The sequence below is a fragment of the Saccopteryx leptura genome, chromosome 10 (genome assembly GCF_036850995.1).
Source record: "Saccopteryx leptura isolate mSacLep1 chromosome 10, mSacLep1_pri_phased_curated, whole genome shotgun sequence".
NCBI classification, from domain to species: domain Eukaryota; kingdom Metazoa; phylum Chordata; class Mammalia; order Chiroptera; family Emballonuridae; genus Saccopteryx; species Saccopteryx leptura.
Genome location: NC_089512.1, coordinates 62,041,503 through 62,185,681, shown reverse-complemented (window position 1 = coordinate 62,185,681; position 144,179 = coordinate 62,041,503). Strand labels below are relative to the sequence as shown.

General features: G+C 38.2%; 4 protein-coding genes across 9 annotated transcripts in view; 3 read left to right on the top strand and 1 right to left on the bottom strand.

Moving 5' to 3' along the window:
* DNAH12 (dynein axonemal heavy chain 12) overlaps window positions 1-55,904 on the top strand; it is a 399,320-nt gene extending 343,416 nt beyond the window's left edge. The window contains exons 61-74 of the mRNA XM_066351331.1: window positions 16,829-16,987; window positions 17,152-17,296; window positions 32,727-32,877; window positions 33,083-33,336; window positions 33,538-33,678; window positions 38,873-39,010; window positions 41,528-41,761; window positions 42,037-42,225; window positions 46,072-46,175; window positions 47,266-47,470; window positions 51,225-51,362; window positions 52,272-52,363; window positions 54,246-54,313; window positions 55,517-55,904. Coding sequence (XP_066207428.1) covers window positions 16,829-16,987; window positions 17,152-17,296; window positions 32,727-32,877; window positions 33,083-33,336; window positions 33,538-33,678; window positions 38,873-39,010; window positions 41,528-41,761; window positions 42,037-42,225; window positions 46,072-46,175; window positions 47,266-47,470; window positions 51,225-51,362; window positions 52,272-52,363; window positions 54,246-54,313; window positions 55,517-55,707 — 2,209 coding nt within the window. The 3' untranslated portion in view covers window positions 55,708-55,904. The remainder of the gene's footprint in view (window positions 1-16,828; window positions 16,988-17,151; window positions 17,297-32,726; window positions 32,878-33,082; window positions 33,337-33,537; window positions 33,679-38,872; window positions 39,011-41,527; window positions 41,762-42,036; window positions 42,226-46,071; window positions 46,176-47,265; window positions 47,471-51,224; window positions 51,363-52,271; window positions 52,364-54,245; window positions 54,314-55,516) is intronic.
* A 1,220-nt stretch (window positions 55,905-57,124) lies between these two features.
* ASB14 (ankyrin repeat and SOCS box containing 14) lies at window positions 57,125-81,803 on the top strand. 3 transcript variants are annotated; one of them, XM_066351716.1, is made up of 11 exons: window positions 57,125-57,176; window positions 57,726-57,925; window positions 61,496-61,551; window positions 62,006-62,137; window positions 62,235-62,393; window positions 67,762-68,007; window positions 70,373-70,544; window positions 71,274-71,817; window positions 73,782-73,935; window positions 74,681-74,881; window positions 81,638-81,803. In XM_066351716.1, the coding sequence occupies exons 2-10, from the start codon at window positions 57,804-57,806 to the stop codon at window positions 74,854-74,856; spliced, it is 1,761 nt and encodes a 586-aa protein (XP_066207813.1). In that variant the 5' UTR covers window positions 57,125-57,176; window positions 57,726-57,803; the 3' UTR covers window positions 74,857-74,881; window positions 81,638-81,803. The 3 variants fall into 3 exon arrangements, with proteins under 3 accessions (XP_066207813.1, XP_066207815.1, XP_066207814.1); XM_066351718.1 differs by lacking the exon at window positions 61,496-61,551; XM_066351717.1 differs by lacking the exon at window positions 61,496-61,551 and having other exon boundaries at window positions 57,126-57,176; window positions 57,784-57,925.
* Window positions 80,088-115,581, bottom strand: APPL1 (adaptor protein, phosphotyrosine interacting with PH domain and leucine zipper 1). Of its 2 annotated transcripts, XM_066351713.1 has the most exons (22): window positions 115,390-115,581; window positions 107,959-108,057; window positions 105,849-105,908; window positions 104,700-104,771; window positions 102,128-102,215; window positions 100,464-100,505; window positions 99,877-99,935; window positions 98,878-99,024; window positions 97,939-98,021; window positions 97,043-97,201; window positions 95,023-95,211; window positions 93,311-93,353; window positions 92,001-92,057; window positions 88,807-88,898; window positions 88,226-88,408; window positions 86,659-86,711; window positions 85,902-86,076; window positions 85,773-85,809; window positions 84,640-84,786; window positions 83,036-83,086; window positions 82,653-82,742; window positions 80,088-81,715 (listed from the first exon to the last, which is right to left on the bottom strand). In XM_066351713.1, the coding sequence occupies exons 1-22, from the start codon at window positions 115,441-115,443 to the stop codon at window positions 81,569-81,571; spliced, it is 2,127 nt and encodes a 708-aa protein (XP_066207810.1). In that variant the 5' UTR covers window positions 115,444-115,581; the 3' UTR covers window positions 80,088-81,568. The 2 variants fall into 2 exon arrangements, with proteins under 2 accessions (XP_066207810.1, XP_066207811.1); XM_066351714.1 differs by lacking the exon at window positions 82,653-82,742.
* Window positions 115,582-115,786: 205 nt separating this feature from the next.
* HESX1 (HESX homeobox 1) lies at window positions 115,787-135,830 on the top strand. Of its 3 annotated transcripts, none has more exons than XM_066350914.1 (6): window positions 115,787-116,030; window positions 117,076-117,193; window positions 133,694-133,912; window positions 134,408-134,607; window positions 134,886-134,987; window positions 135,082-135,830. In XM_066350914.1, the coding sequence occupies exons 1-6, from the start codon at window positions 116,010-116,012 to the stop codon at window positions 135,190-135,192; spliced, it is 771 nt and encodes a 256-aa protein (XP_066207011.1). In that variant the 5' UTR covers window positions 115,787-116,009; the 3' UTR covers window positions 135,193-135,830. The 3 variants fall into 3 exon arrangements, with proteins under 3 accessions (XP_066207011.1, XP_066207013.1, XP_066207012.1); XM_066350916.1 differs by having other exon boundaries at window positions 116,013-116,030; window positions 133,634-133,912; XM_066350915.1 differs by lacking the exon at window positions 115,787-116,030 and having other exon boundaries at window positions 116,741-117,193; window positions 133,634-133,912.
* The last annotated feature ends 8,349 nt before the right edge of the window (window positions 135,831-144,179 follow it).

Below are 144,179 nucleotides of genomic sequence, written 5' to 3'. Positions count from 1 at the left end.
AATATAATCAAGATGGCCATATTACCCAAAGCAATATACAAATTTAATGCAATTCCCATCAAAATTCCTATGGCATTTTTTAAAGAAATGGAACAAAAATCATCAGATTTATATAGAACTATAAAAAATCCGGAATAACCAAAGCAATCCTAAAAAAGAACGAAGCTGGGGGCATTACAATACCTGACTTCAAACTATATTATAGAGCCATGACAATCAAACAGCATGGTATTGGCAGAAAAATGGACACTCAGACCAATGGAACAGAATAGAAAGTCCAGAAATAAAACCACATATATATGATCAAATAATTTTTGATAAAGGGGCCAACAACACACAATGGAGAAAAGAAAGCCTCTTCAATAAATGGTGCTGGGAAAACTGGAAAGCCACGTGCAAAAGAATGAAACTCAACTACAGTTTGTCCCCTTGTACGAAAATTAATTCAAAATGGATCAAAGACCTAAATATAAGACCTGAAACAATAAAGAACATAGAAGGAGACATAGGTTCTAAACTCATGGACCTTGGTTTTAAAAAGCATTTTATGAATTTGACTCCAAAGGCAAGAAAAGTGAAGGCAAAGATAAATGAATGGGACTACATCAGACTAAAAAGTTTTTGCTCAGCAAGAGAAACTGACAACAAAATAAACAGACAGCCAACTAAATGGGAAATGATATTTTCAAACAACAGCTCAGATAAGGGCCTAATATCCAAAATATCCAAAGAACTCATAAAACTCAACAACAAATAAACAGACAACCCAATAAAAAAATGGGAAGAGGACATGAACAGACACTTCTCCCAGGAAGAAATACAAATGGTCAACAGATATATGAAAAGATGTTCATCTTCATTAGTTATTAGAGAAATGCAAATCAAAACTACAATGAGATACCACCTCACACCTGTTAGATTAGCTATTATTAACAAGCAGATGTTGGAGAGTCTGTGGAGAAAAAGGAACCCTCATTCACTGTTGGTGGGAATGTAAAGTAGTACAACCATTATGGAAGAAAGTATGGTAGTTCCTCAAAAAACTGAAAATAGAACTACCTTATGACCCAGCAATCCCTCTACTGGGTATATACCCCAAAAACTCAGAAACATTGATATGTAAAGACACATGCACCCCCATGTTCATTGCAGCATTGTTCACAGTGGCCAAGACATGGAAACAACCAAAAAGCCCTTGAAGAGAAGACTGGATAAAGAAGATGTGGCACATATACACCATGGAATACTACTCAGCCATAAGAAATGATGACATCAGATCATTTATAACAAAATTGTGGGATCTTGATAACATTATACGAAGTGAAATAAGTAAATCAGAAAAAAACTAAGAACTGCATGATTCCATACTTAGGTGGGACAAAAAATGAGACTAAGAGACATTGATAAGAGTGTGGTGGTTATGGGGGGAGGGGGGAGAGGGAGAGGGAAAGGGGGAGGGGGAGGGGCACAAAGAAAACTAGATAGAAGGTGACAGAGGACAATCTGACTTTGGGTGATGGGTATGCAATATAATTGATTGACAAGATAACCTGGACATGTTTTCTTTGAACATATGTACCCTGATTTATTGATGTCACCCCATTAAAATTAATTTTAAAAAAGACAAAAAAAAGCAGTAGTACATATATATACACAATAGAATACTATGGGGCCGTGAAAAAGAAGAAAATATTACCTTTTGTCATTTTAATTTTTTGACAAAAGCCAGATATGAGGTACTAGATAAAAGGAACTGAGGTCAAAAGGCCTGTAATATGATACTTGATGTTATCTAACTAGGAGTTAGCTGTGGTTACTGTTTGCTCTAGCTGTAGGTGTCAGAGAGTAAAGTTTTCTCTGGTATCTTTGTTTTTGTCTACCTGTTGTGTCTTTTGATTTCCCTAGAGACTTCTTTTGAAATAAGTTCTGAGAAATGCATTTCTTTCTGTTGTAGTCCCCTGATCACTATTGATGTGGTTGGTGGTAATATACGGGGAAAGGAAGTCCTATAAGTTGGTCTTGGTGTTTTAGTGAGCCTGTGCTTCTCCGCTATGATTTTAACAAGTACCTCTTGTATTTTTACGTCTTAAGTGAGGCAGGAAGCTTAGAGAGGGCTGTGGTTGGTTATTTCCCTCCCCCATGTGGAAACCTAGGGGAACCCCCTTCCCAGGTTCTGGTAAAATAGTTTCCGTTAAGGGAAGGCTTTGTTAAGAAGAATAGAGCCTGACCAGGTGGTGGCGCAGTGGATAGAATGTCAGACTGGGATGCAGAGGATGTGGGTTCAAGACCTGAGGTCACCAGCTTGAGTGTGGGCCCATAGGTTTTGAGCAAGGCTCACCAGCTTGAGCCCAAGGTCGCTGGCTCCAGCAAGGGGTCACTCAGTCTGCTGTAGTAGTACCCTGGTCAAGGCACATATGAGAAATCAATCAATGGACACTAAGGAACCGCAAGGAAGAATTGATGTTTCTCATCTCTCTCCCTTCCTGTCTGTCAGTCCCTATCTGTCCCTCTCTCTGTCTCTGACACACACACACACACACACACACAGAGAAGAAGAAGAAGGAGAAGGAGAAGGAGAAGGAGAAGGAGAAGGAGAAGGAGAAGGAGAAGGAGAAGGAGAAGGAGAAGGAGAAGGAGAAGGAGAAGGAGAAGGAGAAGGAGAAGGAGAAGGAGAAGGAGAAGGAGAAGGAGAAGGAGAAGGAGAAGGAGAAGGAGAAGGAGAAGGAGAAGGAGAAGGAGAAGGAGAAGGAGAAGGAGAAGGAGAAGGAGAAGGAGAAGAATGCTCTGGGCATGTTTCAAAATAACTATTCTTCCCTCTCACTGCCAGAAGCAGTGGAGAGTTTTCACTGATCTTTACTTTGATAACCTGGCAAGAGCCCCTGGAGGTAAAGTTTATATAAGTGCAGAAGTCATCCTACAGTTGGCCTGCCTGGAGTTTTAACTCTAATATTTCCATACTGAGCCTCTAGCAATTTATAAATTATAGCTTAAGTTTTCCTATTCAAGTTCTCACGAAGGTTCCTGCTTCAGGAATTTGTGATTCTCTGTGTCTTCCTATCAGTCCTTTCAATTTTGGGAATAGCAGTTTCTCCTGTGATCTTAGTTTTCTGAGGGATTTAAGAATTGCTGGTTTTTAGTTTGTTTAGCTGTTTTCTTTATTGTGAAGACAGGAGTAATAACTTCCAAGCTCCTTACACACCAGACCAGAAACCAGAAGTCTCTTTCCTATCATATTATAAAGTTGCTGTTTAATTTGAAAAACTTTTTCTTCTCTTTTATCTTTATAGTCATACCCTCTTTTACTCTTCTTTTAGTAATTAACATAGAAATGACAACATTCATTCTCAAAATACCAGAACCTAATTGTATTTGCTATTTTATCTTCCCAAACATGCAAAGATTTAGAATATTTTATCTCCATTTACCACTTCTGTATGATTTGTGATGATTGTTGTCATGTATTTCAATATTCTGTATATTTTAAATTCTGTAAGATATATTTTTCTGTACAATAAATCTTTATTTAAAATTACATGCATATTTACCTTTTTATTACTATTCATTCCTTTATTTACTTATTTATTTATTTTATTACTTAATTTTTTTCTTTCTTTTTTTTAAAGTGAGAGGAGGGGAGATAGATTCCTGCATGTGCCCCAACCAGGATCTACCTGGCAACCTCTACTTATCTGGGGCTGTGCTTGCAATTGAGCTATTTTTAGCACCTGAGGCAAAGGCTCCACATAGCCATCCTCAGCACCCAGTTGTAATGCACTCCAACCAATTGAGCTGTGGCTGTGGGAGAAGAAGAGAGAGAAAAGGGAGAGGGACAGGGGTGGAGAAGCAGATGGTCACTTCCCGTGTGTACCCTGATTGGGAATCAAACCCCAGACATCCACACACTGGGCCACCGGCCAGGGCCTATAAAATACTTTTTAACTTTTTACAGTCTATCTTCAGGTAAAACTATATATAATGTCATACATTGTACTTGTACATGTGTTATAAAACCCATGATACGTTTATTTTGCTCTCACTTGGTATTATTAAGTGCCTGGCTGTATGTTCCCTGGTAGAAGACAGGTTGTGCCCTCCCATAAATGAAACAATGCCCCCAAAACGGGCTCAGCAGCCCCCTTGTTTGTTGGTCTTGAGACAACATAGCTGTAGATCCTGTGGTTGGCTGGGATTACTAGTTGATAATGTTTTCATTCTGGTTTACCTATTACACAATAGTTGATATATTTAGGTTTGCTCTTCCTTTTATACAGCCTGACCCTCACAGTCAGGTCACTGACCTCGTTTTGGGGGCATTGTTTCATTTATGGGAGGGCACATCCTGTCTTCTACCAGGGAACATACAGCCAGGCACTTAATAAAAACCTTCAGGGGTTGGGATGAAGGTGGGGTGAATACACTTGGTACATACTCTTGCTCATTCCATCTGTCCTGTACAGCAGCCTCTATGTTCCAGTTGTGCTGTTCCAAAGTATGACAACATTGAGCCACAGATTCTATGCCAGGCAGATCCAGAAACTGCAGCAGCTTCTCCATCAGCTCCTGGGTTAGAGCCTTTTCCTCAAAGCCTGCCATTCTTGCTGCCACATCTATGCTTCTCTTCTTAGGCTGTTTTTAAGATTTTAGTTTTTCCTTAGTTTTTAGGGGTCTCTGTATTATATATGCTTAGATGTGCTCTATTTTAATACTCTTTTAAATTGAAATATAACTTACAGAAAAATAATCAAAGCTTAAATGCCAGCTTGATGAGTTACTTCAGTGAACAAGCTCATGTATTATCACCCAGACAAAGAAACAGATACTGCCAGCATCCCCAGAGCTCCCTCTCTTGTTCTTTCCCAGGTTCCTACTAGCCTTCCGGAGGCAACCACCATACAAACTCCTGATGTCGGCTATTTAGGGGAGGATGGTAATACTTGGGATTCATAGGAAATCTGTGATTGTTATCAAGTGTTTGAAAACTAGAGATAATTTATTCAAATATTGTCTTCATCATCTTTCTCCTTCTAGTTACACTTATTTTAGACTTTGTCATGTATTCCTTGTTTTATCTTCTCATCTGTTTTCTATACCTTTTGCCCCTCAAATTTCTATTATCCTACTTTATTAATTCTCTGTTGGTGCATCTAATCTGCAACTAAATTCATCTATTTAATTCTAAGCTTAAATTATTGTAAAACTAAGCAAATATAAGTATTTTTCTTATGTAAAGGTAACACATTGTAAATATTCTTTTGGGCCTTTTTTTGTTGATATAGAAGTTGTTCAATAAAGGTCTCCTTTATTTTTTCTCAGCTTTATTAGGTATAATTGATATATTGTGAAATTCACCCATAAGAATACAGTTAGGTGATTTTTAGTACATTCATACAATTGTGCAGACATCACTAACATCCAGTTTTTGAACATTTCCATCATCTCAAAAAATTTCTTTATGCCAGTTTAGTCAGTTCCTGTTTCTACTCTCAGCCCCAGGTAACCACTGATCTACTTTCTGTTTCCATAATTTTTCCTATTGTATAACTTTTATGAATGAGATATTATATGGCCAAGAATGTGGATTCTTTGTCAGTGTTGTATGTACTCTTGCAAGAAATGTGTATTTTGCTGTTCTCAGGTGGAATTTCTATAAAAGGCAAGTAGGTCAAGCTGGTCTATATACCGACAGGTGTCCCCAAACTATGGCCCGTGGGCCGCATGCAGCCCCCTGAGGCCATTTATCTGCCCCCCCACCGCACTTCCGGAAGGGCCACCTCTTTCATTGGTGGTCAGTGAGAGGAGCACTGTATGTGGCAGCCCTCCAACGGTCTGAAGGACAGTGAACTGGCCCTCTGTGTATAAAGTTTGGGGACCCCTGGATAACCTTCTTGATTTTCTATCTACTTCTTCAATCAGTTATTGAAAGGAGTTTGGAATCTCTACAGAGATTTCTCCTTGCAGTTTTGTTACTTTGTGTTTTGATGCTCTGTTATTGGATGTATAAATGTTTAGAACTGTCATATCCTCTTAATGAATTGACTTGCCTCCCCCTTTTTATTTTTATCCCTTTGCTCTGAATCTACTTTGTATTATATTATTATAGTCTCTCCAGCTTTACTTTGTATACTATTAGCATAATATTTATATTTTCCATAATTTTAGCCTATTTGTATTTTTATATTTAAACTTTACTTCTGTAAACAGCATGTAGTTAGGTCTTGCTTGTTTTATCCAGTATGATATCACTAACTTTAGTGAGATTGTTTAGACCATTTGCATTCAATAAGATAATAGAGTTATGTTTATATCTATCATCTTAGAGTTTGTTTTGTTTTGCTCATCTGTTCTATCTGTTCTCTGTTCCATATTTCTTCATTTTCTGCTTTTCTTTGAGTGGTTTTTTTTCTCAATTTTGTTTTATCCCCTTTGTTAGTTTATTAGCTATAATTTTTGTGTGTGTGTGTGATTTCTTTAGGGTTATAGTATACTTTTAACTTTTCACAGTCTATCTTCAGGTAAAACTATATATATAATGTCATACATTGTACTTGTACAAGTGTCATAAAGCCCATGATAGATTGTTATTTTTCTTTATTTTTTTTAAGACTTTTAAAATTTTAATACTTTTTTTTATAAATTTTTATTAATGTTAATGGGGTGACATCAATAAATCAGGGTACATATATTCAAAGAAAACATGTCCAGATTATCTTGTCATTCACTTATGTTGCATACCCATCACCGAAAGTCAGATTGTCCTCCGTCACCTTTTATCTCGTTTTCTTTGTGCCCCTCCAGCTCCCCCTCCCCCTCTCCTCCTTCCCTCCTGCGCCCCCCCCCCACCCTCGGTAACCACCACACTCTTGTCCATGTCTCTTAGTCGCGTTTTTATGTCCCACCAATGTATGGAATCATGTAGTTCTTGGTTTTTTCTGATTTACTAATTTCACTCCGTATAATATTATCAAGATCCCACCATTTTGTTGTAAATGATCCGATGTCATCATTTCTTATGGCTGAGTAGTATTCCATAGTGTATATGTGCCACATCTTCCTTATCCAGTCTTCTATTCAAGGGCTTTTTGGTTGTTTCCATGTTTTGGCCACTGTGAACAATGCTGCAATGAACATGGGGCTACATGTGTCTTTACGTATCAATGTTTCTGAGTTTTGGGGGTATATACCCAGTAGAGGGATTGCTGGGTCATAAGGTAGTTCTATTTTCAGTTTTTTTGAGGAACCACCATACTTTCTTCCATAATGGTTGTACTACTTTACAGTCCCACCAACAGTGAATGAGGGTTCCTTTTTCTCCACAGCCTCTCCAGCATTTGCTATTACCTGTCTTGTTGATAATAGCTAATCTAACAGGGGTGAGGTGGTATCGCATTGTAGTTTTGATTTGCATTTCTCTAATAACTAATGAAGATGAGCATCTCTTCATATATCTGTTGGCCATTTGTATTTCTTCCTGGGAGAAATGTCTGTTCATGTCCTCTTCTCATTTTTTTATTGGATTGTCTGTTTGTTTGTTGTTGAGTTTTATAAGTACTTTGTAAATTTTGGATATTAGGCCCTTATCTGAGCTGTTGTTTGAAAATATCATTTCCCATTTAGTTGGCTGTCTGTTTATTTTGTTGTCAGTTTCTCTTGCTGAGCAAAAACTTTTTATTCTGATGTAGTCCCATTCATTTATCTTTGCCTTCACTTTTCTTGCCTTTGGAGTCAAATTCATAAAATGCTCTTTAAAACCCAGGTCCATGAGTTTAGAACCTATGTCTTCTTCTATGTACTTTATTGTTTCAGGTCTTATATTTAGGTCTTTGATCCATTTTGAATTAATTTTTGTATAAGGGGATAAGCTGTAGTTGAGTTTCATTCTTTTGCACGTGGCTTTCCAGTTTTCCCAGCACCATTTATTGAAGAGGCTTTCTTTTCTCCATTGTGTGTTGTTGGCCCCTTTATCAAAAATTATTTTACCATATATATGTGGTTTTATTTCTGGACTTACTATTCTGTTCCATTGGTCTGAGTGTCTATTTTTCTGCCAATACCATGCTGTTTTGATTGTCGTGGCCCTATAATATAGTTTGAAGTCAGGTATTGTAATGCCCCCAGCTTCATTCTTTTTCCTTAGGATTGCTTTGGCTAATCGGGGTTTTTTATAGTTCCATATAAATCTGATAATTTTTTGTTCCACTTCTTTAAAGATTGTCATAGGAATTTTGATGGGAATTGCATTAAATTTATATATTGCTTTGGGTAATATAGCCATCTTGATTATATTTATTCTTCCTACACACGAACAAGGAATATTTTTCCATCTCATTGTATCTTTTTCGATTTCGCTTAACAATGCTTTGTATTTTTCGATATATAGGTCCTTTACATTCTTTGTTATGTTTATTCCTAGGTATTTTGTTGTTGTTGTTGCAATCGTGAAGGGGATTATTTTTTTTAGTTCGTTTTCTAATACAGTGATACCTCGGTTCTCGAACGCCTTGACTTTCGACCAAATCGGTATTCGACCAGGAAATTCGAGAAAATTTTGTCTTGGAATCCGAACAAATATTTGGAACTCGAACGTCCGAGATTAGCCGAGTTGAGCCGAATGGCGTTCATTCGGCCGAGCGCGCCTTGCCTGCGTCATCAGTGTGAGTCACGCTTTGTCACGCTTTGTGGAGAGAGAGAATCACGTTTTTGTGGAGAGAGTCACGCTTTGTGGTGAGAGTCACGCTTTGTGGTGAGACTCACGCTTTGTGGAGAGACTCACGCTTTGTGCACGCTTTGTACACTGAATTTAACCCTTAGACATGGGTCCAAAGAAAGCCAGAAGTGGTAATGCAGACAAAGGTAAGCGGAAAGCTGTGAGAACAACGATTGAGCTGAAAAAAGAAATCATTGCCAAATATGAACAGGGCACACGTGTTTCAGATCTGTCTGCTGAGTATGGCATGCCAAGATCTACTATCTCAACTTTCCTTAAGAATAAAGCTGTTATAAAGGCTGCCAATGTTGCCAAAGGTGTTACATTGTGAACAAAGCAAAGGCCTCAGATAATGGAGAAAATGGAGAAGCTGCTTCTTATTTTCATTAAAGAAAAAGAGTTAGCAGGTGACAGCATCAATGAAGTCGTTATTTGTGAGAAAGCACCAGTAAATAGGCATATTTTTGGGGCTTGGAACAAATTAATCCAGTTTCCATTATTTCCTATGGGTTTCATTGTTTCGGTTCTCGAACAATTTGGTTCTCGACCGTTCTCCCGGAACGAATTATGTTCGAGAACCGAGGTATCACTGTACTTTATTGTTGGCATAGAGAAAGGCTATGAACTTTTGTATGTTAATTATGTATCCTGCAACCTTACTGTATTGGTTTATTGTTTCTAGTAATCTTTTTGTGGAGTCTTTCAGTTCTTGATGTATAGGATCATATCATCTGCAAAAAGTGATACCTTTACTTCTTCTTTTCTGATATGGATGCCTTTTATTTCTTTCTCTTGTCTGATTGCTCTGGCCAGAACTTCTAGCACCACGTTAAATAAGAGTGGAGAGAGTGGACAACCCTGTCTTGCTCCTGATTTAAGGTGGAAAGTCCTCAGTTTTATGCCATTTAATATGATGTTGGCTGATGGTTTATCATATATGGCCTTTATCATGTTGACATATTTTCCTTCTATACCCATTTTGTTGAGTGTCTTAAACATAAAGTTGTGTTGTATTTTATCGAATGCCTTTCCTGCATCTATTGATAAGATCATGTGGTTTTTGTTCTTTGTTTTGTTGATGTGGTGTATTACGTTAACCGTTTTACGTATGTTGAACCATCCTTGAGATTTTGGGATGAATCCCACTTGATCATGATGTATTATTTTTTTAATATGTTGTTGTATTCGATTTGCCAGTATTTTGTTTAGTATTTTAGCATCTGTATTCATTAGAGATATTGGTCTGTAGTTTTCTTTTTTTGTGCCATCCTTGCCAGGTTTCGGTATGAGGGTTATGTTGGCCTCATAAAATGTGTTTGGAAGTATTGCTGCTTCTTCAATTTTTTGGAAGACCTTCTGTAGAATAGGGATCAAGTCTTCTTTGAATGTTTGATAGAATTTACTAGTATAGCAGTCTGGGCCTGGACTTTTATTTTTGGGGAGGTTTTTCATGTTTTTTTCTATTTCTTCTCTACTAATAGGTCTGTTTAGGCTTTCTGCTTCTTCATGACTCAGTCTAGGAAGGTTGTATTGTTCTAGAAATTTATCCATTTCTTCTAGGTTGTTGAATTTAGTGGCATAAAGTTTTTCATAGTAATCTACAATAATTCTTTGTATATCTATGATGTCTGTGGTGATTTCTCCTCTTTCATTTTGGATATTGTTTATATGAGTTCTTTTGCTTTTTTCCTTGGTAAGTCTTGCCAGGGATTTGTCAATTTTGTTGATCTTTTCAAAGAACCAGCTCCTTGTTCTATTAATTTTTTCTATAGTTTTTCTGTTCTCTATTTCATTTATTTCTGCTCTGATTTTTATTATCTCCTTTCTTCGGCTGGTTTTGGGTTGTTTTTGTTTTTCTTTTTCCAGTTCCTTAAGGTAGGAACTTAAGTGGTTCACTTGGGCTCTCTCTTGTTTGTTCATATATGCCTGAAGTGATATGAACTTCCCTCTTATCAGTGCTTTTGCTGCATCCCAGAGATTCTGATATATCGTATTGTCATTTTTATTTGTTTGTATATATCTTTTGATCTCTGTGCTTATTTCTTCTTTGACCCATTCATTTTTTAAAAGTATGTTGTTGGCCCTGGCCGGTTGGCTCAGTGGTAGAGCGTCGGCCTGGCGTGCAGAAGTCCTGGGTTCGATTCCTGGCCAGGGCACACAGAAGAAGCGCCCATCTGCTTCTCCACCCCTCCCCCTCTCCTTCCTCTCTGTCTTTCTCTTCCCCTCCCGCAGCGAGGCTCCATTGGAGCAAAGATGGCCCGGGCGCTGGGGATGGCTCCTTGGCCTCTGCCCCAGGTGCTAGTGTGGCTCTGGTCGCAGGAGAGCAACGCCCTGGAGGGGCAGAGCATCACCCCTGGTGGGCAGAGCATTGCCCCCTGGTGGGCATGCCGGGTGGATCCCGGTCAGGCGCATGCGGGAGTCTGTCTAACTGTCTCTCCCACTTCCAGCTTCAGAAAAATACAAAAAAAAAAAATAGTATGTTGTTTAGTTTCCATATTTTTGTGGGGTTTTTTTCCTCTTTTTTTTGCTGTTGAATTCTAGTTTCAAGGCTTTATGATCAGAAAACATGCTTGGTAAAATTTCAATTTTTCTGAATTTGCTGATATTATTTTTATGGCCCAACATATGGTCAATTCTTGAGAATGTTCCATGTACACTAGAGAAAAATGTATACTCTGTTGCTTTGGGATAGTGTCCTGTAGATGTCTATCATATCCAGGTTCTGTAGTGTTTCATTTAAGGCCACTATATCTTTATTGATTTTCTGTTTGGATGACCGATCTAGAGCTGTCAGCGGTGTATTGAGGTCTCCAAGTATGACTGTATTTTTATCAGTTTTTGTTTTTAGGTCAATAAGTAGCTGTCTTATATATTTTGGTGCTCCTTGGTTTGGTGCATATATATTAAGAATTGTTATCTCTTCTTGATTCAGCATCCCCTTAATCATTATGAAATGACCATTTTTGTCTCTGAGTACTTTTTCTGTCTTGTAGTCAGCATTATTAGATATGAGTATTGCTACGCCTGCTGTTTTTTGGATGTTATTTGCTTGAAGTATTGTTTTCCAGCCTTTCACTTTGAATTTGTTTTTATCCTTGTTGCTTAGATATGTTTCTTGTAGGCAGCATACAGTTGGATTTTCTTTTTTAATCCATTCTGCTACTCTCTGTTTTTTTATTGGTGAGTTTAATCCATTTACGTTTAGTGTAATTATTGACACTTGTGGATTCTCTATTGCCATTTTATAAATTGCTTTCTGTTAGTTTTATGTCTTGTTTGATTCTTCTCTTTTGTTTTTCTATCTTTTGTTTTTGTTTGTTTGTATTCCATACATCTTTCCTCTGTTGCTACCTTTTTCAAGTCATGTGCTTTTGTGGTGGTTTTTTCAATGGTGGTTACCATTAAGTAATGAAAGGGTACCTGCCATATTCATTGTAGTACCCTATCTTGCGAGTGTTTCTGCACTTCATCGTGTTTTGCTACTGTTAATCTCTGTCCTCTCCCCCCTTTTTTTTTTTTTTTTTGCTTTTGTTGTCACAGTTAAATTTGGTTTTATTGTGTTCTTGGTGGAGCTTTTACTTGTGGTTTTGTTTTGTTTTGTTCTTTAGATCTGGTTGGAAAACCCCCTTTAGTATTTCCTGGAGTGGGGGTTTTCTGATGATAAATTCCCTCCTCTTTTTTGTATTTGTGAATGTTTTTATTTCTCCTTCGTACTTGAAGGATAACTTTGATGGGTATAGTATTCTTGGCTGAAAGTTCCTCTCTTTCAGGGATTTAAATATTGGGGTCCACTCTCTTCTTGCTTGTAGAGTTTCTGCTGAAAAATCTGATGATAATCTAATAGGCCTTCCTTTATATGTTGTATTCTTCTTTTCCCTGGCTGCCTTGAGAATTTTTTCTTTGTTGTTGGATTGTGCCATTTTCATTATGATGTGCCTTGCAGTAGGTTTGTTGTGGTTAAGAGAACTCGGTGTTCTGTTTGCTTCTTGAATTTGAGGCTTTAGTTCTTTCCACAGGCTTGGGAAGTTCTCGTCTATTATTTGTTTGAATATGTTCTCCATTCCATTTTTTTCTCTCTTCTCCCTCTGATATACCTATTATTATGTTATTCTTTTTGATGGAGTCAGACAATTCCTGTAGGACTTTCTCATTTTTTTTAATTTTTGAGTCTCTCTCTTCTTCTCTCTGTCATGCCTCAAGTTGCTTGTCTTCTATGTCACTAATCCTATCTTCTATCTGGCCTGTTCTATTAGCTAAGCTTGTTACCGCATTTTTCAGTTCATGAATTGAGTTTTTCATTTCTGTTTGATGTGATTTTATAGTTTCAATTTCCTTGGTAATATATTCTTTGTGTTCATTGAGTTGTTTTCTGAGCTCCCTAAATTGCCTTTCTGTGTTTTCTTGTATATCTCTGAGTATTTTTAGGATTTCTATTTTAAATTCTCTGTCATTTATCTTCAAGGTTTCCAATATATTAATTTTTTTTCCATAGATTTTTCCACATCTATCTGTGTTACTTCTCTTTCTTTTGTATCCATGATATTTGATTTTTTTTTCCTTAATGGCATCTGGGGGTGGTCTTTTTGATAGCACTAATGAGAATTAATAAAGAATAAAAAGTAGAAATAAAATAAAATATATAAAATTAAATAAAAAAATAAAAAAAAATTGGAAAACACAAAAAAAACCAATAATAATTTATTATTTCCCTCCTCTTTTCTTTCTTCTCTTCCCCTCCTCTTCCCTCCTCCTTAGGAAAATATCATGATAAACTGTGAATTATATTATGCTAAATGAAACAAAAACTGCCTATAACGGAGGGCTGAGTTGGGGGGAACTCTTCAAGGGGCAGAAAAGGAAGTAGGGACCCACAAAATGCAAAAAAGGAAAAAATTTGGGTCAAGTATAAAATGATTTGCTTTAAGTAATGGTCGACTAAGAGATATAATGAGAGGGATAAGAGAGAAACCAGAAAAAAGGGGGGAAAAAACAAACTATTGTATTATGTGGAGCAAAGACTGAATAGAATGGAGATCCTGGGTTGGGAGGAATGCTACTGAGTTAAAAAGCAAAGTAAAAAGCACCCAAAATGCCACAAAAATATCCAAAAAACTTGAGTCCCAAATTAAATAATTTGTTTTTGATTGAGGATTGAATGAGAGGAAAAGTAAAAGGAGAAAAGAAGAAACTAATAGAAAGGGAGAAACAAGAAAAGGGGGGAAAGGAAAGGAAGAAAAAAGAAAAAAAAACAAAAAGAGAGGGAGAGTTAAGGGTTTTGGAGTGTAACCCTCATGGAGAGTAAGGAAGAAGAAAAGAAATAAAATGAAACACTTATGGGTAGTGTAGTTCAAGAAAAGGAAAGAGTAAGATGGGCAGAGAATAACAGAACCAAGGTTGAGGAAATAGAAATAATACTAAGAAAGGCAAGAGGATGAAACAAACAAATAAACAAAAGAAATAGTGGAACAAATTATAAAGTCTGTGGATTTTTCTTGAATTTGAGAGGTTAACTTCTTCTTCCCTTTTCTTTCCTCTCCCTCTTCCTAGTCAGTGACTCTGTACCCCAGGTTCTGCCCCTGTGGCACGCTTAGGTAGGGATTTGCAGTTGATGAGACTCTACGGTGATGTCATATATTTGGCTTCAGTCTCGTTGGTTGTCAAGGCTTGTTAGCGTTTGCAGGCTCCAACAATGAGAGAGTCCGTTTTCCCGGAGCCTCTCTCCTAGTCTCTCCTTCCTGAATTAGCAGCCTGATGATCCAGCTATGAGGCTGCCGCTGCCACTGCCTCTGCCTGGGGAGTAAGAGGTTTAGAGAGCTGGCAAATCCCCACTCTATCCCCAGTTAATGCAGGGCTCTGGGTAAGGCTCTGGCAGTCAGAGCAGCCAGCGTAATCAGGCGGGGCTGAGAGCCAATTGCTCTCAAGGTGACGTTCTCTGAGCTTGTAGGCCTGTTCAGCACCCCCAGCACTCTGTGCGACCACTGTCCCCAGGCTTTCCACACTTTGTAACCTGTTTAGGCTGGGAAGAAGATGCCCTAGTCACTGCCTGCAGTACAGGAGGTTTTAACACTGTCAAGTCCCTCTTTTTAGCGTATGTCCCTGAGTATGAAAGCTCTGCCAATCAGAAGTTGCCCCACCCCTTTAGCAAGAGGCACTAAAAAATATCACACCTCTTGTCTTGGATAGCTGGACTGAGAGAGATTTTGTCAATTATAGCCGCGTAGGTCAGTTGGGAGGTGAGCAACTTGTGGGTTAGGCTAATTTCAGCGATTGGATCCACGGAATTTCTCCAGAATGAACTGCAAGCTGCGCACATGCCTCTCCCCCATGCTTGATTGTTAGCTTGAATGGCTGGGTGAGGCGCCCCACCCGCCTAGAGAAGCTTGGGTGTAGGGAAGTCCGTGGCGCGGGTGGTTGCTGGGCTGCTCGCGCCCGGGGCGCGGGAGGCTGGGCTGCTCACGGCCGGGAGTGGGAGGCTGGGGTGCTCACAGCCCAGTTCGCGTGGGGGGCTGGGCTGCTCACAGCCGGGCGCAGGAGGCTAGGCTGCCCAGACCCGGGGCTTGGGCGGTCGCTCGCGCAGGCCGGAGGCTGGGATGCTTGGGGCGTGGCACACGGGCGTTTGCTCATGTGGGCTGATTCACCACAGGCACCCTCTTTCCTTGGCTTGAACGAAGGCCTGCGCCGCAGCCTAGCTACCTCCACACCCCTAGCTCCACCCAAATCTCAGTTCCAAGTGAAAGCAGCCTTTGCTCAGGTTAGTGAGGAAGGCAGAGAGTTTCTTTGTCTGACTTATTTCCCTCAGGGTTGATTATATATTTAGCCAATTTTTCACTGGATCCTACCTTCGTCTTCAGGGTGTGAGACTCTTGGATGCTCCAAGAATAGGTTTTTCTGTCTCTGGATGTTGAACTTGTTGAAATTTTGGGGAGATTTTTCGGTCCATGTCCTCACGGCACCATTTCTATGACGTCGTTATTTTTCTTTAAATAGTCAATTATCTTTTAAAGAGACTTGAAAAAGAAAGAAAAAAGCCGTATATGTTTATTCATATAGTTAACATTTTGGGAGCATTCTTATAGTGTTAGTCTACTGGTAATGAATCTTTTTAAGTTTTGTACATCTGAGAAGAAAATCAGTGATCTTTTTTTTTAGATAATGTATTTTTGATCTCTAGAGATTACATTTGGTTATTTTTTTTTACATTATTTCTCTCTTCGTTATCTTTGTTTTGTTTTAACGTTTTCAGCATATTTATAATAGCTCTTTTAACATTTTTGTCTTCTTGTATCATCACTGTCACTTCTATGTCCATATCTAATGACTGATTTTTCTCCTGCTTATGGATGTTGTGAATTTTATATTGGTAAAAGCTGGCATTTATGTGTTCCTTTGACGAGCATTAGTCATTACTTTTTGAGGTAATTAAATTATTACTGGATTATTTTCATCTTTTCAAGGCTTGTTTTTATGCTTTCTTAAGGCAGTTTTAGAGGAGACTTTATTTTAAGGCTACGTTAACTTCACTACAAAGGTGTGATCCCTCCAATGTCACCACTGAATTCCTCTGGTGTTGGACAAAAATTCAACTCTAGTTACCAAAAATTTCTAGTTCTGTGTGAGCTCTGGTAGCTATTCTGTTGCTAGCTCCCCAGAGATTCTTTGCCAGGCCTCCTGGAGTTTTACCCTACTCATACATGACTTAGAAATTTAGTAAGCCTACACAGGTTTCTAGAGCTCCTTTTCCATGCACCTCCCTCACCTCTGGTATCCTGCCCACAAAGTCCAGTCACCTCTGCCTTTCTTAACTCCAATAGAGATCTCTCCAACTCAGCAATACTGCCAAGCTCTGATTTTGATCTCCTCCCTGCTTTGTGGTCTGGAATGTGCCTCTAGGTAGATCGCTGAGACAATCATAAAAATCACCTTGTCTTCCTTCTCTTAGTGACCTTAGTCCTATACTGGTTATTGTATAATTTCCAAAAATAGTTGTTTCTTAAATTTTTTGAAGTTTTCTAGTTGTTTACAGCAGTAGGGAAAGTTAGTCTTATTTTATCCAACCAATAGAAGCAGAAACTTATTCAATTTTAAAATCAACAATTTACAGCAGTCCTTATTTTGGGAATACAGGGCAAAGAAAGAGATTGACTACCAGGAATTTATGTTTCTTTTAACTGGAGGAGTAAGTCTTAAGAGTGCTGAGAAAAATCCTGATCCATCATGGTTACAGGATAAAAGCTGGGAAGAAATTTGCCGTGCTAGTGAATTTCCTGCCTTCAAAGAACTCAGGTAATTGTTTTTAAACTTGTTAATTTAGCATTGAATAATGATGAATATATATTTAATCTAATGATTTTTAAATGGCTTGATAGCTTCTTGATTTATCTCTTTGCTCAACAGTCTCTTTAAATTTTTTCCAATGAAAAAATAACTATTAAGCTTTTTTCCATTAGGACTCATTTTTGTGAACATATAAATGAATGGCAGGAAATATATGACAGTAAAGAGCCACACAATGCTAAACTTCCAGCACCAATGGACCAGAATCTAAATGAACTACAGAAAATAATAATTCTTCGGTGCTTAAGGCCCGATAAGGTAAAAGACAAATATGTTCCATTTGGAACCAGATAATTTACCATTTTTGAAGTATTAGGTTTAAAGTTACTGTTATTTGGTTCTGTAACCCTTATTTCAGATGCTCAAAAGGGTTCCCAGAACTCCCAGAACTTCCTCAACTTAGTAAAATTTTAGCCATTATTTTTTCAAATATTTTTAGCCAGCACACCCATTATTCTAATTAAATGTAATTAGACTGCTTGATATTGTACCATATGTGATTGATACTCTGTTAATTATTTTTAAATATTTTGTATCACTGTGCCTTAGTTTGGATAGTTTCTATTGCTATCTTTAAGTTTGCTGATGTCTTCTTTTGTAACATCTAATATATTATTAATCCCATTCAATTAATTTTTTCAGCTATTATATATTTCATTTCTAGAAAGTTTATTTGGTTGTTTAGATATATATTCAATTTCTCTTTTCATTCTGTTTGTTTTCTTTTAAATACTTTAACACGGTTATAATAACAGTTTTTAAATCTTTGCTAATTCCATCATTTATAAAATTGTTTCTATTTAATGATTTTACTTTTGGATTTAAGTCATATTTTACTGCTCCTTGGAATGCCCAGGAATGTTCTATTGGATGATGGACATTTTTTGTTGTTGTTGTTTTGTTTTGTTTTTTGTTTGTTTGTTTTTTTGGTACCAGGAGTAGGGTACGGATGATGGACATTTTTGATGATTTGAATTTTATCTTCCTTTAAAGCTTGTTGAATTTTTGGCCTGACCAGTGATGGCACAGTAGATAGAGCAGGGGTCCCCAAACATTTTACACAGGGGGCCAGTTCACTGTCCCTCAGACCGTTGAAGGACCAGACTATAAAAAAAAACTATGAACAAATCCCTAAGCACACTGCACATACCTTATTTTAAAGTAAAAAAACAAAACTGGAACAAATACAATATTTAAAATAAAGAACAAGTAAATTTAAATCAACAAACTGACCAATATTTCAATGGGAACTATGGGCCTGCTTTTGGCTAATGAGATGGGATGGTCAATGTGCTCCTCTCACTGACCACCAATGAAAGAAGTGCCCCTTCCGGAAGTGTGGCGGGGGCCGGATAAATGGCCTCAGGGGGCTGCATGTGGCCCGCGAGGCCATAGTTTGGGGACCCCTGGGATAGAGCATTGAATTGGGATGCTGAGGGCCCAGGTTCCAAACCATAAGTTGTCAGCTGGAGTGTGGGCTCACCAGATTGAGCACAGGGTTGCTGGCTTCAGCACAGGATCAATATGAACCCTAAGGTTGATAGCTTGAGCCCTGGGTCACTGGCTTGAGCAAGGGTTCACTGGCTCAGCTGGAGCCCCCTCCCCATCAAGGCACATATGAGGAGCAATCAATGAACAACTAAAAGTGGTGCAACTACGAGTTGATGCTTCTCATCTCTTTCTCTTCCTGTCTCTCAAAAGAAAAAAAAAGATTGTTGAATTTTGTTCTGCTAGTTCAGGGGTTAGCAAACAACACCTGTCCACTGGCTAAATCTAGCCCATGACCTGATTTTGTCCAGCCCATGAGCTAAGAATGGTTTTTATACTTTAAAGTTGTTGGAAGGAAGGAAGGAAAGAAGGGAAGGAAGGAAGGGGAGGGGAGGGGAGGGGAGGGGAGGGGAGGGGAGGGGAGGGGAGTGGAGGGGAGGGGAGGGGAGGGGAGGGGAGGGGAGGGGAGGGGAGGGGAGGGGAGGGGAGGGGAGGGGAGGGAGGGAGGGAGGGAGGGAGGGAGGAAGGAAGGAAGGAAGGAAGGAAGGAAGGAAGGAAGGAAGGAAGGAAGGAAGGAAGGAAGGAAGGAAGGAAGGAAGGAAGGAAGGAAGGAAACACAGCAGAAACTGTATGTGGCCCACAAAGCCTAAAATAAACTGCTCACAAAATTAAAGAATATTTTATAGCTTTATATTCATTTTGAAACATCCCCTAATTTTTGTGAGCAGTATATTTACTCTGTAGAAAAAAAGTTTGCCAATCCCTTTGGTTACATAGTTAAGTTACTTAAATTCAGATTTTTCCTTTCAAAAATTGTTTTAAGATTTGTTAGGGCAGGTGTAGAATAGCCTTTACTTAATGAATAGTTTAACAGCACTACTAAAGTGTAGTCACCAAGGACTCTCCACTGTGGCTAGACGGGACTTGAGATTCCCAGCTTGCAGGACCTCCGCTGGCTCCTCAGCTCCCCAGTCTCTCTTTGCTTGGCCTGTGCATGCACACCATAGTATTCAGCAGATATTTAAGGGTACTGTTATGCAGATTTCTGTGCTCTTTTTCTGGATAGTTCCCTTCTAATTTGAACTCTGCAATTTCCAGCAGCTTCCGCTTTCTTGAACTCTGGTTCCTGTCTTCCCAGCTCCGCAACACTACGTTGCTGTGCTTTTAGTCGTGCTCCCTGTTTCACAGTCTGGAATGTGCCTTCCAGAAGAAAGCTGAAGGAAAATAGGTCTTAACTTGTTTATTTCCTCTCAGGGATCACAGCCCTGTACCTCCTACTGTCTAAATAGCCCAATGTCTAAAAATGTTTGTTTCATTAATTTTGCCCATTTTTTAGTTTATAGTAAGAGAATAAATCTGGTTCCTGTTATTTCATATTAGCTGAAGCAGAATATGGTAAAAAAAAGTCTTGTATATGTCACAATTCTCTTAGGAGAAAGACCTACTGTCTTTCAGTAGGTAAAATAAATAGGGTGATAACTTTCACACATTCAGGAAAGGTGATTGTAGGGTTATGTTACAAAAGGAAATTTTTTAAACAGACAAAACTAGAACTATACTCATACATGTATTTTAAACTGAATAAGTTACTTCACCTTTCTGACCTCAGGTTATACCATTTATAAAATGAAGGTGTTGAAAGTGACTATGATGGTCCCTTCTCTTCTTATTTTTTCTTCCTTCCTTCCTTCCTTCCTTCCTTCCTTCCACCCTCCCTCCCTCCCTCCCTCCCTCCTTTCCTTTCCTTTCCTTTCCTTCCTTCCTTCCTTCCTTCCACCCTCCCTCCCTCCCTCCCTCCCTCCTTTCCTTTCCTTTCCTTTCCTTCCTTTCTTCCTTCCTTCCTTCCCTCCTTCCTTTCTTTTATATTTTATGTTTTGAGTAAAGTTTCAAAGTTTCACCAGTATTATCTGATGCTTCCTTTCGTCTTTGACTAGGTTCAAATAGAAGCCTACATAGTTACTTGACTCCTGAGTATTTCTCCATATTCTAACTCCCAAAGACCTTTGTACATTGTTAAAAATTAACTCATTGTTTCTTACCCCACAGTTGTGTGTATGTACATGTTTCTTTCGATAGACAATAAGTCCATGAAGGCCAAACAATGCTTTATTCATTATTTTATCACCAATAGCCTCCCTTTTTCATGATAAACTGAGGAATGTGTAGCTCTGCATCTGGGCAACACCTGCCTATTTGCACTCTTCTGAATGGCTACCTGATGGCCAATGGGGATATTGCTTCAATACTATATGTGGGGTTATTTCTTTGTCTGCTGTGCTTGGGAGCCTGTGCTTAAACATCACAACACTTACCACACTGGGACGTACAGTAATTGTCTATTTGTTAGGGTTTCCCACAATACTGTGAGCTTCTTGAAGTCAGGCCCCATGACTTCTTTTTCTATATATCTCCAGGACTTCAAGCAGTTCCTAGCTGATAGAATCAATCGGAGTCCAAAAGACCAGTGTAACAGGCTTTAATGAAAGGAAACCTGCCAGGCTGTCTTGTAAGGGAGAGCAGCCCCGGGTTCTCTAATAGGTAGGGTTAAATAGGGGATTTGAGGGTGGAGGCTGGTAGCCATTAAGGAAAAAACGTCTCAGCAATTTATGTAATACTAAGGGTAAATAAGCTAGGGGACCTTCCACACCCAGGTTAGTCACCCAGATGCTTAGGGGAAGGTGATCTGGAACATTTAGTTTGTCAATGTACCTTCATCTACTTAAGGGAGGAGGGGGACATGGCCCCCACCTGCAACCCTATCACTAGCAAATGGTAGGAGCTCAGTAAATGTCTGTGAATTGAGTTGAATTGAAAAAAATTAAACTAAATTCAATTAAAGACTGTATTATTTGGGATTCTCCAGAGAAATAGAACCAATAGGATAGAGAGAGATAAGAAAGATAGAGATTGAGAGAGATACAGAGATAGAGATAGAGAGAGATGAGGTAGAGATAGAGATAGAGATTTTAAGTAATTGGCTAGCTGGCAAGCCCAGTAGGCTGAAGACCCAGGGAAGAGTAGATGTTGCAGTTCAAGTCCAAACGTAGTCTGCTAGCAAAATTCCCTTTTCCTCAGGGGAAATCAGTCTATTTTCTCCTAAATGCTTTAACTGATTGGACAAAGCCTACTCACATTATGGAGGATAATCTGGTTTAATCAAAGTCTAGTGATTTAAATGTTAACTTTATCTTTAAAATATCTTTACAGCAATATTCTAGACTAATAACTTACCAAATATCTGGGTACTATGTCCAAGCCAAGCTGACACATAAAATTAACCATAACAAAGCTCATCTCCAGGTCTTCTCAAATCTCCATAATTTCTTCTCTAGAGTAGCTTACATAAAGGATCAAAATCTTTTAGAAAAGTTTTAATTCTTTTTCTTATATTAAATTACTGGAACAAGATACTTTTACTATAGAAAACTATCCTACTCAATCTCAGGAAGCATTGCCCTGGCTAGCGCATAAAACTATGGGAAGCAAGGTCTCTGTGTCCTCAGCATCTTCCCTTCCTTAAAATGTATATTGAAAATCTGCTGTGCTAGGTAAAAACTGTATATGGCATTAATGGTAAAAGAATAAAAAATATTTCATCATTGTTCATGGGAAGTTATTAAAGAAGATAAAAAGCTGCTATATCATTATGAACTCCTAATAGAAAAACTTTTAGTGGCTTTTCAATACCTATAGAATAATGACAGAAGAACAGCTTGCCGGTCTTGTTACCTTGACTAATCGGACCTCTTTTCTGCCATTCTATTCTTATCTTCTCCTAGAAACTTGCACTGTTTCAAACTATAGAATTGCTCACAACTACACAAAATTACTCATATACAAAACTGCACTCTCTCTTCCCATCTATTCCACAGACCTTCCAGGACAGCAAAAACCCATGATTCTCTCTCCTCTTTTCTTTGAATTACTACAGCTTTCATTTTAGAAAGGTGTTTGGCATTTAGAAGATAATACCCAATACCTCTTTGTGCTTATTTTCTGCTGCTAATGTTGATGAATTGCGTTCTTTTATTTTTTATTATTTTTATTATTTTGTTTTTATTTTTTTAGAGAGAGGCAAGGAGAGAGAGAGAGAGAGAGAGAGATAGGACATCAATCTGTTCTGGTATGTGCCCTGACCAGGGACTGAACTGGCACCCTCTATGTTTCAGGATGATGCTCCAATCAACTTAGCTATCTGGCCACGACTTAATTTTAAGAAATGTATTGATTGATTTTCTTAGAAAGACAGAGAGAGGGGAGGGGGAAGGGAAGCACACATTGTTGTTCCACTCAGTCATACATTTATTGGTTGCTTTCCATGTGTGCCCTGACTAGGGATCAAAACTGCTACCTTGTCGTTTCAGGATGACGCTCTAACTGACTGAGCTAACCAGTCAGGGCGCATTATTTTATTTTTAATTTAAATATAATTTTACTATAAGTAAGATATTCCTGTGGTTTAAAATTGAAACACTATTTGAGTGACATGAATATATGAATACAGGTCCTGGCCAGTTAGCTCAGTGGTAGAGCATCGACCTGGTGTATGGATGTCCCAGGTTCAATTCCTAATCAGGGCACACAAGAGAAGCACCCATCTACTTCTCTACCCCTCCCCCTCTTGCTTCTCTTTCTCTCTTTCTCTCTCTTCTCCTCCTGCAACCATGGCTCAATTGGAGCGAGTTGACCCTGGGTGCTGAGGATGGCTCCCTGGCCTCTGCCTCAGGCGCTAAGAATAGCTTGGTTGCTGAGCAATGCCCCAGATGGTCAGAGCATCACCCTGTAGATGGCTTGCTGAGTGGATCCCAGTCAGGGTGCATGCAGGAGTCTGTCTGTCTCCCCTCCTCTCACTTAATGATAATAAAGAATATATAAATACAGTCAGAAGTGTATCTCCAGTCGTTACCACTGAGCTTTGCAACATCCTTCCTCTCAGGCAGTGTCATTTGCTCCTTGTTATCCTTTCATACACATATAAATATGCATACATGTAATGTTTCTACTTATTTTTAACACAAATGCTAATATCCACTGTTTTACATATTTTTATTTTTTCTATCAGTTCATAAAGAGATTTCTAGGTTTTTACAATTGCACAGTATTCCATTATATGAATAAACCATAATATCTTTCTTTCTTTTTTTTTTCATATTTTTCTGAAGTTAGAAGCAGGGAGGCAGAAAGGCAAAGGCAGACTTCTGCATGTGCCCAACTGGGATCCACCTGGGAAGCCCACCAGGGGGCGATGCTCTGCCCATCTGGGGTGTTGCTTTGTTGCACCCGAGCCGTTCTAGCACCTGAAGTGGAGGCCATGGAGCCATCCTCAGTGCCCAGGCCAACTTTGCTCCAATGGAGCCTTGGCTGCAGGAGGGGAAGAGAGAGACAGAGAGAAAGGAAAGAGGGAACAGGGAAGAAGCAGATGGTCACTTCTGTGTCTCTGACCAGGAATCAAATCCAGGACTTCCACATACTGGGCCAACACTCTACCACTGAGCCAACCAGCCAGGGCCTATACCATAATTTCTTTAGCTAATTTCTATTTATAGATCTTTACAATATTTATACATTACCTATTTATTGCAACCTATTGCAAAAATGCTGTAATGAAGAACCTTATTCAAAAATTATTTCTCATGGAATTGTACACCTGAAACATGTAATAATGTCACCCCAATTAAGTAAAAAACTATGCAAAATAAAAAATAAACATATTGCTATTATTTTTTTTAATCCAAGGATTAAAATTCAAAATTTATTTTGATTTTAAAGAAGGATTTTTTTTCAGGTGAGAGAAGCTATATGTGTCTGAGTTACTTGCTGTTGCTACCGTATTCAACAGGAGAGATTTTTTGTTTTTTGGAGTTTTGAGGGTTTTTTTGTACTTTTCTGAAGCTGGAAACGGGGAGTGACAGACAGACAGACTCCCGCATGCGCCGGACCAGGATCCACCCGGCACGCCCACCAGGGGGCGACGCTCTGCCCACCAGGGGATGATGCTCTGCCCCTCGGGAGCGCTGTTCTGCCGCGACCAGAGCCACTCTAGCGCCTGGGGCAGAGGCCAAGGAGCCATCCCCAGCGCCCGGGCCATCTTTGCTCCAATGGAGCCTCACTGCGGGAGGGGAAGAGAGAGACAGAGAGGAAGGAGAGGGGGAGGAGTGGAGAAGCAGATGGGTGCTTCTCCTGTGTGGCCTGGCCGGGAATCGAACCCGGGACTTCTGCACGCCAGGCTGATGCTCTACCACTGAGCCAACCGGCCAGGGCCCCAACAGGAGAGGTTTTAATGGAGGTTCTAACCTGGCTGCAGGCAACCGTTCTGTGAAATAGAGGCACCTCATTCTTCAATCTTAGGAGATGCTTCTAAAAAAAAAAGTCATTTCTCACAGGTGCAGCTCCCTCTCAGAATAATGTCTTAGAAATAATATTGCTGGGTCAGTGAGTTGCCCATTTGTAATTTTTTTAAATTTATTTATTAAATTTAATGCAGTGACATTGATAAATCAGGGTACATATGTTGAAAGAAAACATCTCTAGATTATTTTGACATTTGATGGTGCTGTGTACCCCTCCCCTAAAGTTAAATTGTCTTTTGTCACCTTCTATCTGGTTTTCTTGTGCCCCTCCCCTCCCCCCAACCCCTCTCTCCTTCTTCGCCCCATTCCCCCTCCCCCCACCCCCACCCCTGTTGCCATCACATTCTTGTTCATGTCTCTGAGTCTCATTTTTATGTCCCTTCTATGTATGGATTCATATAGCTCTTAGTTTTTTTCTGATTTACTTATTTCACTCCATATAATGTTATCAAGGTCCATCCATGTTATTGTAAATGATCTGATGTCATCATTTCTTATGGCTGAGTAGTATTCCATAGTATATATGTACCAAAGCTTTTTAATCCACTCATCCTCTGACAGACACTTGGGCTGTTTCCAGATCTTTGCTATTGTGAACAATGCTGCCACAAACATGGAGGTGCATTTCTCCTTTTGGAGCCGTTCTATGGTGTCCTTGGAGTATATTCCTAAAACTGGGATAGCTGGGTCAAAAGGCAGTTCGATTTTCGGTTTTTTGAGAAATCTCCATACTGTTTTCCACAGTGGCTGCACCAGTCTGCATTCCCACCAGCAGTGCAGGAAGGTTCCCTTTTCTCCACATCCTCGCCAGCACTTATTCTGTGTTGTTTTGTTGATGAGCGCCATTCTGGCTGGTGTGAGGTGATATCTCATTGTGGTTTTAATTTGCATTTCTCTAATGATTAGTGATGTTGAGCATTTTTTCATATGCCTATTGGCCATCTGTATGTCCTCTTTGGAGAAGTGTCTATTCAACTCTCTTGCCCATTTTTAGATTGTGTTGTTTGTCTTCCTGGTGTTGAGATTTATAAGTTCTTTATAAATTTTGGTTATTAACCCCTTATCAGACAGACGTATTGTCAAATATGTTCTCCTATTGTGTAGTTTGTCTTTTTATTCTGTTCTTGTTGTCTTTAGCTGTGCAAAAGCTTTTTAGTTTGATATAGTCCCATTTGTTTATCCTGTCTTTTATTTCACTTCCCTGTGGAGATAAATCATCAAATATATTGCTGCGAGAGATGTCAGAGAGCTTACTGCCTATGTTTTCTTCTAAGATGCTTATGGTTTCACAGCCTACATTTAAGTCTTTTATCCATTTTGAGTTTATTTTTGTGAGTGGTGTAAGTTGGTGATCTAGTTTCATTTTTTTGCAGGTAGCTGTCCAATTTTCCCAACACCATTTGTTAAAGAGGCTGTCTTTACTTCCTTTGTCAAATATCAGTTGTCCATAGAGCTGTGGGTTTATTTCTGGGTTCTCTGTTCTGTTCCATTGATCTATATGCCTGTTCTTATGCCAGTACCAGGTTGTTTTGAGTACAACGGCTTTGTAGTATAACTTGATATCAGGAAGTGTGATACCTCCCACTTTATTCTTCTTTTTTAAGATTGCTGAGGCTATTCGTGTCCTCTTTTGGTTCCATATAAATTTTTGGAATATGTGCTCTATATCTTTGAAGTATGTCATTGGTATTTTAATTGGTATTGTATTGAATTTATAGATTGCTTTGGGTAAAATAGACATTTTAACAATGTTTATTCTTCCTAACCATGAGCATATATGCTTCCACTTGTTTGTATCTTCCCTGATTTCTTTTATCAATGCTTTGTAATTTTCCGAGTACAAGTCTTTAGTTTCCTTGGTTAAGTTTACTCCTAGGTACTTTATTTTTTTGGTTGTAATTGTCAAGGGGAATGTTTCCTTAATTTCTCTTTCTGACTGTTCATTGTTAGTGTATAAAAATGCCTCTGATTTCTGAGTATTGATTTTATATCCTGCCACTTTGCTGAATTCATTTATCAGGTCCAGTAGCTTTTTGACTGAGACTTTAGGGTTTTCTATATACAATATCACATCATCTGCAAATAATAATAGTTTTACTTCTTCTTTTCCAATTTGAATGCCTTTTATTTCTTCTTCATGTCTGATTGCTGTGGCTAAGACTTCCAGGACTATGTTAAATAAGAGTGGTGAAAGGGGGCACCCCTGCCTTGTTCCTAATCTTAAGGGTATTGCTTTTAATTTTTGCCCATTGAGTATGATGTTGGCTGTGGGTTTCTCATAGATGGCTTTTATATTTGAGGTACGTTCCCTGTATTCCCACTTTGCTGAGAGTTTTGATCATGAATGGGTGCTGGATTTTATCAAATGCTTTTTCTGCATCTATTGAAATTATCATATGGTTTTTCTCCTTCTTTTTGTTTATGTGATGAATCACATTGATTGATTTACGAATATTGTACCATCCTTGCTCCCAGAATAAATCCCACTTGATCATGGTGTATGATTTTTTCCATATATTGTTGGATCCAGTTTGCTAATATTTTGTCGAGGATTTTAGCATCTATATTCATCAGAGATATTGGCCTATAATTTTCTTTCTTTGTGTTGTCTTTGCCTGGTTTTGGAATCAGAATTATGCTCACCTCATAAAAGGAGCTTGGAAGTCTTCCTTCCTCTTGAATTTTTTGAAATAGTTTGAGAAGGATAGGAGTTAGTTCTTCTTGGAATATTTGGTAGAATTCCGTTGTGAAGCCATCGGGCCCCGGACTTTTCTTTGTTGGGAGTTTTTTTGATAACTGTTTCGATCTCGTTTGTTGTAATCTGTCTGTTTAGGTTTTCTGATTCTTCCAGATTGATTTTTGGAAGATTGTATGTTTCAAGGAATTTGTCCATTTCATCTAGGTTGTCTAGTTTTTTGGCATACAGTTCTTCATAGTATTTTCTTATAATATTTTGTATTTCTGTTGTGTCAGTTGTTATGTCTCCTCTCTCATTTCTAATTTTATTTATTTGAGTCCTCTCTCTCTTTTTCTTGGTGAGTCTACTTAAAGGTTCATCAATCTTGTTTATCTTTTCAAAGAACCAACTCCTAGTTTCATTGATCGTCTGTATTGTTTCTTTAGCCTCTATGTCATTTATTTCTGCTCTGACCTTTATTATTTCCTTCCCTCTACTACATTTGGGCTGTACTTGCTGTTCTTTTTCTAATTCTTTTAGATGCAGGGTTAAATTGTTTATTTGAGCTTTTTCTAGCTTCTGAAAGTGTGCCTGTAGTGCTATGAACTTCCCTCTCAGTACTGCTTTTGCTGTGTCCCATAAATTTTGAGTTGTTGTATGCTCATTGTCATTCGTTTCTAGGAATTTTTTTTATTTCTTCTTTGATCTCATTCTTAATCCATTCATTATTTAACACCCTGCTATTTAGTTTCCATGTGTTTGAGAATTTTTGAGCTTTTCTGTTGTGGTTCATTTCTAGTTTCATGCCATTGTGATCGGAGAAATTGCTTGATATGATTTCAGTCTTCTTAAATTTGTTGAGAGCACTTTTGTGCCCTAACATGTGGTCTATCCTAGAGAATGTACCATGAGCACTTGAAAAGAATGTATATTCTGCTGCTTTAGGGTGAAAGGTTCTGAAGATATCTATTAAATCGAGTTCATCTAGTGTGTCCAACAAGTCTGCTGTTTCTTGGTTAATTTTCTTTCTTGAGGATCTATCTAGTGATGTTAGTGGGGTATTGAAATCCCCTACTATTATAGTATTGCTGTTGATCTCACCCTTTAAGTCCATCAAAGTCTGCTTTATATATTTGGGTGCTCCTATATTAGGTGCATAGATATTTATAATAGTTATATATATCTTCCTGTTGGATTACTCCCTTTATCATTATGTAGTGGCCTTCTTTATCTCTTATTATATCCTTTGTTTTAAAGTCCAATTTGTCTGATATAAGTATTGCTACCCCAGCTTTTTTTTCATTTCCATTTGCATGAAATGTTTTTTTCCATCCTTTTACCTTCAATCTATGTGTATCTTTTGTTCTAAGGTGTGTCTCTTGTAGACAGCATATGTATGGGTCCTGTTTTCTTATCCACGCAGCTACCCTATGTCTTTTGATTGGATCATTTAATCCATTTACGTTTAAGGTTATTATTGATATGAAGTTGTTTATTGCCATTTTCTTCTTTAAAGGTGTATTCCTTTTTTGCTATATTCTTTTCCCACTTTGATCTGTTTACAACAGGCCCCTTAACATTTCCTGCAGCATTGGTTTGGTTGTAATGAATTCCTTGAGTTGTTTTTTGTCTGGGAAGCTTTTTATTTCTCCTTCGATTTTAAACGATAGCCTTGCTGGGTAAAGTAGTGTTGGTTGTAGGTTCTTGTTCTGAATTACTTTGAATATTTCTTGCCATTCCCTTCTGGCCTCAAGTGTTTCTGTTGAGAAGTTGGATGTCATCCTTATGGGGGCTCATTTGTAGGTGATAGCTTTTTTTTCTCTTGCAGCTTTTAATATTTTCTCTTTATCACTTAGCTTTGGTATTTTAATTATGATGTGTCTTGGTGTAGGTTTCTTTGGGTTTCTCTTTAATGGAGTCCTCTGTGCTTCTTGGACTTGTGAGAGTTTCTCTTGCATTAATTTAGGGAAGTTTTCAGCTATGATATGATTGAACAAAGTCTCTATCCCTTGTTCTTTTTCTTTTCCTTCGGGAACCTCTATGATGCGGATGTTATTTCTCTTCAAGTTGTCACAGAGCTCTCTAAGGGTTTCCTCTGACTTTTTGAGTCTCTTTTCTCTTTTCTTCTCTACTTTCATGCCTTCATTCCAGTTGTCCTCCAACTTGCTGATTCGATCCTCAGCTCTATCTATCCTGTTTTTATTTTTTTCCATTGTGGTCTTTATTTCTGATATTGTATTTGTCATCTCCGACTGATTCTTTTTTATACTTGCTATTTCTTTATTTAGGTGTTCATAATGACCATCCATTGTTGTTCTAAGATCCCTAAGCATCCTTACAATCATTATTTTGAACTCCGCATCTGGAAGTTTGATTATTTCCGTATCACTCAGTTCATCTTTTGAAGGTGTCTCTTGTGGTTTCATTTGGATTGCACTTCTTTGTCTTCTCATTGTCTGTTTTGGGGGTTTTTATTTGTAAAGTTGGTTGAGTCTAGGCTTGGTGTTGTCTGCCTCCAGTTTTCAGTTATTTCTAGGTCGTCTTGGGTTGGTATCAGCTGTTATCTGTAATCCACTTTCAGATTGGGCAGCTTTGAAGTCTTGATTTGTTTGTTTTCTTAACAGGTGATAGTCTTTTTACTGATCTCAGCAGGGGGCTTCCTTGAAACTGTATCCAGGAATGCGGTGGGTGTAACCTGAGACTCTGAAGGCCTCTTTAGCCAATTAATCTCTCTGGGGGCAGGATGTTTTCTCAGCTTCAGTAGGGGGAGGTGTATCTCAGATCTCCATGGAGACCTGAGTTACTGCCCCTCCTCCCCACTTCTTGTTTTCAGCTGTGTCTTGTTGCGCTGATTGGAGCTGGATAGATGTCCGGAGATCTCTGATCAGGAAGCAATTTAGCTCTGTTTTGTGAAAGGTTCAGTCCCTCCCCCAGCTATGGCCGCCTCCAGCACAGATGAGTCAGCTTTTTTAGTTCGTCTCCTGCATTCCTAGCCCCTCACAGTCTGTCCCTCTCCCTGTCCTTTCCACTTGGGAGATAAGCTGGTCTTTTCAACACACCTTGCTCTCTGGTCGCCAGGCAAGTAGCTGTGAGTAGTAGTTTCTGCCCTTTTCCCTTGTGTGAGATCCCCTCTGGGCTCTCAGCCTCACCCCCCCCCCCCCGTTCCTGTAAGCAGGGGAGATTCAGGCGCTCCCTACCAGGTTTTTTGTGGCTTCTTCTTTGCTCCTTGGTTTTTGAGAGCTGTTCTTGTAGTTCAGAGTTGGTTTTTCATGCTGATTTTTCCTAAATTGATTTGTATTCCAGTTTGGTGGTGAGAGCTGGGCGTCTGTGTGTCTGCCTACTCCGCTGTCATCTTTTCAGTTGCCCATTTGTAATTTTATAAGTATTGCCAAATTTCCCTCCATGAAAGTTATACCAGATCACTCTTCCATCGCAGTGGGTGAAAATGTCTATTTACCCATACTTTTGCCCAACAGTATGTTGCCAAACTTTTGGATCTTCGACAATCTATGCAGAGGGTTTGAGGAATTTGGGGACTGATCAAGGAAAAAAATATGATCATGAGGTGGCAGTAGCACACATGAACTTCATTGAATGATGCTTTGACAGGTTCACATATTGGGGAGGGAAAAGTCTCTCACAGTGGGAGTCTGTAAAAAGGCCTGGAGTGGGGGGTCTGGTGGAGGTGGGGGTGGAGAGGGAGTTCACTACTCTAAGGGAGGAAGGCAAGGAAACTCCCAAGAAAGAGGAGGCTAGTGCAAGCTTAGGTGGTATTGCTTAGCAGCACTGGGCTGGGAGTCTCTGGATCAGAGCTCTGAAAGGTAGCAGATTCTTGGGGTCTTAATGATCTAGGGCTTAGCTTATCTATGACCAGTAGGTGTTTGGTGCAGCTCCACATTTAGGCAGACTGTAAATGGCTAAAAATCTGATTATTTGGGCTATGTTTAAAACAACTGAATGTGTAAAAAGTTGAGTTTGGTATACTAGTGGGCTTTTGAACTAACAGGTTTCAGCCTGTGTGAAGAAAAAAACAATCTAAAAGTGAATACACGGAAGCTATCTTTGTTCCCGATGAGTGAAAATGGTATCTAAATATAGTTATAGTTTGTATTTTATGAGTATACTACAGTACTCAGATTACGAGAGGTCAGTATGATCCTTTAGGTCAGTGGTCCCCAACCTTTTTTAGGCCACGGACCAGTTTAATGTCAGAAAATATTTTCACGGACCGGCCTTTAGGGTGGGACGGATAAATGTATCATGTGACCGAGACAAGCATCAAGAGTGAGTCTTAGATGGATGTAACAGAAGGACTCTGGTCATTTTTAAAAAATAAAACATCGTTCAGACTTAAATATAAATAAAACAGAAATAATGTAAGTTATTTATTCTTTCTCTGCGGACTGGTACCAAATGGCCCACGGACCAGTACCGGTCCGAGGCCCGGGGTTTGGGGCCCACTGCTGTAGTAGGATATACACTAAACTGCCGTGACAGAGACCTAAAATACAGTAGCTTAAATAAAATAGAAATTAATGTCTCTCTCTAAACAGCCCAGAGCAAATGCTTGAGGGCTGGCAGACCAGCTCTGTTCTTGAGTTCATCCAGAAATTCAAGTTCCTTTTCTCGTCCTGGAGAAGTCCCGTAGGATGTGGGCCTCATCAGCAAGACTGAAGCTGGCTCTTGATGAAGAGAAAGAGTGTGGAAGGCCAACAGCTTCCTTATAAAAATATAATCTGGAAGCTCCACTTATAATTTCTACTTGTATCCCTCTGACCAAAACTTAGTCACATGGCCACTGCTTGCTGCAAAAAAGGTTGGGAAAATGTAGGGTTTATTGCCAAAAGGAGACAAAGAAGGAGAATAGTTTGTAGGCTCTGCTCTACTGAATGAGGTTGACCATGTTTCCTAATCATATGTTTAAGATCAGTTTTAATTTCATTTTCTGTAAACTGTTCATCTTCTTTGCCCAGTTTACTTTTGGATTATCAGTCTAGTCCCATCAATTTATAGAGACTTCTGTATTAGGGAAATTACACATTGTCTGTGATACTCTGCAGGCTTTTCTTGGCCATTAAACTCATATTTTACTTTGTCAGTTTTTAGTAATAATCAAGGTTGTTATGTGAAATAAAAATTACTCTAAAGATCATATCTTTTCTCTCTTTAACAGATAACTCTAGCTATAACAAATTATGTAACTGACAAACTAGGGAAAAAGTTTGTAGAGCCTCCGCCATTTGATCTGACAAAGAGTTATTTGGATTCAAATTGCACCATTCCCTTGATTTTCGTGCTATCTCCTGGAGCAGATCCCATGGCCAGTGAGTGTTTATACTGTCAACTTTACAGAAATTATAAATCATTATACTTAATGTCCATTTTCATATGACTATAAATCAGTTAGTAAGTCCAGTATTTTATAAGGAAAGATAACTAGAATTTTCCAATTAAATACTTATTACAGAAATATAGGCATATTTTATCATATTAGAGTAGGCAGTGAAACCTTTTTTTGTGCCCTCTTAGGCCTGCTGAAATTTGCAAATGATAAAGCTATGTCTGGAAATAAATTTCAAGCTATTTCACTGGGACAGGGACAAGGACCAATTGCAACAAAAATGATTAAAGCAGCAATAGAAGAAGGAACTTGGGTTTGCCTACAGAATTGTCACCTTGCTGTCTCCTGGATGCCCATGTTGGAAAAAATATGTGAGGATTTTACCACTGAAGTCTGTAACTCGTCCTTTAGGCTTTGGCTCACAAGTTATCCATCTCCAAAAGTATGTTTATTTCCTATGGAGTTCAGTACATTTATTTAATTATCTGTTACATTGTATATCTTAATCAAATTTTAAATGCTTAACCTTAGAGGTTTTAAAAACATTTCTGGAGTCCTCTGTTGTGCCTATTTTTAATCCACTGGTGTTTGTATTTGACTCAAGCTGGTGATTGTAAAGAATACTCTGTTTATTTTGTCTTAGTTCCCAGTAACAATTCTACAGAATGGAGTAAAAATGACTAATGAACCTCCCACGGGTCTTCGGATGAATCTTCTCCAATCATATCTCACTGATCCAGTTTCTGATCTTCATTTTTTTAATGGATGCCACGGAAAGCAGCTGGTAACATTCAGCCTCTGGAACTTTTAAAATATGTTTTTATAATAAATATATATAAATATATAAATACTTTATTTAATAATGTTAAACTTTAGCATTTCCTAAGAGGACAGAAATTGTACCTATCTGTTCATTTTATTCTCAATAGTTTGTTTGTGTTCTGTTTCCCAAGTAGTAGGTAGTCAAGTAAATATTTGTTGAATAAATGAATCCAGTAATATATTTGATTAAGACCCATTCAACAAATATGTGTGTTAGATACTTTCCTAGGTACTAGATATAAAACAATAAGAATAAAATAGACCCCCCCAAAAAAAAAATCTGCCTTCATGGAACTTAAATTCTAGTGATAATGTTTTGACATATTAATAATGCTTTTCAATGTATCCATGTAAACAGTTTTGTACATGGTATTGGGGACTTTAGGAGTCCCAATAAATAATACTCCTTTCCCATGCTCAAATTCTTACTAGTTAAGAAACAGGAAGCCCTGGTCAGTTGGCTCAGCAGTAGACTGCTGGCCTGGCATGTGGAAGTCCTGGGTTTGATTCCTGGTCAGGGCACACAGGAGAAGTGACCATTTGCTTTTCCACCCCTCCCCACCTCTCTCTGTCTCTCTCTGTCTCCCTCTTCCCCTCCCGCAGCCATGGCGCAAAAGGTTCAAGCAAAAGTTGGCCCCAGGTACTGAGGATGGTTCCATGGCCTTGCCTCAGGCACTAAAAAATAGCTCAGTTGCCCAGAAGGGCAGAGCATTGCTGATAGGGGACTTGCCAGGTGGATCTCAGTCAGGGCACATGCCTAAATCCGTCTGTGCCTCCCTGCCTCTCAATTGATTTTAAAAAAAAAGAAAAAAGAAAGAAAAGAGAAAGAGAGAAAAAAAGAAAGAACAAAAGGAAGGAAGGGAGGGAGGGAGGGAGGGAGGGAGGGAGGGAGGGAGGAAGGAAGGAAGGAAGGAAGGAAGGAAGGAAGGAAGGAAGGAAGGAAGGAAGGAAGGAAGGAAAGAAGGAAGGGAGGAAGGGAGGAAGGAATAAAGTATAAATACATGGGAACCAATTTATAACTTTAATTACTGATATAAACTAGGTTGGAAGATGTAGCTCATGTCTGTGAAGAAATAGGCTTCATATTACTTACCCCAGAATTAAACAGATTTATCCACCCAGAGGAACAAGGGAGAAATTTTTTCTCTTGAGAAAGCTCACTTCTAAGAGAGAGAAATAAAGGAGAAGCTGAGCAAAGCATATCTAGTTAACTTTTCCCAAATTTACCCATCACATTGGTCACTCCCCTCTCCTGCAGGGAGTACAAGGAAGGAGAAAATTCAGGAGTGTTACATTAATTGAGGTTTTCCCACATGGAAGAAAGTATCAGTGTTAGGGGAAAGTACCCTGTCCTCACCTCCAACACATGCATGCTATTTATTATATTTGCCTATTTGAGCTAGAAAAAGAATGATATTGGAGATAAAGATTTTATTTCTGTGGAAGCCAGCTAGTCTCTTTCTGTTTATTGATACTTTCTGTGTGCTCTAGTTCTGAGCAAGAATTTTGTTTGTAATTCCGGGAGAAAAAAAGGGATACGTGGTGGTTTTAGCTATGAAAAGATTAGTAGAATGGAGAAGGTGTGGTGTCTAATCCCACCAGGGTCTGAGGTCCTGCAGTTAGAGGAGAGAGACCCAGAAGCAGAGAAGGGAAACTTTTAAAGATTCTAAACACAAGCAGAGCTGCTTTGGGGCTCAGGTGACCCAAATAAAGAATGGCACTGAGTTGGAGGAGCAGCACTCCTGGACTGAGCAAGCAGCGTTGGTACCCTGAGTGTTGAGATTTGTACAACATCCAGAGATAGCACCCTGCCTGTGTATTGTCATTTTTATACACCCAGCAACCATTCTAAAGTAAAAAGAAATGGATGCTAGGTTAAGAGAAGAAAAAGAGTATAGATGCTTTCTGATATTGGTTCTCCATGTGCATCCCACCCATCTGGTGGTGCCCCACAGCCAGGATTTCTAATGTGATTGGTCTGGGGTGGGGCTTAAAAATGTACAGTTTTAACATATTCCTATGTGATGCTGATATTGATGGTCCTGGAATCATTCTTTGAGAACCGCTGCCCTAGGGTTTCTGTAGTGACTTTTTTTTTTTTGTAGGCACATGTGAAACTCCTTTGAAGGCTCCCAGAATTAGCTGAGATGCCCTTTGGTAAGGCTAATTTATGACCATTGGGCCAGCAATAATTTGAACTATCATCATTTGGCTATTAAAAGTAAATGTGATCTTTGCCCTGGCCGGTTGGCTCAGTGGTAGAGTGTCGGCCTGGCATGTAGAAGTCCCGGGTTTGATTCCCGGCCAGGGCACACAGGAGAAGCGCCCATCTGCTTCTCCACCCCTCCCCCTCTCCTTCCTCTCTGTCTCTCTCTTCCCCTCCCGCATCGAGGCTCCATTGGAGCAAAGATGGCCCGGGCGCTGGGGATGGCTCCTTGGCCTCTGCCCCAGGCGCTAGAGTGGCTCTGGTCACAACAGAGCGGCGCCCTGGAGGGGCAGAGCATCACCCCCTGGTGGACGTGCCGGGTGGATCCCGGTCAGGCGCATGCGGGAGTCTGTCTGACTGTCTCTCCTCATTTCCAGCTTCAGAAAAATAAATTAAAAAAAAAAAAAAAGTAAATGTGATATTTATAGTCATAGATAAATTGACATCTCAGGCATCTGAATTATCTAGCAATGATAGTATATTAGTTATTTGTCAGTTTATATATATTTCCTACATTCAGCTGGTTTCCCTTAAGGGCAGGGATCCATTTCTATATTTCCATCCATCTATCCATCCCATAAGTATTTATTGAACACTTATTAGGTGTAAGGCACTCTTCTAGGAACTGATAATATGATGATAAACATATAAACATATGAAATACATAACAGAAAAATCTCTGATTTCATGGAGCTCACATTCTAATCAAGGGAAATATATGCAAGACAAGCTTAACCATAATCCCCATAAATCTGGGGACTTGTTAAAGTTACAGATGTCAGTGGCCACTCCTGTAGATTCTGTATGTTCTCTTAATTTTTTATTTTAGTGAGATGAGAGAAAGAGAAAGAGAGAGAGAGAGAGAGAAGGGGGGGAGGAACAGGAAGCACCAATTCCCTTGTGTGCCTTGACCAGGCAAGCTCAAGGTTTGGAACCAGCACCCTCAGCATTCCAGGTCAACGCTTTATCCACTGTGCCACCACAGGTGAGGCTCACTCCTAGAGATTCTGATTCACTAAGTCCAAAGTGTAGCTCAAGAGCAAGTGTAAATAAACAGGTAACAAAGGAAATTCAAATGTTAACTAGGTTGGAGACCAATGCCATATATCATGAACTACAGGAGGACAAATAAAGAAAGGAAGAAAGGGAACAAGCATTTATTGAACACCAGCAGGTTCCAGGTAGTTTAAATAAACAAGCCTTATAACGCTGTAATATAGGTATTATTATCACAGCCTTATTTTTTAAATAAGAAAACTCGGGTAAATAAAGTATCAAAGTCATATAGCTCACAAGTGTTAGAGGTAGGATTTGATATCCAGGTCACTCCGTCTCTTCCCACATTTTTGTGATTAACTCTTCTTGGAGGCTGAAGAAAGCTTCTTGGAGGAAGTGACATTTAAAGTAGGCACAAGAAGTATGCCTAAAGGCACAAAATTATGACAAAACTGTTGAAAGGGCAACAGGAAGCTCATTTTGGCTTGATTGGTAGGAAGTCACAGTAGAAAGGAATATAGGGACAAGACTGAAAATTTTTATATGCCTTGCTAAGGAATTTGTATGAGTCAACACAAACCAGCACCACACCATAGAAAAAACCAAAAGGAGTATGCCTTTTGGTTTCCTGTGTTGATGATATCATCTTTAGATAGATGATGACATCATCCTGCTGCCCCCTTGCGTTAGTCACAAAATATACCTTGGAGAATGTAATTCAGAATTCAGTTGGTAAAAAAACATATGGGAGGTTCGGAAATGCTGCCTTCAAAAAAGACCTTTTTTTCAAATATATATTTTTAAATATTTAAGAGTGTTTTTAGCATATATAGATTGGCTTTTTAAAAAAAAATAGAATGTAGATAACAAGACTATGGCAAATTCCTCTGATGTTCTTTATCACATCTCTTCAGCCCATATCTAATTCCAGCCACAGCTGTAGAAAGCATTCCTTTGTGCATTCAGACTTATCTTAGGCTGACAGCATCTCATCCTAAGTGTGCATCTTTCTGTATTCTGTTCCTAAGAGTTCTCTGATACCACAGGGTCCTTCTTGGCTCACAAGCACAGGCCAAAAATGTAGAGAAATCATCACCTCCTTAAGAAACCCATTATGGGAAAATATGTAGAAAATATAACTAAATTAGTTTATTGCTCTCATTGACAAAAGGTTTTCCCCTATTAAATATATCACTCACAGCATTTGTCCAGGAATATGTAAAATATGCTGTGATTTATGTGCAATATTTCAAGAATACAGCTATTCAGTTAATCCATGGTGCACTGTCATTTTAATATTGTAGAAACAACTTCTGCATCACATGAAAATAGCTGGATGGATTTTTACTGCATTTGGAGCTATGTTTGAGACGGTCTAACTTAAAATATATGCTGTGTAGCATACTTGAAATTTACTTGGTGGGACTTTAAACGGTTGGAAGCCGTCCCCCACAGCACTGACTCAAGCTTAGTGACACAGTTGTGAATATGCTATGGACAGAGTAAATTAACAGTGGTTTCAAAAATGATCTCTGAAAGGAAAGTCACAAAAGCAAAAACTATATAGTGGTATTTATTCATATCATAATAATTAATGATTCTTCTGCACTCGTAATCTAGAGCATATGGCAGTGAGTCTATAGATTAGCATTTAACTATTGAAGTTATAAATATCTGTGAACAAATACCAAAGTATTATTAGCCAATACTTTGGTAAATGGTAGAATTATTACATTTTAATAAAGTTTAGTATTATTACAGTTTGTATAGCTTTGGGGGTTTTAAGTCATAAAATTAATACTTTTTATAGTAAACATTATTTTAGATAGCATGTCTTTTTTAAGTAGAAATTTTAGATTACAGGATCTGACAGTGAAAAAGAGCATTGATTCCCCTCATTTAACTGGTGGAAATCTGATCAGAATATTTTTTATTGTATAATTTTATGTTAAAGGCATGGGAGAAGTTGCTGTTTGGAGTGTGTTTTTTTCATGCCCTTGTACAAGAGAGAAAGAAATTTGGTCCTCTTGGTTGGAATATTCCTTATGGATTTAATGAATCAGATTTACGCATCAGTATTCAACAACTACAGGTAAAATTAGAAAGGAACTAACACTAATAAAGGATAACTGTGTATCAAACCCTTTGCTTAGAATAACTTATTGAATTCTCCCAGCACCACTTGTGAGAAGCCCATGTGACATACGTGTCACACATATGAAGATGCCATGGACAGAGTAAATAAACAGTGGTTTCAAAAATGACCTCCAAATGGAAAGTCACAAAATGAGAAATGATTTATTGGTGTTTATTCATATCATAATAATTACAGCTAGTGCTCAACTTATGACTACGATTGGTTCCGACAGACCAGTCGTAACACGATTTGGTCATAAGTTGAGTAGGCTGTACGTACAGTACTGATCGTACTGATCGTTGCTTTGTTATAACTGTTGATCACATGGGTGCAGAACCTTTCATAGCTTCACGAATTCTTTATCTTTCAAAATCGTCGACACAGTCAAGTGTGATAACTTCATATCACATGTGATCACATTCACTTTCTTTCCTCCTTCGTACTGCTTAATTACCTTCATTTTTGTGTCGAGATCGATGGCCTTTCTTTCCTTCTTGGCAGGCTGAGGCATAGACAAAGACAATTTCCTCTTGGTAGACATCTTGGGAGGGGTTTGATGAAAAATATCCAAGACACAAAACACAAATTGCTGTACCGAGTCTGGGATAACAGTTGAAATGGTGCACGCGGAGATGGCAGTGCTGCCGGAAGCTGTCCACACTGTCATATGTCCAGCTGGGCAACGCTTGCACTGCCAGACGCTGAGCAGTCGTGGCTAGCGATTGTGGTTGTAAAGTCGAATGGTCGCAAGTTGCATAGGTCGTAAGTCGATCAATACCTGTACTCTTCTGCACTTGTAATCTAAAGCATATGGCAGTGAGCCTATAGGATAGCATTTAAGTATTTAAGTTATAATGTGTAGATAGTAGTAATAACTATGATTTATGAGCCTGACCAGGTGGTGGCATAGTGGATAGAGCATTGGACTGGGATGCAGAGAACCCAGGTTTGAAACCCCGAAGTCACCAGCTTGAGCATGGGCTTATCCGGCTTGAGCACAGGTTCACCAGCTTGAGCATGGGGTCACCGGCTTGAGTGTGGGATCATAGACATGACCCTGCGGTTGCAACCCCATGGTCACTGGCTTGAGCCCAAGGTCTCTGGCTTGAGCAAGGGGTCACTCGCTCTGCTGTAGCCCCCCGGTCAAGGCACATAGGAGAAAGCAATCAATGAACAACTAAGGAGCCAAAATGAAGAATCAATGCTTCTCATCTCTCTCCCTTCCTGCCTGTCTGTCCCTCTCTCTGTCTCTCTCTCTGTCTCCCTTAAAAAAAATGCTATGATTTGTGAAGCACTATCTCCATCTGGATTTTTTTTTCTGCTACAAATTATGGAAAACCTGATTCAAACTGGATTAAACTATAATAAAATTTATCTCACATTTTTTAAAAAATGCAGAGCAAGGACAGGCTCTGGAAGACCCTGGTTTTTTTCTTTTTGCAGTGTCCTCCTTACTGTTGGCTTTATATAGGTCCTCACTACCCTCTCCTCCTCTCCTCCCTTCCTCTCAATCAAATCAATAGTTTAGTTCTATCAGTGAACAGAAACAGGCTGTCCACTTTAAGTAGAAAAGGAATTTATTGGAGAATATTGGATAGGTCATAGAATCACCGAGATGGCTGGAGAACCAGAGCACCCAGAGTAGTATCCAGAATCACACCATATCTGGTAGGAGCAGCTCCTCTGCCCTTTTTGAATATTAGACATTTCAGTTCACATACCGGCCATACATACTCTGGTCTCCGACAGGTACTCTGATGTCATCAGAAAGACTCTCTGATGTTCTTACTTCTTTGTTTAACAAACCCCAGTTCAATCTAGGATGAGGAGCCAAGTATCTGAGGAGCCAAGCCCAGGTCATGGGCTTGCCTAGGTTTTAGCTGTGAGGGAGTTTGGGACTCACTATGTGAGAGATGCAGATGGTCAACATAGTAAATCTCTACTCAGACTTTGAAGTAGGCATATTATACTAATTCTTGCAGAAACCCTGTGAGACTGTTATTATCCCTATTTTTAAATTTTTTTCATTTATTGATTTTAGCAGAAGAGTAAGGAAGAGAGAGAGAAACAGGAACATCGATCTGTTCCTGTACGTGTCCTGACTAGGGACTGAACCGGCAAACTCTGTACTTTGGGACGATTAACCAACGAAGCTATCTGGCTAGGGTTATGCCTATTTTTAAGAAAACCAGAGATAGGAGGTGAATTTTCCCAACTAGACACACAGAGAATATTAATATTTTTCTGCTTTTTTCTCTGTATTAAGGTCCTTTATGACATGGGGCCTCCTAAAGTTCCCCAAAGATAACCCGTGATGATAATTCTTTGACCCCACTTTTGTCTATATAATAGATCGATGATTGGTTGATAGATAGATAGATAGATAGATAGATAGATAGATAGATTTTATGCCATCTTAAAATGGGAATGTAGTGACTTTGTTTTTCTCAATTTATGTTTCATTTGTTTCAGTTATTTATAAATGAATATGACATAATTCCATTTGAAGCTATCTCTTACCTGACCGGGGAATGTAACTATGGAGGAAGAGTGACAGATGATTGGGACAGACGTCTCCTCTTAACCATGCTGGCTGACTTTTATAATCCACACATAATTGAAAACCCTCATTATAAGTTTTCTCCCAGTGGAAACTACTTTGCGCCTCCCAAAGGCTCCTATAATGATTACATTGACTTCATTAAGGTAACTGATATCACTGAAAAGATGGTTAGATTTAAGTGTGATTTTTCTGAAAAGCAAATAGTGAAATATTCCCTGGTAAAATATAGGGTTAGATAAGTATTATGGTTTCAATCAATTTTCAGTATCTTTTGTTTCTAGTAATAATTGAAAACTAGAAAAGTTTAATTTCTTTATTTGTTTAGTTGATTTTTAACCCTTTTTTGGTTTGCACATGTCTACCATATGAATTAATGTATCCAGTGAAAATGTGATGCTTGCTTTATCTATTCTGGTAGAATCTTCCATTTACTCAAAACCCTGAGATATTTGGATTACATGAAAATGTTGATATTTCCAAAGATCTTCACCAAACAAAAGTCCTCTTTGAGTCCTTGCTCCTCACCCAAGGAGGCTCCATACAGACAGGATCCTCAGGAAGTACTGACCAGATTCTACTTGAAATTACCAAAGATATTCTCACAAAGGTAATGTTTAGCTTAAAATGTTGCTTATAATAGAAATTAAAATGGTACTGAAATGGTAATCTGAAAACTTCATTTAGTAGCATTATGACCTTAAGTGAGATATTTTACCTTTCTGAGTATTAGTTTCCAAATCTGTAGAGTGGTGATAAGGTTCCTGTGAATATAAAGAGATATGAATTCAAAGTACTTTGCATAGCTCTCTGAGGAAGACACAGCTACAACTGCAGGGGAGTTCCATCCCGTCCACACCACGCCCGCTCCTGACTCGCCACTGTTTGCTCTCTCACTGAGAAACAAGTCAGTCAGGAAGCCTGACCACAGCCATAGCTTTTTAAAAGGTACCAGAAAGCTCTGGCTGAATAGCTCAGTTGGTTGGAGCATCATCCTGATACACCAGGTGTGGTTCAATCCCTGGTCAGGAGCAATACAAGAATCAACCAATGAAGCCCTGAGTGGATAACTCAGTTAGTTAGAACATCGCCCCAAAGCATAGAGGTTGCTGGTTTGATTCCTAGTCAGGACACATACAGAAACAGATCAATATTCCTCTCTCGGCCCTGGCTGGTTGGCTCAGTGGTAGAGCGTCGGCCTGGCGTGCGGAGGTCCCGGGTTCGATTCCCGGCCAGGGCACACAGGAGAAGCACCCATCTGCTTCTCCACCCCTCCCCCTCTCCTTCCTCTCTGTCTCTCTCTTCCCCTCCCGCAGCCGAAGCTCCATTGGAGCAAAAGGATGGCCCGGGCGCTGGGGATGGCTCCTTGGCCTCTGCCCCAGGTGCTAGAGTGGCTCTGGTTGCGACAGAGAGACGCCCCCGGATGGGCAGAGCATCGCCCCCTGGTGGGCATGCCGGGTGGATCCCGGTTGGGCACATGCGGGAGTCTGACTGCCTCCCTGTTTCTAGCTTTGGAAAAATGAAAAAAAAAATATTCCTCTCTCTCTCTCTCTCTCTCCCTCCCTCCCTCCCTCCTTTCTTCTCTCACTAAAATCAATAATAAAAGTAAAGAATCAACCAATGAATGCATAAATAAGTAAAATAACAAATCCATCTCCCTCCTTTACTCTCTCTCTAAAATCAATAAATTAAAGAAAAACAATTTTTAACTAAAAAACAAAACAACAACAAAAAAGATACCCGAAAAACACCAGAGGTGGCAAGTGACAGAATTAGAATTACTCTAACCAGCCACAGCATAAGGTCTTTTGGAGAAGGTGTTTGCTGACTTGATCAGAGACACAAACGAAAAGAACCTCACAATAAAAGGATCAGGTCAGATGCCTACCGAGACTCTGAGAATCATTATAAGAGAAACTCCCTATGTCACCACCACCACCACACTACCACCATCCCCACAAAAACCACCCTCCACACCATAAACAAACCTCTCTGTGGTGAGTGTTCTAAGACCTGGAATTAGTTTCAGATGAGAATCCACAAGCAACTCATTGACTTGCACAGTCCTGAGATTGTTCAACAGATTACTTCTATCAGTGCTGAGCCAGGGGTCAAGGTTTAAGTCACCATTGCAGATGCTTAAATCAACCTTTTAAATAAATTGTCTATCAATTGTTAAATAAGTAATTTGCATAATGTCTGGTACCTGGTATGTTCTAGTAATGATAATTGTGGATGAGCTAATGAACATATATAATTTATCATTTCTTTTTGTGTATGTGTGTGACAGAGACAGAGAGAGACAGAGAGAGGGACAGACAGAGACAGACAGACAGGAAGGGAGAGAGATGAGAAGCATCAATTCTTCGTTGCGACTCCTTAGTTGTTCATTGATTGCTTTCTCTTATGTGCCTTGACCAGGCGGGGGCGGGGGGGGGGGGTGGCTGCAGTTGAGCCAGCGACCCCTTGCTCAAGCCAGTGACCTTGGGTCCAAGCTGGTGAGCTTTGCTCAAACCAGATGAGCCCGTGCTCAAGCTGGCAACCTCAAGGTCTCGAACTTGGGTCCTCTGCATCCCAGTCTGATGCTCTATCCACTGTGCCACCGCCTGATCAGGCTGATTTATTATCATTTCTAAGCAAAGATAATGGTCCTACATTTTAAAAATGAGGGATATGCCTGACCAGGCGGTGGCGCAGTGGATAGAGGGGGTCGCCAGCTTGAGTGCAGGCTCATCTGGTTTGAGCAAAGCTCACCAGCTTGAACCCAAGGTCGCTGGCTCGAGCAAGGGGTTACTCTGTCTGCTGAAGGCCTGCGGTCAAGGCACATATGAGAAATCAATCAATGAACAACTAAGGTGTCGCAACGAAAAACTAATGATTGATGCTTCTCATCTCTCTTCGTTCCTGTCTGTCTGTCCCTATCTATCCCTCTCTCTGACTCCCTCTCTGTCTCTGTTAAAAAAAAATAAAATAAAAATAAATAAATAAATAAATAAATAAAAATTAGGGATACGGTCTGAACTTACTGGATCAGAGAGTGAATATTTGTAAGCTATACCTTAGGTAGTGAGGAGGCACAAGGAGGTAAGATTAGCTCTAAATTAGCTGCTAGAGCTTATTTTTGTTTTCATAATACAACCCAATGTATTTAGTCCTACTAGGTAAAAAGAAATGGTACTCTCTATTCTCAACTTCTTTTCTCTTTTAAATTCAATAAAGAAGTACTAATGCAACTTTAAAAGATTGTGGTCCCAAGCACAAATCTTCACAATTCCCCTCCAGGGCAAATACTGTAATTATCCCTGTATTTCAGGGTCAGGCACTCTGACCCATGGTCTATCTGCCTTGAAAATCGATGGACAGCACCACTTCTCAACTCTCACCGTTGGTAGCCTTGCCTGACACCACTCCTTAAGAGCGTATTCACCATATACCTGCTGCGCCACTGGAAAAAAGAGGGGAGCAGCAATGCCTGTGACCCCTGAGTGAGAGCAAACTAGCCTCCTCCCACCCCCACCCCTGGAATGCTGCTTCTGTTGTTTGCCCCTCTCCCCCTTGACCCCTGACCATTTTTGTGGTTTATCTCTGTGGGGAAAGGTTCTCACCCTTGCAGAATGGTGGCTTTTGCAAGATCCCTAACAGGAAGTTACCTGGCAGTGGAATCAGGCACTTATTTGAGGTAGAGGGGTTGTACTAAGCCATAGTGTTCTTGAGTGACAGCACCTAGTGTGACTTAGAAGAATTATTTTACACCACTCAGGAACCATCACCTAGGGACACTCTGGGCAGCTTAACTTTTTTAGTTTGGGACTTCCTGATTGGGAAACTTTCTTTATCCCTTAAGGAGTGTGAAGTCCAATGTCTTGTGGCTTTGGGATCATCAGTCCCAAAGTGCCCTCTTTACTCCCAGGCATCCCTGAGTTGCCCCATAGATATCAAACGCCCGATGGCTTTCTCTCTCCCGAGGCCCTGGAACGCTGCTACACTAACACAGGAAGTATTTGATTGTGCCATAAGCTAAGCTATTTGAAGCCAGTTGCTAATTGATTGGAAATCAATATACCAATTTGAAATCAGTTTTATCAATACAAAATGGTTCAATTTAGAAAAGAAAATTATACAACTTTTCAGAAATGTAAATCTTGTGCAAAGTACTATATCCTGCAGCACAGGCCTTAGAGTTAGAGACATGGATTTAAACATCGCTTTTTGGCTGTGTACCTGTGGGCAGTTACTTATCTTCTCTAGACTTAAATGTGCTTATTTGTAAATGGAGATAATAATGGCCACCTAAGAGGGAATGGTAAAGATTTAAATGAGATCATGTATGGAAAGCAGTTAGCACAGGCCTAGCACATAGTAACTGTGCAGTGTTAGCTATTAGTGATATTATAGCTGAATGAAACTACTGAATATTTTGAAAGTAATATGTGACCTTAAAAATCTATTCTCTTAGCTACCAAATGATTTTGACATTGAAACAGCTCTAAGGAAGTATCCTGTGAGTTATGAAGAAAGCATGAATACTGTGTTAGTGCAAGAAATGGAAAGATTTAACAAGTAAGAATCTATATCCCCAGTGATTCAGAAGGTGACCAACCAAAGTTAATAAAAAAATGCATTAGTATTGACTTAAAACTTTAAGAAAAAATTATCAAAACCTGCCATTTCTTTAGAATTTCCCTTTTTGCAATTTATAATGTAATTGTGTAGCCTTCTGCCCCAGAAGTGAGGATATCATTTATAATGTAAAAATTATGATGAAAAAGAGATCTGGTTTAAAATATTCATTATTCAGAATTTCTCATCAATTCGTTGCTATTTTCTCCAGAAACTAAAGATGAAACAAGCATTAATTGGGCCTATGTGTAGTCACATCTTTTGACACTTTTCTTCCCCTTGGCCTATATACACCACCTCCCCCCTTTTCCTCCTAAGAACACTCTAGGTTGATTAGGTTCTCCATAATAGCAAACAAATTATTTGCTTTGAATTTTTTTAATTGAATTTGCTACAATTCAATACTGGCTTAAAGAATGGAGACTGTTTTAGTCGTGAATTTTCTAAAGTGTTTCCAAGTTTATTTGGGTTTCTAGATTTGTTTTAAAATAAAACATATTCAAACATATGATACCTTAATGAATTCTATATTTCATAAAAACATATATATAATAACATGTGATCTCTTAGTTACTTAGGCTTCTAGCCTAAAACTCTCACATCAAGTATATTTATGATGTTCTTAGCAGTTTGGACCTAAGTGGGAAGCAAAGTATTTGAAAGCACATAAATGAATATACACTGTATGCTTTGATGCAGTATTTCCCAATTTTTGGCCATTGTACAACACATTTATAACTTTTTCCACATTTGAAAGTCACCTCTAACATAATATTTTTTCATAAATCATTCTCTGCTAAATTCGCCTGAGCCTAAGCAATAAGATCCAGAAAGCTAGCTCTGTTATTTACAATATTTAAAAATATTTATTATTAAAATGAAAAATGTTCATTTAAGTATAACCTAAAATTCCCATACTCTGGGAAACACCCTCATAAGGCTGTGAATGAGATTCCTCCTTCTTCTGAAAAGATTCCATGTTGATATTTATTTTGTATATATGTTGATGACATAATTTCATTTCTTACAGTTTAATTAAAACTATACATAACACCCTATGGGACCTTGACAAAGCTATTAAGGGCGTGGTTGTAATGGATTCTGCATTGGAAGCACTCTCTGGCAGTTTGCTTGTTGGAAAAGTTCCAGAAATATGGGCCAAACGATCATACCCAAGTCTTAAGCCTCTAGGAAGTTACATCACTGACTTTCTAGCCCGGTTGAACTTTTTACAGGTAAAAGATTATATTTAATGGGGAGACATTAGAAATTGGTTATGGTCACTTGAGGTCTCTGAGTTTAATGCAATGTGATTCATAGTTTCATGATATTCTAACTAAAATTTTAGAATATTGGAAATTGTACATATTTCAAAGTAGTGAGTAGAAAGTTAAAATTTTGCTTTACTCAAACCCAAGTAATATGTGACATTTATATCAATACTTCTGAAGATCCTGTGTTTGTGGTTCAAATATGGTCTTATGATTTTAATACTGATCACAAATTGTCACTGGCCATTGTCACCTGACTGGTGTTGGCACAGTGGATAGAGTGTCCACCTGGGACACTGAGATCCCAGGTTCGAAACCCCAAGGTTACTGGGTTGAGCACTGGCTCATCTGGCTTGAGCACAGGCTCACCAGGTTGAGCGTGGGATCACTGCCTTGAGCATGGAATCACTGAAATGAACCCATGGTCACTGGCTTGAGCCCAAAGGTCACCACTGGCCTGAGCAAGGGATCACTGGGTTGACTGGAGCCCCTTGCCATAATTTTACTTTTTTTTTTTTTATCATTCTCCAGTTTATCTCCCAACTTTCCCGGAACTTTTATCTGAACTGCTTGCATTTCTGTATACTACTTTGTTCCTGAAGAGCCTGACAAGTTTTTAGCTTGGTCCTCTCTAGAGGGGTGCCGCATGGTGCCAGCTGGGACAGTCTCCAGACAGATTCAAGTTGTTGTTAATATAAGTGCACATCAAACTCTCTACTTTCTGAAACTTGGCTTTCCCCTTGAAATCACTCCATTTGAATGAGTAAAAAATGTCTCACTCTTACTGAGCACCTTTACTATCCTTTCCCACAAATATTCCCCTGAATGGATCTCCCCCATTGTCCTCCAACCCTTAGAAAAGCTGCACAATTTTCCCATCATCTTTCTCCTGGACTCTTGACTTCGCCTCCTAATCATTCTTAGAGTTAGCAAATTAAGCAAATGAGTCATCTGGAGTTTTCTATACTTTTCTTTTTAAAAAAAGCTTTTCTTTTTTTACACACTGGCTATAATTTCAGAATACATCCAAGTCCTAGATCTGACAGTTATCTGTATTAATTTGAGTAAGATATTCTTTCTGGACCCCATTTTCTTACCTGTAAAATGGGAGGAAAATACCTTGCTCACTGAGTAATTTTGTGGACTAAATGAGGTGATACATATAAAGTTCTTAGCACAGTGCCTGGTGTGTACTAAGCACTGAGTAAATGGTAGCTAATTCAGAGATCGCATATAAGTAGCTACCCAGATACTCCATTCTTAATTGGCTAAAGGAAGCCATGCAGTGAGCAAGGGAATTTTCTAAACACTTGCCTTCTGGGTTCTTACAGTTTTCTTGTGCATGGTGCTGGTTCTGCTTGGCTTGTGCTCTCATCAAACTCCATCTCTTTTTCTACCTCTTCTTGTTCTGATAGCCAGTACTGTTCTAATATCTCTAGCAGCAGCTGGTTCTCTGCCTCCCAGAAATCAAAGCTGGCTTCTTCCCATAGTGTGCTGCTTGCTCAGAGACAAAGTTCATTTTATTGACTCAACAATGTGAATTGAGACTGCACTTTGTCCAAAGCACCTTGTTGGACAACGTTGCCAAGTTGCTACCAAGTTACTAATAGCCTAAAGGGAGATACTTATGTATCTAAGAAAAACTAACACAGTATAGTAAGGGATGTGTCATAGAAGACCAACATGTAAAATGCCCTGGGAACTCAAAGAAAGGAGAGATTTTTTTATCTCAGGAAAGCAGTGTTTGCTTATTGTGTGAAGCAGCATTTGAACTGGCCCTAAAGGATGAATGGTTTTAGACACTGCAAAAAAAAAAAAAAAAAAAAAAGGGAAGAGAGATAGCTGTGGCACTACATAATTTAGGATGGAAGGGTGGATTCTGTTGTAAAAATTTTGATGTAAACAAAAACAAAGTCTATTCTTTTGTGTAACTGAAAAATCCAGGTGGTAAAGTAGCTCCAGGCAGCAGGGGTACAAACATGGTTACCTGATCTTGGTTTTTTGCTCTTCATCTCTTGGCTGGCTCCAGTCTCGGTGGGTTAACTCTGTTCTCAGTTAGGTTCTTGTCTGGATGGTAGCAAGATAGCAACAGTAACTCTAGTTTCACATCCACACAACTTCAAAGAATTGAGAGTGAGTCTTCTTTCTTTCTTTCTTTCTTTCTTTCTTTCTCTTTCTTTCTTTCTTCTTTCCTCCCTCACTCCCTCCCTCCCTCCCTCCCTCCTCCCTCCCTCCCTCCCTTCCTTCCTTCTTCCCTTCCCTTCCCCTTCCTTCCTTCTTCCCTTCCCTTCCCCTTCCTCCCTTCCTCCCTCCCTGCCTGCCTTCCTTCCTTCCTTCCTTCCTTCCTTCCTTCCTTCCTTCCTTCCTTCCTTCTTTCCTTCCTTCCTTCTTTCTTTCTTTTTCAGCAAGAGAGATAGAGATAGAGAGAGGGACAGACAGGCAGGAAGGGAGAGAGATGAGAAGCATCAATTCTTCGTTGCAGCACCTTAGTTGTTCATTGACTGCTTTCTCATATGTGCCTTGATATGAGAGCAGAGCAAGTGACCCATGCTCAAGTCAGCAACCTTGGGCTTCAAACCAGCAACGTTTGGGCTCAAGCCAGAGACCATGGGGTCATGTCTATGATCCCATGCTCAAGCTAATGAGCCTGCGCTCAAGCCAGATGAGCCCATGCTCAAGCCTGCGACCTCAGGGTTTTGAACCTGGGTATTCTGTGTCCCAGTCCAACACTTTATCCACTGCACCACTGCTTGGTCAGGCGAGAGTGAGTCTTTTCCCTAAAAATCCCAGCAGGAGTCTCAGCACCACTGGCTTTGATTGGGTCACATGTTCATTGATTGAAGGTATGATTGGCTACATGTGAATCACAGGCCCACCTCAGGATGTGTAAAACCACCACCAGAAGTGCTTGGATTGAGGATGTAGTCAGGTTCATCCCCCAGAGGGACAAAAGAGTAGTTTCACTTTGAAATAAGCAGAAAAAAACAGATATCCACCCAGTTCAGAAAAGGGACCTACAATTGGTGCATTCTGGTTAGAATGTAAGATGCTTGAAGAGAAATTAAAAAGGATTGGGCTAGAAAAACAACTTGGGCCCAGATTGTGAAGTATCTTGAACAGGAGATTAAGGTGTTTAGACTAGGGTGTGTTTAGACTTTAAGTTGGTGGGGTAATAGTAGATCACTGAAGAATCATGCAGAATGCTAACCCTGATCCAAACCACGCATGCTGAGGTATACACTGGCAGCATTGTTATTGAGCAGAGAGACAGCGGCAGGAAGAGGCACGGAAAGAAGACCATGACTATCTAACTGGAATGGGCAGCGGGCATGGAGACAGGGAGTTTAAGAAGCTTAAGGAACTGGAATCAACACATGAGGCCTATACTTAGACAATGGATAATATTTCTGAAGATGACTGTTTTTGAGTGGGATTAATATAATAAATCCCTAAATAATTTATATTTGGCTTTTTGAAGAAAACTTGAATTTTTTAAACTTTGTTTTATTCAGGTTAATGTTAAAATGAGTTAGCATTTTCTAAGAAGAGTTTAGAAGGGCCAACCAAGATAGGTCGTGTGTTTGGTGTCAAGGAAGAGGGTCCTGTGATGCAAAACTGTAGGCAACACACACGAAAACCAGAATCAGGAATTACATATCAGTGACAGTTGTGTAACTTGAAAAAAATGAACATAAAGCATCTTGTTTTTCCTCTGTAGGACTGGTATAATTCAGGAAAACCTTGTGTATTTTGGCTCTCCGGCTTCTTTTTCACCCAAGCCTTTTTAACTGGAGCTATGCAAAATTATGCCAGAAAATATACCATCCCTATTGATTTACTAGGATATGAATTTGAGGTACTGTAACTCTACTTAAAACTCCACAGTGATTCATTACATCAAAGTCATGAATTTAAGGAAGTAGAATATTCAGAATTCATATTTTTCTAGGTCGTTATATACAGTTTGCCTTTTTTTTTTTGTATTTTTCTGAAGCTGGAAATGGGGAGGAGGCAGTCAGACAGACTCCCGCATGTGCTTGACCAGGATCCACCTGGCACGCCCACCAGGGGGTGATGCTCTGCCCATCCAGGGCATCACTCTGCTGCAACCAGAGCCATTCTAGCGCCTGAGGCAGAGGCCACAGAGCCATCCTCAGCGCCCAGGCCAACTTTGCTCCAATGGAGCCTTGGCTGCGGGAGGGGAAGAGAGAGACAGAGAGGAGGAGAGGGGGAGGGGTGGAGAAGCAGATGGGCACTTCTCCTGTGTGCTCTGGCTGGGAATTGAACCTGGGAGTCTCGCACGCCAGGCCGACGCTCTACCACTGAGCCAACTGGCCAGGGCCAGTTTGCCTTATTTTTATTGAATTTTTTGAAGAAATTATATTTGTCTTGCTATCTCTATAACAGAATTTTTATATATCTCAATATTCAATTCAAATAGTCCAGGAGCACTGGAGATCTTGTTCCCCGTCCTATGTCAGTTTTGGCTCAAATACACTCATAAAGATTCTCTAAAAAAATAATCCAATGCTGCTTCTCTATTTTAGCAAAAATTAATATGAGGTCCAGTAAACCTAATGAATTGTTTCAAAAAGAACTGTATTATATGTTGTTACATTTACGTTTCATTGAAAAATTTATAGTTTAGGAAGCTATGATATATTTGAGTTTCCCTGAATATGTTCTAAAGATTTAGCTAATGATTTCTTTATGAGACTAAAGTTGTCTGGAGAGGAGATCATTACCAACATGTCTCTACCTTCAGGTTATTCCTTCTGATACATCTGAGATGGCACCAGATGATGGCGTTTACATCCATGGATTATATCTCGATGGAGCACGCTGGGACAGAACAAGGTCTGTAGCTGAATCTTGGGTCAGAGAAGCTGGCTGCTACCTATTGTTCCCCACTCCCTAACCCCCGGACCAAAAGGCCTCTTCTAGGGAATATGTCAAGTAATAAAATAGTATCAGAATTCTTGCCATAAATCATTACTCAGGATGGGGCAAGTGATGAGTATTTTTATGTCCTGAACAATTTTTAGTTAATATTTCAGTGGTCTTACTAATAGAAGAGTTAATGGACATCATTCTCCTGCTTCTTCTGTTTTAGAATAGTTATAGTAAAGTTCCCATTTCTACTGGTGAATGGAAAACTTTTTCCTCTATTTTTAAGACATAGTAAATAAATATTTAAAATAAATACTGTATTTCCAGCTTAGGTAATTGAGCGATGCTTTCCCTGTTTAAAATACATAGGTGTAAGAAAGGAAGGGCGAAAACACTTCCCTTGCCACTCTTTACCATTCCATTAAAAAGCATAATCCTCATTTCCAGAGTCAGGTTTAGACTTTGCTCTTAAGGGAGGGTTAAAGGCCAAGGCAGGGAAAATCTCTTCAGAAGGAGCAATAAGGTGGTTCTACAGAGATCATTCTAAGACAGGGCTATGAGAAGACTCGGATGTGCATAGTTCATTTGATCATTTCATTTTTCTTTTTCATCACTCTACTGGGTGATGAAATTTCTCTTAACTTTTCTTTATACATGTATTCATCTTTTTCTTCCTTTCTCCCCTCCTTTCAAACAAATAAGCAAATAAGCAAACAGTGTAGCATAGCAGGGGAAATGGTCAAAACTACTAAAATGTATGTAAAAGAATTGTGCTGTAGACTAGAATAAAATTGTTACTTGGGAAAAAACTGTCAAAAGAATGTAGCATAAGGAAGTGAAATCACATTTTCTAGATGTGCAGATCTTTGTTTGAATCCTGATACTGGCATTTATGAGCTGTTACTCTGAGAAAAGTATTCAACCTCTCTGAGCCTCCACTATTTATCTGTGAAATAAGGATAGGAATGGGGACAAGATATTTGTGAGGGTCGAATGTGATAGCCTTGTGTCTGTCTCATGGACAGTACTTTAAAAATGGTTGGAATTGGGGCCCTGGCCAGTGTGCTCAGTGGTACAGCATTGGCCCAGCATGTGGATGTCCTGGGTTCATTTCCTGGCCAAGGCACACAAGAGAAGCGCCAATCTGCTTCTCCACCCCTCCCCCTCTCTCCTCTCTCTCTCTCTTTCCCTCTTGCAGCCATGGCTCAATTGGAGCGAGTTGGCCTCGGGTGCTAAGGATTGCTCCATGGCCTCTGCCTCAGGCACTAGAAAATGGCTCCAGTTGCAAAAGAACAAGGGCAGCAGATGGGCAGAGCATTGCCCCCTAGTGGGCTTGCCAGGTGGATCCTGGTCAGGGCGCATGCGGGAGTCTGTCTCTGTCTCCCCTTCTCTCACTAAGAAAAAAAAAAAAAAGGCAGGAATTGGTATTTGTCCACTGTACCTTTTCCATAATTTTTTTGTGTCTCGCAATTCTTCATTGCCTCTTTTTGGGTTTGCTTTTTTTGTTATTTCTTTATTTTTCTTTTCTTTTACTTCTACATTTCTTTTTCTGCATATCTCTGTTTCTCTTTTGTATTAAAAGCTATGATCTAAGCCCTGGCCAAATAGCTTGGTTGGTTAGAACATCATTCCTAAGTCCAGAGGTTGCCAGTTCGATCCCTGGTCAGAGCACATACAGAAACATTCAATCAATGTTCCTGTCTTTCTCTCTCTCTCCCTGCCTCTCTCTCTCAAAAAATTAAAAAATTTAAAAAAATTAATAAATAAAATTAAAAACAATGAGCTAAGTAGCAGTTTTAAAGAAGCAAAATTTGTCTTATGTCTAATGTCTCTCAATTTCTCTTCACAGTGGATTACTTGCTGAACAATACCCCAAACTTCTGTTTGACTTGATGCCCATAATATGGATAAAACCAAGTAAATATACTTCTAATAAAATTTCTTAGATTCTTAAGGAGGATAATCATAGATATTTTTAACTGCTCCTCCAGTACATCTCTGGTCAAACCTATTAGAATCTGTCCACTTACAATAAATAGTGACAATGTTTACACTGGAAATATATTATTCCCCTTTTTTATGTTGCCTTTAGGAATATCATTCTGCCTTTTTGCTCTTATCCCATGTTGATATAACATTTTCTTTGCCCTTTCCCTATGTTTCTATTTTTTAGTCTAGTGCTTCCCATCAATATTTTAATTTTCAAGTGCCTTTCTTTGCACATCTCACAGAGACTCAAATAGGCTTGACACAGTCCCCAGCTAGCAACTAGTTTTCTGGCTGTAAAAAACTCATAGACCAAGGAGCCAGTCAGGTGCCCGAAGGAACAGACACCACAAGCCACATGTGGTAGAGGTCACTTTTGCCATCTAGGGAAAGTAACTTGCTCCTTCCCTCCTCCTGCTCTCATCATTTCCCCACAGTTCTGAACAAATGAGATTAATTCTTTTATTTTCTCTTTGTTCTCTAATTTTTAACTCTCAAATAACTAAAAATGAAAACACTTATATTTACCCATAATCACTACCCAATCATCAAGTATTTTCATTATTAATGCAGTTCAATTATAACTATGAGAAATGTGACCTTAGTTTAGAAGGACTCCTAATATCTCATACCTGGATTTTCAATGATTGTATATGGGTTCTTTCTGTGAGTAGGTAAGAATGGGTGTCTTTCTTAGTGACAACCTGCTGTAAACAAATAACTTCAATTTCGAATTGATGGGTTCCTTTTATCAGAGCTCTGAGCAGCTGTTTCTCTCTCTGCACTTCCCCCACTACCTGTGCTGTATTTCTGCCTCTTCCTTACCCTCTCTTTCCTTTATTCCTTCTCTCCCAAGTTCTCTTGAGTGTTTTTTACCTGCTAAGTGACCAGCACCTTAAAATCAATTTCTGTCCTCTAGACCTAGAATCATGAACCACATAAAGTCACTTCCTTATTTTACAACTCTAATTGCTATAAAAACTTTAAAAAACAACACCAACTTTCAAATATTGAAATAGCATAATCATAATCTTAGATTTAGTACTTGCCATTTTATTGCAAGATAGTTGTTGTTTTAGTACCACTGTTTTCCCTTTATCAAATGAAATATATTTCTTTTGTTTTTTTTTCAAGCTAAAAAGTCTCAAGTTGTGAAGTCGGATGCCTATGTTTGTCCCCTCTACAAGACAAGTGAACGTAAAGGAACTCTTTCCACTACAGGACATTCTACTAACTATGTCATTGCAATGTTGTTAAAGACGGACCAACCCATTCAACACTGGATCAAGCGTGGGGTTGCTTTGCTTTGTCAGTTGGATGACTAAATTGAACAAATTTAAGAAAACATCTGAAGAAAAAACAATTGTCTTTACATACTTCAAAATATAGACATGTAATAAAACTAAGCACCCTGTTATCATTCTTCAATGGTCTTTGTGAAAGGTCTTTGCACTGCTCTCCTCCGGATAGATCACTCTCGGTTTGAATACAGCCTTCTAGATAGACTCTTGAGATCACAATCAGAATCCTATGGAAGGAAATCATGAAAGAAATGTTTCTTTGCAGCATACAAAATTTTTTAAAACTTTCATTTAGTTCCTCATTTTAGTTAGATATGTATGTGAAAAACAGATTTGAGGAGAATGCTGGGTAAAATTTAACTAATACCAGAAAACATCTCTTTTCACAAGTGTTCATTCATTTCTTCAGCTTTATTAATAGTTTAGTTTTCTCTTACCTACTTGAAGTGATTATATACATTTAAAACACATAAATAAGTAGTAAATAAATGAGTTTGACGTGTGGTGGTGCAGTGGATAGAGTGTCAACCTGGAACGCTAAGGTCCCAGGTTTGAAACCCTGGGCTTGCCCGGTCAAGGTACATGTGGGAAGCAACTACTATGGGTTGATGCTTCCCGCCCCTCCCCACTACCCTTTCTCTCTCTCCTTCCTCTAAAATCAATTTTAAAAATCTTTTAAAAAGAGTAAATAAGTAAAATATTACAATAATTCCAAAACTAAACCCATGTCATACTTTTAAAACATTAGTTCCATTCCCTGTGATGAGGAAAGAACTCAAAGCAGTGAAGGGGACATCGAAAGGCAGTTATGTGGCTGGAGGCGGACCCTACATACCTGAGGCGGTTTGTGCTTCTTGGCATTAGCATCACATTTTATTATAATGCCAAGTGGTCTCATTATTTTTAATAGTTAATATTCTTCTAATTTAGTGTGCATTCATAATATTAATGTACATGAACAATTTTAAAACATTTCAAAGAAAATTATAGTCAAAAGTTTATTATCTTGTGTGGAGTTAATTCCTTCCTCAAAATTCTCAGGATACTTTAGGGTGCAGCTCTGTAACCCAAAGAAAATGTAGGTGCAGCTACCCAGTAAATAAGAATCATTGCAACAATCACTTCTGATAATTTGGTCAGAGCAAAATGTTTGGCCTCTCTTAAGTGGCTATGTGCATGAGTCCTAAGAGAATGTATTCATTTCACATGGACAACTCCTGAAAAATCATTTTGTTCCAGGAATAAAATATTTAATCTTTTAAATCTGATGAATGTAGCAGTGAAGAAAAGAGATCATGTTTCCAAACTGAGCTAAACCACATGTAGAAAACAAGGAGAATGTGCCAGGCTATCTTATGATCAAGTATTTTTAGTAAAGCTATTCATGGAATGGTCATTACAGGGGAGTGGAGATCCTAAATATAAATGAAATTCTCATGTGCTAAACTTTACCAGTGAACACTTCAGAGCTGTTCTAAAGGTGATAACAAAAGGTAAAAAGTCTTGGATATGTGATCAAATTTATTCTATGCTAAAACTAAAATGCTCTTTAAAAATAATTGTGATATTGCCTACTAAAACACGTTGGCTTTTACTACCACTATTCCTATTATATGGTGTATTATGAGAGTACATTTATTCCTATAACATGTTTATTTTTAGTATTTACTAGTTAAATAACATAATTGTTTTTCAGCATAACATTCACTGTGCATAGGAAAGATGTTCTTTTGGGTGAGTGCTGCAATCATTGAGAAAAACTCATATGCCAAGTCTAAAATAGACCATTATGATCATTTGAAAAGTTACAATGGTACTGACCTAAGTTTTATATGAAAGGTCATTTTTCCTGAATAAGCTTTAAGTAAATGGTTACTCATGGAAATTTCTAATTCAGGTTGAATCTGGGGCAGTTCAGAAAACTGTTTCAGGTTTATAAAAAAAATTTTTGAATGAGTATCTTGTTTTCTAAATTTTGCATTTTCTTCATTTACCAATCCTACCAATTTTGTAATTTCCTGAATTTTATTTATAATTTTAAGCAGTTGATAATCTGTTCCATAACTGGAAAAATATTTTTAATTCACACTGACTATAAAGTAAACCTGAAGGTGTTTCACATGGATAATTACACCAGTGATGAAGACATAGATGATGACTTTGATACCCAGTTCATCATTCAACAGAGTTTACAGGATATTCACAAGCCAAGAACTACACAGCAGGCACCTGAGGATGAGAGGTAATGGTATCTCATTGGCAATGTAGGATAAGTAACCAACAGTTGAGACTTGTCATCAGCCTGACCCTAGTGTTCTGACAAAAACAGGAGAGAGGGTCAGAACCTGTATATCCTTAAAATATCTGTAAGACTGGATGTCTGACAAGACAGGAAAATTTTGGAAATAATTCAGAATTTAATTATGCAGTAAAGAAAACAGTTGAAGGAGGTTAGCAGCAAATCAGGGTGAGGAGATGCAGACTGAAAATTAGATAGAAGAAATACATGAGAATATGAAAGGTAGAGAACTCTAATGCATCTTGTCTTTGATGAGCTAAGGAAATGTATAAATTCAACCAAGACACACAGGAAGTTATCTTCCACTTTAGTGGGGTGGGTGGGGTCAAGTTCAGTCTTTAGTCAAATCCAAAGGAAGAATTATAGAAACTTAAACCTAGAAGAGACTAACTCCTTTTGAAGGGTGTGGATTCAGAGTTCGGTTATGACAACACTAGAAAAGGACCCCACGAGTCACTCAGTGGTGTGAGAAAAATGCCTAGTCAAATACTGTTGTTTTTCAGGGGAGATGAACCCTGTTTGCTTGTGATGGTGACCTCTATTTGCTTGCTGGAGATAAAACTTCATAAGCGTGTTTTAAGCTCAAGAGATTTTATAATTAAGTATAGGGATGTTGAAGTACATCAAACCTAAAGTACTTTTTAAAAGTAACACAGATTATAGTATTATAGATTATAGTACTTTTTAAAAGTAACACACTCATCATTATGTGCCATATTATTTTAAGCGTTTCATGAATTTTAAATCCTGATTCTCATTACCTATGTGGTAGGTAATATTATGATCCCTATTTAGAGATGAGGAGAGTAAGGCACAGAGAAGTGACTTATACAAGGTCACAGAGCTAGTAAGTAAAGAGCCAGGCATCCTAGCTTCAGAGTCTGTGCTTTTTACCACATTATTCCTACACTTTTTTGTTAAATTTAGAAATAATCTTTAAATAAACTTTTGTAAAGAAATGAGTTTCATTCGATTATCTATTGTATTAATATTATGATTAAAATTTTTAAAGTTCATTGAGTAATTGACTTTGGAGTCATGATTTTAGAGAAAGGTATAAGAGATTTTGATAAAGAGTAATAAAATGTTTCAAAGAAATTATAATTGACTATAGTTATGAATTTTATTTATTAGACTTGAAAGAATTGTATAATACTTAAAAAGACTTGCTGATTTGGTCAGGCATTTGAAGGAATCTAGAAGCTATAATATACTTGAGACAGGTGGAATATTACCCCCCAAAAAAGTCCCCATTCTAATCTCCAGAACCTGTGAATATGTAACCTTACATAGTAATAAAGCAATGATTTTCAACTGGTGTGCTGCAAGAATTGTTAAAACATGCAATACCTGACTACTTTGTCAGGGGCACTGAACTCTTTTTTTATTCAATTATCAAATAAAAAGAAATGATGACAGCCAACACAACAATAGCCATTTGGTGTGAATGCCTTGTCTTGAACCATACATACATAGACCATATAATAGAGTTACATCTTATTGGTCACATCACCTTATTATAGGTGGAATCTGATTGGTTAATTCTTGGTACCAGAAATCTTATATACAAGCAAAGACACCTAATTTTTTAAAAAGTCACTTTGGAGTAAAAGGGTAGATAATTATTATTATTATTCTTTTTGTAAATCAGTCAAAATTATACCTTTTTTATCAGATTGGCAAAAAATATATATTTTTGGTGTGCCACGGAATTTTAATAATTAGTTTATGGGTGCCATGAGATGAAAAAGGTTGAAAATCCCTGCAATAGAGAAGTCTGCAGATGGAATTAAAGTTGCTAATCAACTGACTTTTTTTTTTTAATTTCCATTTATTTAAGAGAAAGGAAGGGTAGAAGGAGAAAAAGAGAGAGAGAAGAGAAAGGTATCAACTTGTTTTTCCACTTAGAAGTTCCATTTCAGTTGTGCACTCACTGATTGCTTCTCTACATGCCCCGAACTGGAATCGAACCTTGCAACCTCGGCGCAGGGATGACACTCTACTCAATGAGCCACCCACCAGGGCATCATTTGATTTTAAAATACAGAGATTGGCCCTGGTCGGTTGGCTCAGCGGTAGAGCGTCGGCCTAGCGTGCGGAGGACCCGGGTTCGATTCCCGGCCAGGGCACATAGGAGAAGCGCCCATTTGCTTCTCCACCCCTCCACCGCGCCTTCCTCTCTGTCTCTCTCTTCCCCTCCCGCAGCCAAGGCGCAAGGAGGAGCAAAGATGGCCCGGGCACTGGGGATGGCTCTGTGGCCTCTGCCCCAGGCGCTAGAGTGGCTCTGGTCGCAACATGGCGACGCCCAGGATGGGCAGAGCATCGCCTCCTGGTGGGCAGAGCTTTGCCCCATGGTGGGCGTGCCGGGTGGATCCCAGTCGGGCGCATGTGGGAGTCTGTCTGACTGTCTCTCCCTGTTTCCAGCTTTAGAAAAATGCAAAAAAAAAAAAAAAAAAATACAGAGATTATCCTAGACTATCTAGGTAAGCTCAGTGTAATCACAAGGATCCTTAGAAATGGAAGAAGAAGGCAGAAGAGAAAGAACCTGAGAGGTGGCCCAACAATGGTGCCTTTGAAGATGGAGGAAGGGATCCATGGCCAAGAAATGGGAGGAAAGCTCTAGAAACTGGAAAAGGCAAAGAAGCAGATTCTCCCCCTTTAGCCTCCAGAAATAACACAACCCTGCCAACACCTTGATTTTAGCCCAGTGAGACCCATTTCATATTTCTGAACTGCAGAACTATAATAAACTGGTGTTATTTTAAGCCAATAAATGTATGGTAATTTCTTATAACAGCCATAAAAAACTAATACAATACTAAATCTCTAAGTACAGTTTTAAATTTTTAAGAGAATTTAATTGACCAAATTGTAAGTAGGACAGATTGTCCAAGGGTATTTATTCTCTTCAAGCTGGTTCATTGAATAATCAAAGAAAATGGGAAGGTGACGATCTTTATTTTCTAGATTTAAAAATAATCTAATATTCATAAGTGACATTTGGAACTTCATTTTTAAATATTTTAATAAAAATATTTTAGTGCTAATAGTATTTTAAAACTGTAATAGTGTTTTCTGAGCACAAATTCTGACCATGAATATTTTTTAAAACTTACACCATGATCATTATATTTTAAATAATAATTTTGGCTAGAATCATTAACATTATAGAGTGGTCATCCCATTTTATCATGTGACATTTCAGTCCTGGGCAGGTTTGATTCAGTTCAGAAGACATTGATAAGGGCTTGCTATGCTCCAGCCTCTGGCACAGTCCTTGCCCTAACAAGGGAAGACAGACGTGGGAGAGCAGTTTCCCCTGAACGCATGCGTTGAGGGTCCCACTACATTTTGGAAGTATTTCTATTAAGCCTTAGTCATTGCCTCAGATAAGAGTTCATCCCTGGTTAACTATAGTATTATTGCCTTTACCCTTTCCTTTTGTTTTATATGTCAAATATCTTAGTCTTTTCCTAAGTTTTGGAATTACATATATCTTCTTTTCCTATGCAGCTTCCGTTCCATTTTGAGCACTGACTGTAAGAAGATAGTTGAAACAATAGAGACAGTTAAGTACTCTTACTAGTCTATCCCCTTCAAGTTCTGGTAAGAGATAATTATGACAACTGGCAGCATTTCTCTCTAAGTTCCAGAAGCCTAGAAGCAGTTTCTCCCAAATGCCAAATACTGGGGTCCACAGCTGATTGTCAAGAGTCTGATATGGCCTTTCCCGAAAGAAAATACTTACATATAACTTAGCAAATTGCTCCCAGGCTTTTAGTGGACAGAGCTACTTTTCTGTATGTAACAAGATGATGCGTACTCACAGGCCCTGGTGGTATGGAATGCTAGACGAAGGGCCTTCCTGCTTGTTTGTCCTGTGCCATTTATAGCTGTCTTTCATGAAAGGTGCAGATAGGATTCTGTTGTCTCTGCATAACCTTGATGGTAGAATTCAGAAGCAGCACAGACTGCCCTGTATGTGTACAAATGTGAATCTGTTCTCATTTGACTTGTTAATAGGTGAGGAAGGTGCATTGTCACACTTGGCCAAGTACTGTTCTGCTTTTGATGAGGCAGATGAGATAGGCTGGCTTCCTCTGCATAAGGCTGCAGTGCAGTTAAATAACAACATTTTGGAAATTACCCTGAAAGGTAAACTCCCTTTATAAACTTTTCTGATGCTTCTGAGAAATAAAAGTAAAATTTATTTCTATATCTTAATCTGTGTGTTCTAACAAATTTATTTCAGCTTCAAAACCCAATGTGTGGGAGCAAACTACCCACAAGGGCGAAACACCGCTTTTTCTGGCTGTCAGCAACTGCCTCTTAGAAAATGCCAGTTTTCTTCTTCTCAATGGCTGTAACCCAAATGCCAAGAATTTTGAAGGCAATTCTCTTCTTCTTACAGGTAAATTAACCCTTATTGCTGGAGAAGAGTCTGTGACTCTGCGTGTCCTCCACACCCACAGGCTGCAGAGGCAACTTTCTATGCAGCACTGTCACTTCACCAGATGTAGGTATCTGGCCCCTTGAGGCTTTCTATAAATTAGCCTGTGAGGTGGCCTGATGCGAAATCTCAGCCCAATTAGGAACTGCTCAGTCTCCATGGTGCCTTAATTGACCCATTTAACTCTGATGCAAGAAATATGAGAAGGTAACAAAGTGGGAATAAACAGCCAGTAGTCAGAAAAAGATGGCGATTTGAATACAAATGCCCAGTTTGCTCCCTCATTAGTGTTGACTAAAATTATAGTTAAGTAATTATTTTAAGGGAATAAGATACAAAAGAATAGAAAGAATAGGAGAGGAGACAATCACAACATGATTTTTTAAAACCAGTAGAATGGATGGATGAGTAGTGATAAGAAAGTCAAATCTAAAATTGGTAAGTAAATCAGAGAAAGCTAAGAACTGTATGATTCCATACATAGGTGGGGCACAAAGTTGAGACTCATGGACATAGACAGGGGTGCCAGGGGGAGGGGAAGGGTGAGGAGGGAGGGAGATGGGAGAAGGGGAGGGGCTTGAAGACAAACAAAATATAAAGTGACAGAAGATGATTTGACTTTGGGTGATGGGCATACAATATAATTGACTGTTCAAACGATGTGGAGATGTTTTCTCTAAATCTATGTACTCTGATTGACCAATGTCACCCTGTTAAATTTAATTGCCTAAATAAATAAGTAAAAAATTTTTAGAAATAAGGAACAATGGAACTACAAAACAGCCCCAAAACAGTTAACAAATGACAATAGTAAGCCCTTACTTATCCATAATTACTTTAAACGTAAGCAGATTAAGTTCTCCAATCAAAAGATACAGAATAAATAAAATGGCTGAATGAATTAAAAAATAAGATCCAATAAAAAAAACTGGTAATGGGGAAAGCCAAAAACAGCACAATTATATCAAAAAGTCTGAAAATTATTGGCAATAGTTACCTCACGGAGCATAGGTGAAGAACAGACAACTAAATCAGGAGGACTGGTTGAAAACTATGAAGATAAAGTACTGGTCTGATCTTTAGACCACTTCTCCCAATCCACCCTGCTGAGACAGACTTCTCCCCCATCACAGCAAAATTCTATCAGTTTATTCTCTGGATAGGGTTTCCTGTTGTTTGGCAGCAAGTAAAGCAAAAATTTATTGGCTGTGTAGGAAGAGAAAAGGGAACCTTGGAGACAGATTCAGGGGTTAGCCTAGGATGAGCTGCTACTGTCCACAGCTTCCCTGGTTGCAAGTCTCATGGGTCCCTTAGAGCTTAGGAGAAACAGAGAGGGGCAAGGAAAATAAGCTTGAGGGGAGAGGACGTGGAGGAGGAAGGGGAAGGCATGGGCAATGCTCTCAGAAGGGAGAGTGCCTATGCTCCGATAGCTTAAACAGAGGCTTTCTTTGCGAGAGGATATTAGGCAAGGGTGAGAGCACTGTATTGAGAACAGTGGAGGAATCGGCAAATATAGGCTGGCACCCTTCGACCCTCCTTCTCTACCAGGATTCTATGAGTTGGCAGCCAGAACTTCACCCTCTCTGGAGAATTTGATCACCCCCGCCCAAATACAGTGAAATTGAGTGTTCTCCAAGCAATGACCCAGACTTATCGACCTATAGTTAAGAGCAGTTTACAACTCCTATCAATATTTAGAATTTCCAGTCAGCTTTTTAGTCCCTAACTCTTTTTTTTTTTTTTTTTTTTTTTTTCTTAAATGAGAAGCAGGGAGGCAGGGAGACAGACTCTCTCATGAGCCCGACCGGGATCCACCGGCGTGCCCACCAGGAGGCAATGCTCTGCCCATCTGGGGCATTGTTCTGCTGCAACCAGAGCCATTCTAGCGTCTGAGGCAGAGGCCATGGAGCCATCCTCAGCGCCTGGGCCCACTTTGCTCCAATGGAGCCTTGGCTGCGGGAGGGAAAGAGAGAGACAGAGAGAAAGCAGAGGGGGAGGGGTGGAGAAGCAGATGGGTGCTTCTCCTGTGTGCCCTGACAGGGAATCGAACCCAGGATACCACACTCTGGACCTACGCTCTACCACTGAGCCAACCAACCAGGGCTTTAGTCTCCAACTCTTAATCATGAGCAGATAGCCAAGGACTGAGGAAAGTATTTAAGAAACCCATATAAGGCCTAACCAGGCAGTGGCGCAGTGGGTATAGTGTCAACCTAGGATACCAAGGACCCAGGTTCGAAATCCCAAGGTTGCCCACTTGAGCATGGGTTCATTCAGCTTGAGCGTGGGGTCGCTGGCTTGAGCGTGGGATTATAGACATGACCCCATGGTCACTGGCTTGAGCCCAAAGGTCACTGGCTTGACGCCCAAGGTCGCTGGTTTGAGCCCAAGTTCACTGTCTTGAGCAAAAGGTCACTTGCTCTGCTGTAGCCCCACCCCACCCCCCCGCAAGGTACATATGCGAAAGCAATCAATGAACTTCTAAGGTGCCGCAACTAAGAGTTGATTCTTCTCATCTCTCCCTTCTTGTCTATCTGCCCTGTCTGTCCCTCTCTCTGTCTCTATCTCTCTCTTTCAATCTTGCTTAAAACTTCACAGAAAGATTATTTAGGAACAATAAAACATAGGGGGAAATTACGGTTAATTTCCTCAGAGAAATTAATGAAAATTAATGAAATAACAGATGCTACCAAAAAAAATCAAAAACCAATAAAAAACACTCTTGAAAATTAAAACTATGATAGTGGAAATAAAACCTCAGAACAAATTTTGGGAGATGGAATTTAGGAAAACTTCCAGAAGAAGAGAAGAAATGGAAATAGGAAAGAAAAAGAAATAAGGAAACTAGAAGGACAATCCAAGAGGAGCAAAACATGAACAGTAGAAATGCTAGCAAGAGAACAGACAAGGCAGAGGCAGTGTATCGTCACTAAAATAAATTAAGAAAAGTATTTCCTAAACAAAGAACATGTGTCTCCAGAATGGAAGTTCCGGCTCAATGAATGAAGTGACCCCACACCCTGGGTGCTCTAGATTTCCCATCTCAGAGTACTTAGAGCACTGTCTGTGGCACACTGTGACTGGTTCTGAGCAGAGTTCATACTGATTCAACATGTGGCACCTAGCAAGAGTCCCCAGTCAATGCCAATAATTAGTTAATAGGTAGGGACATTAATTAAGGTGTTTTAGAATCTTGAAGACTTAAAGATTAACAGCATAAATGCAGAAAAGCCAGCTAGAGAATTTTGGTTAACAAAATGCGAGCTTAAAAATAATTTCTCAATCAATGCAGATCAAGACTACAATGAGATACCACCTCACCCCTGTTAGATTAGCTATTATCAACAAGACGGGTAATAACAAATGTTGGAGAGGCTGTGGAGAAAAAGGAACCCTCATACACTGTTGGTGGGAATGTAAAGTAGTACAACCATTATGGAGGAAAGTATGGTGGTTCCTCAAAAAACTGCAAATAGAACTACCTTATGACCCAGCAATCCCTCTACTGGGTATATACCCCAAAACCTCAGAATCATTGATACGTAAAGACACATGTAGCCCCATGTTCATAGCAGCCCTGTTCACAGTGGCCAAGACATGGAAACAACCAAAAAGCCCTTCAATAGAAGATTGGATAAAGAAGATGTGGCACATATACACTATGGAATACTACTCAGCCATAAGAAATGATGACATTAGATCATTTATAGCAAAATGGTGGGATCTTGATAACATTATACGGAGTGAAATAAGTAAATCAGAAAAAAACAAGAACTACATGATTCCATACATTGGTGGAACATAAAAACAAGACTAAGAGACATGGACAAGAGTGTGGTGGTTACCAGGGGTGGGGGGAGGGAGGACGCAGGAGGGAGGGAGGGAGAGATTTAGGGGGAGGGGGAGGGGCACAGAGAAAACTAGATAGAGGGTGACAGAGGACAGTCTGACTCTGGGCGAGGGGTATGCAACATAATTTAATGAGAAGATAACCTAGACATGTTTTCTTTGAATATATGTACCCTGAATTATTAATGTCATCCCATTAACATTAATAAAAATTTATTAAAAAAATAATAATAATAATTTCTCAATTATTGCTGTTTTTGTTTTTCTTCTTTTTAAAACAGCTATAAGCACTTCTAGGACTGTACTGAGTACTTAAGTCCTAATTCTCTTGAAACATAAAAAGAAAAAAAGAAAAATTTTATGTTTATTTTTTTTAGCCACACAAGCCACCCATAGACAATGAATAATTGGTCCTGGCTTACAGAAAAACAAATAGCCTATTGATATAAAACAGTGTTAACCCTTCGAGTAGTGAGTTTTTTTCATGCTCGCTGACCCCAGGGAGTGAGTTTTTTTTCAAAAAAATAAAATTGGTTCCAGTTACAGTTTTATTAACTTAAAATCATGTTTGTTTGATAACCAATTTATGAAAACAAGAAGAACATACATTTGCCTTTTTTTAATGTTGCCTTACACATTTTTAAGATAAATTGATCATACTCTGGATGGTCAGGAGGCACGAGGACATACATGAACGTTCATACCACTCAAAGGGTTTTAATATTATTTGATGTATATACCTCATTTTATAATCTGTTTCCAAACACAAAATGCTGACACAGGGTGGTAGGTAAGAAGAACTCCTTAAGAAACCTGAGGTGCCTGGAATGCTGAGGTCGCCGGTTCAAAACCCTGGGCTTGGGCCCTGGCCGGTTGGCTCAGCGGTAGAGCGTCAGCCTAGCGTGCGGAGGACCCGGGTTCGATTCCCGGCCAGGGCACACAGGAGAAGCGCCCATTTGCTTCTCCACCCCTCCGCTGCGCCTTCCTCTCTGTCTCTCTCTTCCCCTCCCGCAGCCAAGGCTCCATTGGAGCAAAGATGGCCCGGGCGCTGGGGATGGCTCTGTGGCCTCTGCCTCAGGCGCTGGAGTGGCTCTGGTCACAACATGGCGATGCCCAGGATGGGCAGAGCATCGCCCCCTGGTGGGCAGAGCGTCGCCCCATGGTGGGCGTGCCGGGTGGATCCCGGTCGGGCGCATGTGGGAGTCTGTCTGACTGTCTCTCCCTGTTTCCAGCTTCGGAAAAATGCAAAAAAAAACAAAAACAAAAAAACCCTGGGCTTGCCTGGTCAAGGCACATATGGGAGTTGATGCTTCCTGCTCCTCCCCCCTTTCTCTCTCTCTCTCTCTCCTCTAAAATGAATGAATAAAAATTAAAAAAAATTAAAAACATTTAAGTAAAAAGAAAAAAGAAACCTGAGGTGCATTCTGACCTTAATTTCCTGTGGAACATAATGCCGACCTCCCTTCTGTTTTTTTCCCAGCTGTAATACGTGATTCCTACGACATGGCAGCCTTGCTGATCAGGCATGGAGCAGATGTCAATATGCGGTGTGCCAATGAGAGGACCGCTCTCCATGAAGCAGCCAAACTGGGCAGACTGGACATGGTGAAGCTCATGCTAGTTTCTGGGGCACACCCTGACCCACAGAGCTCCTATGGATTCACTCCTCTTGCTCTTGCTGCCCAAAGTGGACACACCAAAATCATGGAAATACTACTACAGAAAGGCAAGATTTCCTATGTCGGCACAGTGCCATGGGGTAACATGACCCGAGCGTGCTCTTCATGGAGAGCTTCAAAATAATAGAAGTTAACATTTTACTTAAGCCTAATGTGAATGTTTAAAAGAGGAATATATTAATACTGTCTACTGAAAAGCCTATAATAGAGGTTGAATATTCCTTATTTGGTGTGAAATACTTTCCCCAAAATTACTAGGATGCATGCAGGTTACTCTTACTAAATGTTCCCTGACAATGCTGAGAGCATGGTTGTTTTGTTTATCGTTTTACATGTCCTTTTCTGGATGCACAGATGAAAGAACGCATGGCACCCATGTGTTCTCTGCTTAAGCTAAGTCATAAGGCAATCCAATCTTGTTATCAGGTGACTTGTTAGGAAATTCTTCCTGATTTTCTGTAAAGGGGCCCAGTTCTCTTATTAACAACCAAAACTGAGAGAACGGGAAAGCAATCTATTTACTGAATACTTTCTAAGCACCAAGCATCAAGCTACCTATGTTGCCATGTGTAATCTCTAAAACCCCTGTGTATATCATCCTCATTATACACTTGAGGGAAGTGAGGGTCAGGGACAGAACTTCCCTTCAACCATGCCCTCCCTGCCACAAATGCTAGAGCTGTGGCCATTTTAGATCCTGGTTTAACTGGAAGAGACCCAGGCTCAGAGAACTTTGTCATTTACCATCTTTCAGGAAACACCATCGATGATACTGTTAGATGAAGCAATGTAGTATCTAAAGCTTTTTCAAATAAGCAAATCTTTACCAAGACTTAAAGTTCTAGAATTAGAATTACCTTCTTTATTCTCCTCCCTGTTTGTGTCCAGAAACCTTATTTCTTTCTTCAACAATACATGGTCCTGGTCTACAATATTCTAGACCTCAGGGAGTCATATTTATGAACAACCTTCTGCTTTTTAGACTTATCTAAATCTTTCCTTTTATATAGGAGAGTCTAGTTTCCATCAATAGCCATAAGACATTTTAAGTTGTTTTAAGTGAGCAATATCCTTTATCTATACAAAAATAGTAACCTTTTATATAGATCATTGTTTAAAATATAAAGAAAGAGGAGAGCCAACAGATGTTAAATCCTTAACCCTTCAAAGAAACCAGAATTGGTTGACCTAAGTGAGGTCAGTGAGTGAGCATTTCCCTTAAGTGACCCCCCTTACAAAGTAATTTGCACAAAGTGACATAGCTAGTAAATGGCAGAACCAAGATTTGAACTCACATCTGTCTTATTCCAAGTTACATTACTTTAACACCCTGCATTGCTCAAGAGACAACATGGCATTAGAGAAATGGGCCCTGCGGCTGGCCCACCTGCACATGAATCCTGAGTACCTTGCTTACTAGCTGAGCATCTTTGGAGAAGTCGCTTTACTTCAATGAGCCTGTTTCTCTATATTTAAAATGAAGTTATTAGCAGCTACTTCTTAGGGTGTTGTGAAGTTTAGAAATTATTATGTATATAAAGGAACCAGAACATAGTAAACACTCATTACATGCAAATTTATTAGACATTCTTAATGCATTCTAGAAATAGGGTCCTTGAGCAGCCACTATGTTCTGATGGCTATGGAGTCTGTGCTATTAAAGTCACTACACCTTTTTTATGAGCTGTGAATGTACCCAGAATGCTCTCCTTTCCTGTTGCCCATTCAAACACTACTTTCTTTAAAGTCCATTTTACCGAGAAGTTTTCCATTGACCCCAAATTCCTTTCTCCTTCCTTCACCCCTTTGTTCCTCTTAAAACCCCTAACCTGAGATCTTCTGGAGAACATTTTGCCGATACTTATACAGGCACACCTCACTGTATTGCTTCACTTTCTTGTTTCAGATGATGATGTGTTTTTGACAACTGAAGGCAAGATCTTCACCAGCAAATATTATTGCCCACACCACTCACATGACACTTTCCATACAGGGTGAAGTTAAAACAGAAAAATGCCCCTTTACACTATCACATCCATAAATGGCATGGTGATATAATTCAATAGCACTGGTAGTGCCATTCTATATACAAGGGTGTTATGTGTTAAGGGCTTTTGTAAACTGGTCTGGAAATAAAACTATTTTATAAAATTATTTCTCCTGGAAGTTTCAAGTCCCAAATAATTTGTAAAATTACTTTGAATGCCAACCTACTTGTCATTTAGAGGCTGCACCATTTCCCCTTCTCCCCAACTATATTATAAGCAGCCAAACAGGATGGACATTTATTTTTTATTCTTAGTGCTTTGCTCAGTGGCTGTTCAATAATTGCTTTTTGGTGGTGATATATTTTTAAGAATGCTTAAGCAATACAGTGGAAAAGATTTACATAACAACTCTTTCTCCTCTTAGGAGCTAATGCTCTCGGTCAGGCCTCTGACTCTTCTTCCATCTTACTTGAAGCCGCTAGTGGAGGAAACCCAGACTCCGTGACGCTCTTGCTAGAGTATGGAGCTGATGCCAACATCCCTAAGAATTCAGGCCACTTACCCATTCATGTGGCAGCTGACAGAGGCCACTTGTTGTAAGTTCAATTATATTCTTGCAAATAATAGAAATAATAGCTAATTTTCTTTTTGGAGGAGCTTCTTGGAACTTCATATTCTTCCCTTCTGAACCTACAACTCAAATATCCCTTATAAACTTTGACCAGCTAGAATAGTGGTAAAGTCAGGCATATTCTAGCCACTGAAAAGAATACTTTATTATCAGGTCCTTAGGCAATATGAGGGAGCCTCAAGTCTCACTGACTGGCATTCTGAGTTTATAATCTAAACCAGCAATTTTCAACTGTTATGCCACCGCAGGTACAGTGGCGCACCACAGGATTCTTGAAACATGCAATACCTGACTATTTAGTCAGGGGCACTGACCTCTTTTCTTTAGACTGTCAAATGAAAAAATGACAACAGCCAATACAACAGCCTTTGGTGAGAATGAATCAAAATTATTCTGAATTTTTTTTGTCAGATCAGCAAAAAATGTATTTTTTGGTGTGCTACAAAATTTTAGTAATTAGTTTATGTGTGCCATGAGATAGAAACAGTTGAAAATCGCTGATCTAGACCATAATTTCATTTAGCTTTACTTGGGATCTGAGCTTTTGAATTTAGGAACTATGCTTTTTTTTGTTTGAGGAGTCTAAATACCACCAAATATTAACACCATCCAGTGTTAGTATAAAACAATCATAAACATGTTAATACTGCATCTTAAAAAATTTTTTTAATGTATCTTGAATTTTTTTTTTCAGAGCTCTAAAGACTTTGGTTGCAGTTACAGATTTTGCTGCCATTAAGCAGAGTGGCATCAGTCCTGTTCACTGTGCAGCAGCAGGAGCACACCCCCAATGCCTGGAACTTCTCATCCAGGCTGGGTTTGATGTAAATTTCATGCTTGATCAGAGAATTCGCAAACATTATGATGACCATAGGAAGTCAGCTTTGTATTTTGCTGTATCAAATGGTGATCTCTCCTCCGTTAAGCTGCTTCTGAGTGCTGGAGCTCTGCCTAACCAAGACCCAGTGAACTGCCTCCAGATTGCCCTAAGGCTGGGCAACTACGAGCTGGTAAGTCTGCTGCTCCGGCATGGGGCCAACGTCAATTACTTCTGCAGAGTCAACCCTTTACACTTCCCATCAGCACTGCAGTACACACTGAAAGATGAAGTCATGCTCAGGATGCTGCTGAATTATGGATATGACACAGAGCGATGCTTTGATTGTCCTCATGGAGACAAAGTTCATCGTGTCCATACTTTTGAGGGCTGGACATCGACAGTTATCAAAGATACTATGGTAAGTCCACAGTATTGGCTGTATCACCTTATATAATCATTGTATCTATCTGACCCTGAACTAAGTAGGTTAAGACGCCATTGATTCTCTCCAGAAAGAAGCTCATTGTTGGATTATAATATATGATAAACACAATAGTAGAAAGATGTAAAAGGTGCAGAAACAGTTCACACACACACACAAACTGTAATTTAACTCAACCTAGGGAGTTTCACAAATGAAGCAACATCTGAGCAATGTTTTCAAGAATGAACAGTCTTATATACATTATGCTTTTTCTTTGAATAAGTATGTCCAGCTAAAATGCTTTTGGGTTCCTGATACTTGTACCCCTAGGTTTTTGGCTTTCTCTTTTAGCTCTAACGTTTTATTAAGTGGTTTTCTTTAGTAACCTTTTTTATGGAGAAAAGAATCACAATAAATAATTGACCACTCCTCCTTGAGATATTGTTCTCTTGGCTTTCACCACAGGGGTCTACTTAACTGTTGACTTCCACTTTCTCGAACTTGAGCTCATTGACTTTTCACATGGCTGCCATCCTTCAGGTTTCATTTCAAACACTTCTTCAAATAGGCCCTTATCTAAGGTAGTTCCCTTCCCTAATCACTCTCTTAAAAGACTTTTCATTTCTTTTATAGCACTTATTTCTGAAATTCTCTTAAAAATTTTACTAATTATGTGACTCCCCCACAAACACATGAATGTAAGCTCTTATTCACCACTTTCAACTTACAGATCTGTGCTTTAGCAGACAGCAGATGCACTATAGACACTTGAATTCATATTAACATCTGAAAACAAAAATTAAATGAGTGGAAAAAGTATATACTTCAAATCAGTTCTGAAGAGTAAAAAGCAAAATTTTATTGATTTGCTTTATTTATTTATTTTTGATTTATTTTTAGGTTATGATTAATGCAGGATTTGGCATTTAGGTATATATCTTGTATTATTTCCTGACTTTTTATATTGTATTACTTGACTTCTTATATGGACATCTTCTCTAAGACCATGTAAGTTACTTAAAAGACTGAAACTATCATATCCAAGCAACAGGGTGGGAGTAGGCTATAAATAACAGAAAACCCAAAATAAGACTGGCTTTAATAAGATGGCTCATTCCCCTCTCAAATAAATAAAGGCCAGAAGTAAAGAGCCTTCCAAGCAGGCAGCTCCATGATTCACAAGAGAAATTTGCATCCACATTCCAGCCATCAGGAAGACAGGCAGAGGAAGCAGCACACCTTGCTGTTCTGTAAGGGCATTCTAGGCGTTGCTCACACTTCCACTTACATCTCATTGGCTAGAACTCAGGAGGCCACATCTAGTGCAAGTGAAGCTAGAAAGGTAATTTTTATTTCAAACAGCCTTGTGGCCAACCAAAAGGGTAACAGATACTACATAACAGTCTTTCACACCTTCATTACATCTTACATAGTTCTGAAAACACAGTAAATATTTTTCCAAATACTGAAGCTAAAAAATACCGTATTTCCCCATGTATAAGATGCACCTTTTCCTGAAAAATTTGGGGTTTAAACACTGGGTGTGTTTTATGAGTGGTTGTAGATTGTCTTACTCGCATTTGCCGCTTTTTTGTGCTTGTTTTTGCACTTGTAGACAGTGATTTGTCATCAGACACAGATGAGGACAAGCTAATGGATGGCAATTTATACAGTGATGAGGAGTTGTATGAATTTTATGATGAATAAAACATGAGTTCAATAACTTTGTTAATACTTTTTTTTTCAAATTTCGGGCCCCAAAATTAAGGTGTGTCTTAAACATGGGGGTGTCTTATACATGGGAAATATGGTAGATTTTCTTGCTCAACACTTTAGTTTATAAATGAAACTTGAGACCTTGGATTCTGACTCTGAATTTAGTGCTCTTTTGATTACTATGCTAACCCATAAATACTTAAGTTTTCATTTACTTTCATAGTTCTGATTTTCTTCCTCAGTTCTGCGAAGTAATAACATTGTCATGGCTGCAACATCTCTCTGGAAAGGTGGTTCGAGTAATGCTTGATTATGTTGATCAAGTTCGAATCTGTTCAAAGTTGAAAGCTGTGCTCCAAACACAAGGGCTCTGGTCAGATATCCATAATATCTTGTGTGAGTATCTTTATTGTCAAAGATTTTTATCAAAAATACTAATTGTATTCTTGTTTTGTAGAACATTCTTTTCTTCATTAAAAACTTGACCTAAAGAAACCAAGAAAAATACTATTCCTATCTAAAAAATGTTACTGTTTTATATGATACTTATTTATACTTATTACCATTTCCCAGTAAATAAAATCTGTTAGGTAACTACTTATCATATAGGTAGGTAATACTTTTCTAATTCTATGGAATAGTATAGACACAGGAATTAAGAGCTATAAAATAGCAATAAAAACATAGATGAGAAAAAACTAAGATCTAAGCCTACAGAGGATATCAAAGACCCTTCAAATCAAATTCTTTCACCACAGAACATAAGCCAAATTAAGAATTTATTTAATTTTCCCGAGTAGTGATCTTTAGTTTTTAGCCTGACCCTGAGAAGCAAGACTAGAGGGAGCTAGTAGTAGTTAATACATGAAGATTTAAGAACTGCAGGTCTCACAGACCAGACCCACAGTTGATGCCAGTTTTTGGAGTCTAACTGACATGGCTCTGAAACCATATCTATAAAAAGGGTTGAATGAGAAGTAAAATGCTGTTCCCCTATTAACTTTTCCATTTAATCACAGCAAATGAAAATTTTGGTGGCTTAAGCATAAAACACAGTTGCTAACTAAACCCTAAAATCACTAAAAAAAAAAAAGTCAATTCCTTTTCCTTCTGAATAATGTGCCTGGTTCTTTCATTTTAGCAAATCCTCGCTCCCTAAAACATTTGTGCCGCCTAAAGATCCGGAAGTGTATGGGACGTTTGCATTTGCGCTGCCCTGTCTTCATGTCATTTCTTCCATTACCCAATCGTCTAAAAGCATATGTCCTTTACAAAGAGTATGATCTTTATGGACAAGGAATTTTTACAGGAACCTAGTAATCAAACTATTCTGATTGAAAAGGTATAGTTCTTTAGCTAAATTTCTTGTTAAAAAGAGTATATTCATTGATTTTAGACAGAGAGAGGAGGGGGAGGAACGAGAGGCATCACCTCATAGTAGTTGCTTCTCATATGTATCTCAACGGGTCAAGCCCGGGGTTTTGAACCGGTGACCTCAGCATTCCTGGTCAATGCTTTATACACTGCACCACCACAGGTCAGGCTTTGGCTGTATTTCTTAACTTTTGAGTGTTATATTCGATTCCTATTTCTCACTTTACCTAACAACGAAAATCTCAATTCAGTCTACATTCTTTAAAGTCATTCTGAACATAATCTTTCAATATATAGATGGTTAGCATTCTGAAAGCCAGTTTAAAAAGACTAAACAGTAAAAATTTCAACTGAACTACATCAGTTGTAACTGTATACTGATCTTATATTAAGTGTATGAATTCACATTTTTATATGCTCAATCCTTTTTCTAATGAAGTACATATATGTGTAAATGATTGCACTAAATACTGACTCCAGCACATGACCTAGAAGTTAGCTGTTCTTGTGCAAAAGTCCTAAGGCTAGCTTAGTGTTTGTTTACATGTAGAGTCCAGGATTGAGGTGAGGTAATTAATTAAGTTCATTGAAATAGAACCCTCAATTGCAATTTCATCATTAGGAAATATGCATCCCTTCTTTCCACAAAACCCTGGTTAAGGGTCACCATTTATTGGTTGTGATCAATGAAACAGAAATACAAGGTTTTCAAATGAATGATGGCTTATAATTTCATATTTAGCTTACTGGTCCAGTACTAGACCCGTAGTGGGGGCTCACTGACAGAAGCAGTTATAGAATCTTAGTTTAAATTTTTATTTATATATACTCTATGCAGCATGTAAATACAGGTTTCTATGTGTGGAAAGTGAGGAAAGAAACAGAAGACATTCACTCAGCCACAGATGTTTAGCATTTAAATGCCACAGCAACAGGAAGGACAAAGAGGTAGGATGATGTAATCTATTTTCACCACAGGCCCAGTCACCTATGGCCTGATGTTTACAGGTTTAGTCTTAGTATAACTTTTTTTTAGCATAATATAGTCCATCTTAGGTAAACTGAAGTTGTTTTTTCCCGATGTAGGGATTCACAGCTATATAGACTATTGGAGCAAGCAGAGATTTATAATTATTTTTAATAATACAGTTTTCACATAAAAAAATTTGCAAAACTAGCTGGCATAAATTGTTTTTAATATTTAAATCAAACTGTACTATCTGTGTATAAGTGACTGGTGAGTTATATGTATATCAATATACAAATATATTTAGGAGATACATGCACTTATTATCAGATAAATTACATAATTCTAAAGTTAATTTCATCCACCCTCCCCCAGCCCCAGACCTTCTAAAAGTGTATATACATTTTATAAAATTCAAAACAAGTTAGAAGAGAAACTAACAGTAGAAGAAAATAACTTGGTAATTGCTCAAGGAAAATATAAAAAGCACACGGGATGAATACGCGTTAGTATTAAAACTATGGGCCCAAGACATTTAAGCTGGTGTACACAATAACCTGCCCCTTTCAACTCTAGGAATTCCTATGAATAGAAATAAACATAGCAAGTATATACTGTCACACTGTCTGTAACACCTCTAGGGTAATTACTGAGAAGTCTCTTCATTTTTCTAAAAGGAAAAAAATCACTAGTGATGAATTAGTATTACTTTTCAATAAATGACAATTTCTTTTTCATTTTAGCTGTTATAAAATTGCAGTGGGGCTAGATGTTTAATTATAATATAATAGATTAAGAAAAAGTTCAATTGTTTTTAAGCATCATTTGAAATTACTTAGAGACGTAAAATTCAGAATATATGTCAAATATTTCATATAAAAATGATGGTACAAAAATATGGATTTTATTATACATTAAAAATCTCCTAAAAATTCCTGAAGCCTGGTCAGGGAATATCTATTTTGATAAAATGAAAAAATGCAGTGTGTCCATAAAGTCATGGTGCACTTTTGATCGGTCACAGGAAAGCAACAAAAGACGACAGAAATGTGAAATCTGCACCAAATAAAAGGAAAACTCTTCCAGTTTCATACCTATTCAGTGCAGTTCGATGTGGGCTCACGCACAGATTTTTTAGGGCTCCTTAGGTAGCTATCCCGTATAGCCTCTACAGACTTATCACTGACTGATGGCCTACCAGAATGGGGTCTCTCCACCAAACGGCCGGTTTCCTTCAACTGCTTATCCCACCGAGTAATGTTATTCCTATGTGGTGGCGCTTCGTTATAAACGCGCCGATATTCACATTGCACTTTGGTCACGGATTCGAATTTAGCAAGCCACAGAACACACTGAACTTTCCTCTGTACCATCCACATCTTGACTGGCAAGGCCGTGGGCTGCTCCACTGTATACACTATACACGGTATTACGTCATCATCTGCGCATGCGCACATGCTGCCACATCATCCTACAGAAACTGGGAGGGTTTTCCTTTTATTTGGTGCAGATTTCACATTTCTATTGTCTTTTGTTGCTTTCCTGTGACCGGTCAAAAGTGCACCATGACTTTACGGACACACTGTACTTCTCCACTCCACATGTATACATTACATAAAGTTCAGTTCTTCAAATCCAATTCTAAAGGTAAATGTAGCATGAATTTAATTGTAGTATGCTGCATAATAGTATCTGCGAAATAAGAATTAATTCACTTACAAGATCACCAAATATACAAAGCAGTTTTACATATTAGTAATCACTTAATCTCATGAGTTAATCACATAAATTATCACTTAATATGAGATTAATAACTTAGTTCTCATATTAACTGAAGTAAATTACATATGAATACAGCAGCAAGCGATTGGTTAAAAAGTATAATATAGTTCCAGTTTCAAATTTTTATGTATTATTTATTAATGCAAAAGAACAAAATCTTATGAAAGAAGAGTAAACCAAATTTGCCAGAAATAAAATGAAAGTCTTGCTTGCTAGTGTTTTTGAATAAAGTACAATTCAAATGCTAGAAAGTTGTTGTCAAAACCAATATTAATATTTCATTTTATTAATTCAGGTGGCAGAAGGTTTTATAACACATGGGCTCTTAGGGTCTATCAGCATTTATAGTAAGATTTAAACATAAAATACTTCCAGTTCCTATATATTTGTCAAAATTAACTCACATAAGATTATATGTTACATAGAATGTTATGCACACCTTACTATCCTTGCATAAAGGTAAAATAAATCTACCACCCCTAGACTGCAGAGTCTGAGAATTCTTTTGAAATTAAACACAAAGTAATCATTGTAGACATGGCAACAACTAGACCGGCTTTGGGGATTCTGTTTAAGGTAATTGTTTCAGTCCCTTATTAGCAAGTTTTGAATATTTTAAAAGGGAGAAGGAGCCTGACCAGGAGGTGGCGCAGTGGACAGAGTACATGTCGGACTGGGATGCAGAGAACCCAGGTTTGAAACCCCAAAGCCACTGGCTTGAGCACAAACTTGCTGGCTTGAGTGTGGGATCATAGACATGACCCCAGTCGCTGGCTTGAGCCCAAAGGTCACTGGCTTGAAGCCCAAGGTTGCTGGCTTGAGCCCAAGTTCACTGGCTTGAGCAAGGGGTCACTCGGTCTGCTGTAGCCCCCCCCACCATCAAGGCACATATGAGAAAGCAATCAATGAACAACTGAGGTGCTATAACAAAGAAATGTTTCTCATCTCTCTCCCTTTTTGTCTGTTTGTCCCTATCCGTCCCTCTCTCTGACTCTGTCTCTGTCAAAAACAAAAAAATAAAAAATGAATAAAATAAAAGGGAGAAGGAATAACTTGTTTCCTATCTACTGACTTCATTACCAGACATACAAAACAACTGTGCTTATAGGAAGCAGTGCATAGCAAAATTAGGTAGACTAAATTTCCTTTTAAAGAATCAGTTTTGTTTATTTCTAAAAACCATTAAGTGTAAGTTTGAATTTAAGTAAGAGATCTTAAAATCTAACTCAATTAACACCAAAGCATCTCAAGTTGGAAGGGGCTTCAAAGGGTAACAGAGATAAATTTTAACCTTATGCAAAAACCCATAGGCAGCCTTCTTTAATCAAAAAAGTTTATTACAGTTGACGCTTAAATATCTGCAGCAATGGAATGGTTCATATAGTGTTATAGTAATGAAACAGGAGGTCATCATAGAAAATTATGAAATCTCTTCATGACTTTTGTTTGGCATTAGAATGCGCTTTAGAGTCTGACCTTTGGACATGTGTGTTACTGAAGAAATTCTTATCAAAATGTGACTTAGAAGGAACTGTAAATCTGTCCAGAATCCCTGTGCCTTCCAGTCCCCTTCCCTCTGCCCCTCACTTCGACCCTGAGTGCTACCAAAGGGTAGCACTTCACTGCCATGTAAAGCACCAGCTAGTGCAACTGCCTCCTAATACTGACCACTTCCCTTGTAGGGTGACAGACTTCACCCGGCTGAGTTGACAATAGTATAAACAAAAGGCTTAAACAGAGAGCTAACTAATTCTCACAAATGCCCCAAAAGCATGACTTGCAAGACTGACCACAGGGAGAAATTTCAACTTCTATAAAAGAAATGCTATACAAACTATTGTGAAAGCATTCCCTTTAGTAAAAATAAACTTTTTTCAAGAAGTATCACATAAATTTCTACTGTTTTACTGAATGTTCTGATAACATAAGGCTTCAAACTAATGATTATCAAGTAATCATTATTCCCATTTGGCACATGGATAAAAGGGTATTATGATCCTATATATAATTACTTATCCCGTTCCTACAAAAAACAGTGTGCATACAGTGTGAAACAGCCACACCATATTGTGAGAACAGATGCCATTTCTAATTCAGAACCAAGGAGGAAAACTGTATATATTAAAACAAAAGGCTTTTTCCCTTGTAAAATTAGTCTTAGTGGCTAAATGTGTAACTACACTGCTCACAAAAATGAGGGGATCAGGGAACACACAGACACTCCAGGACTTTCAGCCTTTTGTACAGTGCATTTTCACCAATGAAATGAAAGTTGGTTTTGCATCTCATTTGCATAACTGAACAACTTTCTTTGACTTTTCATTTGCTTTTCTGAAGTTCTTGTTTAATAAAAGAAAAAATCAAACTTCTTTTTTTTATCGTTTCATATTCATTTTGAAATATCCCCTAGTTTTTGTGAGCAGTATATATAAAATAGTATCTTCAATATATTTAACTTGTCTATGCTTTTACATGTCAAACACAGGAACATAATTTCTATCAGCAATGTTAAAAATCCGAGTAGATATAATATACAGATGAAGCATTATAGAATTGTACATCTGAAACCTATATAATTTTATTAACCAATGTCACCCCAATATAGTCAATAAAAATATTTTCTAAAATCTGAATAAAGAGAAAGAAAGTGTTGACATAGAAGTAGGCAGTAAAGAAATGATCGTTTAACTGTAACCCACGCTAAAATCCTTCCTTGGTCGACTCCTATTCCAAGCATTCAATTCCTTTTCAGTCTTTCATGGAATTAGACACTTCACTCATTTGAAAAGTACAAGTATTTACAATAATTAGTGCAAATTATTCTATTCTCCTATATTAGTTATTTTCTATTGTGGATACAAAGTGATGATCAATATTTTATCAAAACATGGGATTATGAAAATACTATGTGTGTCAGTCTGAAATTTAAAAGACTACATTTTCTAAACTAATCTCTGGGAATTTTTACTTTATGCAGAAAATAACTGATATAGAACTTCTTTTGAAATGTCACTTGATTTTCAATAAAAATTATCTCACTCAATGCAGAAAATACAATGTATTATCCTACAATAATATTTTTTACATGTTAAGTCCTAATCTAAAATGTACTCAAACAACAAAAATTGTCCCTTTTAATAAATTCCAAAATCTTATTATAATTATTACTGCTCTGCAGCAATAATTCAAGTTCCAACCTGAGAACTGAGAATGTAATAATAAAATGCCCAGGGTATCAATAATTGAACTGAAGACATTTAAGCTTCTTCCCCAATGGCATCAGGTTAGTACATCAGGGAAATGTGAGCAATCTAGAAAGTACCCTGAAATCAACTGTACCACCTGCCACAATTTAAATCCTAAGTCTACAATCTCTTTCCTCATTACTTTATAAAAGTTCTATTGCACATTTAATATTGTTAAATATTTGCAAACTTGTAGAATTCTCTATATAAAGGGTTTGAATGTATTCAGTCAAAAGTTTCACTACCAACAAAATGTTCTTAATGAAAGAGGGAGCATATTAATTAATCTCTGAGACTGAAGAATAAATGATTTCTTACAGTCATAGCCAATTACTATGCAAGATAATAAATTCACATTTTGAAGGAAAAAGACTTTGCAAGTGTAATTCCTCAGCAATCTACTTTAGGGAGATGAACAGGTTTCTTTTACACATGTGAGATTTGATGTTACTGCATAGATTACTTTTAAGGAAAAGAAATTAATGCAAATCTAAATCTTCAAGGTCAATTTCATTTTTTTAAAATGAAGTGAAAACAAACAAGCAAATATAAATTTCATCTCCTCCTTGGTATTTCAACATAGTTGTTACCTTGTGTCATTTCACCACAGAAATTGCCAAAAAATTTGAAGGGGGGAATTATCAACCAAAAGCAAGGATGTTTATGCTTCTGACTCTCTCTTCTTTCCTTCTTCTCCCAAATCACTCTCTTCTGACTGGCTACTGCTAAGGACAACAAACTGCCCCTCACTACTGGCTTGGTTTGGTCTATTTGAAGCAGCTATCAACCGACTTTGTTCTTCTAAGTCCTAGTGGAAAAGACAGAAAAGAAACTATAAGTTAATTGTTTGCAACCAAATAGAAAACTATGCAGTTAAAATACATATTTGAGAACCACTTCAATCCTTGTGTCGTAAATATAATGCATAATTCTGACAACTTACTGAAAAGAAAGGCTACCCACAACCAATGCAGCACCAAAGTGAATTCTGGTTCCAGCCTAGAAATCCTGTAAAAGCCAACATTTCCCTCTTCGCCATTATTATGGTAAATAACCAAATTCCAGCCATCATTCTCTCTCGCTATATTCTATAATGGATCACTGTACATCCTCTCTCTTCCCCCTCTGCAGCCCTCTTCGCTATCTTTGTCCAATTTATCTTGCTAAATCAGTTGTCACCCTCCCTCTGCCTAATCTATCAAGGAAGCCTAGACTTCCATGTCATCTGTGCCACTTCCCTTTCCTTTGTCCCTACATCTCCTCCACTGACCATTGCTGATCTGCTCTGAGGATCCGGGTTATCTTGTCTTTGCCACTAATACTGTCAATGCCACAGCCCACAACTGGCTTGTACAATCTCACACATCACCTACCTAATGCATTATATACTGCTAGAGGCCAATGTGGATTTCAGCAATGGCAGTTAAGTCTATATGACAGAGCCTCTCAAAAGACCTGCTTTGACAGAGACAACCTTCACTGGAATATGGAAACGTGAAAGTTCTGATATGTTTGCTAAACAGCAAGTTACTCTACATGTCAGTATAACCATAGTGTAAATGTCATATCAGAAGACAGATGTCATCCTTTTCTGCTCTGTTATGTATCGTCTGGTTATGAAGTAGCTGAGCAAGCAGAAACAGATCTCCATTTGGAAATTCAAATCTCAAAGTCACAGTGCTGAATTAAGGAAACTCTTTACAAAGATCACATCAGAGAAGATCCAGACATTAGGACTTGCATACCTTTTCAATTTGTTTTTGTTTACTGAGTTCTTTCTGTTGCTTCTCTTTTACTCTCTCTATTTCTTTTTGTTTTTCTGATGCCCTACGATCCTGAAGAACAGATGAATACAACTAATGAATTAAATATGAAATAACTTTAAAATTTAGACTTTTCAATTAATACCTTTGTAACCTTTTCAAATTATTTTCTGCATTTATATGAGAAAGTGCGTGAAGAATTTATGTTCTAGATTAGCCATTTATCCAAACTCTAAATGTCAAATCAGCAATAGTATCCAATGTTAACCTTACTTAGTAAAATCATTTTATTTATCTGACAATATTAAAAATCTTACATTACTTTAGTTAACATTCTTGGATAATTAAGTGGCTTGGATTCTTACCAGTTCTGCATGTAAAGCTATCTGTTTTGCCAGTCCAACAGAATCACAAATCTAAAAGGGGGAAAAGTAGGAAAAACTCAGGCAGTTCTCACATCAAGGTAATAATTTCAAGTATCCAAATGGCAGATGTAATTAGTTTTGTAACTCATTATAATACAGTGCTTTCAAAAAATCTGATTTAAGAATGTTACAGGCCTTGTAGTACAACCATTATGGAGGAAAGTATGGTGGTTCCTCAAAAAACTGCAAATAGAACTACCTTATGACCCAGCAATCCCTCTACTGGGTATATACCCCCAAACCTCAGAATCATTGATACGTAAAGACACATGTAGCCCCATGTTCATTGCAGCACTGTTCACAGTGGCCAAGACATGGAAACAACCAAAAAACCCTTCAATAGAAGACTGGATAAAGAAGATGTGGCACATATACACTATGGAATACTACTCAGCCATAAGAAATGATGACATCAGATCATTTACAGCAAAATGGTGGGATCTTGATAATATTATACGGAGTTAAATAAGTAAATCAGAAAAAAACAAGAACTACATGATTCCGTACATTGGTGGAACATAAAAACGAGACTAAGAGACATGAACAAGAGAGTGGTGGTTACCAGGGGTTGAGGGAGGGAGGACGCAGAAGGGAGGGAGGGAGAGAGTTAGGGGGAGGGGGAGGGGCACAGAGAAAACTAGACAGAGGGTGACGGAGGACAATCTGACTCTGGGTGAGGGGTATGCAACATAATTTAATGACAAGATAACCTAGACATGTTTTCTTTGAATATATGTACCCTGAATTATTAATGTCATCCCATCAACATTAATAAAAATTTATAAAAAAAAAAAAAAAAAAAAAGAATGTTACAGGCCCAAAACCAAGTGAAAGAAGGGGAAATAGTGAGACAGACTCCGCATGCGCCCTGACTAGGATGCACCCGGCAACCCCAGTCTGGGGCCAATGCTCAAATCAACCGAGCTATCCTCAGTGCCTGAGGCTGACACTCAGACCAACTAAGCTATCCTCAATGCCCAGGGACAACACTCGAACCAATCAAGCCACTGGCTGCGAGAGGGGAAGAGAGAGAAAGAGAGAGAGAGAGAGAGAAAGAGAGAGAAGTGGGAGAGGAAGGGGGAGAAAGAGGGGAAGAGAAGCAGATGGTTGCTTCTCATATGTGCCCTAGCCAGAGATCAAACCCAGGGCATCTGCACACTGGGCCGATGCTCCATCCACTAAGCCAACTGGCTAGGGCCTCAAATTCATTTCTGAGATAGTAACGTCTGTAAAGAATGTAGCAAGCAGCTGTTGATACCACTCTAAGCTGAAGACATCAGAAAACAGCTGATTAAGGGACTATATTGCATTCCCAGGATAAATTAATGAAGGCAGAGATTGCATTAGCTATCAATGGCTAGAAAGACATAGGTCTAAAGAACTCAGAAGGCCCAATACATCAGGTCAGCTCTCTTCAGAGCAACAGGCTTTGGTCAAGCAACTCAGCTGGGTAGGCAAAGTTTGAGTTTTTTCCAGAAATCTTACTAAGAACTTTGATTATGATATGTATTTAAAACAGAGACACAGTTTGAAAAGCCAGGTACCTTTTCTCCTTCATTGTTTGATTCAAATATATAGCAGACTGATGACAGGGTACTTTCACTTCTCCCTCCAGTCGTCCGAAGAACAAATCCAAAAAGCCTCTTATTTTCCTGGTGAGTAGCACACAAAACTACACTAGGTAATGGAAACTGCCACAGAAAACATCAGAAGCAAACATGAGATTTTACAAGCCGTTACAACAGCACTCTTAAATATAACAAGCTCGTGTTAAGTTACAAAAACATCCTAAATAGAACATTTTTCTATTTAGGTTTTTTTTCTTAACAGATGGTAATCCAAAAACAAATAATATTTGGTTTGAATTGCCAGGCAAAATAAAAGGTTGTTGAATAATGATTTTATTAGTCATTAACACACTTTACAAAGTCAAATTCAGTAACAAAGGTGGCATATATGATGAAATTACTAAATAGAAGCACATACTTCAACTATTTCAAAATAGCTAATTATAAAATAAACTCAATCATGTTCCCCTTTTAATTCCTACTATTAGTTTCTTTTTTTTTTTTAGAGAGAGAGTGAGCCACAGACAGGGTGGGAAAGTGGGTTAGAAAAGAGATAAGCAGCATCTGTGTGTAGCTGCTTCACTTTTAGTTGTTCATTGATTGCTTCTCATACGTGCCTAGACCAGAGGCTCAAGCAGAGTCAGTGATCCCTTGCTCAAGCTAGTGAGCGACCCTGGGCTCAAACCAACATCTTGGGCTCTGGCCAGCAACTTTATGATTATGTCAATAATCCCACACTCAAGCTGGCAAGCCAGCGCTCAAGCCAGTGACCTCAGGGTTTCAAACTGGGGCCCTCAGCATCCTGGGATGATGCTCAATTCAGTGCGCCACCACTGGTCAGGCCCTACTATTAGTTTCTTCAGTGTATGATATGTGCTCCCAGCTAAGGGACAAACACTATGTATCACACCAGGCTGTAATGATTCCTTAAGTTTCATGGAATGTTCAATTGTAAATTTTTTGGAGATGGCCATAGACTTAATTATAACAGCCTAAAGACCAATTAATTGATACTACCATATCTGAACCTATAGAATCGAGATTATAATAAAGATGTAATAAATGTATGTGCCCAAAGAGACTTAAAGCTTTGAACATGTAGAACTCACCGTGAGCCTTGTAACTTGTGTCTGTGGATCAATTAACCTATAATGATTAAAAATTTGGAAAACAAATTTTAATTAGGCCTAAATTATATAAACATTTTTCCTACAGTTTTTAAGGGAGAGGTTACTTACTTCAAACAATCACAAGTGACTAATAAATGTGATTCTGTCATACGAAAGATGTTATGGATGGCCCGGGCAGCTAAAATTTGGCGCATTGTTTCATAAACAACATCTGGATTGTCATCTGTTTTCACCTCCATAGAACCAAGGAATCGGACAATAAATAACTGATGGAGAATAGAATCTAAAACAGAATAAGGTATATTATTTTTAAATTCCACATTTCTTTATCTAAAGAATAAAATATACTGCCTCCTTTTAGATTTGCCAGTGAAAAATTCAACCTAGCATACGTATATAGATAATGCCTAAACACAGTGTTCAAGTTATAGGAAAATTAAGGTCTCAAATTTAAATAGCAAACATGTGCTTCAACAATTGGTGGCTCTGACTAATAAGAATTCCTTGCACTATTACTACAGCTCTTCTGTAAGTTTGAAATTAAATAAAAATAAATAGCTACCAGAAAAAGAAAAAAAAAGTTATGCTCCAGTACCAGAAGAAAACATCTGCTGTTAAGAAAAACTAAAAGGATATCTTATGCACTGCAACTGACTATGAAGTCAAAAGTGAAATATTCAACAAATTTAGGTGAATAACAAAATCTTAAGTCCAATTAAGTTCTGTTGCTTTAAGTGTACTTTGAGTAAAAAAGAAAAAAAATTGTGATTAATACAACATGCAGAACAAATGTAAACAACAAGTTCTTCACACAGTTTATTGCTGAGAATTTATAAAAAGTAAGAATACTGCATGTCTGTTTTACCTTCAGTTTCAGATTTTGTACCTCCTCCAGATTCTCCAAATGGATTTGTACGCCTGAAAAGTTTTATAAAATTACAATGGGCCACATGGAAGGAATACCTATCACCAAAACCAGAGTTAAAAACTGAGTCACAAAACTCTGTACATACATTTAAAATAAAACTCTAAAACACAACACCCTGTTAAGGAACACTGCTGATGATCATCTTACTCTGATGAAGGTCCCAGCCCTCACATTGAGTTACAGGCTGAACTCAAAGTTGCTGCATTTTAGAAAACGTGGATGGACTGGAAGTTCAGCCACACACACACACACACACACACACCAACATTATAATGAACCAAGTTGTAAAACTTCATGAATTTAAATAAACTAGGACAGAGAAACAGCTGATTTAGTTTCAATTTTAGCTACTTGTGAAAAATATCAGACATTTCCTGGGATGGTAAAAACCTCTTTTTAGATTCTCTAAGTACATGTCACAGGTTAACTATGATAATTTCAACATTTTCTAGTTTTGACCTGTACTTCTCAAGGCATATGTAATAGAATGCAAGAAGAAAAGCTAACTAAAGATAAAAGCTGCCTCCCTCCTTAGTGTGCTTGGCTCTTGCACACCCACAATGAAGGTAAAAAAGTACAATTCAAAGTAAATTTTGTAAGCAAAGAGCTAAGTGGTTCTAGATTAAGTTAACATAAAATTAACTCCCTAATACATGTCTGACCTACTATATCAAATGCTAAGTATATTTCTGTGATCAAACGTAAATTACTTTTTCTTGGTCACAGCATGTATTTCCAATTGAATATAATATCAATTCATTAGGAATCCAACCTGCTTAATAAGTAATTTGCCATAAGTCACATTTTCTTCATCCACAGCCAAAGAAAAATTTTAATGCTTTGACAAGGATATTTCTCATTATATAAACAAAAGATGGTTCATTAATAATTCATTGTATGATAATGATTTAGTACTTTCCTGGAGATTTCTTATTCTGATGAAGAGAATATTTTCTATTAAACGTATATCACATATATTATTTTCAAGAATTTAAAAAATATCATGACCTAAAGACAGGAGTGTCAGCTTTCTTCTGAATTTTTAATAGCAAATACCATAGGAGATCTGATAAGCAATACAGAATTAAATATTTTTAATTTTTATTTTATTTATTCATTTTAGAGAGGAGAGAGAGACAGAGAGAGAGAGACAGGGGGGAGGAGCTGGAAGCATCAACTCTCATATGTGCCTTGACCAGGCAAGCCCAGGGTTTTGAACTGGCGACCTCAGCATTTCCAGGTCGACGCTTTATCCACTGCGCCACCACAGGTCAGGCCTGGAATTAAATATTTTTAAAGCTAAATTATCTTAACTCATTTATCTGAAGCAAAAAACAAAGAGAAAGACCTGTCTTGATTCTTCCCTACAAAATTATGGTAGGTAATTAAAAACGATAGCACATAGTTGATGCACATGATATGTAAGAGGTGACTCTCAAACACGGAAATGGAATCATAAACCTTACAGACCATAGCACAATATTCCCATGATGCCATCACTCACCTGCCACCCTGGCCAAAGGCTTTCGCCTGCCCAGGCTGATCTTCACACACGGGAGAAATGATGTCAAACTGTATTGGGATGTTTGGGGCAACAAGAGAATCTAGAGAGAGGGCAGCTAAATTTGTAGACTCAGATCCTAAGGATCCCGAACTGCTAGTTCGAGCTGTCGATGGTCGGGATTGTCTAAGCACAGAAGAAAATAAGACAGAATTACATTTAGTTTTGAAAATTGAACACTTAGAACTATGAGAAAAGAAAATATGACTTTGTAAGTCAGTGACAAGAACAGAACAAATTTTAATAGACACGATCCCAAATCATAGCTACTTAACAATAGACTTCTAATTATTAAATTTAAAAAGATAAATCACCTCAATCTAGAGATAAACACCAGAGAAATTTGGAATCATTTATTGAGCACTCTTGCTGGTAAATTTACCAATTTGAAAATATAATTTCTATGTTATTTAGGGAATTATTTCATGCTAATCAAAGCAGCACTGCTAAAATCGAAGTGTTCACTAATATTTTTAATACCCCATACAGTTTTCTAATAACCCACCCTAAGTCTGTTAACTCACCCTGAGGGCCGGAGGCTCTCGTGCCTCTGCTGGAAAGATGGGGAAGGAGTGACAGCTTCCAGAGCTGACTGATTTACTCGTGCAGCAATTTCCTATATTTTTTTTTAAAAAAGGACTAACTTTAGTAAAGCAAGAAAACCAAAAGTTTGAATAGAACTCTCTGAATTGTCAATGTTCTTGAGTTACACATAAAACATAAATTAAAGTCACTAAATTAGTTCCAGTTCTTTGTCTTAATATTAAGATACATAATTAATGTTGCAGCATTATAATGTGTTTTCTATTCCTATAAATGTATGGGGGATCAATTTTTTTTCTATTAATATATTTATTAGAAAATATTGTTTTTTTCTTTCCATTTTTAACTATGAGATTTTTTTTGGAATAAGGTCTGTATTACTAGGACCTAGTATTACTAGGACAGGGTCTGGCATACTGGACATTCAACACATTTGCTAAATAAAAACATTTAGGAGTAGGAAATAGTCACAAAATATAAAAATATTTTATAGGCCCTGGCCGGTTGGCTCAGCGGTAGAGCGTCGGCCTGGCATGCGGGGGACCCGGGTTCGATTCCCGGCCAGGGCACATAGGAGAAGCGCCCATTTGCTTCTCCACCCCCCCCTCCTTCCTCTCTGTCTCTCTCTTCCCCTCCCGCAGCCAAGGCTCCATTGGAGCAAAGATGGCCCAGGCGCTGGGGATGGCTCCTTGGCCTTTGCCCCATGCGCTAGAGTGGCTCTGGTCGCAGCAGAGCGACCCGACCCCGTAAAGGCAGAGCATCGCCCCCTGGTGGGCAGAGCGTTGCCCCTGGTGGGCATGCCGGGTGGATCCCGGTCGGGCGCATGCGAGAGTCTGACTGTCTCTCCCCGTTTCCAGCTTCAGAAAAATACAAAAAATATATATATATATATATTTTATAACTCTGCTGCTGAAGTTTTCATTATTTTCCAGAATACATTTATACTCAGAAATATGTATATGTTTATTAATTGATAAAATTATCATGGATATTTTCAGACCAAAAACTGAAACTAAGAAAGCTTTCTATAAGAAATATTGGTAAACTTATTCTTTTATTTAAAACACCGGCTAGCTCTGGCCAGACAGCTCAGTTGGTTGGAATGTTATCCCAATACACAAAGGTTGCAGGTTCAATCTCTGGTGAGAGTACATACAAAAACAGATCGATGTTTCTTTTTCTCTCTCCCTTCCTCTCTCTCTAAAAGCAATAAATAAATTTTTTTAATTAAAAAAATATAACTTTTTTCTAGTCATCCAAATCATACGTGTTTAGAGTGGTACCTTGTAGACATGATTAAAAAAAAACAAACAAACTCTTGTCTGACCAGGCAGTGGCACACTGGATAGTGTCAGACTGGGACATGGAGGACCCAGGTTCAAAACCCCCAGGTCACTGGCTTGAGCATGGACTCACCAGCTTGAGTATGGGCTCACCTGGTTTGAGCCCAAAGGCTGCTGGCTTGAAATTCAAGGTCGCTGGCTTGAGCAAGGGGTCACTCAATCTGCAGTAGCCCCCCAGTCAAGGCACATATGAGAAAATAATCAATGAACAACTATGGTGCCGCAATGAAGAATTGATGCTTCTCATCTCTCTCCCTTTCAGCCTGTCTGTCCTTGTCTGCCCCCCACCCGCCTGTCTCTGTCACACACACAAACACACACACACACACACACACACAAGAATTCTTTCAAAATGTTCCCTTCACTTGGGCTTAAAACCTGGAAGTCATCTTTATCTCCTTCATCCTTTACATCAGTCCTGTTTGTAACTAGCCCAGTCAATTTCTTTTTACCTGTTTCTATGATTATTTCTTCTCTTTCCTCAGTGCAGACTCTCATTTCCTGCGTGAACTATGATAACTGACTCCTACATGTCCCTAGATATTCCCATCTAATCAACCATTATACCAACAGTATAATGATTTAAGACTTAGAAGGGTGAGGACTTTCTAGACAAATTAGCCTTGTTCTGCTTTAAATAAAATTAGTCCCCGCCCAGCCCTGGGAGGCGCCTTGGTTCATAGCATAGGTAGACCCACCAAGTCTGGCAGAGCAGACAGCTCCTGTCCTAAGCCAAGTCTTTTCTCAGCTACACTGCAGTATGGACCCACTTGATTCCTTCCAGAGCCTCTATACTCCTGGATTCTGCTTGTCTGTTTGGACTGCACCTATGGCTATGTCTACACTGCTGAGTTTAATCTGGTTTAATACCTTGCTACACTCAAAGTATAATTGACAAAATTAAGAGTTCAGACCACCTCACCCTAGACCTACTGAATGCATTTTAAGATCTCCTGGCGATTGGTATGTATGCATATTTCCCTTTATTATACTCTAACAAGAACCCTCAAATCCAATTATACTACTAGATTCATACCGTATCTATATTTGTGCTTTTGTTTCTGTTCTCTTATCTGCAAATCTTCTCTTTTCCTCAAAACAGACAAATCCTACCTAGCTAAGGTTTTCAACATCTCCATAGTTTTCTCTAAAAACTAAAGTCCACATTGATCTTTAATTGATTTTTAGAGAGAGAGGAATAGAGAAAGAAAGAGAAACCATGGATTTGTTGTTTCATTTATTCATGCCCTCGTTGGTTGATTCTTGTATGTGCCTTGACCAGAGATTAAACCTGCAACTCTGGCATGTTGGGATGACACTTGAACCAACTGAGTTACCCAGCCAGGGGCAAGTCCACATTGATTTTCACATTCTCAAACCTTAAACTTTTTATGTTTTCAATTACCCACTGTTTTGTATGAAATGTTAAAGTTTTAGTTTTGCCTTGCCATACACATAGGCACCTGGAGACTAGAGTACATGGCTTATTTTTTTTCTCTATCTGCCTTCTCCAATGGTGCTCAACACAGCGCTAAACACAAGGTCAGTGCCCAGTAAATATTTGTTCACTGACTGATTTCAGAATCTTTGAAATAATTTATTGTTCTAGGACCATGATGGCGAACCTTTTTATAAAAACTGCCCACTTTTGCAGTGCTGGTTCTAGGAAGACCAGATACTCATTTACATACATGATACATTAAAGCTACCCTATCAAGGGCAAATTTAAAAAGTACAGAACTTGAGAATTATGGCTTAATTTATAAAAGCTGTATTAGCCACAAAGTTATTTAATTTTGCTTGATACAGATATAATAAAATAAAATTATTACCTCTGGATTTTCACTTAAATATATTTGTTTAGATATGTTGTTTATTGTACAGATCCACTGCAAGAGGAAATAAATAGAAAAATATGATTAACATTTTTTCTATAATGCCTCTCTTCCACAGGAATGTTCAATATTTGAATGAAATATGTTTCAGGAGAAGTAACATATTTCTTATAATACCTTCCTATATATATAGCATATATATGTATAATATTTGAGGGTATAACAGAATATTAAATCTATTATTTTAACCCCCAAATTTATTTCATACAAGAAAATAAAAAAATATAGCAATCATGTTAAATTACAATTTAGTAGTCTATATTTGTCTTTTTATATCACTTCCACTTTAATCCTCACTTATCATTAACTCACTCAGATATCATTAACACCAATGCAAAAAAATTAGGAGCTAAATATATTCCTGGTGAATATATTTTACATACTTCCTTTCTTTCAGGTTTATATAAAATTAACACAGAAAACTCTCTACATCCCATCTTCTGTTTCACTCTTGAGAGTACCAGTACCTAATGAGCCTCACTAAACTAAACTATTATTCTATTTGGTAAGCCTGGCAGAGAGCAGACATTTGCCTGTGTTCCTCAGAGACCAAAGTTTTAACACCTACTCTTTTTCATGAGAAGTAAAAATAGATCGCTACATAATTGTTAACCTTGTCTTTTACCAACACAATTATAATACCAACTAAAATGGCTCAAAATCAACCTGTAATACCATTTCATTTAAGGTTATTTCTCAAGACAGTTTTGAAGTGTCAGTTCTTAGTCATAACTTACCTTCCATACTTGGTGTACTACAAGTAAAAATGGAGCCAGAAATAAAATACTCGTGAGAAAGAACAGACACTCCCAAACTTTTGTTTTTGTCTTTCATTTCCCTAAGGTTTTAAGCTTTAGTTGCTTCCTGCTGTGCCACACCTGCTGCCACTATATTCTTAATGTAACAAACACTATCTTAGAGGGTTGCTGAGAGAAGCAAGTAAATTAAACTGTCACCTCATGATATGAACAGCCTGCCAGAAAGCAACAGTCACAAGGTCATTTCTGAATCGGAGCCTTTAAAAAGACAGGAGAGAGATGATCTCTAAGGTCTCTCCTCAGAGGTACAACTATAAAATCTTTGTGAAACTTAAGAATGCTGTTTAAGGACAATAACCTTTTATTAAAATATATTTTTTTAATTAACCAGAATATTTCAATTTTCTATAATGAACACATTAATAGATTTTTGTCATCAGCAAAATATCTTAAGATGTTGCTGAAGAAATGAACTAGATAAAATATTACCTCTTCATGGTCTTTTTTACTCTCTGCTTGTAAAATTGAAGATCTGTCAAAAAGAAAAAAAAAAATAACCCTCAATGTTTTTAAAGAAATTTCAACACAATTTGAAAAAACCTTTTATCTTTAAAGGCACATATAAAACCAATCAATATAAAAAAAATAATAAATCCACCCAGAACACATAACCAACTAGTATCTTAGGAGAAGGAAACCACCAGAGCATCAGGAAGACTCTTGACTTGAGCTATCTATGCTAAAATCTACCAAAAGGAAACAGGTGCTAGTTTTCAGATGACAGCCTAGCCTATAAAAAAGGTGCACACACAGCGACAAATATAATCCATTTCCTTGTGAGACACATATTTCAAATATTAATAACAGACCCTAAAACACCAATTTTACTTCATTATTGACTGTTTCTCATTGAATATAGTCAAATAAAAATTTTCAATGTATTAATCACTAAAAGTGATTTTATTTTCTATAGATATGCATGTCTTAAGAGTTAGAGAAAAAAATAATTTTCACTAATCTTGAATCAAACCAGGAATGTGAAATGGAAAACCATAATAAGCATTAGCAAAAAATTGATAATACAAAAAGGTAAGTACTTGTAAGTTAATAACAGTTTGATAATTTTGATAAATGAATCCAGAAACTTCCAACATCTAGACAATAACTGATAAACAGCAATTGGTGTTCATTATGTTTATAGAAGGAATATGAAATTAAACAACCATTTTGATTGAAGATAGTGAGGTATAACATATTATTGTACATAAAGATGGGGAGAAATGACTTTCAGAGAACCTGAGGCTGTTGTGAACAACAGTAAAGATAAAAAACAATATTTTAATTAAGTAGGAAAAAATCTGCAAATAAACATCTATCATTAGGAAAATTTTTAAATTATGGTATATATCCTTAAATGGATTATAATGTAACCATTATAAAGTGTTTTTAATAAGTGAATGCAAATACAAATTACATATACAGTATTTCTTCAACTATTTAAAAACTAATTAAAATAAAAACTATAAGGCAACAGACCAAAAAGCTAATCACTGCTCTGGTTAGTGGGATTACAGCTATTTTTTCATACTCCTTTTGATATTCAAAATTTGTTCTATGTATACTCACTTATTGCAAAGGTAATAGAAAAATTTTAGATGGCATATAAACATTAATGGGCTAAATAATTTGATGAGAAATATTTAATTAGCATCTAAAAATAACATTGTTAGCATCTAGTACATGTTAGGCACATTACATGTTAAATTACTATTTTTCATTAACAATTTACAAAGTTGGGATATGACCTCCACCCCCAATTTTACATGTACAAAAATGGAGCTCAGAGAAGTTTATACCTACACAATAAGTAGTGGGTCCAGAATTTGAATTTCCTGATCCCAAGTTTGGGGCTATTTCCACTAACTAGTGCTGTGTTCCCCACACCATGTAGGATTTTCAATGACTAGTCTCAACATGAAATCACAGTCTTTGCCATATGACCTCACTTTGATAACCTTAAAATATTAAGACATCATTTAAGCAGGTCAGAAAGGAAAATTCAACTCATTTCTACAATAAAATTATCTTAATACATAATAAGCCTAAAATATCTATAAAACATCTGAATGAAAAGAAATTATCCTGCATTTCAGTAGTTTAAAATATTACAGAATTATTAATAGCAAGAAAAAAATACGAACTTCTTCCCATCAAAAGAGGTGATCTGAAAGCAGTACCGCCTGTCTTCGCAGTCCACAGCCATCACTGAGCAGTTGTCGATGTCCATGGCCAGGCCTCCAGCTACATCCCCGCGGGCCTGACTCATTAAGTTTCCGCCCTGAGTGAAGTAAAACTGTCTGTCCCAGGTAGATGACACCAAACCTGTTTTACTAAATGAAGCAAGTACATTCATTCTTTAATAACAACACACATGAAATCTCATCATAAGCCAGACACAAGATACAGTACATCACAAAGAACCAGTTTGCAATAAGGCACCAAGGTGCCTAGAAAAGATAAGTATCAGTTTTTCAGTCTCTGAAATAAACTCATGTATGCTGACCACTTGTGGGAGTGTGTGTGTATATATTCCCAAAAAGAGGCTGGGAATTATCAAATGGCAGCTGTTCTAATGAGATAAGATATAGTTCAACTTGTCAAGGGCATAAATTCAAAACAAAAGTATTTATTTTATTCCTAGGGCTAACTTGCTTTATCCTATCTTCAGGTAAAAAATAATATTTGACTTGACGGTATAATTACTGTACATATATTTTAAAGTATGATAAATAACATTTAATAACCTTCATGTTATGTTAGGTTTGTTTTTATTTTTTAAGCGAGAGCGAGAGAGACAGGGACAGACAGACAGGAAGGAAGAGAGATAAGAAGCATCAATTTTCTTCGTTGTGGCTCCTTAGTTGTTCAATGATTGTTTTCTCATACGTGCCCTGACTGGAGGGCTCCAGCAGAACAAGTGACCCCTTGCTCAAGGCAGCGACCTTGAGCTTCAAAACAGTGACCTTTGGGCTCAAGCCAGGGACCATGGAGTCATATCTATGACCCCATGCTCAAGCCAGCCACCCCACGCTCAAGTGGGTGAGCCTGCACTCAGCCGGATGAGCCTGTGCTCAGCCGGATGAGCCCGCGCTCAAGCGGTCAACCTCAAGGTTTCGAACCTGGGTTCTCAGCATCCCAGGCCTACACTCTATCTACTGCGCCACCGCCTAGTCAGGCACATTACACTAGATTTATTTAAACTCAAATTGGTTTCACATTTTAAAATAATTCTCAATTATTCAATAAGTATCTAAACAGTTTTTTTGTGTTTTTGTGTGTGTGTGACAGAGATAGACAGAGAGAGGGATAGATACGAACAGACAGGATGGGAGAGAGATGAGAAACATCCATTCTTTGTTGCGGCACCTTAGTTGTTCATTGATTGCTTTCTCATATGTGCCTTGACTGGGGGTGTTACAGCAGAGCAAGTGACCCCTTGCTCAAGCCAGCAACCTTGGGTTCAAGCTGGTGAGCTGTGCTCAAACCAGATGAGTCCGTGCTCAAGCTGGCGACCTCGGGGTCTCAAACCTGGGTCTTCTGCATCCCAGTCTGATGCTCTATCCACTGCGCCACCGCCCAGTCATGCAACAGTGTTACTTTTGAAAATTATTCATGTACCCCATAGATCGAAAAGTCCACATAAACACTAATAAAAAGATTCAACCTTGGCCCTGGCCAGTTGGTTCAGTGGTAGAGCGTCAGCCTGGCGTGAGGAAGTCCCAGGTTCGATTCCCGGCCAGGGCACACAGGAGAGGCACCCATCTGCTTCTCCGCCCCTCCCCCTCTCCTTCCTCTCTGTCTCTCTCTTCCCCTCCCGCAGCCAAGGCTCCACTGGAGCAAAGGACAGCCCGGGCGCTGAGGATGGCTCCTTGGCCTCTGCCCCAGGTGCTGGAGTGGCTCTGGTCACGACAGAGCGACGCCCCAGATGGGCAGAGCATCGCCCCCTGGTGGGCGTGCCGGGTGAATCCCGGTTGGGCGCATGCAGGAGTCAGTCTGACTGCCTCCCCGTTTCCAGCTTTGGAGGGATACAAAAAAAAAAAAAAAGATTCAACCTTTAGTAAAATCAAAACAATTTGGCAGACAATAGAAATTATATGTTATCTTCACTTGCTACTACCTTAAATGATATGTAATATATGAAAATAACAATAGTTTTCTTACTTCCTAGCATTAAGGTATCCAGCCTTTCGGGTTAGGTTTCGATTAACAGGAAATTTCGTAGGGTCTGGGTCAGGCACATATAAAGGGTCACTGGCTACTTCCAGGTCCTCTATTGTCTGCTGCATGATTTCAACATCACTGTCCATTTCCCTGCGAACACTATCATAGAGAACAGGTTATTTACTACCAACCAAAACAAACAAAGCACTACTTACTAAATGGCATTATTTGTACTCTGTTTTGTATATACTTTCTTAAAGAGAACAGCAGTGGTATGGGTGGTTAAAGTTAATATGAACATGTTATAGAACAGCTTTACATTGTATTTAAAACTTAGATATTTTACAAACAATACTAAATTCAAAATCTAATGAAGCCACATTCAATGTCTGACTTTAGAGGGATTGCATATGTTCTATCCTATGCCTTTAAAACAACAATCATTTTCATCTCCTTCTATACCTCAAATTGACCACATCACTGCTCATACTTGTGCACGTGATTAAAACTGCTTTCTCTCTCTCTTTAAGCTTTCATGGTATATAAACAAGATTTACTTAGTAATATACCATCTATCCCCCACAATTCAGATAATTATAAAGATAATTCATTTATGGATAATTACTACTATGCTTCTGTTATATCCAGACATAAAACTTAGTTTAGAATCAATAAAATACCACCAGATTTGGCACTGTTATGAAATTCAGAGTTCAGATTCTGTGGAAAAGATGGGAAAAATAACAAGAAGTGTCCATGAGCCATGCAAGAAATATTCTCATGGCAGGGAAACCAGTCCCACAGAAAATTAAATGGCAAATATTTTTAGATGATGACATTTAGCTGTTAACTATTCACATAACTTCATTTTCAATTTCAAGAAAGAAAATACTTACTTCTGTACACTTGTTCCAATATTTGTTAAGAATTCTTCCAGTTGTTCACTGAGATTTTCAGAACCCATCTTAAAGAAACTTATCTGAGGGAAGAGGGTATGAGAGTGGGAGGTTGAACAGAAACACCCACATATACAAGCAAAATACTTTAAGTGAACCATATAAACAAATTCCAAGATACATGGGTAAGTAAAAAACAAAGGATTATCCCTAGTAGTGTGAACACAGGTTGTAGTTTATGACTTGTACTGGGCATGAAGCCACTGCAGAAGATAAACTTAAATTTCACTGTACATCCTTTTATACATTAATACCTGCATATGGTAAGCAATTTTCTTAAATGGGGAAATAAATTTTAAAACATTTCAAGTAAGTTATATGGATAAACAATATTAACACTCATCCCTGAAGAAATACTCAAATTTTTTTAAACTCTTATTTTTAGGAGCTGCCTTCTCATTTTATATTACTCAAATTTAATTTTCTTGCCCCCTTCCTGATGCACACCTCTTGGGACATTTTAGAGTTTCTTCACATTTGTTAACTCAGGAAATATGCAAGCAACATGAAGCAAACACAAACTTCTCTTGTAGATCTATACAAAGCAAGACTGAGTGGAAGCTCCAGACAGGTTCAACTGCACAATCCATTTAGTTTTCTGTTTCCTGTCCTTAGCTGTGATGGACCAGATCTAAATATAAGTTAGGAGGTTTCATTTACCATAAAATATTTTAAATCTTCATCTGTGCGGAAAATTGTTCTCCCTAAGTTCCTTAAAATAACATTCTGATGACATTTTCAAGTGACTTTTTATAACACAGGCACAAAATTGTATTTTAACCTTAATTTATAATATAATATCCTTATATTTAACATAAATATTATATTTAATATAAAATTTTTAAGGCAGTTATAATCCAAACACAGTGTAGTATTCACCTGAGCTTGCATGTACCCAAGTAGAGGCTCTAACAATGCTATTTTCTTCTTGTACTGAAGAGTATTTAATGCACAAAAATAATGCATCATGGTCTGATGTTGTTTTTTCCTGGAAGTGTAGACATCTTCTGTTACTTCATACTTCACCTTTAAGTGAAAAGATCAAAAATATTATTATTTATTTAATTTTGAGTTATTTTTAGCTGTTCTTCACAGCCACTGCTACATGAGGTCCTCATAACAGAATTGTACTGAATTATGCATGCATAACAATTTTATCTCAGATTTTGTGGTATACATACAGGGTCAAATAACAGAACAAAAGTATTGTTATCAAAATACAAAACAAAAGGAGGCAATGTTATATACTGGGCATCAATTAAATTTTTGGAATAGTTATATTTACTTATAAAATTTTGTCAACAGAAAATTATTTTGTTTAAAGAGAGAATACTATTGTTTAATTAAAATTGATCACAATGGCTTTCAAATAATTAGAAGACTAACTAAGGGCAGTATGCAAAACATACCAAGTAAGTGCTGGTTGCTATTTTTAAACAAGAAAAACTAGACCAGGCCCTGGCCAGTTGGCCCAGTGGTAGAGCATCGGCCTGGCGTGTAGAAGTCCTGGGTTCGATTCCCAGCCAGGGCACACAGGAGAAGCGCCCATCTGCTTCTCCACCCCTCCCCCTCTCCTTCCTCTCTGTCTCTCTCTTCCCCTCCCGCAGCCAAGGCTCCACTGGAGCAAAGTTGGCCCGGGCATTGAGGATGGCTCTATGGCCTCTGCCTCAGGCGCTAGAATGGCTCTGGTTGCAATGAAGCAACGGCCCAGATGGGCTTGTGTGGACCCGGGTCGGGCGCATGAAGGAGTCTGTCTTTCTGTCTTCCTGCTTCTCCCGTCAGAAAAATACAAAAAAAAAAAAAGAAAGAAAGAAAAACTAGACCACCTAATGAAACAGTTGTTAACTACAATACTAAAGGAGTTAGTATGTATCAGACCTTGTCATTTTCTCTTTTTTTTGACAATCGGCTATATCTGTTAATTGCTGCATCATGATCTGGAAAACAAAAATGGCTATTAACAACAATAAAACAAGACTTTGCAAAACTTATAAATGCTTTAAATGGTCTTTCAACTAAAGCAAGATAAAAGCCCCCTACCATATGATCACTCCAGCTAAATGTTTCCCTATCCAAATTTCCCATAAAGTATGTTTCTACTTATTAAATTGGTAAAAACATTTAATTCAAAGGAAACTGCAATCCACTAAAAGTTTATAAAAGTATTTTTAGTACAAAATAGTAAATGCTCATTAAAGAAAACTTGAAATAGGTAGGAAAACAAGCCAGGAAAAATGTATCACCTCTTTAGGTATTATGAAGATAGCAAATCATAAGATTTGATTTAATTTCCTTTTAAATTTTTTTATAGCACAACTTAACACTGATTTAAATAATATTCACTTAAAATTTTAATTAGGTTCATTGTTTTCCCAGTTATTGCATAGAATCTGGCCATAGATTTGTGTTGATAAAAAAGAACATGTCATTACAAGAAATAATTGTGTAAAGTATTAAGAGCTTACCATTACTAGCAATCTGAAACACTTCTTTTAATGTCAATATTTCTGGAAAAGTTCAAGAGTAATTTCAGTGTAGCATATTTATGAAATATCTTCAATTTTGCTTAGAAAACAGTAACTGCCATTTAAGCTATAGTTAAAACTCCAAATAATGTCTCATAATTCAACATTCTATTATGTGTTCCAGCTAATCTGTGGAACATTTACTATCATTAGCAACAGTTACACCTTCATAAAATCTACTTGTCGCAAATCAGTAATACGACACAAAAACAAATTTTAAAACCAATGCAAATTCTAAGATATGCAAATATTCTTAGTACCAGAATCAAACTTAACTTTTGATATTGACTCTACTAAATTCAAATGCTGAATGAGAAACAAAAAACATTTTATAAGATTATGACATTTAGTCTCCTTAGACCAGGGGTCTCAAACTCAACTCAGCATGTGGGCCGCAGAGCAAGATCACAGCCATTCGGCGGGCCGCACTAGGTCTACAAAAGGCAACTGTTACGCAAACTTTTCTCACTGCAGTTGAAAACAAAAAAAAATCAGTACAAAATTGTTCGGCGGGCCGCATGCGGCCCGCGGGCTGCGAGTTTGAGACCCCTGCCTTAGACTGAGAAAAGAGATCCTGTTTCTTGACCTTGGAATGACTATTCTTGAGGATTACCACCACAAATATTAACTCCATCTCTAAAATACATTAGTTTTTATTCCAATATAATTTAAATATTTTACCAGCACTGATATCTATTAGTTTAATATTTTATTCTATTTACATATCTTATAAATAAATCTGTATAATTTTCTAAGATTATAAATTATGAAAAAGCAGAACCAATTCTATAAAACTCTATTGTCACTGAATAATGCTAAATGGGGGGGGAACACCCCAAACAACTAAATCGTGGGTTGCTAGATGTGCCAATACTCCTGCCTCCTACCACTCTGGGGCATAAACACATCTCCATCTCCTGTGCCACTGTCTCAATTCAGGCCTTGGTCATACCTCACTGGACTCTCACAACTTCCTAATCCATTCTCAAAGACATCAAATTCATTCTATTCCACCCTCTAAAATAAGGGGATTATGTCTGTCTACTTCTTAAAGACTTCCTTTGGCTTATTATCTCAAATCAAACACCTTTAGCATAATCTAGTCCCAACTAATCTATGTGACTTCTGCCATGCCATATTCAACATTGTAGCCACACTGAATTTCTGGTCGTTCTCAAAACAAGCCACATATTCTACAACCCATACCTTTGTGCTTCTAGTCCCTCAAATAGACTAATGACTCTTTTCTCCTGGAAAACTCCTCTCACTGTTCAATGCTCATGTGACATCCTTGGTGAAGCCTTTCTGACACCCTTCTCTGAGCCCTCACAACATCTTGCTCGTTCCATAATTATGACGCAGTTTATCGCAATTATCTGTTTATCATATCCTTTTCTAGGCTTTCTCAAGTGAAGTGACATCCTGTTTATATCAGTACTAGTTTAATGTCTAACAGGAGCTCTTGTAAATGTTTAGTGACTAATTAAAGTAAAAGTGGAACAAGAAGTGCATTCAGAACTGGTTAAGGCATAGAGTAACACGCATTTTACAGGTATAGATCTTCTGACAGCTAATGAAAGTAAAAACAAACTTGTCTTCAATACCTTTAAGATCTCTTTCTTTAAACTGGGTAATGGGGAACATCATGGCATCAGCAAGCTGTGTTGAAAGTACCGCATGACAAGAGCTAAGCTAGTAAAAGAAAAACCAAGAAGGCCAATGATAGAAACATTTAACCAGTATTATGTAAACTAAACAAAATCTAGTAAAATGTGTTGATAATAAAAGAACACTAGAACTTATGTGATATAACTAAAAATATACAGTCAAAAAATTCCACGTAACATCTTAGAAGATAACATAGGATAGATAACCTTGGATTTGGCAATGATTTCCTAGATATGACACCAAAAGCACACACAATAAAAGAAAATATAAATTGAACTTCATCAAATGAAAACTTTTGTGCACCATTGGCTACTATCAAGAAAGTAGCCTGACCTGTGGTGGCGCAGTGGATAAAGCGTCGACCTGGAAATGCTGAGGTAGCTTGTTCGAAACCCTGGGCTTGCCTGGTCAAGGCACATATGGGAGTTGATGCTTCCAGCTCCTCCCCCCTTCTCTCTCTCTGTCTCTCCTCTCTCTCTCTCTCTGTCTCTCCCTCTCCTCTCTAAAATGAATAAAAAAATTAAAAAATTAAAAAAAAGAAAGTAAAGACAATCCATAGATGGAGAAAATATTTGCCAATCACATATCTGATAAGGAACTTGTATCTAGAATAACAAACCTTTAAACTCAGTAATAAAAGACAATCTAATTAAAAAATGGGCAATTGTCTGAATAGACACTTCATCCAAGATATACAAATGGCCAATTAGCACAGAAAAAGATGTTCAATATTGTCAGCCATCAGGAAAAAGCACATCAAAACTATGATCAGATTCCACTTCACAACCACTTCAATGAGATACACGATAAAAACAAGTGTTGGTGAGAATGTGGAGAAACTGGCACCCTCCTACATTACCAGTAGGAATATAAAATTGTACAGAAGCTATGAAAAATAGTTTGGTGGTTCCTCAAAATGTTAAACATAAAACTACCATATGACCCAGAGATCCCATTCCAGGCATATATACCCAAAAGAACTGAAAAAGGAGGTTAAAAAAAAACAACCCAAATTTGTACATGAATGCTCGTAGCAATACTATTTGCATTAAAATAGTTCCACCAAAAGATGGAAGGAAAGCAACCCAAATGTCTATCAACTGATAAATGGATAAATAAAATGTATATTCATACAATGGAATTTTATTTAGCCAAAAAAAGGAATGAAATATGAAATATACTCAACATGGATGAACCTTGAAAACATTTGGCTAAGTGAAAGAAGACAGACACCAACATCCATAAATTATAAGGAATATTCAAAATAGGCAAATCCATACAGACATAAGGCAAATGTATGGTTGCCAGGAGGCAAGGGGAGGGAAAAAGAGAAAGTGACTGCTTCATGAACACAGGGTTTCCTTTGGAATGACAAAAGTGTTCTGGAACATTAGAGCTGATGGATGCACAACACTGTGAATATACTAAATGTCACCAGTGGTAAATTTTATATTATGTATATACACAATTTAAAAAATTTTATTTCCTATAAATATTCTTTATATTGATCCTTTGGGACAATATTTTGCTATAATAAATTATTAAAATATTTCAAAAAAATTACTTTCCCAGTTAAGATACTAGAAAAAAATAGAACTATCTAATGGTGTATGGGAGCTTTCACTGCTCTAGTAAAGAATAGGTATGGACATTTCTCACCACCTTTCTTCCTCCTAACTTCCAGGGGTTTATTTAGTGAGTTGTCCTGAGCTTAGTTAGAGAAATTAAGAATTGATACCGGCTATTTGGAATGGAAGGATTAATGAACTAAATGGTAAAATGTCCAATGGCAAAAAAAGAGAAACCGTAAAGAGCCTAGGTATAGCTCAGTTTAACTCTTAGCCTGCATACATCAAATAAGCCAATGAAAGACTGTTACATGGACTGGGAGAACATATCTATATGTTTACTCCTTGAAAACAATTTTTTAAAAATCAGACAAAGTATTGTTTTTATAAGACAGCCACTAATGTGGAAATAAGGTTCTTCTTAAATAGCAATCTTTCAATTAATAGAGACTTCCTCATATAATCATAATAAAAGTTCCCAATAAAATCTAAACAAGGCCCTGGCCAGCTGGCTCAGCAGTAGAGTGTCAGCCCAGCGTGTGGAAGTCCCAGGTTCGATTCCCAGCCAGGGCACACAGGAGAAGCACCATCTGCTTCTCCACCCTTCCCCCTCTCCTTTCTCTCTATCTTTCTTTTCCCCTCCCGCAGCCAAGGCTCCATGGGAGCAAAGTAAGCCCGAGTGCTGAGGACGGACGGCTTCCTGGGCTCTACCTCAGGTGCTAGAATGGCTCCGATTGCAGCGGAGTGACACCCCAGAGGGGCTGAGCACCGCCCCCTGGTGGGCATGCCGGGTGGATCCCGGTCAGGCGCATGGTCTGTTTGTCTGCCGCCCTCCACTTCTCACTTCGGAAAAATACAAAAAAAAACACCAAAAAGCTAAACAATATGAGTAACTTAATTATAAGACCACTAATTCAAGCAAGATAAAATAAGTACTTACCTCATCTATAACTTTTGAAAACTGTTGCAAAGTAGAGCTCATAACTTCATCATCACCCCCCAATGGAAAACGCTGAAAGGTGAGAAGCAGAGATGAGGTAAAGGACCAATGTGGTGTATCTTTTGTGAAATACATTAAAATTTAAATTGTTAAATAACTTCAAAAAACTTCTAAAATTTTGAAGTAAACTCTAAAAATATAATTTTAACAAAATAATTTATATAATTAGCAAATACTACTTAAAATGTTGCTAAGCAACCAATTAACATGGTAAATAGGAATGCACAACATACTAGAAATTCCAAGATTTTGAGTTTAGCTCCAATTCCTCCACTAACCAGTTGTGTAACTTAAGCAAGCCTCAGTTTCTTCATTTATAAAAAGAAGAGAGGTAAATTAGGTAGCCTCTATATCTAAGATTAAATCATTAAAATTAGCTATAAGCGCTATAACAAAATTCCAATGGCATATCCAAATTAATTTCTGTGAATTCAAAAGAGGTTAGGATCCTTTTTTTAATTCTTTATTTTTCAGTGAAGAGAGGAGATAAAGAGATAGACAGACAGACTCCCGCATACACCCCAACCAGGATCTACCCAGCAACCCCAGTCTGAGGCCAATGCTAGAATCAACAGAGCTATCCTTAGCACCTGAGGCAGACACTCAGACCAATCAAGTTATTCTCAGCACCTGGGGCCAAAGCTCAAATCAATCGAGCCTCTGGCTGCAAGAGGGGAAGAAAGAGAGAAGGGGAGAGGGAAAGAAAAACAGGCGGTCACTTCTCCTGTATGCCCTGACCAGAAATCAAACCCAGAACTCCCACACGCTGGGCCAATGCTCTATCCACTGAGCCAACTGGTCAAGGCCACTTAGGATTCTTTTTTTTTAATTAAATTATTTACTCATTTTTAGAGAAACAGGAGAGAGAGAGAGAGGAGGAGCAGGAAGCACCAACTCCCATATGTGCCTTAACCAGGCAAGCCCAGGGTTTCGAACCGGTGACCTCAGTGTTCCAGGTCAACACTTTATCCACTGCACCACCACAGGTCAGGCCACTTAGGATTCTTGATGAGAAAGTCTACTTAACAACACAGATACTGTAACACTGCATATTTTAAATTATGCTTTTAAAACTTTCATATACAGTACCTGTTTTTCATATTCTTTTAAAAGTTTTGAAGTCAGGTGTGTTGCTGCACTTAATTCATTCTATAAAAAAAGATTAATTCAAATTAACACAAAATTACTAGAAAGAAAAATGTTGAAGATAACTACGCCAGTTTTATTTATCACTGAACATAAACACTGTACATGTTCTCTAAACTCCTCACTAAACCACTGGAAAGGGAACTATCATTAAAGCACTTTAAAGGGAAACGCAAACCTTGAAATACACACCATCAGGGAATTCAGCAGGGTTTCTGGTGTATGCACGTTTTTTTTTTGTTGTTTTTTTTTTTGCATTTTTCTGAAGCTGGAAACAGGGAGAGACAGTCAGACAGACTCCCACATGCGCCCGACCGGGATCCACCCGGCACGCCCACCAGGGGGAGACGCTCTGCCCACCAGGGGATGATGCTCTGCCCATCCTGGGCGTCGCCATGTTGCGACCAGAGCCACTCTAGCGCCTGGGGCAGAGGCCACAGAGCCATCCCCAGCGCCCGGGCCATCTTTGCTCCAATGGAGCCTTGGCTGCAGGAGGGGAAGAGAGAGACAGAGAGGAAGGCGGGCGGAGGGGTGGAGAAGCAGATGGGCGCTTCTCCTGTGTGCCCTGGCCGGGAATCGAACCCAGGTCCTCCGCACGCTAGGCCGACGCTCTTATGCACGTTTTTAATTAATAAAAAAACAAGCATTAAATTAAATATTTTTAAAGCTTTTTTTTTTTTTTTTTTGGGACAGGAAGGGAGAGAGACAAGAAGAGAAGCATCAACTCACAGTTGTGGCACTTTAGTTGTTCACTAATTGCTTCTCATACCTGTCTTGACTGGGGGGCTCCAGCCAAGTCAATAACCACTTGCTCAAGCCAGTGACCCCACACTCAAGCTAGTGAGCCTGCACTCAAGCCAGCAATCTCGGGGTTTTGAACCTTGGACCTCAGCGTCCCAGGTCGAAGCTCTATCCTCTGTACCACCCACAAGTCAGGCAAATATTTTTAAAGCTTTAAAGCCAGAAGTAAACTGTACATATCTTAACAACATCTTAAGAGATTCTACATTGACAACTGATTCTCCTTCTCTCTGGATGCTCATACTAGACCATGATAAGCTTAATAACATACAACTAAAATGTGGCCAACCTAGTCATAAAATATAAACTATAGCTACAGAGCCATAGCAAGTAAATACACTTTTAATTTAAAAGGTTTTTTTTTTTTTAGTGATGAATATAATGACAAAAATAACATTTCTTTTACATACCAATCTGTGGTCAACATCAAACTTTTTTCCTTCCCCTGATTGGTGGAGACCAATCAGGGAAAGAAAAAAAAACACTACCACAACAACTTTTAAGTACATAATAAAAATGTGAGTCCAGAAAGGAGAGAAAATTAGAAGGGAAAAAAGTCAGTATACTTAATCCCAAAGAAAGGTTATTATAGAACCCAGGTTGTTGTTAAGGCTTATAATTAAGTTTCATAAACTAAGCCTCAACTCTTATCCCCATTCAATAAGAATATCTAGTCATTACTATTTTCTTAAATTTATTTCCTGTGCCCCAAAGCTACATATAATTTTTATTACCTCTATTCACTAGATAGAGGCAAACTACTTTCAAATCCTCCACTCAAAAAAGGGGAAGACATATTCCATAATGTTAAAAGCATGATTAGGGAAAATAAGGCTGACAATATGGGGTTTTCAGTGAAATCTTAGGCAAAGGTCGCTATCAGGAAGTTTCAATAAGAAAGCCCTTACTGGGTTTGGGGAGGAGGGGTAGATGCTTCAATCTTCCTAACTCTTGTATTACTACAAATTTTTATAGTACTGCAAACTATACATTAGTTTTATAGTACTATATGGTTTTACATTAGTAATTGAAATGTGAGTCCTCTAATACAAAATACTTAATGTTCATTCATCCTTTCAACAAGTATATTACTATGAGCCTGGGTAAAGGCTAGGCACTGGGAAACAAGACTGACACTCTCTCTCTCCTCATGGGCTTAAAGATTCATTTTTTAAAAGCATTAAAAGACTATACTTTCTGGGATCATTTCAATAGTTTGTTAAAAGCGTTGAGTCAGCTTTTAGCTTTTTACCTGAGCATCATAAATCCGATGCATGGCTTGATACAATTGGTTCATGTAGTTGGAAATAGCTGTAGCATCTTCTTCAAATACACCCAGTAAAGACCTTGTCTGTATAAAATAAAAGCAGTAAGTTTATGTCAACCATCATATAAGTCATATGGAATTTTTTTTCTAAAGGAAAGAAAAATCCTAGAATATTAGAACTCTAATTATTCTGAGTTTTCATGTTTTCTCTATTTTGATAGTAATGCTAAGATGTCAGGATTTTTTGTTCCTCAATTTCACTTCATTAAAGAGAGGGATTTTCCAAATACATCACATAAACTTTAGAAGGAACAACAAAGATATATTTTTATGAAATAAAAAGTCTGTAATTAAACTAAGAACAAATCAACAGAAATATTCCAGGCCAAAATGATAGTATTCCGTGTGTGTATGTGTGTGTGTGTGTGTGTGTGTGTGTGTGTGTGTGTGTGTGGTGTGTGTGTATTAAATCTTATTTCAGGATAACTTAGTATGATTATTTCTTTTTCTCCACTGTATCTTCTAAGAGTGTCAAACCCCTCCCCATCCTAATCCAAAAATACCATAGTGCCCTTCTCCAACATGGCCTATAAAATATTAACTATGTTTTTCTGAGTACAAAATTTAGGGTTATTATTTTTCTTCTTCTTTATACATTTCTATAGTGTTAGGCAGTATTTTTCAATAAGCATATAAATATCATTTTAAGGGGAAAAAACGTGTAGGTAAATGTTAAGACTGTTAATAAAAAGGTTCAGAGACAAGGAAACTCAGTATATCAAGGCAAAGTATGTTCACCTTTTCATATCTCAAAGGCAGGGAAGAATTAAAATTCCCAAAACTACTGCCATAACAGCAGCTTAAAATCTAAAAGATGACCTTGTATTTTTATTCCACAAATAGTTAATTAATGCCTCAACCTTAAAAGCTGATTTTAAAAAACCAACTTATTTAACTTCCTATTTCAGAAGAGGAAGCTATTTGAATATTGTTTAAAAAGCACAAAATCATTATGCCAGAATACCTAGTACACGTTCTCAGTCCTCTACTGCCCCATGCCTGAGATTTAGATTTGACAGAATCTTATTTTTTAGCTCTATGCCCCCATTCTCACCTCTCAAAATGCTATTTTAAGATTTAAAAAGCATCAAGAAATCTTATTTGGCCATGTCGATTTTTTAAAATTGATTTTAGAGAGAGAAAGAGAGAAATCATCTATTTGTTGTTCCACTTATTTATGCATTCATTGGTTGATTCACTGGTTGATTCTTACATGTACCCTGACTAAGGATCAAACCCACAACCTTGCCATATCGGAACGATGCTCTAACCAACTGAGTACCCAGCCAGGGCTGGCTATGCCATTTTTAAGAAAAATCTGCCACTTAGTTTTTTTCTCCAAAATTATCATTCTAATTCAAGGATTACATTTATGCAAAAACATGTAGTGAAACTAAATTTAAAAGATCATTGTAGCCCAAACAGTGTAAAACAGGTTCCCTGTTTAAGACTAAAATACCAAGTTCAACACTGTATGATTGTTTAAAATTAGCAGCTAAAATACAATCAATTCCATTTCATTGAATCTACAATGGCATCCATTGTGGGCTGTATCATTTTTATATACTACTAAAACAAACAAAATAGTACCGGCACTTATGCTGTGATTTAAAGTTTTCTTATGTTTTGAAATTTTTAAATTAAAACAGACCTTTAGATGTAATTTTATACGTAACACCCATATAAGCATAAAAAGGAAAACATAAGCATCATAAATTTAATATAATCCTAAAATTCTTCAGAGTTCAACTCTTGCCACTTTTTTGTGTGTTTGACAGAGACAGAGAGAGACAGAGAGAGGGACAGACAGGAAGGGAGAGAGATGAGAAGAATCAATTCTTCATTGCGGTTCCTTAGTTGTTCATTGATTGCTTTCTCGTATGTGCCTTGACCGAGGGGCTACAGCAGACTGAGTGACCCCTTGCTCAAGCCAGCAACCTTGGGCTCAAGCTGGTGAGCCTTGCTCAAACCAGATGAGCCCACACTCAAGCCAGCGCCCTCAGGGTTTCAAACCTAGGTCCTCCGCATCCCAGTCCAATGTTCTATCCACTGCGCCACCGCCTGGCCAGGCTCTTGTCACTTTTGACAGTTATCAATATCCATGTTTTCTCACCCAATATTATTCTGTTCCATTAGGTAAGAAATATTTCTTAGAAGGGCTCCACCTTTTTTTTTTAATCTCTTTTATTTTTCTGAAGTGAGAAGTGGGGGGCAGACAGACTCCCTCAAAAGCCCAGCTGGGATCCACCCAACAAGACTACTAGGAAATAAAGCCTACTGCTCTGCCCATCTAGGACGTTGCTTCATTGCATCCAGAGCCATTCTAGTGCCTGAAGCAGAGGCCACGCAGCCATCCTCAGCACCTGGGCCAACTTTGCTCCAATGGAGCCTTGGCTGCTGGAGGGGAAGAGAGAGATAAAAAGGAGAGGAGTAAGGATAGAGAAGCAGATGGGCACTTCTCCTGCATGCCCTGGCTTGGAATCGAACCCAGGACTCCCACACGCCAGGCTGTGATGCTCTACCACAGCCAGGGCTCCAATTTTGTCTTCAATAGTATTTTCTCACAAACCATTGCCACAGGATATCTAATTCAGCAATTTTGACAGTGGCATTTGTGTTATCTCACCAGCTATCAAAGGAATATTTTTTTATTGACTTATTTGAGAGAGAAAGGAAGGGAGAAGGGGAGAGAGAGAATCTTGGGTTTGTTGTTCCACTTATTTATGCATTCATTGGTTGATTCTTGTATATGCCCTGACAGAAGGTTGAACCCACAATGTTGGTGTATCAGGACAATGCTCTAACCCAGTGTTTTTCAACCACTGGTCCAGTCCTCGACCAGTCTGCCAAAAATTCCCAGCTGGTTCACAAGAGTTAACCACCCTAATGTTGTATGAACATTATAGATCAAATGATCTTGGTCAGTGGTGGGATTCAAATGATTTAACAATCAGTTCTCTGCCCTAATGACCATTGTAAATACCAAAAAAAGATATACTGAAAGGTAGTTTATTATTTCATGCATTTATTTATTTATTGTATTTTTTCTGAAGTGAGAAGTGGGGAGGCAGAGAAACAGACTCCCATAGGCACCTAACCAGTATCCACTTGGCATGCCCACTAGAGGGCGATGCTCTGCCCATACAGGCCATTGCTCCATTGCAAACAGAGCCATTCTAGCACCTGAGGTGGAGGCCATGGAGCCATCTTCAGTGCCCGGGCCAACTTTGCTCCAATTGAGCCTTGGCTGCAGAAGAGATAAAGAGAAAGTAGAGGGGGAAGGGTAGAGAAGCAGATGGGCATTTCTCCTGTGTGCCCTGACCAGGAATTAAACCCAGGACTTCTACACGCTGGGCTGATGCTCTACCGCTGAGCTAGCTGGCCAGGGTTTATTTCATGCATTTAATACTTAAATAAAAACAATTAAAAAGATACACAAAACTAAATTATAAGAGTTTTAAAATATTAATAAAAAATATTAAATACCCGACAAAAAACAATAAAACTAAGATATTTCCATATTGCTTCTTGATTGGCGTCCTTACTTGCAATTCTTTTCACCTATGGACGAAATGAACATTACTACAGGCGCTTAGAATATGCTGTTGCACAGATGAATGCTAAAAGAATAAGGAATGTAAATTTGTGATTTCCACTTTGGGCAGCTGTCCAGGCACCCACCTTAGAGAGAACCCTGATTACAAGTGGCATTTTAACGACCAGTTCACCGAACTTAGCAAAAAATTAGGTATAGGTTCTGTCAAACCAGTGTGAACTAGCTGAATCCCACCACTCATCTTGGTCATATTTATGCTCATGGTGAATTCTGCCTTAGCAGTCCCTGAAATAATTCTACTTTCTCTGGTCATCAAGTGTAAAAAGGTTGAAAACCACTGAACCAACTGAGCTGCCCAGCCAGGTGTCAAAGGAATATTCTCAAACAACAAACAGGACTGATAATGCTTCAAGTTGTTGTTAAATTGACTTGTTGTTTGAACATTGAGAAGTTGCACTTGGCCAGTTAGCCACTAAGAGAATCAACCAAGTGTGTACATTTGCAGGCAATTATAAGGAAAACATTATCAGCTGTAAGGGACACCTCAATAACAGATGTGAAAAAAAAATAAAGTATGTGTTATGCTCTATGAGTAGTTCATATTATGCCAAAGAAAGAAGCCTCCATTTGGGATTGGAGTTTGTCTTCATAGTTCTAGCATGGATGAATAATTGTTGATATTTATCTACATATAAAATCAATTATTTTTAAATTTTTATTAATTTTAATGGGGTGACATCAATAAATCAGGGTACATATATTCAAAGAAAACATGTCCAGGTTATCTTGTCATTCAATTATGTTGCATACCCATCACCCAGTCAGATTGTCCTGTCACCTTCTATCTAGTTTTCTTTGTGCCCCTCCCCCTCTCCCTTCTTCCCTCCCCCCCCCCAACCACCACACTCTTGTCCATATCTCTTAGTCTCGTTTTTAGGTCTCACCAATGTATGGAGTCATGCAGTTCTTGTTTTTTTCTGAAAATCAATTATTTTTTAAAGATCATATCTATTCTTACTAAAGTTTCATTTTGTTTCTGATTTCCAAAACAATATATAAGCACAGGCAAGACACCTAGTGTAATCTTAAGATTTTTTTTGCCTCATCCAAGTGGTGGTGGTACATGAATGCTGAATTTCCCAATTCAAAACTCTGAGGTCACTGGCTGGACCATGGAGTCGCTGTCTTGAGCATGGGATCATCAACATGATCCCAAGGTCACTGGCTTGAGCCCAGTGGTTGCTAGCTTTAGCAAGGAGTCACTGGCTTGGCTTGAGCCCACCCCCACCATCCCACCCCAGTCAAGGTGTGTGCGAGAAGCATCAACTAAATGCTTCTCTCTCTCTTTTCCCTCTCCCTCAAAAAATCAATAAATTAAAAAATATATTATTTTAAATATTTTTCCCACAATAGATGATATTTTGCAGAATGGTGTGGTTTGGGAAAGATAATTTTAAAAGGTTTATGTTTGATCTGCTTGATTTGAACTTGCAAATTCCTCCCTAATAGTTACTAGAAATCAAAACTAAAAAAAGAATAACTGTAATTCAGGATAGTCTTTCCATGACTCCTTGGCTCTAACATTTTTACATGGCAACTGGCAGGCTATTTAAAAAGATTAAGATAAAATGATCTAATAAAAACTTATATCAGAAGCTTTAAAAGTTCCCATACTGTTTGTTACTTGACTTTTTGAACTCTATCTAAAATAAACAGTCCAAATGAGGACAAAAATTATGAATTTATGAACAAAAGCATGAATCTCAGCCCTGTATAAAACAAAATTTGAGGGGGGAAAACCTCTAACGGTCCAATAGGACAACTGTTAAATGAGTTAAAGAAACATGCAATCTTTAAATTCTTTTATTCAGAATGTAACAATATGTGAAAACACTTAAGCTATAATGTTAAATATAATGTTAAAGCCAAATAAAAATGGTATGTGTAATATAATACAATTACATTAAAATGTGTAAGAGAAAAAAATTAGAAAAAAGCAAACTGTTAACAAGGTTCTCTATTGGGTACATGGAAGGTACTGCTTTTTTCCCCTGTACTTCCAATATTTCTGAAGTTAATATAATTTTTATAACCAGATACAAAAATAAAAACATTTCTTATCTATAACAGCTTTGGTTCACAGAAGTTGAGTGACTTGCCCTAAAGCAGAAGGACTAAGTGGCAGTGAAAGTTAAAATGCTTACATCCTGAATCCCAGATCCAAGGCTTCCCATTCGGCCACAGGCTTGTCCTAAGAATTACTTCCAAGTGTCTTCCCTTTCCAAATCCCAATTGTCTCCAATTAATTCTCCCAAATAAATGTTCTCTAGTTAAAAATAATTACTTCTAGAAATTGAAATATCAATGTGGCTATTTCATTATATATTACTATAAAACTGATTACTAATATAGCACATTCTTGTAAAAAGAAAACAAAAACTAACGCTCAGGTTGTAAACTAATTGTGTGAAAAGTTCAATAAAAAAGTAAAAAGACAAAGTGCACCTGACCAGTACATTCCACACACTTTTTGCAAAATGTCTAAAACAAATGTAGCTTATAACTTAACAGAAATAAAGAAACTGAGCTGGCTATTCTAGCAGTCAAGCCAAAATGTGGGTTTCTCTTTGTGTCAGTGTAGACTGATAAGAGTACATTACCAGCAGGCAACTGGCCTGTGAAGATAGCTTTCAGCATGAAAAAACAAATCAATTCCACAATCAGAGCCCAATCTCAACTTGGCAATTAATGTTGGAACGAAATCCATGGCAGCTGTGCCACCCAGGAAAGGGGGATCTCACCCCTTCCTCCTGTTCTTTTGGGGCCATATTAAACTGCCAGAGCACATGAAATACACGCAACTGTATGTAGTTCTACTTTCTTCATTCTAAGTGGTAATCAACCATCAACTTGGTTTTAAATAGCTTAAGTTATTGAGTAAGACACACTTAAGGATGAAGTTTCTCTATGTACGTTACAGCCCCCACCAACATGTTTGTAATATAGCTGGTTCCATTCTTCAGTGCTAAAAATATAACAAATGGTTGTTTTCCTAGATTGTCTTAAACTACAGCGATCACATCGTCATCGCCAACGCGCAAAACACAGACACAGGGCTTTTATTTTGATGAGTTTATTAGGGCCAAGTCTGCAAGGAGCCGCACAGCAGTCGTGGAGTCGCGAAGGCGCCGTCCATCACACGCTGTACACAGCTCGAGTGACAGCGGCTACAGTCACGGCCACGGCCCTGGACACACAGGGCGGGAAGGCTCCGGGACCAAGACGGGCTTCACCGATGGCTCTCTCCATGGGCAAATGAACAGCCTTTCAGCATCTCCTGGAGAAAAACTATCCACCTCCTTTCCTAGCTTGCTCAGAAATCATCAAATAAGTCTACAGGGTTCTTTCTCCTGATTTTCTCTTAAGAGGTTTTCGGGGAGACAATTCCAGTATCGGGATCTATCACCTTACATCACAGCCAGAAAAAAACACCATTCGTCAAATAAAAAGAAGGCCCGCGCGCCTACGTGACCGCCGGGCCCACGAGCGACAGGCGACCGCCGACATCCCAGACCCAGCAAGCGGCTCCTGGCCTAGCGGCGCAGGCCCACGCGGGCCGCGGGCGGGCGGCCGGGCCTTGGTGGCTTTGGGCGCGGCCTGCCACGGGTGGGGGCACAGGGCGGCGGCGCCCACCTGGGCCAGGGCGGGCACCTGCGGCCGCGGCGACGTCAGGCCCGGGGTCGGCCCGCCCCGCTCCTTCCCTCGCCGCCCGCCGCCGTCCGCCGCCGCCCGCGCCTCACCTGCGGGCTGTCCTCCAGCGTCTCCTCGATGGGCAGCTTGTCGATCCCGGGCATCGTGGCGGAGGGAAGGCAGCGGCAGGAGACGCGGCGGCCACCCACAGCTTCCCACGCCGACCCACCCACAGCAGCTGACCCCGACCCACCCTCTCACGCAAGATCGGCCGCTGTCCCCACCCGCGCCGCGCTCGCCAGGAGCCAGGCCGTCAAGAGGGAAATCCCGCCCCCTCGGCCTCCCTGCCCGCCTCTCGGCGCGCTTACTGGCTCGCGGCGACGCCTGTCAATGCGGCGGGGCTGGCCGGGATGTTCCTTCACCTCCCTGGGCTCTGCAGTGAGCGCGGGCTCGCAGGCTGGGGGCGGTGCTCCCTGCTCCCTGCAGGCACCCGCCGTGCGCGCGCGTTTGGATGTAGTTCGTGGAGGATCGTCTCTTACCACCGTACGCGTGTCCAGCCGCCAAGCGTCGAGTGAGGACCACACTGGGGATATGAGGCGTTTTTAGTTCTCCCTCAACATTTTTCGTCAGAGACCATGGGAGAGGCTCCACTGTTGCTGCCTTTTTTTCGTTTCTCAAATTAGAACTTTCCCAACGCTCCGGAAGCGTCCGGTCTCCCCATTCCATCAAAATGGTGCTGGCTAATTCAGAGGTCTGTGGGATCCGAAGCATTAACAGGGCTTTCCCATAAATTCGTGGACATTAGACTCGAAATTATTTTTTCTGGACCCGTGGAAATCAGTCTGTTCAGCTTAAAAGGTGTTACTTTGTAGCCAATTCAATTCCTACCTGGTCTTGAAGGACTGACATGCCACAACTTAGACTTCCGTAGTTTTTAAATCACAAATGAAAACATCTTTTAAAAATAAGATACGGTAGTTAATTATGTAGGTAACTGATTAGCATTTCTGTTTGGTCAAAGAATTTTGTAAGAAACTTTATTTCTTTATTTTAATGTTTATTTTATTGATTTGAGAGAGAAAGAGACAGAAACACTAATCTGTTCCTGTATGTGCCCTGACTGGAGATCCAACTAGCAACCTCTGCTTCTGAAGGATGCTGTAACCAACCCAGCTATCTAGCCAGGGCAGAAGAAACTTTAAATCTCAACATCTTCTTCCCCCTCTAATTTTACAATAGAGAAAAATAAAGCTCTGATAATACGACTTGGCTGGATTAGAACTTGGGCCTTTTTCCATCTTACCCAACCTCACACTGCCTCTTTTATTCCTCTGCAGAGTTAGAAGCTTTCATTATAGATGAAATGGCAAATCACCAATGTCTTTTAAAAATCTAGCCACTAATCCCACCTCCATCCCATTTTTATTCAAGAACTACAAAAAAAAAATGCTGCATAAAGATTATTCGTTGCCTGATTCCACAGATAACATTTGAACAAATCTAGATACAGTGGAACAGATCCAAATACAGTAACAGGAATGGAAGTTACATATTTTCAACTAAAATGCTAGATTTTCCCTCAATTTCTTGAACAAGGATAAAATCGGGTTTTAAATGCTTTTACCAGGTAGACTTGCAGTAGTTTCACAGAATTACCCTTAGTATTACATGCTTTAAATAAATGCTCTCCCCTTAGATTGTTTATCAACTACTCACCCTCCGGAAGAGATCTTCAGTTTTTGAAAGGTGTTTTGGAGTCAGTTCTTACCTAGTGTTACTGGTTCCCAACTGTTTAGGTGTACCCACAGACAGCATCTACAGATCCCAGCAACCTAAGTCCATCCTTCCGTACTTCTTTTTCGCTTTGGCAGCACCGCAGCATGCCATCTGGCTCCAAAGAGGAAAACTTTCAAGGTAAGTGACCTTCTTGGTTGAACTGTGATTTAAATTAGAAGTGAAGGAAAAGAAAAGAAGTGACTGACAATAGATAAGAATCAGGAGTAAGTGACAAGTGAAAACAGTATAAGAAAGAAGAGTAATTTCATGGTTTTACTGAAGGGTTTTGCCAGTTGGCCAATAATTCCAGTGAAAAATTCTGTTAGGTATCTGAATTATCTAGGTGGAGTATATTCATCAAGTTAAATGGTTTCCTTCTTTGTATTTTATATGAATCTAAACTGTATTTTTGTAAAGTATTCTTAAGAGGCTATTACATTATCAGGGAGGGGCAAGGAATTCTTGCCAGGCTCTGCTAATTAAAAAATGAAACAAACAAAAACAAATTGACATTTAATTGGATGGAGAGACAATTATGTATTATGAAACTTGAAAGAATCTTTAAAGGCCTTTTTGGATCCTCTGTCTTTAGGCTTTTGTACACTCCAATCATCCAAAAAGATTATTATATTTCCTATTTTAAAACATCTCTAAAGCTGCCTGGCCGGGCAGTGGTGCAGTGGTGCAGTGGAGCCAGGCAGTGGTGCAGTGGATAGAGCGTCGGCCTGGGACTCAGAGGATCCAGGTTTGAAATCCCAAGGTTGCCGGCTTGAGGCGGGCTCACCAGCTTGAGCGCGGGGTCATAGACTTGAGTGCCAGATTGCTACTTAAGCATGGGGTCATATTTATGACCCCATAGTTGCTGGCTTGAAGCCCAAGGTCTCTGGCTTGAGCAAGGGGTCACCTGCTCTGCTGTAGCCCCCCAGTCAAGGCACATATGAGAAAGCAATCAATGAACAACTAAGGTGCCGCAATGAAGAATTGATGCTTCTCATCTCTCTCCCTTCCTGTCTGACCCTATCTGTCTCTCTCTCTCTCTCTCTCTCTCTCTCTCTCTGTCTCTGTCACACACACACACACACACACACACACACACACACACACACAAATCTCTAGAACTGCAGAATTACAATCTCCTTTGATAACCAATTTAAATTTAAACAACCTAAATTCTGTACAGTTGACCAAACTCAATTCCTTTTATACAGGAAATGAGGCTTGTTCAGAGATAATGCCTCAGGGGTTACTGGAGACTCACATGTTGGTAGCATAGTAAGAACTTTGGCCAGCTGGTTAACTTAATGGAAGGCAGGGCAGGATTAAATGACGTTCACCAAAAAATTCTTTGAGATGTTTCACACGTATAATTCATTGAGATGTTTCACACATATAATTTACAATAAAAGGACTATAGTCCTGTAAATAGATTTGCTAATAATTAGTCTCCTGAAATTATATTTGATCTTATAATTAGGTTTTTACATGATACTCCTTGAGGTTCTGGTCTGTGGTCTATAATAGGAAATAATCCAACAACATAAGTGACGCTGATGCTGTACTTTTCAAAATTATCCCCCTAGGTTATAGAAGTCACCTAGGGGAGGTTGTTAGAATATAGATTTCTTAGCGCATCTGGTAGATTCTGATGCTGGAGGTCAAAAGTGGGGTGGGAGTCACCCCAGATGAATCAAAGCAAATAATCCTCAAAGTGCATGTTGAAAAACTGTCCAAAAACCCTTTCCCAAATAACCTTGTATTTTTAGAAAATTTAAAGAGCCAAGAAAACATTGAGGAAAGGAGTCTTAGGTTCCACCTGAGGAAAGCGAGAGGGGCACCATTTCCAGAATCACCTGGAGAGCACATGAAGTCTACTCACAAATATTCCCCTGAAAGACTCAATAAATTAAAATTTTGAGGAATTCATACTCCTTTTAAAAGTATAATATATAATGCAAATAATTCTATATGGTACCTAGTAAATCCTTTTTAATATTCTCACTTTAACATTTAATTCAATTGTTTTTTGTTTTTGTTTTTTTGACAAAGACAGAGAGTCAAAGAAAGGGACAGATAGGGATAGACAGACAGGAAGGGAGAGAGATGAGAAGCATCAATTCTTCATTGCAGCACCTCAGTTGTTCATTGATTGCTTTCTCATATGTGCCTTGACTAGGAGGCTACAGCAGAGCAAGTGACCCCTTGCTCAAGCGAGCGACCTTGGACTCAAGCCAGTAACTATGGGCTTCAAGCCAGCGACCTTTTAGGTTCAAGCTAGCGACCATGGGGTCATGTCTATGATCCCACGCTCAAGCCAGCCACCCTGCGCTAAAGCTGGTGAGCCCTTGCTCAAGCCAGATGAGCCTGTGTTCAGGCTGGCAACCACGGGGTTTCAAACTCTGGATCCTCCGCGTCCCAGTCTGATGCTCTATCCATTGTGCCACCGCCTGGGTCAGGCTCAGTTGTTTTTTAACACATAGCCGAGATGAACCAAATTCAAGAAATGAGCATATTAATTGGTAATTTGGGAAACTGAGTTTCCTCCATATACATTAAAACATTAGAACCAGTGGTCGAGTAGGGGGAAGCTTTGGGCAATTTGAGGGTAGAATCAAAAGTTCTGAGAAGTAGATTTCAAAAAGAGGTGGATGGGCAGCAAGAACCAACAAATTCTTTATTGTGCCACTACAGACCATCCTCTGCCTTTGACCTTGATGCTAATATTGCTTTTGCTATTTGCCACAGTATCCTTAGAATACAAGGCAAATTCTGTAGCTTCTACTTTCTCAACTGTAATAAGAATAAAACTTTATTCCTAGAATAATTGTGTATGCTTCTGTTTCTTTTATGATTGCCTTGATTCCTTTTGGAAGAAGAAGACATTACTAAATTTATTTTTTTGGCTAGCCCAAGAACTTTGAAACAAAGCAGTATCTCATTTCTGTGGGGAGGTGGATAAAAGCATGGGTCTGACTCATGGATATGGATTGTGGATCCAGTTCGCCTGCTTTGAATCCTGGCTTCACTATTTACAAGTTCTGTGACTTTGTGTCTCCATCCCATCATCTGAAAAAGAAGATCTAGTATAGAGGACCTACTTTTTTTTTGAGAGAGAGAGAGAGAGAAACAGGAACAAACAGACAGGAAGGGAGAGACATGAGAAGCATCAACTCATAGCTGCAGTACCTTAGTTGTTCAATGATTGCTTTCTCATATGTACCTTGCCCAGAGGGCTCCAGCCAAGCCAGTGATCTTGGGCTTCAAATCAGTGACCTTTGGGCTCAAGCCAATGGCCATAGGGTCATGTCTATGATCCCATGCTCAAGTCATCTACCTTGGGGTTTCGAACCTGGGTCCTCGGTGTCCCAGGCTGACATTCTAGCCACTGTGCCTACACCTACCTGGTCAAGCTAGAGAACCTACATTATGAGGTTGTGAAGATGATTAATGAATTAATTAAGAATAGTGCTAAGCACAATAAGTATTCAATAAAAATTAGTTTATTTTCTTCATTTAAACAAATACTAAATATTTTAATGCTTTTAAGGTAACTCATTTTCTTCATTTTTCCCTTTTTATCATATCTAAAGAAACCAATATTATCTAAGTTAGAAGATTGTACTCATTCTCTTATAGAATACTGATACTATTTTAAACAGTATAACCATTATTACCCTTGCTAGTGTTTTATCACTTTGACGTAAGGGCTTTTATGGCCAAAACAAAAATTTTAAAATTAGTAAATATGAATTTTAACATCTGGAGATCAGTTGTAGGTACCAAAACAGCAAAAGCTATTACCCTACTTTTTATTTTTAGCAGTGGGGAGGGGGAAATGCCTTAAGTTAAATGACATAGGACTTCATGATACTCCTACACTCATAAAAATTCTGGGGCAAGTCAGTGTAGAAAATTAGAGAAGTCAGTATGTTTCATATTGTTTGTTCATGAAAAAAATTTTTAATTTTTGCAGAACCACAGAGGGCTGTAAAAGCAAACAAACAAATAGAATTTGATTAAAGCATGGCTATGCAAATAAATCTCAGGGTTAATCAGCACATCCTTCCAAGAACTCTAGGTGGTGCCATAAATTTAGTTTTCAGTTTCAAAGTAATACCTCAGAAAATGGTTGTCTTTATTCAGCAAATAATTACTAGGTAATGAACAAAATATTAAAAATTCTGCCCTTGTGGACCTACAGTTTAGTGGTAAATGATAAAAAAAATAAACATAATAAGCCTTATTAGAAGTACAGTATATTTGAAAGTGGCAAATACTATAGAAAGTAATAGAGCAGGGAAAATGGGGTGAACAGGCAGTTGCAATTTTAAATAGGTTCATCAAAGTGGACTTCATTGAGAAGGAGACATCTGAACAAACACTTGAAGTAAGCAACGGGAACATCTGGGGAGAAAGCAGTTCAGGTAGGGAACACCTTAAGGCAGAGGTGGTCTGCCTTGTTTCAAGAATTGCACAGAGACCAGGATAGAAGGAGAGGATTGATCCATGGCGGGTCTGACTTGGAAGAGAGAGGAAGAGGAAGCCAGATTGTGTAAAACCTTGTGGCCTATGGTGAAGACTTTGACTTTTACCTAGTTTTGGATAAAAACACCTTTAATAAAAGTTGAGGAAGCTGAATGAATTAGTAGTAGGAGATATCATAAATTATGGGTAAATTAACATTTTCTATAGTAAAATTGGTAGTTAATGAGCATTTTTAACATAATCATGATCATGATCTCACCTCATAAAATTAATATTGCTATCTTCATCATGGGTTTCATGAGGGCAGAAATCATTTCATCTCCTGGGTACCTAGTACCCAGTGCTAAGAATAGTGCTAAGCACAATAAGTATTCAATAAAAATTAGTTTATTTTCTTCATTTAAACAAATACTAAATATTTTAATGCTTTTAAGGTAACTCATTTTCTTCATTTTTCCCTTTTTATCATATCTAAAGAAACCAATATTATCTAAGTTAGAAGATTGTACTCATTCTCTTATAGAATACTGATACTATTTTAAACAGTATAACCATTACCCTTGCTAGTGTTTTATCACTTTGACGTAAGGGCTTTTATATATACTGGAGTGTAATAAATGTTTGCTATAATTTAAAAGTTTGTGTCTAAATTGATAAGAACCATAACATTGATTCCTTAGGAATAGTGTTATGAATACCAATCAGGCTTTCCCATTTAATCTACAATGATTAGATTAAATGGCACTGAAGTGTAGGCCTGAGCCAATCAGAGCCCTAAATCCTAAACTGTTTTATCTTTGAATATTGAGGCTGGGGAAAACCTGAGTCTAATTTAGCCTAACCCTGAGTTGTCTATTCTCACTGTCAGTCTGGAAAGGACATAAGGACAAGGAAGGGCTAGACTAGGTGGGAGTGTTCACTGATAAAGCTTTCTTAGAAAGAAATATGACAATGTGCACCAAAAAATAATATACTCTTCAAATAAATTTTTCCATGGAAATACTACAAGGTATTCACTGCCATAATGTTTGTTATAGTAAAAAAAGAAGAAGAAATTGGAGACAAACCTAAGTGCTCATTATCAGGAGTGTTGGCAATAAAGTATGGTTCATCCACTTGATGTCTAGCATCAAGCAATTGTTGAAGAATGAGAAAGAGCTATACATACTGATACAGTGTGTAGGGTGGAGGTGGGGGAGGAGGCAGTGAACCCACAGCAGAACAGTAACATCTGACTCCGTGTGGATAAAAACATGTCTGTCTATGTCTACCTATTTATGTGAAGGCATTTTAAAAAGACAGGAAGGAGTGGCTTAGTTGGTTGAAGTGTCGTCCTGACATACTGAGGTGTGGGTTCAGTCTCTGGTTGGGGTCATGCAAGAATCAACCAATGATGACATGAATGGTAGAGTGGCAAATCAATTGTGTGTGTGTGTGTGTGTGTGTGTGTGTGTGTGTGTGTGTGTCTTTCCCTTCCTCTCTGAAAGTCAGTAAAAAAAAAAGGGTGGGGGAGGAAAGGCACTGAACTGTTAATAGTGGTAACCAGTGGGTTGGGGAGTAAAGATTTTTACATTTTACGCTATTATTGTAGTATTGAGTGAATCTTTTTAAAATAAAAATGTATTTATGTTTTAAATGACCAAATATAAATTTTTAATTTTTTTTAATTTATTGATTTTAAAGAGAGGATGAGAGAGAGAGAAACATGGATCTGTGCCTGTATTTGTCATGATCAGGGATTGAACCTGCAACCTTTGCTTATCTGAACAAAACTCTAACCAACTGAGCTATCCCACCAGGGCTTATATCAATTTTTCAATCAAGGGCCTACTCTCTGGCCAAGCATATCAGTTAGTTGGAGCATATTCCTGATGTGCCAGGGTTGCGGGTTCAATTCTCCATTGAGGCACATACAAGAATGAACCAATGATGCGTGGATAAAGTGGAACAACAAATTAATGTTTCTCTTTCCCTTTCTCTCTCTCTCGCCCCTTTCTCTGTTAAATAAATAAATCAATAAAAATTTATTAAAAAAGGCCTGACCTGTGGTGGCGCTGTGGGTAAAAGCGTCGACCTGGAATGCTGAGGTCACCAGTTCAAATCCCTGGGCTTGCCTGGTCAAGGCACATATGGGAGTTGATGCTTTCTGCTCCTCTCCCCTTCTCTGTCTCCTCTCTCTAAAAAAATGAATAAATAAAATCTAAAAAAAAAACAACCTCTAAAAAATATATATATATATTTATTAAAAAAATAAATCATGGCCCTAGCCGGTTGGCTCAGTTGTAGAGCGTCAACCCAGTGTGTGGATGTCCCAAGTTTGATTTCCAGCCAGGACACACAGGAGAAGCACCCATCTGCTTCTCCACCCTTCCCTATCTCCTTTCTGTCTATCTCTCTCTTCCCTTCCTGTAGCCAAGGCGCCATTGGAACAAAGTTGGCCCGGGCGCTGAGGATGGCTCTATGGCCTCTGCCTCAGGAGGTAGAATGGCTCTGGTTGCAACAGAGCAACACCCCAGATGGGCAGAGCATCACCCCCTGGTGGGCATGCCGGATGGATCCCGGCCAGGCACATGCAGGTGTCTCTCTACCTCCCCACTTCTCACTTCAGAAAAAATACCAAAAATAATAATAATAATAATTAAATAAAGGGCCTACTATGTTCAAAGCACTATACTGAAAACAATTTTAACTGATTTGAAAATATAAAAATATGAAACTGTGCTCTTCATATTTGAGAATAAAGGTTGAAAGGTTTTTAAATATTATAAATAAAGTGAATTTATTCAACAAACCTTTATTTAATATCTCCTATGTGATAAGTACTGTGATGGGTACTGGGAGAGACAGAAGTGTGTATGAAACAGTCCGAACTCTCCCAACCCTGTAATCACTGGGAAAGATACCTTGTGTCTCAGGTAACAATGGAAGGACACAGTGCCACAGATGGGAATTGTTCAACGTAACTCAAGATTTAAAAACTTTAATCTCAGATTTTTAAAATGAATTCCCATCTCACTTTTTATTAAACTTCAGTTGCAGAATGCCATAATGTCTTCGAATTTGTGGGTTACCCCGGAGTGATTTTTAAGTGGTTCATAGAAAACTGGGAGTACCTTTACACACTAAAAGCCAGAGAGAAGAGGCGGGTTGCAAGACTAGGTAAAAAAGGTGACGCGATTAAGAAGTACAAACTGGCAGATGCAGAACAGTCATAGGGACATAAAATACAGCATAGGGGATATAGTTAATAATACTGTAATAACTGTGGATGGTACCAGGAGGGTGTTGGAAATATCAGGGGACCACTTTGTAATGTATATAATTGTATAACCTCTCTGCTGTACACCTGAAATTACTACAAAATAATATTGAATGTAAACTTAATTGAAATTTTTTTTAAAAGTTTTTAAACAGTGGCAACAATAGTAAACCCACAGTGTTTACATTGCCTGTGCAGTTTACAGAGGTCCTCTTCCTAGTCCTATCCATCCATCAATCCATTTGTTTATTCACTTATTCAACAAATATTTATTGAATGTCTACTTTGTCATTGTTCTAGGAGACACTGAATGTATAACAGTAAAAAATAAACTTTTATTTTAGAACACATGTTTTAACATTTAAAAACACTAACAGTTTCAAATAGGACAGTGTAATTCCTGTGCAAAACTAAGGTATAAATGTCATTAGAGCTTTGAGTATTATGTTTCTTTCTTATTATGCCCACATAATAATTATATGGCTGATTTATTAAAAATCACTGCCAACTTCAACAAATGGTGTTGGGAAAACTGGAAAGCCACATGTAAAAGAATGAAACTCGACTACAGCTTGTCCCCATGTACTAAAATTAATTCAAAATGGATCAAAGACCTAAATATAAGACCTGAAACAATAAAGTACATAGAAGAAGACATAGGTACTAAACTCATGGACCTGGGTTTTAAAGAACATTTTATGAACTTGACTCCAATGGCAAGAGAAGTGAAGGCAAAGATAAATGAATGGGACTACATCAGAATAAAAAGTTTTTGCTCAGCGAGAGAAAATGACATCAAAATAAACAGACAGCCAACTAAATGGGAAATGTTATTTTCAAACAACAGCTCAGATAAGGGCCTAATATCCAAAATATTCAAAGAACTCATAAAACTCAACAACAAACAATCCAATAAAAAAATGGGAAGAGGACATGAACAGACACTTCTCCCAGGAAGAAATACAAATGGCCAACAGATATATGAAAAGATGCTCATCTTCATTAGTTATTAGAGAAATGCAAATCAAAACTACAATGAGAGACCACCTCACCCCCGTTAGATTAGCTATTATCAACAAGAGGGGTAATAGCAAATGTTGGAGAGGCTGCGGAGAAAAGGGAACTCTCATCCACTGTTGGTGGGACTGTAAAGTAGTACAACCATTATGGAGGAAAGTATGGTGGGTCCTCAAAAAACTGAAAATAGAACTACCTTATGACCCAGCAATCCCTCTACTGGGTATATACCCCAAAACCTCAGAAACATTGATATGTAAAGACACATGTAGCCCCATGTTCATTGCAGCACTGTTCACAGTGGCCAAGACATGGAAACAACCAAAAAGCCCTTCAATAGAAGACTGGATAAAGAAGATGTGGCACATATACACTATGGAATACTACTCAGCCATAAGAAATGATGACTTCGGATCATTTACAACAAAATGGTGGGATCTTGATAACATTATACGGAGTGAAATAAGTAAATCAGAAAAAAACAAGAACTACATGAGTCCATACATTGGTGGAACATAAAAAACGAGACTAAGAGACATGGACAAGAGTGTGGTGGTTACCAGGGGTGGGAGGAGGAAGGACGCTGGAGGGAGAGGGCTAGGGGGAGGGGGAGGGGCACAAAGAAAACTAGATAGAGGGTGACGGAGGACAATCTGACTCTGGGTGATGGGTATGCAACATAATTGAATGACAAGATAACCTAGACATGTTTTCTTTGAATATATGTACCCTGATTTATTAATGTCACTCCATTAACAGTAATAAAAATTTATTTAAATAAAAAAATAAAAATAAAAAAAATTAAATTAAAAAAAAATCACTGCCAAAACACCTAAGACATTGGGCATTTTTTCTGATAGTAATGACTTAGGACTTAATTTTAATACACAGAAAAAAATTTATCAAAACTTGAGTGGATTTACACATTATAAAACAAAACAAAACATAAAATCTGAATTTTTGCTTTATCTTGTAGAGGTAGATAATTCTAATACAGACTGTCCAATTTTTTTTTTTTTTTTTTTTTTTTTTTGAAGCTGGAAACGGGGAGAGACAGTCAGACAGACTCCTGCATGCGCCCGACCAGGATCCACCCGGCACGCCCACCAGGGGCGACGCTCTGCCCACCAGGGGGCGATGCTCTGCCCCTGGGGGGGGGGGTCACTTTGCCGTGACCAGAGCCACTCTAGTGCCTGGGGCAGAGGCCAAGGAGCCATCCCCAGCGCCTGGGCCATCTTTGCTCCAATGGAGCCTCGGCTGCGGGAGGGGAAGAGAGAGACAGAGAGGAAGGAGGGGGTGGGGTGGAGAAGCAAATGGGCGCTTCTCCTATGTGCCCTGGCCGGGAATCGAACCTGGGTCCCCCGCACGCCAGGCCGACGCTCTACCGCTGAGCCAACCGGCCAGGGCCACAGACTGTCCAATTTTATGATTCCTAGAATCTCTTCTCTTCAATGTCAATTATCAAACTTTTATTTCTCATAACAAAATAACTGTTAAAAGATATTGAGGATATATCATTTGCAAAATTTCACAACCTTTTTCTTTCCTGATCAGTACCTTTGATGTTTATATCATGAGATCATTGGTGAGGGTGTTAAAATGGCCATTAATTAATGAAGTCAATAGAACAGGGAATTTGCAAACAGAAAATTCAAGTCAAAGCTCTGCCACATCATCCTACAGAAACTGGGAAGGTTTTCCTTTTATTTGGTGCAGATTTCACATTTCTATCCTCTTTTGTTGCTTTCCTGTGACCGGTCAAAAGTGCACCATGACTTTATGGACACACTGTAGTGGAGGATTTGTAAAAGGATTAATTACAAATATGCTAAAATGCTTTAGAAGCTATAAAGCAATATAGATATGTTGTATTTTTACTCATTATGACATTACTCTAAATAAGTAACATTTACTAGAAACCAACAGTAGATACTATATTAATTGTGAAACACTATTTTCATGTCAGGAACAAAAGAATGGTCTGTATTCATTATCACTATTTTCAACTTTGTTCTGTATGTCTAGACCAGCATTGTCCAACAGAACTTTCTGCAGTGATAGAAATGTTCTTTATGCTGTACAATATAAAGCCACTTACCACATGTGGCTATCTAAATTTAATTGAAATATAATTTAATTTAAAATTTAATTCCTCAGTTGCACTAGACTAGCCACATTTCAAGTGCTCATTGGCCACATGTGGCTTTCAGCTACCACGTTGGATAGCTCAGATATAAAACATTTTCATTATCTTAGAAAACTATTGGATTACAAGTTCCATTGGTCTAAAGATATAAATGAATGTGTAATATTAATCACATACCTATCCATCCATCAATCTAATTCTTATGCATTTTAAAGTAGTAGACATCAGCAATTTCTCCCTTAAACTCTTCAGCATTCATATCATTAACTGTAGTTCAATACTTGCTTATGCTTTAATTTTTTTTAATTTTTTTTCTTTTTAAATTCACTCTTTTCTATTTTATTTTAGATTTTATTTATTCATTTTTAGAGAGAAAGGAGAGAGAGAGAGAGAGAGAGAAAGAATGGGGGGAGGAGCAGGAAGCATCAACTCCCATATGTGCTTTGACCAGGCAAGCCCAGGGCTTTGAACCGGCGATCTCAGCATTCCAGGTTGATGCTTTATCCACTGCGCCACCACAGGTCAGGCTGTTTATGCTTTAATAGATAGAATTTTACATACAGTGAAGTGAACAATTTTTAAAGGGTACCAATCAATGAGTTTTGACAGATGCATACATCTGTGAAATCCAAACTCCAGCAGGATATGGAACATTACCATTACCCACCCCCAAGTTTCCTTATTCCCAGTTATTCTCTACCTCCATCCCCACTTTCTCATTTTTTAAAATATAAACTAGTTTTATCTATTCTAGAACGTCACATAAATGAAATTATACTTTTTAAAGAATCTATTTTGTAGATTCTTAAGATTTTTTCTGTGTAGATAAGTATGTCATCTATTAAGTTTACTTCTTTTCTGATCTATATGATTTTTATTTCTCTTCCTTGCCTTATTGCACTAGCTTAGAACCACTATAGTGTTAAGTAGAAATGCTTAAAGTTAACATCCTTTCCTTGTTCCTAATTGTAGGGGGAAAACAATATTTCACCATTAAATATTGCTAGTTGATTATTTCTAGATGATGTTTATCAAATTGAGGATGTTACTTTTAATCTTAATTTGTTGAAAGATTTTTTTAAATCATGAATGAATATTTTTCTACATCTGTTAATGTGGTCATATGATTTTCTTTTTTTTTTTTCTGTTACTATGATTTACATTGATTGATTTTTGAAAATTAAACCCTCCTTGCCTTTCTGGGAAAAGCCCCACTTAGTCATAATGTATTACCCTTTTTTGTATGTTTCTACATTCATTTTGCTAATATTTTATAGAAAAAAAGTCTGTGTTCATGAAGGATATTTATCTACAATAACTTTTTTGAAATTTTTCTGTTATCAGGGTTATTCAGGCCTTATAAAACAAATTTAGAAGGGTCCCCTTTCATATTCTGGAAGACTTTGTATAAGATCAGTATTTGTTTAAGATTATTCTTTAAATGTTTGTTGATGTTGTTTTGAGAGGGGGACAGGGAGAGAGATGAGAAGCATCAACTTGTAGTTGTGTCACTTTAGTTGTTCATTGATTGCTTCTCATATGTTCCTTGACAGGGGTAGGGGTCCAAGCCTGACCAGTGACCCCTTGCTCAAGCCAGCAACCTTTGGGCTCAAGCCAGCGACCATGGCATCATGTTGATGATTGCACACTCAAGCTGGTGACCTCGGGGTTTCAAATCAGGAAAATCAGTGTTCCAGGCCAAACAACACTGTATCCTCTGCACCACCACTGGTCAGGTGTTTTAAATGTTTGATAAATTTCTCCAGTGAAATTATCTGGATCTGGAATTTTCTCTGTGGGAAAGAATTTGATAACCAACTCAATTTCTTTAATAGATATTTGACTAATCATATTTTCTATTTCATCTTGTCTCACTTTTGGTAATCATAGTTTTTAAAAGATTTATTTATTTTACGTAAATTGTTGAATTTATTGGTATAAAGTTGTTCATAATATTCTTTTATCTATTTAATATGTGTAGTCTCTGTAATTATATCACCTCTTTATTCCTAATATTGGTAATTTGTGTTCTCTCTTTTCTTCTTGGTCAGTTTGCCTACAGGTTTGTTAACTTTCATTAGAAATTTAGAACTTTTACTTCCTAAACTCAAGGGAGACTAGAGGGGCAGGAGATTGAGGTCAATCACCAACAGCCAGTGATTTAAACAATCATGTTTATGTAATGAAACCTCCATAAAAATCCCTAAACAACTGGGTCCAGAAAGCTTCCAGATTGGTGAGCACATTGAGGTGGGGAGAGTGGTGTGCCCTAGAGGGCACGGAGGCTTCCTTCCCTGGACCTTGCCCTGGGCATTGCTGCTATTTGATCGTTTCTGAGATGTATCCTTTATAATAAACCAGTAAACATCAGTAAAGTGCCTCCAGAGTTTTGTGAGTCGTTCTATTAATAGCACATAGTAGAACCTGAAGGCTCTTGGAAACCCTGGATTTATAGCCATTGATCAGAAGCGCAGCTGGCAACCTGGGATTTGTGACTGTCTTCTGAAGTGAGCAACAGACTTGTGGGACTGAGCCCTTAACCTGTGGGATTTGTGCTAACTCCTGGTAGTTAGTGTTAGAACTGAATTGAATTGTAGGACGCCCACTTGTTGTCTGCAGAGAATTGGAGAATTATTTGGTATGGAAAACCCATACATGTTTCATGTCAAAAGTTTTGTGAGTAAGAACTGCTCAGACCATCCTATCAGTCCTATCTTAAAATTGTGCCCTGTCTTCCCCTTGCACTTGAACTCATTACCATGATTTTTATAAAGGCCATCCATTTTCCAGCCAGGCCTGGTTTTCCAAACAATAGCAACTGATCCCACTCACTTTTTTTTGGCTATTGCCTCTTCTTCCTCAAATATCCCAGCGCTTTTCAGCTGCAAGACTTTTGTACTCACTGTTCCCTCTGACTAGAATGTTTTATCTCAAGATCTTGGCATGCTACTTCCTCTCATCCTCAGTTTCGGCTAAAATATCACCTCTCTAGGGAGGTCTGCCCAACCATCATACTTAAAGACCCTCTCCCCACCTATTCTACTCACCCCCACCCTGTTATGTCTCATCACCATCACCTCGTGTATTCCTTTTAATGAGTTTATCACTCTCTGATTACCTTGTATTGTTCATCACTGATCTCTAGCACCTAGAATGGTGTCTGGCACATATTAAATGCACTATAAAAATATGTTCAGTGAAACTATGAAAAAGCATTTATCCCCATTTTTATAGACATTCTTTCCTACCTTTCATTTTCATCAACTCATTCATTAATAATCTGGTATTATGTAAGTCCAGAAAAAAATCAACTCAAGACGAATAAAAATATTGGAATGCCCTTGTTGATAAAGAAGAAATTGGGAACTGGCATTGCTTCAGCATGTGCTATAGCATCCTTTCAACTTGCACCTCTGAGGTACCACTCTGTGTGGGCAGGGTCCCAGGGAAGACTCTTTCCACCTTTGCACTGATGATCTAGTTTACCTTGCTCATGTATTTTCTTTTTCATTCTTCTGATTATTGTATGAAATAACTTACTGATTTATTTACTATTTGTTGTCTGTCTTTCCACCCCACCTCTCCCAGCACCACAGGGAGCTTCATGAGGGCAAGGATACTATTCTATTTATTCTGGTCTGAGTGTGTGCTCAGGCAATTGTGGAATGAATATTTCAAAGGAGGCAAAGGAATCTGGGAAGGATATGAATCCTCTCTTCTTTTAAGTCTCCCCAGATTAAGGTCCCCCCCCATCTTTGCACAGCCTACCTACTATTGATTAAACTTCCATGAGGTATAAATGTTTCCTAGTTTATTCATTCTCAGTATCACTTTACTTGTATTTCTATACACCCATCCTGTGTGTGCTTGTTGATGTTTTTGTATGTGGATTTTTTTTTTGGGGGGGGGGATGTGGATCTTTTGATCACTCTAGAGCAGGGGTAGTCAACCTTTTTATACCTACTGCCCACTTTTGTATCTCTGTTAGTAGTAAAGTTTTCTAACCACCCACCGGTTCCACAGTAATGGTGATTTATAAGTAGGGAAGTAACTTTACTTTATAAAATTTATAAAGCAGAGTTACAGCAAGTTAAAGCATATAATAATAATTACTTAGCAAGTACTTTATGTCAGATTTTCATTAAGTTTGGCAGAGTAAATCTTTATAAAACAACTTACTATAGTTAAATCTATCTTTTTATTTATACTTTGGTTGCTCCGCTGCCGCCCACCATGAAAGCTGGAACGCCCATGAGTGGGCGGTAGGGACCAGGTTGACTACCACTGGTTTAGAATTTGCATAAGGAGAAGTTAGCTTAATATTTATGAAATCATGATAGAACAAAATCTGATGGAAGTTGAGTTTCATCATGTGAAGGCTATTTCCTCTATGAGCAGAGACTACTTTTCCTGAAGAAAAGTCCAGTAGTTGTTTAAAAGCATGATAAAGCTGATCACTTAAATCTCATCGAAGGTAATGGGAGAAGAGTTACAGCAGAGTACAAGAACTAAAAGTATCATACCTTCTGCAGGGAGTGGTCACTTCAAAATCTTCCCAATTAGCCTCTGTATTACTTTTTTAATTTCAAGTTTTCTTAGGACTAAAAAATTAAGACATGCCTGACGTGTGGTGGTGCAGTGGATAAAGCAGCGACCTGGAAAGCTAAAGGTCCCAGGTTTGAAACCCTGGGCTTGCCTGGTCAAGGCACATATGGGAAGCAACTACTATGATTGATGCTTCCCGTCCCTACCCCTCTTCTCTCTCTCTCTCCTCTCTCTAAAATCAATAAATAAAATCTTTTTAAAAACTTTTTTAAAATTAAAACATTCTGTTCTTGGTTATTTTTCTCAAACTTATTGTTTTCATGAAGCTCCCCAGTCTCACAGGAACATTTTTCTTTAAAAAAATACAGTACACTATGTTCTTTTCTTTGAAATAACTGTGATGAGAGAAATTTTTCCCTTTTGGTTGAAGTCATGCTTTTAAATCTCTTGGAGGTGGTTACATATAAATCTTCATATAAACTTGTATCTCTCATTAGAAACAAAAGATTAAAGTAGGGAATCATCTCGTTAATTATTTAAAATACTTGGTGCAACTGTTCCTTATGAATTAATCCAAGTACTTGGAAGACAATTACACTCAGTGTTAATAACATTGCCAACCTTTTCCAGTATGCTACACTCCAAATACTATTGTGTTTTCATTGACAACATTTACTATTACATATGCATATGGAAAACAGGCATTTTCATCAGAATTACCATAATAGCATTAAGAGATTATTACTTTTTCCAATTTCCCTGGAAGAAAATTCACTTAAATTAGATTATTTGTTACTTGATTGCTTTTCTATCTTGCCTGTATGTTTAGGGAACTGGAGTCCATGAAAGTATAAACTTCAGGATAAAAAGCATGATTTTATACATTAATGATTTCAAATAAAAGAGAGTGCTAGTTCGTGCATCACTTCTTTTCAGTAAATTAAGTCTGTGTTCTGCTTTGGAGAGATAACACTTTTTGTCCCTGTAGGTGGCCCCCCTGGTGTAGCCATTAGTTGCTAATTACTTGCAAACAAATAAACAATTAACTCCTCAAGCTGCTGGCTGGCTGTTCATTGACATGCTAAAACTTTCTAAGTCAGGATTTTAATTAGTGACGTTCTAAATCCAGCCCCCTTGTCAGCGGAGCCGTAAGGTGAGCTGCAGGAAGATCTCAGCCCTGTTTGTGTAGTGCAGAGCCAGTCAAGAAGTGCACAGAGCCCAGAGCTGTCGACCTGTGCAGCCCACGCGAGGATGTCTCCCAGCCTTCAGGAAGGTGATCGACTTGGGGAAAGCAAACCGTCGTCCTGCTCCTTTTTAATTGAGAGCATTTTAGGACTGGACCAGAAGAAAGACTGTGGTCCATCCATGAAACCCCACAGGCCCTGGGCAGACACCTGCAGCTCCTCAGGTATGGTTAATTTATAAAACTGTTTCTTTTGCACGATTTACTTTGGCCTTTAATTTTATACTTTATAGAGTTAGAAAAAAACTGCAGTTTCATCCAGTTACATAACGGAGGTATCTAGGACTTTTAATGTCTCCAGCTGAAACCTATGGGAAATAAAAAGAGTATCAGCCTTAAGTCCAAGTGGGTATAGTGTCCAACTCGCAGCAAATGCTGAGAAACTGCATTTACTACAGAAGAACCATGTTTATTTGACACATAAGGTATTCTAAGTCTTTTTTAACTAAATAATAAATTACATTCAGAGATGGAAATGATCTATATCACCAAGGCAGGATCTTCATTTTTGTTTGCTTTTTGGTTGATAAGAATTCAGTTTTTTGGTGAAACCCACAAGAATGCCACTAAACAGTTAAAGACAAGTTCCTAAAATTCTTAAAGAACTTTGTGGAATATTGGATTGGACATTTAAGATGGGGTTTACTTTTCTGTTTTTAGAAAAAGATGTTAACCTAAGTCTACATGTCCCGTGTCTTCCTAATGGAATCTTATTTCCTTGTACTGTGGATCACCCAGTGCCAGAAGAAAGAATTTTGAAATGTGAAAATTACTTTTCAGCCTCAGAAAGACTGTCTTTGAAAAGAGAGTTGAGTTGGTATAGAGGCAGAAGACCAAGAACTGCTTTTACTCAAAACCAGGTGGGAAGTTTTTTCCACTAATAAAAATAATAAAAAGGCTTTTAACTGACACCCTGTTGAGCCAAAGCCCATTCACTTTGGGATTTCAGTTTAAACTGTATTAATTAAACAATAGAATGTATCACTTTTAACAGTTTCTGGATAGTCATTTTTTAAAAAGGGCATATGGATTAATTGCCCAAGATACAAGTAAAGTTGTTTTGCTATACAAATTAAAGTCCATTTTATGATGGCATACCAAGAATCAACATTTTAAATTACTATTTCCTTATTCTTAGATTGAAGTGTTGGAAAATGTCTTCAGAGTAAACCGTTACCCTGGCATTGATATCAGAGAATACTTAGCTCAAAAATTGAATCTGGAGGAAGACAGAATCCAGGTAATTTTCAAATAGCTGTTATTCATGATAATTGAAATGTTACAAATGATGAGATAATGTTTCTGAGATCTATTTTATTTCTCCTTAATTTTAGATCTGGTTCCAAAATCGGCGTGCAAAACTGAGGAGGACCCACAGAGAATCACAGTTTCTGATGGCAAAAAAAAATTTCAGCACAAATCTCTTGGAACAGATAGAAAATTAAACATGTGAAATTATCTTCCAGTCACAGAACATGAAGAATCAATGAAAATACCAAGTTTTTAAAATGTGATGTTTCTTTTCTGCATTTAATCTGAACATTTTCATGTTTCTGAAACTGTATTGTAAATAATTACTATTATATCATGGTACCTATTATACTTGGACACTTTTAAATATAATGGAGGCCTTTTCTATATATTTTAATAAACATTTTCAGGAAAAGCCAGATATTTTTTAAGTGAGCAAATTTAATCTAATAAATTAGTTTGCTAAAATTAGTAAATTCATGACTAAGTGGTTCCACAAACTGGATTACATTTACAAAATAATTCAAGTATATAAATAATCTGAAGAAAGCACAAAGGTGTGATTTATTTCAATTAGCTTCATTCACATGTACTTTGAAACCTGATTATGCTTTAATATATCCTAGAATATGGTTTACTTATACATCTTTAGTTTCTCTTTATTTCTGGCATAATGTAGTCAGAATTTTTCACCATAAATCCTTGTAGAATGCCAGTTTCAGCTTTTTTTTTTAAAGCAAAGTCATTATACCAAGTAGAATTACAAAAATATCAGTTGCCATATTCATACCATTGGTACTGCATTGCACAAAATAATTGAGCTGCAAGTAAATGTTAATATTTAAATATTTTTCTAGTTCATTTGATGCTGTACTTTAATTTCATTCATTAAAGTGATAATGATCATCTGGCTTATATCTATTTCTAGAGTAGTGATTGCCAATCAACTACATATTTTGTCACAAGTAGTATGTTGACTGAGAAGGTAGGATAACTGACTGCCTTGTGTACATATTCTAACATAGTTGCTGGACATAATCAGAGCACTTTCTTGGACAAAAACTATGTATTTGCTATGCATATGCCATTGTATCTGTTAATTAAAGGTGCAAATAGGACTAGCATCACAAGAAAGGGGTTCTACCACTGGAAATCTGGGTATTTGTTTTCCAGTTAATTAATGGAAAGCTAAAGTGGGGGTTTTTTTGTTTGTTTGTTTTGAGAGAGTCAGAGAGAGGGATAGATAGGGACAGACAGGAACAGAGAGAGATGAGAAGCATCAATCATCAGTTTTTCGTTGCGACACCTTAGTTCATTGATTGCTTTTTCATATGTGCCTTGACCGCGGGCCTTCAGCAGACTGAGTAACCCCTTGCTCGAGCCAACGACCTTGGGTCCCAAGCTGGTGAGCTTTTTGCTTAAGCCAGATGAGCCCGCACTCAAGCTGGCGACCTCGGGGTCTCTAACCTGGGTCCTCCGCATCCCAGTCTGAGGCTCTATCCACTGCGCAACCACCTGGTTAGGCTAAAGTGGGTTCTTTTTGAAATGTTAGCTTGAGGGCTCTGACTTTGTCTCCTGAAAACTTATTTCAACCTTGCCCACTGTATTGAATTCTTCCTTACTTCCCTTTGCTTTCTTTGCTATTATTCTTTTGTCTTTTTCTCTCTCATTGATAACCAGAGTAGAAGATTCATATTGAAATTTTTTTTCCTTTTCTTTTTTTCTTATTGCATGAAGATTAGAGGGAGTTTGCATATTATTGCTGAGGAAAAGTAGCATGACTCAGATTTTGAAACTTTTAAAATCATTGACTGAAAACACATTGGATGTAGAGAGCTCTGTGTCCCAACAACAGGTCAGCAATAACCCCTTTCTGTGCTTATTCTTGAAATATTCCACTATTGCTGAGATGGGGAGGGAGGAGGAAAGAAGAGCCCCAAGGGCAGAAGTTGCAAGACCAGACACATTAAACTTTTTCCAAGAAAGACTCTACTGTTAGAATAGGCCACTTTTCATTAAAATTTGAAGCACTGTTTATGAAACGTATCAATCAACATTTATCAACCAGGAGCTTTCTTTGTTCTTCATTAGGTGCCTCTGAAACTAGATTAAGTTGGAGTTTTGGAAGTCACTCAAAGGGTTTGAGGGAAAAATGTCATGTGATGGGTAAGCTTTTGCAAATAACCTTTTATTTTAATCCCAAATGCCATATCTACATACTATGAACAATTCAAACAGTATAAAAATAGAATAAAATTTCCCTCAAATCTCACCCTTCACAGATAACCATCATTAAACATTTTATAGATCTTCTTGTGTATAAAAGCATGTATATATGTGTATACATAGATACACACATGCATATATATTTGTTGTTTTTGCTGTTGTTATTTTAAAAATGATATCATACTTGGGATTCTGTACATCTTTCTGACACCTTGCCATATCAGAGATATGTAGCTGTTTGCTTAGTTTAGGATAAGATTTCAAGTTCTATACATAACAAACTATTTCACAATATTAATATATAAGTACTTTTGAACTAGTACTTTTCACAGATGAACATTTTCAAAGAGTAACCATAGTTTATCTAGAATTTATCTAAAATTAAACCTAACCCCCAAATCTTTGAGAGGAGTGTGAGGATTCTGTATAAAATTATAGATGTTAGAACAAAGTAAAACAACATCACATACATTGATCAACAGCCAGTAATTCATTTAAAAAAAACTTTTTTTTCTCTTTTTTTTTTTTTTTTTGTATTTTTCTGAAGCTGGAAACGGGGAGAGACAGTCGACAGACTCCCGCATGCGCCCGACCGGGATCCACCCGGCACGCCCACCGGGGCGAAGCTCTTCCCCTCCGGGGCGTCGCTCTGCCGCAACCAGAGCCACTCTAGCGCCTGGGGCAGAGGCCAAGGAGCCATCCCCAGCGCCTGGGCCATCTTTGCTCCAATGGAGCCTTGGCTGCGGGAGGGGAAGAGAGAGACAGAGAGGAAGGGGGGGTGGAGAAGCAAATGGGCGCTTCTCCTTTGTGCCCTGGCCGGGAATCGAACCTGGGTCCCCCGCACGCCAGGCTGACGCTCTACCGCTGAGCTAACCGGCCAGGGCCTCATTTAAAAAATTTTTAATTATAAAAACTGATCACACCTATAAAACATCTGGTAAGGGAAGAAACAGTATTTCTAGAATATCATTATCAATATTTTCCCATGCAGTTTTTTTAAGATTATATTTATGCAGGAAACATCAACTCCCACATGTGCTTTGACCAGGCAAGCCCAAGGTTTTGAACCAGTGACCTCAGTGTTCCAGGTTGATGCTTTATCCACTGCGCCACCACAGGTCAAGCACCTATGCAGTTTAATATAACTGATTTGTGTGGTTCTAAAATTCAATCTTGTTAGCCCTGGCCAATTGGCTCAGTAGTAGAGCATTGGGTCTGGCATGTGGATGTCCCGGGTTTAATTCCTGGCCAGAGCACACAGGTAAGTGCCCATCTGCTTCTCCACCCTTTCCTCTCTCCTTTCTCTCTATCTCTCTCTTTCCCTCCCGCAGCCAAGGCTCCATTAGAGCAAAGTTGGCCTGGGCACTAAATATGGCTCCATGGCCTCTGCCTCGGGTGCTAGAATGGCTCCAGTTGCAATGGAGCAATGCCCCAGATGGGCAGAGCATCACCCCCTAGTGGGCACACCGGGTGGATCCCAGTCCGGCGCATGCTGGAGTCTGTCTCTCTGCCTCCCCTCTTCTCACTTCAGAAAAATACTAACTAAATAAATAAAATTTAATTTTGTCTATAATTGAAATAATTACATTGTGTTTCTAGCCAAAGTTATATATTTATTACTAAAATCATGTATAATAGAATGATGCATATATAACTAAAATAACAGGAGTCAAATAAATTTAAATACTAGAATTTATAATATTAAAGAAGTAACTATGAATGTAATTACACATCCTTTTGTATGTTCAGACTAATAACAATACTATTAAATATTGTGAAGTGAGTGCATAATATGTAAGAATATTTAAGAAGCAAGTCCTGGCCGGGTAGCTCAAGAGTGTCATCCCAATATGCCAAGGTTGTGGATTAGATACCTGTGCAGAGCACACACAAGAATGAACCAATGAACGCATAAATAAGTGGAACAATAAATTAATCTCTGCCTTTTTCTCTCCCCCTCTCTCTAAAAATATTAATAAATAATAAAAAATATTTTAAAGAATATTTAAGAAGCAAGATAATATACAAGGTCAATTATGCATTTCCCCTAAAATCACTTCCAAAAATCTAAAAGGATAAAGGCTGATCTTTTTAAAGGAAATAAATTTTTTATTCATTACTTTTAATGGTAATTTGGAGAGAATATGTGGATATTCAGGGGGAAAGAACTGGACTTTAACTTTGATGAAAAATCAAACACAATGAAAATGGAAACAAAAACACATGATAGAATTATCTTTTCCTCAAAACACACAGGCTCTAATCCACAGTTTATCTCTCTCTGCTCCTGTAATTCCAAGCCTTTGTTTCCATTAATGCCCAGAACAAGGTGAACAGTAGTACAAATCAAACTAATGCAGTGAGGCTATTACCTGGAGCATCTCTATTATCTGACCACTGCCTAAAGTAAGGTTATTTGATCTCCCGTAATGGCATTTGTCTCTTGTGAAGCCAGCCAGACAAAGCCCATTACTAAAGAGTGCTGGTGGAAACAATGAATGTGTATGCTGGTAGTCAACTTTTGAGTTAATCAGTGTTAATAGCTGCTTTCACCCTCTGCATCTTATCATGTATCACAAGAGTGGCATAAATCCTCATTACCACCCCAACAAATGTCACCAACCTGGAACTTGTGCTTACTTTATTATTTTTAGCTTTCATAATGGAATTTTATGTAACAATTTAAAAAATATGTTTTTGATAGCTCCTTTCAACAATGATCCTGCCTGTGGTAAATTTATTGTCTGTACTGCAGAAAATTTGATACATTCCTAGTGTCATAGAAAATGGTTTTGATATAATATGTAACAAAAAAGCAATAACCATAATAGTGCCTATAATATGATCGAATCTCTAAATAATTATTAAAAATATGCAAAATGTTAACTTGTTTTCTCTGACCAGTAGATGTATCTACTTTTTATAGCTTTATACAATAATGTATGTTTCATTTTTAATAATTTCCAATTCAGTTTGTTTACTGTAATCATTAGAAAAATAAAAAATAAAAATCATGATATTCACAAATAATTTTATTTTTAAATTAATTTTAATGGGGTGACATTGATAAATCAGGTTACATATGTTCAGAGAAAACATCCCTAGTTTATTTTGACATTTGATTATGCTGCATTCCCATCACCCAAACTCCAATTGTCTTTCGTCACCTTCTACCTGGTTTTCTTTGTGCCCCTCCCCTCCCCCAAGCCCCACCCTCTCCTCCTCCCCACCCCATAACCCCCACACTCTTGTCCATGTCTCTGAGTCTCATTTTTATGTCCCACCTATGTATGGAATCATATAATTCTTAGTTTTTTCTGATTTATTTATTTCGCTCAGTATACTGTTATCAAGGTCCATCCATGTTGTTGTAAATGATCCGATGTCATCATTTCTTATGGCTCAGTGGTATTCCATAGTATATATGTACCAAAGCTTTTTAATCCACTCATACACTGACAGACACTTGGGCGGTTTCCAGATCTTCACTATTGTGAACAATGCTGCTATAAACATAGGGGTTCATTTCTTCTTTTCAAACAGTGCTATGGTGTTCTTGGGGTATATTCCTAAGAGTGGTCAAAAGGCAGTTCATTTTTTAATTTCTTGAGGAATCTCCATACTGTTTTCCACAGTGGCTGTGCCAGTCTGCATTCCCACCAGCAGTGCAGGAGGGTTCCCTTTTCTCCACATCCTCACCAGCACTTATTCTGTGTTGTTTTGTTGATGAGCGCCATTCTGACTGGTGTGAGGTGATATCTCATTGTGGTTTAATTTGCATTTCTTTAATGATTAGTGATGTTGAGCATTTTTTCATATGCCTATTGGCCATCTGTATGTCCTCTTTGGAGAAGTGTCTATTCATTTCTTTCGCCCATTTTTTTATTGGATTGTTTGTCTTCCTGGTATTGAGTTTTACAAGTTCTTTATAAATTTTGGTTATTAACCTCTTCAGATGTATTGTCAAATATATTCTCCCATTGGGTAGTTTGTCTTTTTATTCTGTTCTAATTGTCTTTAGCTATGCAGAAGCTTTTTAGTTTGACATAGTCCCATTTGTTTATCCTGTCTTTTATTTCACTTGCCCATGGAGATAAATCGACAAGTGTATTGCTGCGAGAGAGGTCGGAGAGCTTACTGCCTATGTTTTCTTCTAAGATGCTTATGGTTTCACGGCTTACATTTAAGTCTTTTATCCATTTTGAGTTTATTTTTGTGAATGGTGTAAGTTCGTGGTCTAGTTTCATTTTTTTGCAGGTAGCTGTCCAATTTTCCCAACACCATTTATTAAAGAGGCTGTCTTTACTCCATTGTATGCTCTTACTTCCTTTGTCAAATATCAGTTGTCCATAGAGCTGTGGGTTTATTTCTGGGTTCTCTGTTCTGTTCCATTGATCTATATGCCTGTTCTTATGCCAGTACCAGGCTGTTTTGAGTACAATGGTCTTTTAGTATAACTTGATATCCGAAAGTGTGATACCTCCCACTTTATTCTTCCTTTTCAAGATTGCTGAGGCTACTCATATTCTCTTTTGGCACCATATAAATTTTTGGAATATGTATTCTGTATCTTTGAAGTAAGTCGTTGGCATTTTAATCATATTGCATTGAATTTATAAATTGCTTTGGATAATATAGACATTTTAATGATGTTTATTCTTCCTAACCATGAGTACGGTATATGCTTCCACTTGTTTGTATCTTCCCTGATTTCTTTTATCAGTGTTTTATAATTTTTTGAGTACAAGTCTTTAATCACCCTGGTTAAATTATTCCTAGGTACTTTATTTTGGGGGTTGCAATGGTAGAGGGGATTGCTTCCTTAATTTCTGTTTCTGACAGTTCATTGTTAGTGTATAAAAATGCCTATGATTTCTGAGTATTAATTTTATATCCTGCCACCTTGCTGAATTCATTTATCAGGTCCAGTAGTTTTTTGACTGAGACTTTAGGGTTTTCTATATACAATATCATATCATCTGCAAATAATGATAGTTTTACTTCCTTTTTTCCAATTTGGATGCCTTTTATTTCTACTTCTTGTCTGATTGCTGTGGCTAGGACTTCCAGAATAAGAGTGGTGAAAGGGGGCACCTCTGCCTTGTTCCTGATCTTAAGAGAATTGCTTTTAATTTTTTCCCTTTGAGTATGATGTTGGCTGTGAGTTTGTCATAGATGGCCTTTATCATGTTGAAGTATGTTCCCTATATTCCCACTTTGCTGAGAGTTTTGATCATGAATGGGTGCTGGATTTTATCAATGCTTTTTCTGCATCTATTGAAATTATCATGTGGTTTTTCTCCTTCCTTTTGTTTATGTGATGAATCACATTGATTGATTTGCGAATATTGTACCAGCCTTGCCTCCCAAGAATAAATCCCACTTGATCAGGGTGTATTATTTTTTTTCATATATTGCTGGATCCGGTTTGCTAATATTTTGTTGAGGAATTTAGCATCTAAATTCATCAGGGATATTGGCCTATAATTTTCTTTCTTTGTGTTGTCTTTGCCTGGTTCTGGAATCAGAATTATATTAGCCTCATAAAAGGAGCTTGGAAGTCTTCCTTCCTCTTGAATTTTTTGAAATAGCTTGAGAAGAATAGGAGTTAGTTCTTCTTTGAATATTTGGTAGAATTTACTTGTGAAGCCATCAGGCCCAGGACTTTTCTTTTTTGGGAGTTTTTGATAACTGTTTCAATCTCATTTGTTGTAATCGGTCTGTTTAGATTTTCTGATTCTTCCAGATTAATTTTTCGAAGATTATGTTTCAAGGAACTTGTCCATTTCATCTAGGTTGTCTAGTTTTTTGGCGTACAGTTCTTCATAGTATTTTCTTACAATATTTTGTATTTCTGTTGTGTCAGTTGTTATTTCTCCACTCTCATTTCTAATTTTATTTATTTGAGTACTCTCTTTTTTTCTTGGTGAGTCTGGTTAAAGGTTCATCGATCTTGTTTACCTTTTCAAAGAACCAGCTCCTGGTTTCATTGATCCTCTGTATTGTTTCTTTAGCCTTTATGTCTTTTATTTCTGCTCTGATCTTTATTATTTTCTTCTTTCTACTACCTCTGGGCTTTACTTGCTGTTCTTTTACTAGTTCTTTTAGATGTAGGGTCAAGTTGTTTATTTGAGCTTTTTCTAGCTTCTTGAGGTATGCCTGTAATGCTATGAACTTCCCTCTCAGGACTGCTTTTGCTGTGTCCCATAAATTTTGAGTTGATGTATGCTCATTATTGTTTGTTTCTAGGAATTTTTAAATTTTTTCTTTGATCTCATTGTTAACCAATTTGTTATTTAACAACATGCTATTTAGTTTCCAAGTGTTTGAGTATTTTTCAGTTTTTCTGTTGCAGTTGATTTCTAGTTTCATGCCATTGTGATCAGAGAAAGTGCTTGATATAATTTCAATCTTCTTAAATTTGTTGAGACTGCTTTTGTGCCCTAATATGTGGTCTATTCTAGAGAATGTACCATGAGCACTTGTAAAGAATGTGTATTCTGCTGTTTTAGGGTGAAAGGTTCTGAAGATATCTATTAAATCGAGTTGATCTAGTATGTCCTTTAAGTCTGCTGTTTCTTTGTTAATTTTCTTTCTTGAGGATCTATCTAGTGATGTTAGTGGGGTATTGAAATCCCCTACTATTATAGTATTGCTGTTGATCTCACCCTTTAAATCCATCAAAGTCTGCTTTATATATTTAGATGCTCCTATATTAGGTGCGTAGATATTTATAATGGTTATATCTTCTTGTTGGATTGCTCCCTTTATCATTATGTAGTGACCTTCTTTATCTCTTACTATAGTCTTTGTTTTAAAGTCCATTTTGTCTGATATAAGTATTGCTACCCCAGCTTTTTTTTCATTTCCATTTGCGTGAAATATTTTTTTTTCATCCTTTGATCTTCAGTCTATGTGCATTTTTTGTTTTAAGGTGTGTCTTTTGTTGGCAGCA

Excerpts from the sequence above, each read along its gene's own strand:
- HESX1 (XM_066350914.1), top strand. The coding sequence starts at position 116,010 with ATGGTGCTGGCTAATTCAGAG. Across the intron at positions 133,913-134,407 it reads AGACACCTGCAGCTCCTCAG|AAAAAGATGTTAACCTAAGT; the intron begins GTATGGTTAATT and ends TTCTGTTTTTAG. Across the intron at positions 134,608-134,885 it reads CTGCTTTTACTCAAAACCAG|ATTGAAGTGTTGGAAAATGT; the intron begins GTGGGAAGTTTT and ends CCTTATTCTTAG.
- APPL1 (XM_066351713.1), bottom strand. The coding sequence starts at position 115,443 with ATGCCCGGGATCGACAAGCTGCCCATCGAGGAGACGCTGGAGGACAGC. Across the intron at positions 105,909-107,958 it reads ATCGGATTTATGATGCTCAG|AATGAATTAAGTGCAGCAAC; the intron begins GTAAAAAGCTAA and ends CTTTTTTTATAG. Across the intron at positions 99,025-99,876 it reads AAAAAAGAGAAAATGACAAG|GTGAAGTATGAAGTAACAGA; the intron begins GTCTGATACATA and ends TTTCACTTAAAG.
- ASB14 (XM_066351716.1), top strand. The coding sequence starts at position 57,804 with ATGGATAATTACACCAGTGATGAAGACATAGATGATGACTTTGATACC. Across the intron at positions 62,394-67,761 it reads CAATTCTCTTCTTCTTACAG|CTGTAATACGTGATTCCTAC; the intron begins GTAAATTAACCC and ends TTTTTTTCCCAG. Across the intron at positions 68,008-70,372 it reads GGAAATACTACTACAGAAAG|GAGCTAATGCTCTCGGTCAG; the intron begins GCAAGATTTCCT and ends TTCTCCTCTTAG.